Genomic DNA, 144,179 nt, shown 5'->3' with positions numbered 1-144,179 from the left:
CTATTTCCACACCGGGCAAATGCTGGGGCTGTACCTTATTTAAGGCCACGGCCACTTCCTTCCTATTCCTAGGCCTTTCCTGTCCCATCGTCGCCATAATACCTATCTGTGTCGGTGCGACGTAAAGCAGACAGAAATAAAGAAGGTTACAGTTCTCTTCATATGATTTTAAATGTATTTAGGGCTTGTAGTAAGGATGTAAAGGAGAGGGCATATACTCAAGTCTCTGGTAAGACCACAATTAGAGTATGGTTCCAGTCAGGGCCGGATTAAGGGGGAGGAGGGGGAAAGGGGCTGCAGCCCCGGGCCCCGCGTAGCAAGGGGCCCCGGCTCTTGGCCGAACCTAAAACTGTATAAAAAGTCCTGCTGCTCCACCTCCGTGCATTTACACTGACTGACAGAGCAAATGCAACACCAAGGAGGAGTGGTTCGAAAGGGATGAAAGTTGGGGAAAAAACAGAGTCGGCACGGAAGAGTAATTGATGTTTATTTCAAACCGATATGCAGGTTACACAATGCGCACGGCATCGACTCAGTAGGATGTAGGACCACCGCGAGCGACGATGCACGCAGAAACACGTCGAGGTACAGAGTCAATAAGAGTGCGGATGGTGTCCTGAGGGATGGTTCTCCATTCTCTGTCAACCATTTGCCACAGTTGGTCGTCCGTACGAGGCTGGGGCAGAGTTTGCAAACGGCGTCCAATGAGATCCCACACGTGTTCGATTGGTGAGAGATCCTGAGAGTACGCTGCCCACGGAAGCATCTGTACACCTCGTAGAGCCTGTTGGGAGATGCGAGCAGTGTGTGGGCGGGCATTATCCTGCTGAAACAGAGCAATGGGCAGCCCCTGAAGGTACGGGAGTGCCACCGGCCGCAGCACATGCTGCACGTAGCGGTGGGCATTTAACGTGCCTTGAATACGCACTAGAGGTGACGTGGAATCATACGCAATAGCGCCCCAAACCATGATGCCGCGTTGTCTAGCGGTAGGGCGCTCCACAGTTACTGCCGTATTTGACCTTTCTCCACGCCGACGCCACACTCGTCTGCGGTGACTATCACTGACAGAACAGAAGCGTGACTCATCGGAGAACACGACGTTCCGCCATTCCCTCATCCAAGTCGCTCTAGCCCGGCACCATGCCAGGCGTGCACGTCTATGCTGTGGAGTCAATGGTAATCTTCTGAGCGGACGCCGGGAGTGCAGGCCTCCTTCAACCAATCGACGGGAAATTGTTCTGGTCGATATTGGAACAGCCAGGGTGTCTTGCACATGCTGAAGAATGGCGGTTGACGTGGCGTGCGGCGTGCGGGGCTGCCACCGCTTGGCGGCGGATGCGCCGATCCTCGCGTGCTGACGTCACTCGGGCTGCGCCTGGACCCCTCGCACGTGCCACATGTCCCTGCGCCAACCATCTTCGCCACAGGCGCTGCACCGTGGACACATCCCTATGGGTATCGGCTGCGATTTGACGAAGCGACCAACCTGCCCTTCTCAGCCCGATCACCATACCCCTCGTAAAGTCGTCTGTCTGCTGGAAATGCCTCCGTTGACGGCGGTCTGGCATTCTTAGCTATACACGTGTCCTGTGGCACACGACAACACGTTCAACAATGACTGTCGGTTGAGAAATCACGGTACGAAGTGGGCCATTCGCCAACGCCGTGTCCCATTTATCGTTCGCTACGTGCGCAGCACAGCGGCGCATTTCACATCATGAGCATACCTCAGTGACGTCAGTCTACCCTGCAATTGGCATAAAGTTCTGACCACTCCTTCTTGGTGTTGCATTTGCTCTGTCAGTCAGTGTATATGAATATTTACGCTCGCAAATATCGAACACGCACTCTTCCTTCTTATCAGCTGTCCACGTTAGAATTTCATCACTGCTAGAATCAATTACCGTCCGGAGACACGAATCCTCGCTACTTATGCACTGTAATTATTGTAAAGATTATTGTTGTGGAAAATTTAATTCTGGCAGCTTGCGAGTACGGGCAGACTGGGAAGGGGTAAGAGGACTAGGAAGTGGGCGGGAGGGAACAGGAGAAGCCCGGTGGAATGCGCATGTAATACTGTATTTTTGCATCAGGAAGAGAACTTCCAGTTCACCTCTGATTATTGAACCATTCGTTACAACTGTAATGTTCTTGTAAAACGGATAGAAAACATACTAGTGGTGACAAAAAACGTGAATTAAAAGAACAACATTTGAAGGAAATTGAAAAATTTCCGAAAATATCAACATTTTCTGACAGGAAGTCTACAAGTGCACCGACGACTGAAGAGACTGTTACTGGTGAATTGGAATCTTCTACAGGTAAGCGAATAGTGTAATATCTAAGTCTGTTGTTTTAAGAGAGATTAGGTCTTTACGGAATTGAAAAGCATGAGCATTAGGAAGATGATTTTAGGAACAATGAAAGGGAATCCTAATGTGCATTTTAAACTTCAGTCACATTGTATGGAATGCTCGGAGTCGTAAATAATGAATTACCGATCTCGTTGGTGTAATGGTAGCAATAATGTCAGTCACCCCCGAAGACCCAGGTACCTTCCCCGGAGCTGTTTTTTTTTTGGGGGGGGGGGTATGGGGTCTCATTAGCTTGTTCAAGGCACTCCGAATTAAACCCAGACCCGACACGGCGTGGTCACACGTTTACTTACTCAGTAATAAATTATTTAATAAATGCACGAATTAAAAACCCAATGGTCTACAGCCGCGGAGGACCTTGCCTTACCAAGTGACCGCTGCCCAACCTCTAGGACCTGCAGATTCCGAGGTGTTTTCTGGTCAGCACAACGCATCATCTCAGTCGTATTCTTCGTTTTCTTGCCCGGGGCTGCCACCTCACTGTCAGATGACTCCTCGTTTGTAATCACGCAGGCTGAGTGGGCCACTTACCAGCCCTCAGGTACAGCTGAAAATCGCTGACCTGGCCGGGAATGGAACCCGGGTCCTCCGAGTGAGAGGCAAACACGTTACCCCTACACCACGTGTTCTTATGTTGCGGATTCAGATTTAGCCTGGTTGCAGCTCTGCCACCGCTAATGACAGTCCTGCTTCAAATCTTCCTTCTGCTGATTCTGGTTATTGGCCTGAGTGCACGATGGACGAGTTTAGAAAGTAATGTATTCAGCTTCGGCCTCAATACTGCCAAAACCGTTCAGTTACGGGAAAGTACCTTGAATCGGAACTAGTGTAAAAATCACATAATCGTTATTTGTCAGACAGTTTGTTTATGCGCAAACTCAGAAATGGAGACTCTGTTGAAAGGATTTGGCCATCTACTGGAAAAGTGTTTTGTTACCATTGCAAATTTAAATATTAACATGGAAAATAGAGAAAAATTGTAGTCTATTTCAACACTTCCCTATTCATCAATTTAAGTGGAAGTAGTTCTTTAACGATTCCAGTATGCCAGTCTTACGTGATGTTACGAAGAAGGGGCCCCACATTTTTAAATAGCACAGGGTCCCCAAACACCTTAATCCGACACTGGTTCCGGTGTATGGGACTCTCACCAGGATTATTCGATTAGAAATCTGGAACAAAAAAAATGAACAGTTTCATTTGTTCTGCACGATTTCCGACAAAAGAGTAGCGCTACAAAAATGTTGTAAACTTTGGGCTGAGAAGACTTGGGAGAAGGGAGACGAGCTGCTCGACTAAGCGGTATGTTCTGAGTTGTCGGTGGAGAGATGGAGTAGATTGACATTTGTAGACGAATAAGTTTGAGTGATGGTTTTAAAAATAGGAATGATCACAGTATGAAGATAAAGTTGGAATTCAAGAGGACAAATTGGGGCAAATATTCGTTTATATGCAGAGGAGTTAGGGATTGGAATAATTTACCAAGAGAGATGTTCGATAAATTTCCAAATCCTTTTAAATTAAAGAGTAGGTAAACAACTAGTAGGGAATCTGCCACCTGGGCGACTGCCCTAAATGCAGATCAGTGGTAAAAAATGAAATGTCGTATGGCTTTTAGTGCCGGGATATCCCAGGACGGGTTCGGCTCGCCAGGTGCAGGTCTTTCTATTTGACACCCGTAGGTGACCTGCGCGTCGTGATGAGGATGAAAATGATGATGAAGACAACACATACACCCAGCCCCCGTGCCATTGGAATTAAACAATTAAGGTTAAAATCCTCGACCCGGCCGGGAATCGAACCCGGGACCCTCTGAACCGAAGGTCAGTACGCTGACCGTTCAGCCAACGAGTCGGACAGATTCGTTGTGTTCAGTATCAGGGCTCAGATATATAAAACCATTGCCCACCAGTGACGGTTGCTACAGAACTAGCAGAGCGTGCTAATGGCTCTTTAAATCGGTGCGCAGATTGACCTTCATCTGTCCATTTTAACAGCCCACAGGAGGTAATCTGTTAGTTAGCTTGTAACGTTCCAGACATTACAGTGTAATTATGTTAATTTTATTATGTGTAATTAATTGAGGAATTTAACGTCATGATATTTATTTTGGTATATAATTGTATTATAATTCATGTTTAATCATTTGCTCACTATCATTTCATTACTTTGTAACTACGACTTATAAACGAGGGCTGAATATCCTAATATTCACTTAGATTCTTGCGACAGTTGGTTAAAATTAACTTGCAGTAGATTTCAGTTATCTTGCCACATCACCGAGGAGGAAGGGAGGACAAATTTAGACACCAAGTTCTGAGAAAAGCGAGCACGTGTTCAAGCGTGGTAACGTAAGCTACCGTATTTCGACCAGAATTATTCGAACTGATCAACGCCTATATTTTCAAAGGAGCGTCATGTTGCCATGGATACTGAGTGAAAGGACGAATAGAAGAACAGTTGATATCATGGATTTGGCTCGTCAACTCTAATTTCTGGAGTGGGGAGAGAAGTGTCATCTGATTGGACCACGTGGAGCGACCTGTAATTAGCGCGAGAGAAGGTTATAAAAGGGCGTGTTGGAACTCGTGGCTTCACTTATTCACTCACTTACTTACTTACTTATTCTGCTGACTTATTCGCTCTCTACATTATTCTACGATCTTCTACGAGACTTGTACATTATTTTCTACTTGATTCTGCGTCTCGATACTGAGAAATTCTGAATGAGGGGTGTATAGCCACTCTCATGAGGAAGTACGTACAGCACGGCTACAAAGACCGGTTTGAACCAGTCTAAGTCAATAGATAGTTTAATCTAGATAGAAATGAAACTACAAAGAACATTTTCAGTAAAGTTGGAAGGATTCTTAATTGAGTATCCTCTCCATATAACCCAAGGTGGTTCTTCTCACTATGACTTAGGGCTTATCTCCAATATATGGGATAAAGCATAATAGGGAGTGGTAGTTTTGAAGTCATCTTCTAATTAGTGGTGGATGCAATTGGCAAGGCAGGAATGGTACTGAGCTGCAGATGAAGAGATATCAAAGACGGCCGGTGATGTTCCCGCTACAAGGATGGAAGCTTTTCAAGGACCAGCAGAACAAGACGACATGGTGAGCAAGCGAGTTAAAGATATTGCAAGTTTTCGCGAAGTAGAGTCATTCAATTTTTTATTAAATTCTTTTTTTATTTTAAATTCAGTTCTCGTTAAACCGTCGTCATTCATCTTAAATATAATAAATAGTATTTTTCTAGTTTATTTTAATCAATTTGCCTTAATTAGCCTTTTGATTTCTAATTCTCCTGCTTAATGATTAGTGCACTGTCACCCTACCCCTGTGATAAGAGTCTGTCCAAGCTTGATTATAAATTTTTATCTTTAAGTCTTCAACTTAAAGATTGGCGCCCTTTGCTTGCTTGGTTGCACTTCTCATTTGATGATTGTTCTCCGAGTGGGGAAGTCACAAGCTGTGTTAAGAGTTACGTGACAGATTTGCGGAGAGATCTGATCGCCCTGACCCCTCTCCGTACGTGGCTCTTAACGTACATTGTTGATATAATTGCTAGTTATAGAACGATTTATCTTTATTCCTTCAGCACTGCCTCACCTACTTTCAAGTCCAGAATATCGAGCGGCGTTTGGTTTTCCACTGACGTCACACTACTCCAGCACGCCAGAAACCTCCCGCTCCCCGCCCCTCTACTTTCCCACTAGTACTTCCCAGCGGGGTTGTTCAATCTAGCAGGCTCCTTGCACTCTCAGCTTAATGGGTCGCAGCCTCATATCACCACTTACCCAGACTTCGCTGGAATAAAGACACCGTTTCTTGGAAGTCGGCATCTTCGTGAGCCATTTGTATTTGGACAACGCTCATCAATGTTTCTGTTTATACTCTTACAAATAATGTTCAAAATTTATAATAATATCAGGGCTATACAAAGCACAAACATGTTTAAACCAGCTGTCTTATGTAGCTAAATGCGAATGGAATAGTTCTCAAACATTAAAGCATTAAATTGTATAAAAAGTACGCCTCTGTGGTGTAGTGGTTAGTGTGATTAGGTGCCACCCTCAGGGGGTCGGGTTCGATTCCCAGCTCTGCCACGAAATTTGAAAAGTGGTACGAGGGCTGGAACGGGATCCACTCAGCCGCGGGAGGTCAGCTGAGTTTGGAGGGTGGGGGTGGGGTGTTGATTCCCTCCTCAGTCTCCTCGTAGTGGTTTCCCACTTCTCCTCCAGGCAAAGAAGTAGAACACAAAGCTATTTCATAACTTGAATAATGCATTACAATGGTATATCCTACAGTTCCTCAGAAAGAGTGGTGGTGTTTTTCACCTTCCCGTATTTCCGTTTCATTAGAAGATGAAATTGGGTTTTAAAATGCTTATATTTGCGTGCTTATGCTGTTTGTCTTCTGAGCTCAAGTTTTGAAAAAGAACACACGTTGGTCCCTCGGGAAATTTTTAGGAATTTTGGAAATGTTCGATTTTGGTAGGGATTCTGAGAGCGTTAGCTTCTTTTGTACCAAGTTTTAAGTTCCTAGGGTGCCTTATTAATTCAGGTATCATTTTTGTACCTTTACTAGCTGTAGTACGCGTCGTTGAGGGGTCAATCACTAAGCATGTGCATGATTGCATTTTTGTCCACCCCCCACATTGATCCCCAAATTCTGAGGAACGTAAATGGGCAATCTCTCCCTGTCAGTGGCTCGTCCTGACGTACTCACTACCTTGCTCTCTGTGGCTTTTTGCATCTTCACATATTTTTTGCATTATTGCTGATCCTGATTTGATGTCTTCCTTCCATTACAAAAGAAAGCCAAGTATCGGTGGAATTGTTAAAAATACTGACAAATGTACAACGCCTTTGAAACGTTGCCGGAAAGATCCCCATAGCAGTTCTCTGTACAGTGAACAGACTTATTTACCAGCTCTTGGATTTAAACTTTCATAAGACTGTCACCGATATTTCCCTCAGTTTTCACTGTATCGGAAAAATGGTATTGCCACGAACTGTTTTTGTTTTAGTCCGCCTCTGTGGTGTAGTGGTTAGCGTGATTAGCTGCCAGCCCCGGAGGTCCGGGTTCGCCACGAAATTTGAAAAGTGGTACGAGGGCTGGAACGGGGTCCACTCAGCCTCGGGAGGTCAACTGAGTAGAGGTGGGTTCGATTCCCACCTCAGCCATCCTCGAAGTGGTTTTCCGTGGTTTCCCACTTCACCTCCAGGCGAATGCCGGGATGGTACCTAAGGTAAGGCAACGGCCGCTTCCTTCCCTCATCCTTGCCTATCCCTTCCAATCTTCCCATTCCCCTACAAGGCCCCTGTTCACCATAGCAGGTGAGGCCGCCTGGGCGAGGTACTGGTCATACTCCCCAGTTGTATCCCCCGACCAAGAGTCTGAAGCTCCAGGACACTGCCCTTGAGGCGGTAGAGGTGGGATCCCTCGCTGAGTCCGAGTGAAAAGCCGAAACTGGAGGGTAAACAGATGATGATGATGATGACTAATTTTGTTTTACACAACAGGGATGCATCAAGTTTTATGCTTTAGGTCCCTTCTGAAACACCCTGTCCTGTTGAAATTTTTTGAACAACTTATAGCTAAGATCCTAGTCGATCTTATTCTAAATTGACATACTTTTATTAAAATCCAACCATCTACTTTCCCGTGATGCCCGTATCAGGTACAGACAAATATCAAGCCGAACTCAACATAGGTCAATACAATGACGTGAGTATTCTTGTCAGAAAACAATGTTAACCGATTAGAAGGTCGTGGTTAAAAGCAATGCTATCTTATGAAATGCTCGATGAAATGAAAAACGGCACACTTTCTCATTTTTCAAGAACAAGTACTACGCTGGCGTTAATATAAAGTTCCATAACTGGAATGGCCAGGCTACAGACGGAAGTGAAGAGGGCTCTGTCGATTTCTGTTAAGTGTGCACACTCCCCATTCCTATCAGCGCCTCATAGCAGGGATCGAATAGATGGAATACTATGATGAACCAGTGTGTCACGTACCAGTAGCTTAGAACGTGTATGAACAAGAGAAATGGCATGCTAAAAAAATAGTTATCTGACTCACCAGCTACATCTGCCGGTATTCAGAAAGGCTGTTCTACTTGCGTAGAAAGGTAAGGACCAGTAGCGTATGCTGAGTCCAAGACGTGGGCTACCACTAGGCTTAGGTTACCCTTTTGCGATGGTTGGTGTAGTGAATGTCAGGCCTTTTAAGCGTTTTGAGCTGCAACGAAGAACAGTTGCCTTATGGATAATACAGGATAAACAGGGGTATAACTACCCATACTACATGGCCTTAAGAATAAAAGAGGAAAGGTTGCACATAACTGGCCATTACCAAAAGGCAAGGAGGCGAAACTCCAACACTCCTTATAGAAATTATTAAAAACCTAAGATGGCTTACGACCCAAAGATACAGAGGCTAATCCCATACTGCAGGAGGGTGACTAAAGGAGGAAGCTTTAAAGCCAAGACGAGATTTACAAAATTTAGAGTTTGAAAACTTTAGTCACCCAATTGCAAAGCCGAATTGGAGACGGCAGAGGGTCACCACTCTTCTTTCCCTTACGTTACATATTTCCTGGTAGGGAATAGAAACAGAGTTCTCAGACTTCGCCGAAAATCCTACATTTAAACCACCAGTTCACAAAATTACATTAAAAGAAAACGGCTAAAACCTTCCTCTCAAACTACCCACAGGCACTATCACGTGTTTAGGAAAATTCTGCCATTACCTTGTATCGCTGGATATTCTTCACGCAGACCGCGCCCCTGCCTCCTAGGCCTCCGTCAAGTCACACTCCCAAGCACTGGAGCAATTCAGACAAGACGGCTGTAAAGTGCCCTGCTTATGTAGTTCTGTAACGGGAAGCTTCCCTAATAAATTGAACCACACTTTGCTGATAGGCTGGATTCCTGTACACAACTCCGGTTTTGATTGGATAGAGAACATATTTGCAAGCATCTGATAGTTAGATTACAGTAGAGGAGGAACCAGCTGAAGTGTTGACAACTTCGGTACATTAAAAAAAAAAACAGTCTTCAGAAAAATATTTACTGATAACAAAAATGAAATTTCCTAAGTTCTAGGTTCGTTTTTAGTGCGTGAGAGTGAGCTAGCAAATCGATGTTAGAGCCGTCTAATTGTAGAAGACGAAATTCTTTGGGAGTTTACAAATTCAAATCCGTTGGCATAGATGGCCTTAGAGAAGGCGCGTAGTTTAAATAGCCGCGGAACCCCTGGGTTTATTATTATTATTATTATTATTATTATTATTATTGTTACCGTGTTTTAGCGGTAGGTAGAGGCGTAAGAAGGTGCGGGCGTGAATGGGTTTCAAACTACGGAATCAAAGTTAATGTAAAAGTAATTTAAAATTTAACTAGGTTATATTTTCTTTTCAAAAACAAAGCAATAACAGACATGGCAGGTACAATGTAGCAAAACAAGGGGAGATACAATATTTACAGGTTTTGGGCTTCACGCCCTGACTTCTGCGATCAGCTCAGTTTTACCACAAACACAAGTTTTAACAGAGGGGCAGAAAACCCCATTCATCCCTAGGAGCCCCTGGCTCCGAATTACACAGAAAAGCCTCCACGAGGCATATGACACTCCATTTTCAAAAGAGCGATCCGCTCTTAAAATTTAAGCCTCTCAAAGGCCAAACCAAACTCTACCTTCAAGCTGTCCTTTAAGGACGTATTCACAGGGGTAAAATATCCAACCTACAGAGGTCTATTACATGAAAAGAAGGTTGATTACATGACCTCTAAAATAACAATTTGAGAGGAGGCGATCTTGCACTCCTAATACACTTTGTTTTTTTAAAACCTAATCTGGCTCTGGGCCGCTAACGCAAGGGCTAATCCCATACTACAGAGGTGACTTAGAGAAGAACACTTTACATTACATAAACGAAGAAAAGTTTGAGAAAATAAGTTCACCTCAAAACAAATGTGAGTGGGAGCTCGAGAGGGTTAGCACTCTCTATCCCAATATGTAGCTTTACAAGAAAAAGATGAAAAGAGTAATTACATTTTAGGAAAAGGTTACATGATGGAAATGCTTCGAACCCGCCGCGAGTGTTAAACTGCCGACCTAGCAAGAAAAGAAGTTATTAATAGGCCATTACCTGGTGTTGAACGGCTGAAGAAGAAAGAGGCGCTTCCCGCCTCCTGCTATGTACTTAATACACTGAAAGATGGAACAGAAGTGGCCCGGAGACCCCAAAATCAGCAGTTTATATCCTCTCGCGGAAGATTCTAGGCGTTAGGGGAAATAAAACACCCTCCCTCAAAGTTTTTATTGGCTAGGGAAAAGAAACCCCTACATAGAGGAAAAAGAAACACATTATTGGTGGAAAATTAATTAAAGAAATTCGGGATTGGCTAGATCCAAAATAAGGGGAAAAGGAGGGGTATACAGCCAACTTAAACCATGACAGAAAGAAATTTAACAAAGAACAAACTCTTGAAATAACAATTTCTTCAACAAAATAGTTCTTTGACTCCGCACTAGGTTGCACTATTGTTGATCTTCAGTAGTGTCCTCTAGAAGAGAAAGTTCACACTTCTTACTTCAAGCGAAACAAAAACACATCAAAAGTGACACAGTTCAAAAACTCAAAATTTTCCACGTGGTGACATCTTCTGAGAAAGTAGAGAATTAATAGAATAGATAAAGTTCAACCTTCCTCCAGAAGAGGAGTTTCAACTGGCGCAACTTTTAAATAAATGGTGTAGAGGTGTACCGCCCGGTACAGACCTCCCCCCCCAAAAGTTCCTCCAGGGGTTACACATGAAATCAGTTTGAAACAAAGTCCAAGTAATGATGTTGATACGAATATAGATAGCAGAAGCATTTACAAGATTTCTTAATTCAGTTTCAAAATGTTGTTGTTGCAGGTGAATGAAAGTCTTTCTGTTGTAGTAGTTGAATTTCTGAAGATAAACCTTTAATGCTTAAAAGTGAAGAAAAGTTTTGCAATGTCCACCAAATATTGTTGTTAAATTCCCAAATGTAATTATTGCTTATGGTGACTGTCCATGTAGTTGATGTAGATTGAGTCGGATGGCCAGACCGGCCGTTGCAGCTTGCGTCCAACGGAGGCCGCTCGGACCCCTCAAGTACCCTGAGATACCGCTCGCCCGCACTATGAGGGGAGCAGAGGTGTTGAAGTACGCCGCGCCCGCGGTGAACAGATACAGGCTGCGGGCATGTAGCAGGTCGTGCGCCGCACATCAGCCTTGGCCGGGAGGTGAGCTCCGGCTCGCCGTGCACATGTCGTCCTCGCTGGAGAGGAGGGGGCCCATCCCCCTCCCCAGTCGCTGCACGGCGCTGCGCGGCTGCGGGGGCGCTGAAACATTGAAGATAGGCGGCAGAATTGTGTTGGACAATCATTTTCTTTGAGGGTACAGGCTTGTGGAGAGGTTGAGGGGCCAGCGGCGTGTAGATATCCATGGCATTTACTATTATGAAGCCACAGTGCAAGGTGGAGCAGGAGACGGGAGCGTGGTAATGGCCGTGGCAAGAACAGGATGGCAGTTTAACGGGTCGGGGCAGGTTTCACACAAGGCTTACATCTAAAACCAAAATATTACAGAAGGGGCAGAATGCCTTAAAAGTGAAACTCAAAAAAAATATAACCTTCATATCCTTTCAAAATAATATGAAGCAAGTTAACACAGAAATTACACCGGTTTCACCTGGGACAGGTGAACTCTAAATATCCTCTCGGTGGCTGGATTACTTAGCAATAAGGTAACCGGCGTAAGAAAATCGAGAATGATACAAGGCCCATGAAATCTGGGGGCAAGCTTGCCCGCGGGAACAAAATTTTTGACCATAACCTGGTCACCTACCTTCAAAGTGGTGGGTCTCCGTCCACGATCATACCTTTCCCTAACCTTTTCATGAGACACTTTAAGATTGGCTTTAGCCTTCTTCCAAAGATCTTTAATGTTATCCGGATCTATTGTCTCGGGGAGAATGTCATTCAAAGACCAGAGGTTAGAGAGCGGCGTGTTGGGAACGAACTTAAACATCAAAGAAGCTGGAGTAAATTTGTGAGATTCATGAACCGCCGAATTCAAAGCAAAAGCTAACCAATGCAGGGACGTGTCCCACCTAGAATGATCTTCATGATGATAGGCAATAAGTGCGGACCTGAGATTACGGTTAACCCGTTCAGCCAGAGATGGTTGAGGATAATAAGCAGATGTAGTTACATGAGAGATGGACAAGTCAAAACAGAATTTACGAAACAGATTTGATGTAAAAGCTTTAGCATTATCAGATACAATGTATTGGCACGGACCAAAAGAAGCAAAAATAGAATTTAGGCAAGTAATGGTGGACTGAGCGGTAGCCAGCTTAGTCGGAAATAACCAGGAAAATCTTGTAAAACCATCTACACACACAAAGATGAACTTGTTGGCATTACCCTTTGACTGGGGGAAGGGTCCCACATAATCGATATACAGGCGTTCCATGGGGCGCGACGCTTGATGAGAAGACAAAAGGCCTACTTTAGTGGACATGGTGGGTTTACTGATCAAACAAGATTTACAAGCTTTTACAAGTTCCCGAATTTCACCGTCCATACCTTTCCAGATGAACATTTCACGAATCTTTTCACGAGTTTTAAAGATACCCAGATGCCCCCCCAATGGGGTCTCATGATAGTATTTGAAGATCATAGGTACAAGAACCGCTGGAACAACAACTTTCATCAACTTATCATGCCTCGAAGGGCAACATAGAACACCATTCCTCAGAACATAAGGGACAGCATGTTCCCCAGAAGAAAGGGTTTCCATTATAGGAGCCAGCGTCGGATCTTCACGTTGGTATTTCTCAATATCCCTAAAAAGCATGGGAGCATCTGTTAGGATGGCATTAACCTCGGATAGTATGGACTCGGAAGGTGATGAACTGTCGACCGGTTCGTGGGTTTCGACGTCGTTGTGAAACATACGGCTGAGTCAATCAGCAACAACATTTTCGGTACCTCTGATATGTCGTACATCAAATTGGAAGGCAGAAATACGGATGGCCCAACGGGCTATACGACCAGTACGACGCGGCCTACCTAAGACCCAGCTTAAGGCTTGATTATCTGTCTCCAGGTCGAATTTGACATGTTCCAGATAGAGACGGAACTTTTCTAAGGCGAATAAGACTGCCAACCCTTCGAGCTCATAGATGGAATACTTGGCTTCTTGAGCCGATAGAGTCCTAGATGCATAGGCGATGGGACGCCTCCCTAGTTCAGTCTCTTGAAGAAGGACTGCAGCTACAGCTGACGACGACGCGTCCGTTTGGACGATGAATTTCTTCGAGAAATCAGGCATAGCAAGTACAGGGGCATTACAGAGAGCTAATTTAAGATCTTCGAAAGCGGCTTGTTGAGAAGGTCCCCACTCGAATTTGATGCCTTTCCTACGAAGAAGGTTTAAGGGCGCCGCTCTATTAGCGAAGTTAGGAATAAACTTCCTGAAGAAATTCACCATACCAATGAATCTAGCGATACCTTTGATGTCCTTAGGAGGTTTAAAATCACGGATGGCCTGTGTTCTAGCATGATCGACAGCTACCCCATCGGGAGACACAATATGCCCTAGAAATGACATAGAGGGCTTAGCAAAGGCAACCTTGGACAACTTGACAGTTAACCCAGCCTTACGAAGGCGATTGAGAACTTCTCGCAGATGATCTAGATGTTCTTCAAAAGTCTCGGAAAATACGACGACATCATCCAAGTAGTGATATAAGTACTCAAATTTGATGTCGGAGAAGACCCTATCTAGTAGCCTAGTGAGCACAGCTGCCCCCGTGGGGAGCCCGAAAGGCACGCGGTTGTATTCGTATAAATTCCAGTCCGTGGCAAACGCTGTAAGATGTTTAGACTCCTCGGCAAGGGGAATTTGATTATAGGCCTGATTCAAGTCCAAGATAGTGAAGAACTTGGCCTTTCGAAACCATGAAAAGCAAGAATGAAGGTCGGGAAGGGGCACAGATTGCAACACCACCTTCCGATTGAGAGCCCTGTAATCAATGACAGGCCTGAAGCCTCCTTGGGGTTTCGGGACTAGAAAAATAGGCGAAGAATACGCTGACTTAGAGGGCCTAATAATACCATCCTTCAACATCTGATCGATGATTTCTTTCAGAGCCTTCATTTTAGGTGGAGATAGCCTATACGGTGGAAAACGGACAGGAATTGAATCCGTGACCTCAATTTTGTATTCAATAAGGTCAGTAACACCAAGAGTATCAGAGAACACCTCGGGAAACGACTGACACAGTTTCCGAATACTATCAGCCTGCTCCTCAGGTAGATGTCTAAGGTCTAACAACATCTCATCCTGGGTAGGCGAAATAGATGAACATGATACAGAATTACACTTTAACAAGGGAATTCTACAATTGGACGCAAATTTGAATGTGCACGACCTACTCTGGAGATCGAGCACAAGACCAGTGTGAGAAATGAAGTCCGCTCCCAATATGATGGGGCAAGACAAACGCTTGGCCACAAACAATTTGATCTTCCATGTAAATTTAAAAACCCGAATTTTGACATGTAAGGAACCTAGAATTTCTAATGGAGATGAATTAGCCGAAACATATTTAACAGGAGATGAGTCATAGTCAGGGAGTTTACAAACAGATTTCAATTTAGAATACCAATCAGCCGAAATAATGGAACAAACACTGCCTGAATCTAAGAGAGCTGTTATAGGCTCGTTATTTAACTCAATCTTAAGAAAAGGAACAGGTGCGGGGGTATCCGCCGCAATCCTAAGACACTCTTTAGGGCATTCAAAAGATGAATTTGAAGGCTGGTCGTTCTCTGCATTTACAACCTGTTTACTAGGGGCTGAGTCTCGGGAAGATGGATTAGTCGGCTCAGCCGACGCCACTAGTCACTTTTTATTATTGGCATAGCTGGAATTTGCACCAGAAGTTGAGCAGGAGGGGGTGCTATTTGAGTTTGGGCAATTCTTGGCGATATGTGAGAAGGCCCCACACTTAAAACAGCCTTGTGATGACCCTGCTCCATTCCTTGTCCCACTTGACTTGATCAGAGGACACTTATTCCGCAGATGGTCAGGCGACCCACAAGCATAACATTTACGGGGATTGACTGGTCGGCGAGGTGGAGGCCGAGTGTTACTAAAGGAAGGCGGGGGTTCTTTCGCCACACGCAAGGAATCGGCATACATAACTCCTTCCGCAGAGACGGCTAATGCTTCCAGTTCAGAGAAGGTTTGCGGGCACGCCGCGAAACACAAATATGACCTGTAGGGTGGTGAAATCCCTTCGACAATAGCTTGCACGATCTGATCCTCAGGGAAGTGGAGAGCAAACACCCTAGTATAAAACTTAATATCTTGGATGAAGTCTGCCAGGTTTTCATCCAAGCGCTGTACCCGATAATAGTATTTCTGAATAAGGGAGGACCTGGCCCTAGCCGGGATGAAGTTAGCTAGCAAATGGGCGTGGAAATCCTCAATAGAAGATTGCTCGGCAATGGCTCTAACTATTTTGTCAGATAGAACACCAATAGCATAAGGATAGATAATTTGCAAAATTTGACATGGGGAAAGAGAAAACACAAGGGCATGATCCTGAAATTCCACTAGAAATCTTAAAAATGAAATTACGTCACTGGTGGTGTTGACGGAAAACTTAGAGATACCTCTAAGCAACATTGCCAATGGATGAGGCAAGCTGCTGAACCCAGGTGACATAGTCGTTAAAGGTTTCAATGGCAAAGAAGTTAATTCAGAGCGGATGTTACTCAATGACGCACGGCGTTCAGATTCGTTGTTCGATGGGGCAGAGATAGTTTGAGCAGCAACGGTTATCCTATTGACTTCTCCCTGAGGAGGCTCTTCCTCGTTACCTACATTCACCGTGGCGGGTTGATCAGTTTTGGGAGGAGCTTCGCCGGTTAGCAATTGAGTGACCTTATTAGACAATTCAGAAATAGTTTCAAGGAGCGTATTAGCTTGCTTCCTCTGAACGTCATTCACCTTTAGAGACAACAGATCATTAACTCTATTTGCAAAGTGATACAGCCTGCCTTGCACACGCTTAATTTGATTAGGAGATGGATCGTTTTCACCAAAAAAGCTGACTACCGATGCTAGCCCAGTAATATTCTCGACAATCGTGGAAAGAGAGTCATCAATTTCTTTCTCTCCCAAATTGGGGATGGAAATGGGCAAATCAAGGGACTCTCTAAGCTTGTTTGTGTCTATTGCAACCGTGCCTCCAGATTGAACGTTTCTGATAGTTAACTCGTATATCAACTCCTCTTTGCGCAAGTAGTTAAGGAGGAGAACATCGCGAGGGCCGGGCATGATGACAGAACAATTTTGAAAAACTCAAAAAATTCCAGCAACTGAGAAAATTGTTAGAGTTCGAATCAAAGCAATGTTTAGCCGTCAAAAGGGGCTAAATTGAGACCCATTCAACCACGCTCTGCTACCACTTGTTACCGTGTTTTAGCGGTAGGTAGAGGCGTAAGAAGGTGCGGGCGTGAATGGGTTTCAAACTACGGAATCAAAGTTAATGTAAAAGTAATTTAAAATTTAACTAGGTTATATTTTCTTTTCAAAAACAAAGCAATAACAGACATGGCAGGTACAATGTAGCAAAACAAGGGGAGATACAATATTTACAGGTTTTGGGCTTCACGCCCTGACTTCTGCGATCAGCTCAGTTTTACCACAAACACAAGTTTTAACAGAGGGGCAGAAAACCCCATTCATCCCTAGGAGCCCCTGGCTCCGAATTACACAGAAAAGCCTCCACGAGGCATATGACACTCCATTTTCAAAAGAGCGATCCGCTCTTAAAATTTAAGCCTCTCAAAGGCCAAACCAAACTCTACCTTCAAGCTGTCCTTTAAGGACGTATTCACAGGGGTAAAATACCCAACCTACAGAGGTCTATTACATGAAAAGAAGGTTGATTACATGACCTCTAAAATAACAATTTGAGAGGAGGCGATCTTGCACTCCTAATACACTTTGTTTTTTTAAAACCTAATCTGGCTCTGGGCCGCTAACGCAAGGGCTAATCCCATACTACAGAGGTGACCTCAGAGAAGAACACTTTACATTACATAAACGAAGAATAGTTTGAGAAAATAAGTTCACCTCAAAACAAATGTGAGTGGGAGCTCGAGAGGGTTAGCACTCTCTATCCCAATATGTAGCTTTACAAGAAAAAGATGAAAAGAGTAATTACATTTTAGGAAAAGGTTACATGATGGAAATGCTTCGAACCCGCCGCGAGTGTTAAACTGCCGACCTAGCAAGAAAAGAAGTTATTAATAGGCCATTACCTGGTGTTGAACGGCTGAAGAAGAAAGAGGCGCTTCCCGCCTCCTGCTATGTACTTAATACACTGAAAGATGGAACAGAAGTGGCCCGGAGACCCCAAAATCAGCAGTTTATATCCTCTCGCGGAAGATTCTAGGCGTTAGGGGAAATAAAACACCCTCCCTCAAAGTTTTTATTGGCTAGGGAAAAGAAACCCCTACATAGAGGAAAAAGAAACACATTATTGGTGGAAAATTAATTAAAGAAATTCGGGATTGGCTAGATCCAAAATAAGGGGAAAAGGAGGGGTATACAGCCAACTTAAACCATGACAGAAAGAAATTTAACAAAGAACAAACTCTTGAAATAACAATTTCTTCAACAAAATAGTTCTTTGACTCCGCACTAGGTTGCACTATTGTTGATCTTCAGTAGTGTCCTCTAGAAGAGAAAGTTCACACTTCTTACTTCAAGCGAAACAAAAACACATCAAAAGTGACACAGTTCAAAAACTCAAAATTTTCCACGTGGTGACATCTTCTGAGAAAGTAGAGAATTAATAGAATAGATAAAGTTCAACCTTCCTCCAGAAGAGGAGTTTCAACTGGCGCAACTTTTAAATAAATGGTGTAGAGGTGTACCGCCCGGTACAATTATTATTATTATTATTATTATTATTATTATTATTATTATTATTATCTTCATATGCACTAAACACATCACACTACCGTCCACCACAGAAAAACGTAATACTGATGACGTCCTACCACACAGCGTTGGCGTTAGGAAGAATATTCAGCCGTAAAACTAGACCTAACTACTGTACGGGCTGACTAATGAATTTAGTAATAGGACAGGAATAATAATAGCAATAATAATGTTACTTTCCCCCTGTGGGTGGGCCGGTAGAATACTCTCACGGTATCTCTAGCCTGCCGTAAAAGGCGACTAAAAGGGGTCCCAGAGGCTTTCATTTTTGTAGCATTTTTGAGCCTGACATTGCTTCCAGTTATTTTTGTCAGGCTACTCGCTTTCATATTTCTTATCCGACCTCCCTTGCTCAACTGTTGTTCTTTTTCTGTCCCGACGGTATTAGGTTTCCGGGGCCTGGGGAGTCTTTCTTTGTCAAGCCCTTTATAGTGCTTGTATTTCTTTGGACAATACATTCATTCTAAGTATTGTTGGAACTTTTCAAATTTTGCCTAGGGTGGTTGCCCAGTTGTACTTCCCCTTGAGTCAATATAAACTTGATAAACTGCATTACTTCAGACCATTTACAAATTAAACTGACCAATTAAAGGATGATGTAGGCCTACATGAAATACAGGCATTAGTATAAGTATCCACCAAACACACACTTTCCTTGGAATACAGTATACTGGTGATTCCAATTTCGTACAATGAATGATGATGACATGACATAGATAATAATAGTTTGTATGTAGATAAGAAAATAAGCTTTTTTTTTCTTTCACAGAGAACTTCGCTCTGCGCCTTCAAAAGATAATCTGGTCTGTTTACGAGCAAGACTTCTCTAAAAATGAATGAAGGTTCGAATCACTTGAACCGTTGTCTACAGTAAGTGGTACTCTTGTTCGCCAATAGATGGCTCCCTGTGCACAGTGTGAACCATCTCGTGATGAGGGGAATACGAATTTGGAAAAAATCGGAAAGTAATAATAGTGAAAGGACAGGGAAGAGAACTACCTATAAAAATCCTTAATGGCTGGCAAGCACGTATTACTTAAGTGACAGAGAGTATCCCTGTTGAAATTGTCAGGATTTTAAAGTATTTCCACAGTTTCCCGTATAATCCCAGACCTGTAGTGTTTAGTGTGGGTAAGAGCTCGAACATCTAGTCGGCGGATGCAGGGTGAGTCTGGGCCCATAAGAGGCCATGGCTGGTCCGTGGTCCGACAGCTCTGCACTCCGACCGGCCAACTTAGCAGAGGAGGAATGGCCACGGCTCTACGCCTATGGATTCGGGAGACGAAGAGGGGCTGGTCCCTACCTTCGGCTGTCTTGAAAATTGTTTTCCGTAGTTTTCCATTCTCCTGCACTAAGGTGAATGCCGAGAGAGTTCCTAGTATAGGCAACGAACACCTACTCCCTCACTTTCCCCAAGCATCTCCTGGTCTGAGAGACGGCGTGACCGTCTAAAAGGCTCACTTCCTTCTTCAAGGAAGGAATGTTGTCTGTTAGGTCATCAGCCCAGAGGCTGGTTTGATCCTCAAATAGCACCACCAAAGGCTATGCAGTTATAGGGAAACTGCAAAAACCAATGGCAGAGCCCAAATGAGGCGTACTAGGCAAGATGAGGAGTGAGGTAGTTTGGGAAGGAATGAAAACATGTAAGTAGTAGTCGAACATCTTTGAACGCGACTTCATGACCCATTGATAGGGCGCGCTCAGCTATTGTTGATTTGCCTGTCTGGCTGAAACGGATATTACGTTGGTGTTCCTTGATACGAGTACCAATGGAACCGGAATGTTTGGCCAATGTATACCTTACCGCAAGTACAGGGAATTTTGTACACGCCAGGGTGTATTTTGTGTGGCTTATTACTAAGAGTGGTGCAGCCTTTGTAAGGTAGACTCTTCAAGGATGACGGGCACCATGTGTTATAAGTAAAATGTACCTTTAAAAAATAAGGAAACAAGATCTTGCACGGAGAAACTTTATTTACAGGCAGATAAAAGAATACATAGTAGTACACATTGCTATTCAACATACTCACTATTCTTGTTCCTCTACATCAAGACATCGATGTTGGCAAGACAGAAATCTGCTTCCAGTTTCGGAAGCCACGTCATGACGTTCATCCTCGTGCTTCATCAATGGTCCGAAGAGATGGAAATCACTGGAAGCCTGGTCGGACGGCCATCGCTCAGCCCAGCTCGACAAGGTTTGCCTTTTTATAGTTGAGATAAAGAGACTAGAGCTGTGTTAGTATCTGTCTATTTTGGGGAAAGGGAGGGGGGGTGCCGTGAGGCTCCGCCCCGCCTCACAGCCCGTGGTGACCTACCTGTTTGGACAAATGACCGACAAGCGAGTACTAACGCAGGAACATAGCCTAGTACAAGAGTACAGAATAACTTGAGGTGCAAAGGCTAGTCTTCTGCCAGCTACTTCCACCCCTCCGTAAAGGAGAAGTTATGAGAAACCTCCCTAAACTCATCTCCTTTCGGCACTGGTTACCCTGTCGCGGTCGTGCCAAGACATTCCCGGCGCTAGACCACTGCCGCTCAAGAGCCACTGTCACCCCCGGTCCATGGCCGCGTGCAAGGCTTTCAAGGTATAAAATGGAGAAGATAATAAAATAATTTAAAAATTTGACGCGCGGTCGAGAGAGAATAAAGAAATGAAAAGTAGTCTTGCAAACGCCCATGTGGATGGCCAGTAATGCGAAAGCTCTTCCCAAAGGAGCTACTTCGCATACCCCCTTCAAAGTAGGATATTATTGCAGCCGCCACTTATAACATAAAGAACGGACCGCCTAGAGAATGTGGTGCCGCACCATTGTTGTCACAGCGGGGGTGGTGAATATTGTTTTAAGAGGACGTACAACTGGGCAATCATCCTTCGATAACACTAATCAGAGGAGGGGGGGGGGGAGGGGAGTAGAAGGGATCCGACAATTAAAAAATGAAGGTGTCGGCCAAAGGAAGACAAAGTCCACTACGGGCATTTAAAATGAAAGACTCCCTAGACCTCGTGACCTAATACCGTCGGGATCAACTGAGGTCGGGTAGGACAGATGAAGGTGAGGAGCCTGGCACAAGCAATGCCAGGGCTCAGCTAAAGACTCCGTGGTCTCGAACTCACGCTCCCAAGTTAAGAGTCCCTGGAGCTCCTTTTTGTCGCCACTTGCGACAGGCAGGAGATATCGTGGTTGTTATTCTACTGCCCTCACCCACAATGCAAGTTAAAGTATATTAAAGCTCTCCCACAAACTTTACCTCTGGTAGAAAAGAAATAACTGATATGGCGAGCATCCCATCTCGACTAGCATTCATCTCTGGTCTTTCCCCGTAATATTAACGTTGTTACTGCTGATTGTTTGACTAGGTACTAAGGAATAGTACAGGGCAAGGTAAATTTCGGAAATCATATTAAGAAGGTTGTCACGAAAGGTTACAGATCTCTCCACATGGTTATGAGAGTGTTAAGGGGGTGTAGTAAGGAGGTAAGGAGAGGGCAAGACCCCAGTGTATGGGATCCTCACCAGGACTACTTGATAGGAGAACTGGAAAGCAGCACGATTTGTTCTGGGTGTTTTCCGACGAATGTGTAGTGTTACGAAAATGTCACGAACTTTGGGCTGGGAAGACTTGGGAGTAAGGAGACGAGATGCTCGACTATGTGGTATGTTTCGAGCTGTCAGAGAGATGCCGTGGAATTATATAAGCAGACGAATAAGATTATGTTTTTTAAAAAAGTAGAAAAGAAGTATGAAAATAAAGTTGGAATTCAAGAAGAAAAATTGGGGCAAATATTCGCTTATAGCAAGAGGATTTAGGAATTGGAATAATTTACCAAGATTGATGTTCAATAAAATTCCAAATTATTTGCAGTTATTTAAGAAAAGACTAGGGTATGTGCCACCTGGACGATTACCCTAAATCTAGATCAGTGGTGATTGATTGATTGATTGATTGATTGATTGATTGATTGATTGATTGATTGATTGACAGGCAGGAGATATCGTAGGTGTTTTTCTACTGCCCCCACCCAGGAGATCGATTGATTGATTAATTGATTGGCAAGGGCCACGAAGGGCGTGAAATTGAAAGACTCTCTAGGCCTCGAGTGCTCTAATACCGTCGGGGTCTGAAGAGAACAAGAGTTGACCAAGGGAGGCCGGATAGGATAGATTAAAATTAGGAGACTGGCACAAGTAAGTAGAAACAATGTGAGAAATCAGCTGAGGTCCCCGTGGTCATCAGTCCACGCTCCCTAGTTAAGAGCTTCTGGGGCCCATTTTAGTCGCCTCTTACGAGAGGCGAGAATACCGTGGATTCTAGCTCACCTTAGCTCACGCCGCAGCGATGATACGTAACGGAGACGAGTGACAGCAAAAGACACAAAGCACATCACGACAAACAATTGTTATTGTTGGCCGTTTGTATGGATTTTCAATATTACAGACCTTCACATTTAGTTTTCTTCCGACTCAGTGATATTAGGGCATCCAGTGTAAAGGGAGTTCTTCTTCCTCCTTTCATGGCTCTTGTCTTCTTCCTGTTGTTCTTCTTCAAGCAATCGTTTCCTCACGATTAAAAACATATTTTGATTATCATGTTGACAATTCTCCTTGTCGATATGGACTCAGGATGCCTTTGCTGGCAAGACTTAGTGCTTACACATCTTCTGGTGTGGGCTAGAACAAATTTGTTCCTTTCATGCACCTGTCTCAGTCTCATCCTTGGCTCTGACAACATGAACTTGACCGAGGTATATGTGATGCTAGTTATGCCATTCCTTATACAGCCTGCTATGAATGGAGTGAAAATGTTACTCATAGGGTCGGTTAGTGCATGCATTTCAGTGGGCTTGGCAGACTGATATGTAATAGCAACTTCTGGTTCAGTGAGGGAAGCAGCAGGAAACTACCTCACTCCTCATTTCCCCAGTACGCCTCTTCAGTGACGCCTGGGCCACCTGTGACGGCTGATGGCGGAGCTATTGGAGTCGAAACTAGTCTCCGGGCTGAACACTCAACATATGAACTGAGGATCACGAGACACGGGTGGCAATGCTTGCCGGCCGGAAGCGCAGTGCTCGTGCTGGAAATACCTGTGCTCGAGGACGCAAATCGCTTCAACCCTCCCCCCCCCCCCTCGATTCAGGTCAATGATATGCTGTACTTGCCCTACAGGTGCTTCTTAACAATACATAAATGTGAAGAGACAATGTTTTAATTTCAAGTTTGTCCTAAAACTTTGGAAATAATTGTGAATATAAAATAAATATGAGCCTATTTCAGCTAGCGTCAAAATATCCAAAATAACCTGGGATGGGACCTGCATAAGCAGGAAAGATACTTGGGAGTGCAAAGGTTAAAGCTAATCAGAAGAAAAATGGAAGAGGTCCGACATTACGAAGAATGAAGATTCGACAAAAGCAAGGGTTCGGTCTCAGAGATTGTGAACACCGTCGGGTTCGGAAGACGACAACAATTGACCAAAGAATTCAGATAGGAAAAACCAAAGTGAAGAGTGTGGAGCAGGTCACACCATATTATATTCGGCTAAGGGACCGTGGCCGCTACCCGACGCTTCCAAATGAAATACCATGTTAGTTTGCTTTCACAACAGGCAGGGGACACCGTGGATATATTCTACCCCACCCACCCACCCCACCCCACCCCACCCCACCCCACCCCACCCCACCCCACCACACCCCAACCCTTCCGCCTATCATTTATTTATTTATTTATTTATTTATTTATTTATTTATTTATTTATTTATGTATTTATTTATTTATTTATTTATTTATTTATTTATTAAATATCCTAACAGTTTGAACCATATTGTACGTGAGTATATTAGGGTTATATTTTTGATCATTTTTTAAATTATTGGTCCTTGACACAAAATTAGGAAACTAAATTATTGAATAGTCCGCCTCTGTGATGTAGTGGTTAGTGTGATTAGCTGCCACCCCCGGAGGCCCGGGTTCGATTCCCGGCTCTGCCACGAAAATTTGAAAAGTGGTACGAGGAATGGAACAGGGTCCACTCAGCCTCGGGAGGTCAGCTGAGTAGAGGTGGGTTCGATTCCCACTTCGGCCATCCTGGAAGAGGTTTTCCGTGGTTTCCCACTTCTCCTCCAGGCAAATAACGGGATGGTACCTTACTTAAGGCCACAGCCGCTTCCTTCCCTCGTCCTTGTCTATCCATTCCAATCTTCCCATCTCCCATCAAGGCCCCTGTTCAGCATAGTAGGTGAGGCCGCCTGGGCGATGTACTGGTCATCCTCCTTAGTTGTATCCCCCGACCCAATATCTCACGCTCCAGGACTCCGCCCGGCAGGCGGTAGAGGTGGGATCCCTAGCTGAGTCCGAGGGAAAATCCAGCCCTTGAGGGTAAGCAGATTAACAAGAAGAATGATTGAATATGTGGTGAATGAACTTAAGGAACTGTTTATAGCAGCAGGATTTCCTAAGCAGTTGGTATAATGGCTTTGAAAGTTCCACATTACAACTGTTTAAGTGACGCTCAAGTTCGAATCTTGTCCTTCCAAACATGGCACAGTCGAACAGTAAATGGTGCACCGTTTGTGAAGATCCACAAAAGCACACGTAATCGCCTGCAAAGTTAATTTTGAAGCGTTCAAAGTAGGCATGGCAGGAGAGAAACTGAGTGAGAAAGATATTTTGCACTGGAGTCGGCTACAGTTACGGGTGGAACATCTCATAGTTGATTCTACATTTACGAAATGGTTTCGTTACCATCCACGAAACTCTGAAACAAAAATCCCCCTATCTATTGTGTTTTAACTCGACGTGCTACATTCACGGAGGGTTTGAAATATGATTGTAGCGTACCCAGTTTAATTGGCCAATCCGACTGCTGATTCGTTCGCACTCACTGCAGTGGCCTGTCCTCTACATCACATTAATGACTCTAGGGGGAATTCACATGGCGCGACAGCTCGATAGCGGCAAGTGCGTGTGCTTCTTTTTTTGTGATATATCGCGTGTTTGGTAGGCCAATTGCAGCGACCCTGATACATGCAGTACATCGCGGTTGACGCCAACAGACACTGCAACTCCAAGTGGAACTACCTTCTGAAACGGTACGAACTGATTTCCCTTCAGATTTCTGTGAAAACATCTGGTAATGCTTGGCTGGTTAGTGCAAAGGATTTGGCGCTCACTTTTTTCCAAGGTTACAGGATCGATTCTTGGTACTGTCTGACAGACTTAGAGTGATTTATTACGAGAAACTGGTGAACAATTTTTCTAGGCAAAATTTCGACATTCAGGTAGTCCTGTGGTTATTATCTATATGTTTAAAATACTAGGCTGATTTTTGTAACATCGATATTGGGATAAGGGCTGAACCGACTGACATCGTAAAGCATTCTGATGAAAGCTTTTGAGCTGTAAATTTGCAAAGCGTCTTAAAAAGCATAAACATTTATTGACTTATATTTTTAAATTATTAAAGAAAAATGTGGCATTCTCGTTGGTCAATACGCTCACCAATACTTCAAGAACCGTGACAGCGCTGAGTAGGTAGCACGACAGGGGAGGTACCGAGCTCGATAGCTGCAGTCGCTCAAGTGCGGCCAGTATCCAGTATTCGGGAGATAGTGGGTTCAAACCCCACTGTCTGTAGCCCTGACGATGGTTTTCCGTGGTTTCCCATTTCATCTTAATTAAGGCCATGGCTGCTTCCTTCCCACTCCTAGCCCTTTCCTCTCCCATGGTCGTTATAAGACCTATCTGTATCGATGCGACGTAAAGCAACTTGTAAAAAAAAAAAAAAAAAAAAGAAAAGAAAATAGGGGAGTGGAAGGAGGTAGGCACGCATGCGCATTCTTACTGGTCAGCTACTTCGTGGATAGGAACAGTCGCTGGTTTGCTTCCCAGCACTTGAACAGTGCACATTACATTCACAATTCCTCTAAATTTAAATGAGAGTTCGCTGTTTGGATTAAAATTAAATTTCAAAGCAGCTGAGGATATTGGATTAGCACGGCTCCATATGGGATAGAGCCCCAGTGACAAATAGGCATTCATTAAAGTGTGTGAATCGTCTTCTCAAATGTATCACACGTAACGACATTCATTCTGGTGGGAATCGCCAAACAATTATTTAGTTATAATTGTATTAAAAAGTCTCCTCTTTGACTCTTCTTCAAAACACGCTGCTTACATAAAAATATGCACGCAAAACCACATCAAATGTACTTTTTTTGCAAGAAATCGGTAACGGAGACTGCCCCTCTGTGGATGGTGACAGATCAAATGTTATTGAACTACAAGCCAGAATTTTAACACATGATGATATCGCGATTGAAATTTATAGCAAATCGTTCTTTCTCGAAAGTTGCCGTTCTTAATTAATTTGAAAGTCATTGGGCTTATACCCTGTACTTCAAAACCATACACTAGCGTCAAGAGATCAATACTGAAGATGGAAGCTAGCTACTCCATTTTCCTGCGTAATTCTTGAATTCCATCGAATGAATGGTTTGCCTTTATTAATGGTGGTCCTTAGAAATCGGAATGTTTCCCAACGGCTCCTAAACAGAGCCAGATTAGGGCCTAATTCCAAGAAGTATGTACGAACATTATTTAGATTTGGAAATATTAAGTGGAGATAAAGCTGACCAGAGAGCTCTAATCCCTCGAATTGATTAACAACATCCGATAAAACACTTCCATTTTTCTTTAAGAGGCATCAATTTCCAATTCGCTTGGCAGTTTGTATCACGATCAATGAACCTCAAGGCACGTGTAGGTCTCTATTTACCTCAGCCAGTTTTCAGTCATGGCCAGTTAATGTTACAATGTCCAGAGAGCGTTGTTTTAAAGTCGAAATAGCGCCTAAAGGTAATTGTACAAGGACTCCAAAAGGGAACCGGAACATAGAAATAGATACCCTAAGAATAACACCTAGTATACTGCACCCTTGCACGGCGTCCTCTGCGGTGATCGTTCTGGATTATGTCTCGGCTGCCCTGTGCTAAATTATATTCACTGCAGATGTCTCTTCTGTCCAGGGCTGGTCATGTTCACTAGACTGTCGAGGTGCATTACCATAGGAGGATATGAGGCTGCTATATGCTAATCTAATCTACTGAAATAAAGGAAATACTGGCCCAGACAGAGGTTTAAATGCGTTTATTTATAAATAAAAAAATGACTAATAAAAATGAAAAATCGTAAAAGAATTGAATTAAAATAAATTATGAATTTGATTCAAGCATGTTTGTACCAAGCGTAACCGAGAGTAAACTCAAGGAAAACATACAAAAGATAACTGATCATCCTGCAGATCAACTAACTGATTTAATAATGTAGGCCTAAAATTTAGTGTCCTCACCAATTAATTCACTGAACACAATTAATTAAACACATTTTTTCTCTAATTGACTATGTCGTCTCTAGACAACAGTGACACTACAATATTCTCTGTTAATTCAATAATTGCATGACTATTTATTAACATGAATCTTGAATATAACTTATTGACAGAAACTGGGTAATTTAAAAATCAACATTATTCTTTACCAGTTAACGATTAGTAGTGCTCACACATGCAATTTATATGACTCAGAACATTCAATAATTTTTGGGATTCACTGCTGCCCTTCACAAATTTCTTCTAAATTTAATTACAGTACTTTTACATTGCTTCAGTGGCCTCTGATGGCTGAATGTCTCCATCTGACACTTCATAAATATATTAATAAAGTTAATTGTCACTGATTGATTTTGTATCTTTATCACGAGTATACAAATTTAATGATGTCATCACTGTGAAAAACTATGAAGTAGGAGGTCAATCACCTCAAGTTAAATTGAGTATCTAGTCAACTGAACAGCTATTGTTTTCATTTGCACGACAAGCGTTGATCATATTTGGTCTCACAGGGACCCAAACTCTCCGATCAGGACAAAAATACACAACACATATTTATAATTTCTAGATCAATCTTGTCTGAATTTACACATAAATTTATAAGTGTACGGTGCCCTGTTCAGTTACGTTTCTAATTATGTTTGCCGTTATTATGTAAACGAGAAGTGAAACTTTAGATTGATGCGAGCTCTCGTGAACCTAACATTACACCGAACACAGCGAAAAATCTTCCGTCTTAATAAAAGAAATCTATCTACATTTATAATCACAGTCAATCACCGCCTATGCTAAAATAGAATACTAAGTAAAAAGGGCAAACATTACTGAAATAAAAACATCTATGCGAATATCCTAAATTTATGTACACACCGCAATGCAAAAATAGCGAACAGTTAATTTACAGATTTCTACGACGCATGTTTATTTTAATGCCCATGGATATTATAGTTGAATTCAGCATTGGCCATGACCTAGATATGTGCTATTCATGGGTCATGGCTGTCTGCTGACATACAACAACTCAAATGATATCTCATGGCGGAGTGAAATATAATGATCAATTCAAAACATGGCTCAAGGAAATCTCCCGGATGATATTAACATGAAACTCAAAATACAGCTATATCTGCTACATCCTATTCCTTACAAAATTTCTGGCTGAAAATCATTTGATATTATTTTCGTAAAAATGATCTTAACTCCACTGCAAGGGTTAGCGTGTCTTATATAACCGTTACATACGTAAATCTTCGATGATTGGTCGTACAGGTCCTTTATTCTTAACTAGGCCCTTTTCATCACTGTAGTGAGCATTTTCTTGCATCCTTATTTCTCTACTCATCTTTATTTATCCATATTTATCTCATCATAGACCTCAAATGGCATTCATGTTGCTGAGCATACTATCTTTAATATTCATGTCATTCATCTTTCAGCTTCTCCGCTGGCATATAAGTTATTTCCTTCTTTACTCTCATTTATATCACTTGTCTCAGAGCTAATCCGCTGACACAGAAATATCTCTTTTATTATTATCAGGATAAGTTCTCTACAAAACTCATAATTCTCCATCATAACGGACCAATCAACGTTCAACAACCTCACACAACCAATTCATCAACTTCAACAATGGCTTCTTTACGTTTATTCAAAGGACATCGAAAACAATCTCAACTGGTTTCCAAAACTTACACTGGATCCCGTCAAATATGCAAACACGAACATAACCATCCCAACTAGCGGGATAGCTAACCATGGAACTGTCACAATGTCATAAACATCTCTCTGCGCGAAATAATATATTATTATCATCATTATTATCATCAGTACTCCATGAGGATGAAAATTCACTGAGCTTACTGTAGTTGAATCTAATAGGCATAAGTAAATTCTCCTCCATGAAATATATGTTTAACTTGGTACAGAAATCTGAGTCTATGTTGGCCTAGAAAATATCTCTGACTAAATAAGATAATCAATGCCATAGTGCACGAATAATAAACAAAAACTGTTTACAAGGTGACGACTGCGATGTTGTTGCTACATGACTAACATTGAGTGAAAATTAAGGTACTGACATTTCATCTTTGACAACTCGCGTCCTAAACAGAATATATTTTACATTATTAAAATAAACAACATCTTAGACTGTAGTTCAGTTACTCATTGCCGGCCGCTTCATGCGGCTGCTTAGCTTAAACCATGGCGATTGAGACACAGGACGTCGTTACGAAACCGCCGTATCCAGACATGATTGGCGTCTTCATGTACACTTTGTTACACACACGAACTTGGTCTTGACGCTTACGTACTAGTTACAAAAATTATCTTACACTAACACTTTTGATTGAGAATAATGGACTCTGCACACGATTATAATATCACTCATATAATGAAATCACTGTCGGAGTACTACTACGCAAACTTCTGAACAGCTGGACATAGAAAATATTTCCCCAAAGTAGCGGTCTGTCATCGGATTAGTTCCCTTTCCGCAGGGTCGCTCACTGTTTGTTTACGTTTGAAGTTCAGTCACCCCGCTATTCCTGGAATTTGAACTGGCCAGAGCTACCTGTCTGGTATTTGTACATTTTTCTACTGGCCGCTTCCTGCCCCTCGACCAAACAATTGTGACCAAGCATGTGTTTTGTCAACCGCTGCTCGTTTGCTTGGCTAGTAATCTACCTGTCTTATTTTTACAGCAAGAGTACTTGACATATAAGATGCTGTCGCGTTTGCCAATGACCTAGTTTATGCGGCAAGGCGTCACATTAATAATATGTTAAAGTTTATGCTTAGAATGATTATTTTCCCCACTGGAAACTCTTACTCTGGATGAATATTTTCTCTCATTGAGCACTGAACTCTGATAGTCTAAAGTTACTTGTGGGCATGACTGATTTAACGTTAATGTTCCCCATCATTGCTTATAACTTGACACACACAAATTCAAAGTCTAGAAGTAACTTACTCATTTGGAGATTATTACTGGCGATGCGTAACACTCTGAAAATAGACGACGCAATGAGGATCGACTGCACACTCGGAGAATACGCGAAACACTGAGAATGAACGCTTTTTTTTTTTTTTCGGGGGGGGCCCCGGAAGCCCGCTCCCCCCGCGTGACCAACGACTCAATCTACATGGCCTCCGACATGCTATTATTTCTAAGAAGAAGAAAGAGATAGCAGGGAAGAGTGGGAAGTGATACAAGGAGTATCAGCCTGTTTCCATTTCAAACACGCTACCAGGCGATATTGTATTAGGTATATGGTATTGAAGTTTGGTATTGAAGGGTCAGGGAAAAACCACATAGGCAGAAAGAAGAAAGAGCCTACATGTAAAACCTGACATCTTTTGATAGCACATGCAAGGATGTGGGCTGGAAAAAGACCAGAGGTTGTGTTAGTTAGGAACAGGTAACATGCACAAAACATAAACCAATTCCTCGCCGTTCCATCGTCTGGGGATCAGTCCGTCTGGGCACTGCTGGGACTAGCGCGGTCCTTGCCGGCTGCGGAGCCATGCGTCGAGTACTACTAGGGCCTGTCGCACGACTCCACCTCCTTGGGGTACCTCGTACCCAGTCTCCGATCCCGGAGAGTGAGGCCAAGCCCGCCGAGGCGGGGGCCTCCTGGAAGGGGGTGGGTCATGGCGCCGGGCCTCCTTCCTCTCTGCCCGCGCAATGGCCCGGTAGACAGGGCAACTGCGATGGGAGGCCGGGTGGCCCCCCGAGCAGTTGGCGCACACCGGCGCGTCTCTAAGTGTTGCGCAGGCCGTGTAGTAGTGATCACCACCACCGCGGTTGCACCTCACCTCGAGCCCACAGCTAACCTGACGGTGGCCCCACCTCAGACAGCGGAAACACTGCAAGAGCTGCTAAGGGGGACGTTTCACTCTCACCTGACTGCCGCTACCCGCTGAGGTCCTCTCCTGATTGGCTCCTCTGTTGACTGCTGTCCTGGGAGCAGTCCTGGGTTGCGGCTTGGCGGTCCTCTCCTGGTGAGCCAGCGACGCCTTCTGCTTCCTGGTGCAGCGTCGCCTTCTTCTTCTTCCCGGGGGTTGCTTCTCGGCGGGGGAAGAGGCCTCGTCCTGGTGGCCCTCCTCCCGGCCTGGTGACCCCAGGGTAGCTGATGGCTCCGCTGCGTCGCCGTCTTCTTCCTCCTCCTGGCTGGCGGCGGCGGCGGCGTCGGTCGGTGCTAACGCCTGAGTGCATTCCCTGTCCTGTGGGGCGCACATCGAGGTCTGCAGCTCGACAGACGTGCTGTCAGGCTGGGCCTGGACAGCAGCCTCAGAACGCCAGGGGGCGTCCTCCTCCACTGAAGTCGCACCGTCGCGGCGCCAGGCGGCGTCATGCCCCACCTCCGTGATGGCGTCGCTGGTCGCCGGCTGGGTGGCCAGGACTAGGTCGGTATTAACCGCCCTATTCCTTAGCCTCCTCGGCGTCTCCCTGGTCTCCGTCGCGGCCCTGACTGCGCCGGTGTTCATCCCTGGCACGCCGTCCCTCCCTGGTAGACGGATGACCTGGAACAGAGTAGAAAGCTCCTTCTCTGCGTCGCGCATCCGCTCCTGGTCGTGATGCCGGATAATGAGGCCTCCTGGTAGGAAGCTCTCGACGGCCATGGTTGTCGAGATGATCCTGCCTCCTCGGCGAGGGCGCCGCATTCTGTCCAGGACGAGGCCCCGTTCAGAAGTTACAGGGCGCCCTGGCCTGTAGTACACGAGCAGCGCCTCGTACTCCGGGTCGGTGTGGCCTTCGGAGAAGAGAAAGCCGTCAGGGGGGTCGCACCCGTCCCTGTACGGCTCCGTCTCCACCTCGGTCTCCGGCTCCGGCTCGGGTGCAGGCGGCTCGTTCTCCTCCGATGTCCAGCAGTAGTCTGCTGCTCGCCACACGTCCGTATTCTTCATCCTGGTACTCCTGAAAGAGAATAAGAATAAGCGAGCACTGAGAAGTGCTCAGCTCAGACAAAAGCCCTTTCGAAGTCGTACTAATAAGTACAGCTGCCTGGTTAGCACTTGAAAGTACTGAGCGCCTGGCAAGGAGAGAGACAACGGAGCGACAGGCACGTACGACCTCTCGCTACGACAGTCAGCTGCTCCTTGGTTCGGGGTTTTTTTTTACGGGGGGCCCCCGTAGCCCGCTCCCCCGCCGTGACCATCGACTCAATCTACATGGCCTCCGACATGCTATTAATTTCTAAGTAGAAAAGAGATAGCTGGGTAGAGTGGGAAGTGATACAAGGAGTATCTGCCTGTTTCCATGTCAGACACGTTACCAGGCGAGATTGTATTAGGTATATGGTATTGAAGTTTGGTATTGAAGGGTCAGGGAAAAACCACATAGGCAGAAAGAAGAAAGAGCCTACATGTAAAACCTGACTTCTTTTGATAGCACATGCAAGGATGTGGGCTGGAGATAGACCAGAGGTTGTGTTAGTTAGGATTATGTGTCATGCAATCATAACCATTATCCTAGCTTAAAGAGAATGAACGCGGTAGTCGGGTCTCTTTTATGGGCGCATGGTTACCACAGGGCTCGCCTTCCTATCCACAGGGATTTCGTGTACTTCGTATCCCTCCGCTGTAGGGGTGGATTTCCTTAGCAGAAATATTTTTTATGTCACAAGTCGTGTATTTTCACCACAGGTATTTCTGAACTCACAATATTCTAGCGTATACGCTGATGATCGTTACCTCAGAAGTCGAACGTAGAGTTCTTATTTTTTTTTAATGATATTTGTTCGTGGCGTCGACTTCTGCAGACCTTTTGCCATTTCTTTCATCATATAAGAGGAAACTGCGTGTAAGTGTAATTGCGGAAGTGTAGAGTGTTGAATGTGAGGAAAGGAACGTTAAGGACGACACAAACAACCAGTCCCCAGGGCAGGGATATTAATCATTTACATTTAAAAACCCCTGACCCGGCCGGGAATCGAACTCGGGGCCGCCGGGTGGGAGGAGGACGCGTTGCCCCCTACACCGCGGAGCCGGAAAGAGTTCTTAATTAATTTATAGGCGTGGGTAGCACCATCTTCTGTTGAGAACGCACTGTAGGTTGGCGTATGATGGCAACACGTGATTCACAGCGCGGCATGGGCATTACAGTCCGGCTCCATGGCTAAATGGTTAGTGTGTTGGCCTTTGGTTACAAGGGTCCTGGGTTCGATTCCCGGCGGGGTCGGGAATTTCAACCATCATTGGTTAATTTCGCTGGCACGGGGGCTGGGTGTATGTGTTGTCTTCATCATAATTTCATTCTCATCACGACGCGCAGGTCACGTACGGGAGTCATATTGAAAGACCTGCACCTGGCGAGCCGAACATGTCCTCGGACATTCCCGGCACTAAAAGCCATACGCCATTTCATTTCATGGACGTTACAGCTACGCACTTTCTCAAATAAAATTATAACACTTATGAATAATAACAGAAAATGTACAGAGAATATGATATTTTATCCCGCTGTCTGGATCACACTCTTTCTGCTTTAACATTCTCTACACATCTAAGATTCACTTAATTATGAGAGGCCCTGGTTTCTAATGAGTAATTTAGAGCGTTGCGATTGGCTAAACTTTGCCTGGGGGTTTCTGACACGTTTCCGGATGGACTAAACCATTGGTGACCAAGGGGTGGCTGGTATCATTCTGTCCTTTATTGCAAATTTCCTTTCTCTGTCTTCAGCCTCTGCTTTGTTCCGCAACTAGTAGTGCCTTTTTGTCTCTCGACATCCGGTTTCCCGTGAGAACATAGCAACAGAAATATTTAGCTGTCGGCTTCTCGAGTTTTATTTGATGGATCCCAACAAGTGTTACTGATTCGAAGTATCGCCCTACGTACTTCAACGTGGCTCACTGGGATTTAGGCTCCGCCCCAAGAATTTATATTGGAAGTGCCATGCTGCACCTAAGTGAATTCTGCTGCGCTGGCTATGTTTGCTATCAGATATTGAATAAAGTAATCATCCATGTCATATCAATTCGGAATATGGCTGCAATACGGAGGCAGCGTTGCCCATACTACGTGGCCTTAATAATAAAGAAAAGGCTGCACATAACCGGCCATGAACAAAAGCTACGGAGGCGTAACACCTGCACTACATCTAGAAATTATTAAAACCCTAAGTGAGCTTATAGCTCATTGAAACAGAGGCTAATATATAAATAAAGTTGTAGGGGGTCCACTGTTTGCAATTTCGTTTGTTTTGCCAATGGTTCAGACATTTATCTATTTTAGGTTAACTCAAGACCGAATCGGTGGTTTTTATTTTTCGTGTCTGTCTGTTTGTCCGTTTGTCTGTTTGTCTGTTCTACCATCACGGCGAAACGGCTGGACAGATCTCGACCAAACGTCATATTTAGTCTGTATTCATCGCGGGGAAGGTTTTGATATGCATAAGTTATAGGGCCTAATTTTAAAATCTTTGAATGGACGGAGGGGGGGGGGGGGCGTGTTTATAGGCAAACCAGAACGGTTTTCCCCCATTTTCTCTTATACTATTGATTTTCTGGAAACTCCGTGGACTGTATGTGAAACGTCTGTTCATTATAAACAACATTTGTTATGTTCATAATTTACCTTCTCCTTCAAATGACGTGGAAAATTACTATTTTCTGCGGGTACCATGCTCTGCATTGAGTGACAGACGGACCGACAAAAATCTACAGGCAAATACAGTAGAGACAATACGCGAATCTCCCGGATTTAGCCTTATTCAAATTGGAGAAAATTCGCAAGTGGCACTCGTAGTGGCGTGACCTGTAAATTCGCGCTAAATTAAAATATCAATGGAAATGCATATACGGAAATGGATAAATTAATTACGTCTAGAAAGAACGTGTTATTCAGATATTAACTTCAAAGTTGATAAATCAATTCCGGATACTTGAATGAAGAATTATTGAACAGGTTACCATGGCAACGTCTCTGACTGCTTGCCGACAAGGAAGTAACCTATTGCCATTTTCGTCATCATTCCTGTAAATTCGTGGGTGTTCCTTCGGTAGAAAGCGAGAGAGGCGTCAATCGGCCATTCCGCGGGATATTGGCGGAATATCGTCGGAGGTAAAAATGAAACGGCGTATGGCTTTTTTTAGTGCCGTGAGATCCCAGGATGGGTTCGGCTCGCCAGTTGCAGGCCTTTAGATTCGATTCCCGTAGGCGACCTGCGCGTCGTGATGAGAATGAAATGATGATGAAGACAACACATACACCAGCCCCCCATGCCAGGGAAATTAACCAATGATGGTTAAAATTCCCGACCCTGCCGGGAATCGAACCCGGGACCCCTGTGACCAAAGGCCAGCACGCTAACCATTTAGCCATGGAGCCGGACAGTCGGAGGTTATAAACGTCCTCGAATAGCTTAAGTAATAACACCATTAGGGATCTTCTTATCTGTTTACCTAAGAATCCCTGCGCCTAAATTTCTCCTCTGTTACCACTTTCTTATATCCATAACTCATACCATCATAATTTATTGAAGGGCATTTAATTTTCCAATACATTCACTCGGTATTTACATATGTGCCCTATCCGGCTGTCCTCAGTTATAATCCTATTTTCTATTAATTTCAATTTTCTTAACTGTATTATTTTCTTCCTTAATTACTCCGTATGTATGCGAGTGCTAATACCGAAACCTAGACACTCTTTTCTTTGATCAAATTCTAAGCTATGTCCGTCTCCATGGCTAAATGGTTAGCATGCTGGCCTTTGGTCACAGGAGTCCCGGGTTCGATTCCCGGCAGGGTCGGGAATTTTAACCTTAATTGGTTAATTTCGCTGGCACGGGGGCTGGGTGTTTGTGTCGTCTTCATCATTTCATCCTCATCACGACGCGCAGGTCGCCTACGTGAGTCAAATAAAAAAGACCTGCATCTGGCGAGCCGAACTTGTCCTCGGACACTCCCGGCACTAAAAACCATACGCCATTTCATTTTTTTCTAAGCTATGCAAATGTATAACTTTTGGCCCCGTAAAATATCGAAATATGGATGCAATTTTAACGACGGTGCAGACCTTCGTTTCGGGATAATTGATGGCTAAACGGTAAGTCGTATCACAAAACAGAATGCACAATCGCGTTTCATTTTGGAGAGGTCTACAACTTTGGTCCTATGACTTTTTGTCGTAATTATATCACTTATACATTAAATAGAGTTGCATTTCTTGATTTCAAGTTAATTTTGTACTTTATACACGTATACGTTATCGTTTGGCACACTTATAGGAAAGATAGAAACTGGCATTCGGCACGCACATTGACATGACCAGTGGCCATATGACAGCCAAATTTTATGTTTCTAGCTCTCACATGAGCATCAAATATATAAATTAGTTTGTGGAAACTGTGCTAAATTTCACCCCATTCAATGACTCTGACTCAATATAACCCATAAATATAGGAGATACGAGAAGATGCCATAGGACCAACTATGTAGAACACTGAAAGAGGCGTCTGATGGTGAAGTCCGTTTGTAGATATGCCGTACAGTTTCAAGCAGCAACTCTCGAAATAAAGGTCTGCACTTCTAGACGTGTCCGTGCTTATCTATATAAATAAAATTTCAGGGGGTCCGCTGTCTATAATTTCGTTTGTTTTGCCAATTTTCCAGATATATATCCGTTTTAGGTCAACTCAAGACCGAATCGGTGGTTTTTATTTTTCGTGTCTATCTGTTTGTCCGTTTGTCTGCCTGTTCCACCATCACGGCAAAACGGCTGGATAGATCTCGACCAAACCCCATATTTAGTGTATACTCATCCTGGGGAAGGTTTTCATATGCATATCATTTTAAAATCTTTGAATAGACGGGGGGAGGGTATTCTAAGAAAACCAGAACGGTTTTCCTCCATTCTCTTATACTATTGATTTTTCTGTAAACTCCGTGGACTGTTTGCGAAACGTCTCTTCATTATAAACAGCTTTTCTTATGTTCATAATTTAGATTACTCTTCAAATAACGGAGAAAATTACTATTTTCTGCGAATATCATGCTCTACATTGAGCGACCGACAGACCGACAACGAACCTACGGGTTATCATGGCAACGTCTCTGACTGCTTGCCAGCAAGGAAGTAACGTATTGCCATTTACGACATCATTCCTGTAAATTCGTGGTTGTTTCTTGGGTAGAAAGCAAGAGAGACGTCAGTCGGCCATTCTGCGGTATGTTGGTAGAATATTGTTGGAGGTTATAACCGTCCTCGAATAGCTTAAGTAATAACACCATTAGTCATCTTATCTCTTTACCTAAGAATCTCTGCGCCTAATTTTCTCCTCTGTTACTGCTTTCTTATATCCGTAACTCATATCATCATGGCTTATTGTGGGACATTTGATTCTCCAATACATCCACTTGGTATTTACATATTTGTCCTATCCGACTGTCCTCGGTTATAATCCTATATTATATTGATTTCAACTTTCTCAACTGTATTACTTTCTTCCTTAATTACTCCGTATGCATGCGAGTGCTAATTCTAAAACCTGGACACTCTTTTATTTGAGGAAATATTCCAAGCTATGCAAATGTATACGTTTTGGCCCCAGAAAAATGGTAATATGGTTGAAATTTTACGATGGTGCAGACCTTCGTTTCGGAATCATTGGTGGCTAAACGGTAAGTCGTATCACAAAAGGGAAAGCACAATCCCTTTCAATTTGGAGAGATCTACAACTTTGGTCCTATTAATATTTTGTCGTATCTCTGTCTCGTATGCGTTAAATAGAACTGCATTTCTCGAGTTCAAGTTCATTTTTTACTTTTTACACGTATATGTTATCGTTTGGCACACTTATAGGAAAGATGAAATCATTCCATTGGGCACGCACATTGACATGACCAGTGGCCATATGTTCACCAAATTTTATGATTCCAGTGTCACATGAGTAACAAAAAAATTAAGTAGTGTGTGAAAACTGTCCCAAATTTCATCCCATTCAATGACTAACTGAATCTAACCCATGAATATAGGAGATACCAGAAATTGTCATAGGACCAACCATGTAGAACACTGGACGAGGCGTCTGATGGTGAAGTTCGTTTGTAGATCCAATTTAATATAATCTTACTCACTGCTTTTACAGTAATTTACGGAGAAATCCGTATACAATGTAGAATACCGTAGCGAAGCACGGGTTCATTTACTAGTTATATAGGCCTACTATAAGGTGTGACTAAAGGAGGAACATTTAAGGCCGTGACAAGATTAACGGAATTTAGAAGTCTTTAATACTTTAGCCTCCTAATGCAAGGTTGAATGGGAAACAACAGATGGTCATCACTCTTTTTTCCCTTATATCACATATTTACCATTAGGGAATAGAACCAGAGTCTTCAGACTTCGCCGAAATTCTATATTGAAACCACCAATTTGCAAAATTACATTAAAAGAAAAGAGTTTGAAATCTTCGCCCCAAACTACCTGCGGGAGTTATCACCTGTCTAGGTACATTCTGCCATTACCTTGTGCCGCTGGATCTTCCTCACGCAGGCCTCGCCCCTGCCTCCCTTAGGTCAAGTCGCACTCCCAAGCACTGAAGCAATTCAGACAAGACGGTCCGAAAGTGCACTGCTTTTGTAGTTCCATAAGGGAAAGCTTCCAAAACTCTTTGCTGATGGGCTGGATTCGTGTACACACCCTCGGTTTTAATTGGCTAGACAACATATTTCCAAATATCTGATAGGTAGATTACAATCGGGGAGGAACCATCTGAAGTGTCGACAACTTCGGTATATTAAAAACAAAGACAATCCTCAGAACCTGGTTTACCAACTCCAAAATAAACATTACTCTACCAAGTAGTTAAGATCGATGGTCTAGCCATCTAACGACAGACGACAAAATATTTGGAAGTTTACAAGTTGAAGTCCGTTGGCATAGATGGCCTTAAAGAAGGCGCGCGGTTTAAATAGCCGGGGAAGTTGTGACCTTGATACTATTATTATTATTATTATTATTATTATTATTATTATTATTATTATTATTATTATTATTACCGGGGTTTTGTGGATCACAGAGAGGTGAAAGGAGGTGCGGGCTTGAATGGGTCTATCTACGATATCAAAATTCATATAAAACTTTAAAATAAAGGTTATATTTCTTTTCAGAAAATCAAACTTAACGACATTCTTCACTTAGTGACAACAACAGTGTATCAGGTACAATGACAATTTGGATATAAGAATAGAAAACCCCAGAATAGGGAATTTAACACTTTCGGGATTCAAGCCCCTAATTTACAAATTTACAATGTCGCCAATGTAGCGTTTACTTCGACACAAGGTTCCAGAGCACTTTGCTCCAACCGCTACAATTTACAGTCTTCCAGAGGCACTCCTTAATATTACAGTGATCTCAGCAATCTCAGAAAAGAGCATGCTCTCCAACTTCAACCAAGGAGACTGCGCTCCCAGTTTCTTACAGCCTACTCAAGGCAACATTACTCGAAAAATCTTACAATTTCTGGCCTCTCTAGGCCCAACCTACAATTTACAATTTTTGTACACAGGGGTATCTATTACCCAAACTACTGGGCCTTCGTGGAAAGAAGAACAGGTTAAATTACTGGCCCAAACACAAAATGTATGAAGGCGTACACTTGCGCTCCTTGAAAACCAAGTTTTAAAACTCTACTTGGGCTTGTGGCCCGATGATGCAGAGGCTAATCCCACACTACTGAGGTGACTAGAAGGAAGGTTAATTAATGTTTTACAGGAAGAGAAAATCTTAGTCACCTCAAGATAAACTGAAGGGGAACTCGAGAGGGTAACGCACTCTCTATCCCCAATTTACAGTTTAAATCTTTATGAAATTTTACATTAGCAGGAAGAAAATTTAGATTTTAGAAAACAGATAGTTACATAGTTGAAGATTAGGACCTTCCCCTCGGGTAAGTTTGCGGAGCTACCTACAGAGATAGATAACTGGTGGCCATTATCTGGGCTGATGTTCTGTCTGCCGAAGGATGAGGCACCCCGCCTCCTGTCTTAACACACACACGCAGTACCTCGACGATAAATAAGACCAGGTAGCTTGAAAAAGCCGCAGTTTATATACCCGAGGGCATGGTTCGAGAAGGCTCTGGACTAAATCCGGACACACCCTCTCATTTTATTGGATAGTTTAAAAGTTACGAGAAGCTGAAAAATAAATACAAAAATATCCCATTGGCCAGAGTGAAAGCTGGCGGGACGATAAGGAAGTTTTGAAAACCTTGAAATATCAAAATAAATTAAAGTTAATTCAGTTGAGAAAACATAAGAACACAAAACTTTAAATCACTAGATCTTCCACCATGCACCAGAATGGATGACCACAGTTTGTGTAAGGACATCTATGGAGAAAAGTTCAAACTTCTTGCTGTACACCAAAACAAAATAAATAAATCCAAACAGTTTAGGAAACATTAAAATAACACAATATTCTGTTATTTATGAGTGACAGCTTCCGATTAATGTCCCAACTTCATGCACTAGCGGTTTCAAGATTTGTATGAGAGATAGCGTTCCTTAAGGCGCCTCTTTCAAATGTGCGGAGTTGAGGTGTACCTCCCGGTACAATAATAATAATAATAATAATAATAATAATAATAATAATTATTATTATTATTATTATTATTATTATTATTATTATTATTATTATTATTATTATTATTATTATTATTATTACCGCTTGGTGGCCATGATCAAGTCTATATGGTCTGACACCGGTGGGATAGCAGAGGTGGTGGTATAAAATTTGTAATTTGCTGTTTGTAATCACTATATTGCGGGGCCTGGAAAGTGTTGTGGCGGCATATGACGCTGTTGATGGTGGTTCGTCCATCGGATGGAGACGTTAAGTCTTGGGCGAACACCTTGTTGTTTTTCGAGAGGAATAGGCTATGTGCTTACACTGGATTTCACCATCTCCCTATACCACCATCATCATCATTATCATCACCACACATCAAGACGCGCAGGCCACCCTTACCTTACCTTACCTATGGCGCGACAACACGTTTTCGGGTCATGGCCCCCCAGTTGCTCTCCGCCACACTTGTCGATATCGTAGCAACTCTCCAATTCCGGATCCTGAGGATGTGTGCTGCGTCCTGATGTACACCATCTTCCCATCTGTTACGTGGCCTTCACCACAGGCCTTCCTCCTCCAAAGTCTCCTAAGGATACCTTCTTTGGGATTCGGTGTTCTTCCATCCTAATTAGATAAGCTGCCCATTTAAGTCTCTTAATTCGAATGGCATGCGATAAGGGTTCTTCGCCATACAGGGAATATAGTTCATTGTTATATCTAATTCTCAATTCCCCTTGTGCGTATATGGGTCCATAAATTCTCCTCAGGATTTTCCTATCGAAGGAGTCTATCTTCTCCACGGCTTTCTTTGGAAGGGTCTACGTATCGCTTCCATGCATCACTATACTGCGAATGAGGGTTTTGTATAGCATAACTTTTAAGCTCTGGTTTATATCTCTACTTCTGAAAAGAGGTGGTACTGCGAAGTATGCTCAGGCAGCTTGAATTCTTGCATGTATTTCTACCATTTCCTCCTTCTTGTTGATTAGATGTACGCCAAGATATTTAAACTCATCTACCACCTCCACTTTGGACCCTTCAGGGACAAGTTGGTCATCTGTATACTTCCTTCTCCGAGCCTGCACCATTACCTTCGTCTTTTGTTCATTGATCTTAAGCCCAATCTCGTTGCCTTCTCTACTCAAGCATTCAAATGCTTCTTTAACTGTCCTTGTTGTTCTTCCCATCAAATTAATGTCATCAGCATTTCCAACTAGTTGAGCTGTTTTGTATAGAAATGTTCCACTGGTGTCTACCCTTTTCTAATCACTGATTCTAGTGCCTGGTTAAATAGAATTGGTGCTAAGCCATCTCCTTGCTTCAATCCCTGATTCACTTTGAAGAAGCTGCCAACATCAGTCTGAATTTTCACTCCCACCGTCGTATTTCTCATAGTTAATTCCACCAATCGCACCAGCTTTTCTGGTATCTTGAACTCTCTTAATATCTCCATTAATTTATCCCTGTCAATAGAGTCGTATGCTTGTTGAAAGTCGATAATCATCTGTACTACGTATCTGCCCCGTTCCCAACACTCCTCCAACACATGTTTCACAGTAAATATCTGATGAATAGTAGATCTTCCCTTCCGGAACCCTGCCTGGTATTCTCCTACAATTTCTTCCGCCAGGGGTTCTAGTCTCTTCTTCAGGATGGAAGTGAACTATACTGTACACAGCAGTGCAATCCCTCTATAATTGCTACATACAAACTTATCCCCTTTCTTGTATATTGGGCATATGATGCCTTTGCGCCAGTCTTCAGGCATTTCTTCTGTATTCCACACACTCACAATTAGATCATATATAGCTTCTTGTAGTGTGGTTTCTCCGTATTTCCACAACTCTGCAGGGATTCCATCGATACCTGGTGCTTTATTGTTTTTCAGTTGCTGTATGGTTTCTATCACTTCTTGCATAGATGGTGCTGTGACTTCCGATTCACTTGTCTCATTGTTATTCCTTGAGGTAGTTGGTGTATGCCCTTCCGTTTCTACTGGGTTCAGGAGGTGTTAGAAATAATCCTTCCATCTATCTTGGATCCCTTCTTTATCTCCCAAAAGCTGTCCATCTCTGTCCTTACATATGTTTGTTCTTGCCTTGAATCCTTCTTTCACTTCCTTAACTTCTCTGTAAGCCATAAATGGTTAGCGTGCTGGCCTTAGGCCATAGGGGTCCCGGGTTCTATTCCCGGCAGGGTTGGGAATTTTAACCATAATTGGTTAATTTCGCTGGCACAGGGGCTGGGTGTTATGTGTCGTCTTCATAATCATTTCATCCTCATCACGATGCGCAGGTCGCCTACGGGTGTCAATTCAAAGGACCTGGACCTGGCAAGCCGAACTTGTCCTCGAACACTCCCGACACTAAAAGCCATACGGCATTTCATTTCTGTAAGCCATGTATCTATTATCTTTAAACTCCTCCACTATTCTAACCATTTTCTCATTTAATTTTCTTCTCTTCTTTCTTCGACATACATTCCTTACTTTTTTATTCTGGTTTTCAACCTCTTGTTTCTTAACCCTTTTTTGGTCTCTCTAGGTATGCTTTATATGTCTTATCTCTTTCTTCTATTTTTTTTTTTTTTTTTTGCATTCCTCATCAAACCATTCCTTTGTGTTCCTTTTGGGTACAATGTCTAGTGTGTCCTTTGCACGGCCTTAACGCTTTCCTTCAGAGCAATCCATTTGATTTCGATCGTTGCTGTTTGGTCTTTATTATATTTCTCTACCAGAACTTCTGCCATTCTTTCCCCGTATCTTTCTGATACTTCCTTATTCTTCAGTTCACTAGTATTGTACTTTTCTATCCTACTCACTCCTTCCTTCCTTGCTTTCATAATGCGGCATCTTAAGATTGCTTTAACTAGAAAGTGGTCAGAGCCACAACTGGTTCCTATGTATGATCTGACATCCATAATATTGGATGCCCATCTTTTCTCCATCACTACATGGTCTATTTGATTACAGGTCTTTCCATCCGGCGATATCCATGTTTGCTTGTGTACCTCTTTATGAGGGAAACAAGTTGACATCACTTTCATGTTTCTGCTGGTAGCAAGGTCAAGCAATCTCTGTCCATTATCATTAGTATTGTTGTGTAAACTGTGGACCCCTATTATTCCTTGATATATCTCCTCCTTCCCAATTTGTCCATTTAGGCCTCCTATTATCATCTTAGCATCGTTTGATGGGATTGAATCTAGCACTCGTTCCAGTTCAGCATAGAACTGATCCTTGACTATCTGTTCCTTGTATTTCGTTAGTGCATATACATTTACGATTGTTAAATTATAGAATCGCATTTTAACACGCAGTGTTGCCAATCTTTCATTTACTGCCAAAAATTGTAATACGTCACCTTTGGCTTGTGTTCGTACTATAGTTGCTACTCCTCCTTCTTGTGCATTCCTTGGCTTCCCACGACTAAATATTGTGCGGATTTTGGTGTCCCAGATCTCATCTCTTCCAGACCATCTTGGATGGCTGCTATGTCCACTTTGTAGACTTCTAGTTTCTTCTTAAATACTTTCAATCCTCAAGCTCGTAGAAGGGTGCGTACATTCCATGTACCAGCTGCGTAGTCCATTTCCTTTAGTTTAGCTTGTCGCCTATTAAATCCACCATTCCGAGGCATATTCTGGGGCTTCGCAACAGTTTGTTTTCCGGAGCGAGGTTGTTAGCCTTGCTCCAACCCCCAGCAAACCTGGAGGATCGATGTTTTCTGTTAGGGTTGTCTCCCTTAGCTGATTGGTCCCCATTTAAGCGTCGGGAACTCGCTTTCTGCCCCTACATGACTTAGCCGTGTACCTTAAAGAATGTGCCCGTTGCCCAGAGACCACGACGTGGACATACATGTATCCGACTTGGCAGGAATAAATGGCATTTCCTGTGTTTTGCTGGTACACTCCCATCAGCAAGAAGTGCATCCACAGGACCACATTCAACCCTTTCGACCCTCGCAGGCCAGCCATGGGCGTCGAATGAAAAGACTGCACCTGGCGAGCCGAACACGTCTTCGGACATTCCCGGTACTGAAAGCCACACGATAAAATAAATAAATAAATAAATAAATAAATAAATAAATAAATAAATAAATAAATAAATAAATAAATAAATAAATAAATAAATGTTGATGTTATTATATTCGCGAGATAGTTGGTCCGAATGTCACCGTCGGCAGCCCTAAAGATGGTTTTATGTAGTTTCCCATTTTCACTCCAGGTAAATGTTTCTACCTATTTCCCGTTCTTGCTTCGCTGAATATCTTATAGGCCTACAGGGTATGTGTTAGCGCGACATTGAAACCACCAGGAAAATATTATTATTATTATTATTATTATTATTATTATTATTATTATTATTATTATTATTATTATTATTATTATTATTATTATTTATTGGTCAAACCAGTAGCAATTTGGGATCTAATAGGCTTCGTGTGGTATTTCATGAGATCCAACCCGTGCCGACGTGAATAGCTTCCAACCTATGGTCAGGATGTAATAATGTTTCTGGGTTTACATCTCAATAACTTCAACGATTTTAGAGACACCATGGGGCCAGAATTTTGTCCCACAGGATTTCTTCTTTTTTAAGTGCTGGTAAATCCGCTGACTCGATGCTGGCCTATTTGAGCACCTTGAAATATCACCGGTATCGAATCCGCCAACTTGGTTTTAAAAGACCAGCGTTTTAAAGTCTAACCACTCACAAGTAGACCCTCGCACGAGCCTGCTTCTTAGCCACGGGCACCGGGTTCGATTCCCGACCAGGTCAGGAATGTTTAACCGGATCTGTGGGCTGGAAGGACAGCGGCCCCGGTCTAGAATAACAGCCGAGAGGAGCAGCGATCGCCTAGTAGACCAAGGCCCTTTAGGCTTGTTGCGCCGTGGGATTTGGTTTGGTGCTTACGCCCGGATACCTTTCCTTACGCAAGCCGTATGTGAAGGGATGCATTCATTTATTGCGTGCTCTTGTGGTGAGTAGTGGTGACTAGTCATGTGATGTGCATTAAGAGGAGCATACAGCTCTCCGAGCTAGAGCAATTAACAATACAAAGCTATAATCCCCGATCCGGCCAGGAATCGAAGCCGGGACCCTCTGAACCGAAGGTCATTCAGCCAAGGAGCCGAATTTTACTTTTTACACATTGATAACATAATAAACATTTGTTTACACAAATAAAACGTTGAAGAAGTATAGACCAAAAATACATCAAAAACTGTGATTCGAACCAGCCACTCAACCGTTACGGTAGCATGCACTTGCAATGAACTTACTTAAACTTGCCTCTATGCAATGTAGCACATCGAGCAAAGGGTTTCCTCCAGCGAATCCCATCAGCCGCCAGATTTTCGGCTTCATCCCAGTTCACGTCCCTACTTTCAAGATTTCTCGCAAAACCTTCGATTCCAGGTGTTACGTGATCTTCCTCTACACGGTGTCCATCCGATAGCATCCACAACAGCGTGATTTTGGAAAGTCTGTCGTTGACCATGCGTAAAATATGTCCGGCAAATTATTATTATTATTATTATTATTATTATTATTATTATTATTATTATTATTATTATTATTATTATTATTATTATTATTACTCGTATTTGCTAGTGCTTTAACATCACACTAACACATCAAAGGTTTGCGGCGTTGGAAGGATGGGAAAGGACTAGGATGGGAATATAGCAGTCGTGTGAAAATGAGAAACCACGTAAAAACATCTTGGGGGCTGCCGACGGTGGGACGCGAAACTACAATTTCTCGAATGCAACCTCACAGCTACGCGACCTTAATCTTAAAATCATAAAATAGATTCAGTTCCATGTATTATTTGAATTTGAATTGCTATTCTCTGACGAATGGTCGAGAGGTACATTTTATTATTTTAAAACAGTGAAACCCATAGTCTTCTGTTGATAAACGAAATTTCAAAAAATCGGTGGTTCCAGCGTTTGACGATCTTTGTCAGGCTGGATGTGGCCAAGAGAGTCTTAAGTGCTCTTCATTATCCCCACATACACATGGGAAGATGAAGTTGAAAATTTTATTGTTATTATTATTATTATTATTATTATTATTATTATTATTATTATTATTATTATTATTATACCGGAGATACACATCTCCGTGCATTTGAACGGCGCGCCTTATAGAAGGCCATCTGTGGTATGAATCTGAGACTGTGTATCTGAAGAAGTTTGGACTTTTAATCTTGAGATGTCTCTACTATCGACTTAGGTGCATCCTCTGGCGGAGGACGGCCAATTAACATTTTTAAAAAAACAAAGTCACCTCCGTACAGGCCATGAAGGCCCTTGGAGGAGTGGAAGGTAAAGGCTTCAACCATTGTTAACCACGGCACGAGATGGGGTAGAGTGGTTAGCTCTACGCCCGGCCGCCTTTGCCCCCAGGAATTAACCTGGTACTCATTTTTGGTGTAGGCTGAGTAAACCTCAGGACTATATGCACCTCCGGAAGTGGAACTCTCGTTTCTTAAACTTTACGACTTCCTGACGGAGATTCGAACCCACGTCCTTCCGGGCGAACCGAGCACGCCTTTACCGCCGCGGCCAGGCAGCCCCTAACATTTTAAAGGGGATTTAATATTGTCTAAGCTGGTAAACATAAATTGTTTGTTAATTGTTCTTTATGTGATGAGGTTGTCAGCACTTGTACGGTTCCTTCTCCCTTATGTTATGGACTAATCAGAAATTTTTGTATATATTTTTGTAGCCAATTAAAACTGAGGGGTTGTGTACGGGCATTCTGAGTAGGTCAAGATCGTTCGGGAACCTTCTCCCTGAGTTGTTGTATAGGCTGGGCGCTTTTGGGCCATTTTGTCATCTTCGTTGCTCCGGTCTTAGGGTGCATACTGTGTAAGTCGAGGGCAGCATTGCTCATCGTCGGAAGGCCCAACAGCTCAAGGTAATGGCAGACATCTTTTAATATGTGATAGTTCCAGGCAGATAACTTGAGGGGAAGGTTTCAAACTTATTTCTTAATGTAAATTTCTAAAGATTAATATCATTGTCAGATAAGTCTAAGGACACTATTCAAATTCCTGCTGGGAAATATGTAACTTAAGGAATAAATAGTGTTCTCCCTCTATTATTTCAGCTTCAACTTGGTGTAGGGGTGACGACGATTTTCTAAAACTCTAAATTCTTCTTACCATATTGGAACATAACTTTTCGCATTTAGTCACCCTCTGTAGTGTAGGTTTAGCCCCTCTTCGGGCCATACGCCTATATAGGATTTTAAGTGTATTTCAAAAGGAGTGCATGTGTTTCGCCTCCTACCATTTTGTTCATGGCCGATTACTTAAACCTTTTCTTTTACAATATGGCGATTTAGAATGGGCACTTATTGCCTCTGTTTAAAGTGCCATTTACGAGTGTGTAATAGACTGTTGAGCTGAAATGACAATAAACACTGTTTTGAAGTTTATCTAGTGTAAAATTTGACAGAACAATTGGTGCCTCGAATAGACTGGATTGTGTTAGCGTTTAAAGCTCAAAGTACTATACGATGTGAGTGGAGCAAATATGCTCTTTGAAGTAATATACCTTTACCATGCTCATTCATTTGTAAACTATTGTATCTAAAACCTTCTCCATTGTACCTGATTTTTGACTTTAAGTCATTGTTGTGGTCAAAGCTGACGAGCACATCGTTATTCCATTTAACTGTTTTTGTTGTTGTTGTTCATTCAGATTATTTATCAAAGTTTAAAGTCAGAAAAAACCGAAAGAAATAAAATTTCAAAGTTTAGTGCTTTAAATTATGCTCTCATCTTGTATCTGTCCACCCATTCACGCCCACAGCCTTTTACACCCCTACGTTCCACAAAATCCCCGGAACAAGTATTATTGTTATTATTATTATTATTTTATTATTATTATTTTATTATTATTATTATTATTATTATCATCATTATTGTTGTTGTTACGGAGATATCCGTGGAGCAGTAAGCGGTGAAAGAAGGTGCTGGGTTTGAATGGGTCTAACTACGATATCAAAATTGAATTAAAAATTTAAAACTTTTCAAAGAAACAAACTTAACAATCTTTTTAGCTGAGTGAACATAACAACATGACAGGTACAAATAGCAATCTTGAAACAAGACTTGGAAAATCCAGGATTAGTGAATTTTTACAGGTCTGGGGCTTCAAGCCCTTAGTTTACAAATTCTGAGATACCGGATCCAGTTTACAAAACTTGTGAAATCTCAGTGTTTAGACAAGGATGGAAATATCCCAATTTAAGAGCGCTTGCTCCAAAAGTTACAATATTTAACTTTCCAGAGGAACTATAACAAAAAACTCAGGAAAGAGCATACATGCTCTCAATCAAGGCAACATTACACAAACTTTTAAGATCTCCGGCCTCCCAAGGCACGAGTTACACAGGGGTATCTAGTACCCTTCGTGGAAAAAGAATAACAGGATAAATTAATAGCCTGAACACAAAATGAATGGAGGCGTATACTTGCACTCCTAAATGAAGAATAAAATCCTAACGGGGTTCTTGGCCCAGTGATACAGGGGCTAATCCCAAGCTACTGAAGTGACACGAATGAAAGTTACTTTAGGGCATTACAGAAAAGAATGAAAACAGTTACAAAATCGTAGTCTCCTCGAACCAAGTTGAAGGGGAACTCGAGAGGGTAACGCACTCTCTATCCCCGATTTGCAGTTTTAAGAATTTATGACATTTTACATGAAAAGGAAGTTTACATCAAACGGTTTACAACCGAGCTCGATAGCTGCAGTCGCTTAAGTGCGGCCAGTACCCAGTATTCGGGAGATAGTAGGTTCGAACCCCACTATCGGCAGCCCTGAAGATGGTTTTCCGTGGTTTCCCATTTTCGCACCACGGCCGCTTCCTTCGCACTCCTAGCTCTTTCCTGTCCCATCGTCGCCGTAAAACCTATCTGTGTCGGTGCGACGTAAAGCAACTAGCAAAAAAAAAAAACCGTTTACATAATCGGAAATTTGGACCTTCCCCTCGGATAGAATTTATGTGGCCATTACCTGGCTGATGTTCTGCCTGCCGAAGAATGATGCGCCCCGTCTCCTGCCTTAACACACGCACTCAGAAAGACGACGATTAATGACACAAGATAGCCAGAAAAGCCTCAGCTTATATACCCGAAGGGGAGGTTCGAGAGGATTCTGGACTAGTCCGGACACACCCTCTCAATTTTATTGGCCGATTCAAATATTACACTCAAAAACTAAGAAGAAGCCTGTGATAGGCTGAAAAGTAAGTACAGAAAATTAGTGATTGGTCACATTCAAAAATCGCAGAATGAGAGAGAAGTGTTGCAAACCAAGAAATTTATATTTTTTAAAATGAAAGTTGATTTACTTGAGAAAACCTATAAGCACAAAATTTATTTCACTAACCAATAGTTCTTCCTCGCACCAGAGTGCGTGACCATAGTTTTGTACTGCCTTCTATGGAGAAATGTCCAAACTTCTTGAAGTAAACAAACACAAAGCAACTAAATCCAGTCAGTTTAGGTAACTTCACAACAACACAATTCCTTAATACTTCAGCAGTGACATCTTCTGATTGAAGTTCCAGCTTCTTGTAATAGCAGTTTCACATTTTGCTGGATTGATCGAGTTCATTACGGCACTTGAATGTGCAGAGTTGAGGTGTACCTCCCGGTATTATTATTATTATTATTATTATTATTATTATTATTATTATTATTATTATTATTATTCCTTGCGGCTAATACATCCTGGTACAGTCCTTGTAAAGTTGTATCTCCAATGAAGTAGACGACGTCTGGTACGTGAAGCAAATTGCATGTCGATATGATGAAAGAAACTATAGTTCATGCTTATGTTGGGTTTTAGCCGGGAATTTAAATACAGATGCCCTTTTTGGCACTATGTGACTTTTATGAATCAATCGCTCCAAGATCCACCAGATTTTGAATCTCGGCAGTATAGATGGAATGACTGCAACTAAGCTTTTTCGAACGCGGGCTGTCGATCGGACTTAGGTCGGTTAATAACCTGCCACTCTCACGATGATTAGTCTATTACTTCATAAAATACGTCATAAAATAATCGTGGAGCAAAAAGAGTTGTTACTAAGTTTCATGCCAACCTCGATGCAGGAGCAACAAAACCTTATAAAATGTCCGAAATGTTACAAAAAGTGTGCCGTTTCACTGTTTATGAGAGAAAACAAGACACAGATTGGAACCAACCCTACCGAGCTCGATAGCTGCAGTCGCTTAAGTGCGCCTAGTATCCAGTAATCGGGAGATAGTGGGTTCGAACCCCACTGTCGGCAGCCCTGCCGATGGTTTTCCGTGGTTTCCCATTTTCACACCAGGAAAATGCTGGGGCTGTACCTTAATTAAGGCCACGGCCGCTTCCTACCCATTTTTAGGCCTTTCCTATCCCATCGTCGCCATAAGACATATCTGTGTCGGGGCGACGTAAAGCAAACAATGTTGTCAACTTATATTTTCAAGATCCGCTAAATAGCACTACAAATCCGCTAAAATTCCGCCAAGAAATCCGATCTCATATAATGAACAATGAAAATGAGCAATAATAATAATAATAATAATAATAATAATAATAATAATAATAATAATAAAAGTAAATATCTGCACTCACCTGATCTGTGAGTTTCACTGGGATTAACCCCCTGCCTCGAAGCCAGCGTGGTAAAACTTGTAGGCGTTTTACTGACGGGTGCAAGCTAGGTGAATCCCCTACCTCAAGAGCCACACACAGGACAGGCCAGTTCATTAAACGGTCTTCCTTCATAGTATAAAATAAATGCTACTCTCTCACAGTTTCATTATCTGTCGTCATTCGTCAACTAAGTAGATAAGTAATTTTCCCAAGCATTACAAATTTATGGTACCATGATCTCATAACTTCAGATCCAAATTACGTTTTCCTCATGTGGATGCTAGCTCCTGACAAGAAATACGGAATAGCTCGGAGACAGACTGGAGTACAAATTAAAAAGAACGACCTAAAATGGATAAAACACTAAATTCCGCTGTAATAAATCTAGAATTCCGCCAAAAAGTCCCCTGTCCGCTAAATTATATATTTCTCCGCCGACAGTCTTCTAATTCCGCCAAATTTAGCGGAAAATCCGCTAAGTTGGCAACACTGAAAGCAAAATAGCAAAAAAAAAAAAATCCCGCCCAGCAAACCGTCCCGCCCAGATCAAGCAATGACCTCACTTCTCACTTCCTTTAAAACACTGGAACACACGGACACCGAGGCGGGAGCACTACATAAATGCTGCTACTTAACAATGCTGTACTTTCAAACTCAACATCTACAGATGCTGTAAAATTATTACTTAACATCCGCAGATACTTGCACTTTAAAGTAAAAGTGCAAGTTGCGAACCTATGACACGGTGAAGCGTTACAGACTTCCAAACGTAACATATGCTAGGTAAACCCTGCTCCAACAGGGTGAGCCACACCGTCCACAAAAACAGCTGTGCTAGCCATGGTTACTGAATGTAAATTCTCCTAGGCACCAACACACATACAAACTACTTACACAAATAGTTAAGCAACATCGGGAATGGCCACCCACTGGATGGGTGACCATTCTCCTAGGTACCAACACACATACAAACTACTCACACAAATAGTTAAGCAACATCGGGAATGGCCACCCACTGGATGGGTGACCACAACAAGTACACTCACACATACATTCAACAAAACACATTCATAACAACACCATTTACTGAAAATAACACACAACAAATAAATTAAACATACGAGCTTTCACACAACTGCAATACTACATTAAAGGCCGACAGAGGAGTCTCGAAGAGACACCGGCATCGGCACAACACTAACACCTATCTCTCGAGATAGGTGTACCATACCGAACCCTGGGGGGAGAAAAAAAGAAAACCAACCCTAACCACACTCCGACCAGACTGACGAGGATACAAATATTTTGGAAATAGAATGTAAAATTTTAGTTTCGCTGCAAGCCACGAAACAGTGTAAAATAAAAACTAATCCTTTGTGCTTGTACGTAGGAAATACATTTTTACATTTGTTTTACATCGCACCGACACAGATAGGTCTTATGGCGATGATGGGACAGGAGAGGGCTAGGAGTGAGAAGGAAGCGGCCGTGGCCTCTTGTGAAATTGAGAAACCACGGAAAACCATCTTCAGGGCTGCCGACAGTTAGGTTCGAATCCCCTAACCGCGCGGCCTACTTGCTCGGTACGTAGGATATATTCCGGTATTACGGTCTCCCGATATCAGTAGCGTCGAAAGAGTTTGAATGAAGGGGAAGCTGAGGGAAGGCCAAGGATGAAGGAGGGGAAGCTACAGCCGGCAACTTCCGGCAGTAGATTGAGGAAACATGATTGTGTATCAGCATCAGAAGATACAGAGCATTGAGTATATTGGTTCACTATTCTTTGAATTGCTAAACATACATTGGACAGAAGTGAAATGTTAAATTTTAGTATCGTACGCGAATTTCTAATGATAAAGTAAACTAAACTCGTGTCCTCATCCTGAGGTGGTGCAGCTCTTTTCAGGAACACCCCAATCGGAGGTGAGCTGCATGTACCATTTCAAACACATACCAGCCCTCCTGCCATTCTTAAATTTCTGGCTGTACCGGGAATCGAACCCGGGCCCCACTAACCGTTACGCTACGGAGGCGGACATTTCTAATGATAATACATTATTAAGAGTTGAATTTATAATACTTTTAGATTTCCGGCTGTTATATATATATTTTTTGCTAGTTGTTTTACATCGCACTGACACATGTTATATTTTCTGAAATATAAAAGATAACTTTAAATATCATTATTTTCACATAGTGAAGGGGAAAAGATCATTTTCCTTAGAGTGCCGAATGCACCAATGTTCTCCTGGAAGTCTAGTCCCTTGGCCATCACCCCCTCCACTGCTACTACTGCGAGATTGCTTACTGGAGTGCTGATTATTGAGTTTCGTAAATCACTTTTCAAGCGCCCCACTTTTAAAGTTAAAGAATAAAATAAAACAGTGTAGTGCGGAGTAAACTGGGAGATTTAAAAGGCAGATATCTTAATACTACGAATAAAGTGGGAGCTGAATTATTTTGGGGGAGCGCAAATTTCCCCTGGCTTTACCCCCTCCCCCCCTCCCCAACGCCGACCCCGACTGCTTACTCGTCTCTGTTCCGACACGACTTGATTCATGGTTTTGGAACATGTTTCATTTAATGCTATGGAGAATGTCGGTATAAATTAAATAAGGGTCTGAAGCGCGCCATGGCAGGCATGGAGGAGGATGCTCTCTTATTGCTAGCGCCTTACTCAATTGGTCACACAGTGCTACCAATCGTTGACATAAATATCCGGGGTTTGTTGGTCTGGCCGCTACCACTACGGCTACAACAAAACTCAGCGAGCGGTAAGCTCACGTGCTATCGATTGGGGCTTCCTAGGGAAACTGATTTAACAACGAAACCCGGAATAAAAAGAAGGTAGTATAGCGGTACAAAATTATGCATTGATCATTGTATTAACAATGTTCATGTCTGTAAATAAAACCACTAGCAGGCGTAAGAAAAATAAACGAAGTGCGATCACCACCTGAAATACATAGGCTATCTTATTTTTGCTACATTTTCACGTTTTCTAATATTTACTCCTTTATTCAGTACGCGTTTAAGAATACATTAATATATACCGGTACCCTATATATATATATATATATATATATATATATATATATACTAGCAAGATACCCGTGCTTCGCTACGGTATTATACTGAAATTTATAATTGAATGCTTATTGTTTTAGATATATAATCCGCCGAAATTCGCGATCTGACCAGTTTTCTGCGAGAATCCGCCAAAATTCGCGATCTGACTCGTTTTCTAATAGATTACGGCAAGTTTCCTCCCATTTTTCAATCTTTCTTTCCAGCAAACGATTTCGTACTTCCCGGGCTAGGTCCAGGTATTCCACCCAGTTAGTTGGGTCCCTAAATCTTTGCCATCTTTTCCTATAAGCATTTTAAATATGAATCAAATCCTTCAGGGGATCTGTCGTGGTGTCGTCTTGGGTGCCTTGGCGGTAGCCTACTGAACCCGCGGCCGGACTGCATTCTTAGTCATTAGCCGTCCAGGACCCGTTTCCAGCGTGGTCCACACATGTGACGACGGTCCAGAACATTATTATTATTATTATTATTATTATTATTATTATTATTATTATTATTATTATTATTATATTCTGGACCCCACAGCAATATGCAAGACCGCTACTTGGCGGTAAATTACATCTGCTGCCATTGTCATTGTTGACAATGTGGCCAGCACCATTGTCGCGCGTAGGCAAGTGTGCGGGATTTCTGGCGATACGAATGACATACCTCCGTGTATTAGTGACCTTATTATAGAGGTGAACAATTTGACGGTCAATATCATTCCTATCGTTTATTTCAAATGTGTTTAAATTTTTATTTATATATCAGGAGAATCTACTCTAATCTAAGAACGTTCTCCGAAGGAAAAGATGGCTGTTGAAAAAGAACCCAGGAAAGATTAAAAATGATCGGTTTATGATCAGAATAAGTACATCGAAAGTCAACAGCCTGTTTCCTATCATTCGACAGGATCAGGGATGGAATGAATAAAGCCCCATCTAGCGGCGACAATATGAATTGTGCCAGCTGCCGAAGCTCCCCTCTGGGGCAATGATCGATGAGTGACAAATGAAATGAAATATTGGACAGTGTTGCTGGAATTAATGATGACAGGGAAAGCCGGAGTATCCGGAGAAAAACCTGTCCCGCTGCCATTTTGTCCAGCACGAATGTCACATGGAGTGACCGGGATTTGAAACACGGAACCCAGCTGTGAGAGGCCGGCGCTCTGCCGCCTGAGCAACGGAGGCTCCTTATAAGTACATTATGTACAGTAAAATGAATTGGTCTCACCGCCTTTTACACCCCACCGCCGTTAAGTTTATTTACCCCCACCCCCCAAAAAATTAAAAGAAGGTGTGTTTCTTTATGTTTAAAGGAGATTACAAATACCAATGTTCACGTTTATTACCTTTAGTTTTGAGATATAAGTATCCCCTTTAAAATAATTCACTTTTTTAACTTCCTTGCACACTCCCCCCACCCTCACAAAGTGATATTAAGGCAAAAAATACTTGTTCCTTTAATAGTAAAGGATCTTCTAAATACCAATTATCACCACTCTAACCTCTTTAGTTTTTGATTTATGTCTCCTCATGAAAGGAATTCAGCTCCTTTTCACTCCCCCCCCAAAGTTATTCCCCCCCCCCCCAAAACGCGCTTTTCTTTGTTTTTAAAAGAGATCAAAATACCAATTTTCACGTCTGTAACAACTTTAGTTTTTATTAGATGCATGTATTCTCATACAATTAAGTCAATTAATTTTTTCAATCCTTTAACCCCCCAAACCCCCTTCGTTGGATTTTCCGAGAATACGTGTTTGTTTACGTTTAAAGCAGATTCCAAAAATCAAATTTCACGTGTGTAACATCTTCTTTTTTGAGATATCAGTAGCCTAATTAAAAGAATTCAACACCATTTTCAGTCACTTTTACCCCCCCCCCCACTTCCCAAGTGGTATTTCTGAAAACTAAAAATACACGTTTCTTTATTTTTAATAGAATTAAAAAATTACCATTTTTCACTTCTGAAACATGTTAAGTTTTTTAAGATATACTGTAGAAATTCTTATTTTAAAATTTCACCCCTTTTTAGTTCCCCTTAAGTGGAATTTCCAAAGACAAATCACCTATGTTTCTTTTCACTTACAGGAGATTCCAAATACCCACTTTTTACGTCTGTAACATTTTACGCTTCTCAGATATTCTGTAGATATAGTCTTTCAAAAAATTCACCCCAATTTGCCACTCCTGTTTAACCGCCATTAATTGAATTTTCCAAAAGCAAAAATATACGTGTTTCTTTATTTTTAAAGGAGAGCCCATTTACAAATTTTCAGTTCTGTAATATCTTCAGTTTCTGAGATATATGTATCCTCATTAAAGGCATTCAACCCATTATTCACCCTTTTACACCCCTCCTATTGGGATTTAGAGAAAACAAAGGAATACGTGTTCCTTTATTTTTAAGGGAGATTCTAAACACCAATTTTTACATCCGTAAACGTTTAAAGTTTTAAGATGTAGACACACTCATTTTAAAAATTCACCCCCCTTTTCACCCCCCATTATTTGGATTTTCCCAAAACGAAAAAATGCCTGTTTCTTTATTTTTAAAGTAGATCCCAAATACCAATTTTCAGGTCTGTAATATCTTCTGGTTCTGAAATATAAGTAGCCTCATTAAAGGCATTCAACCTCTTTTTCACCCTTTTCCACCCTTCCTATTTGGATTTTCCGAAAACAAAAAATGCGTGTTTCTTTATTTTTAAAGGATATTCTAAATACCAAATTTTACATCTATAAACTTTAAAAGTTTTGAGATATAGATAAACTCATTTTAAAAATTTCATCCCCCTTTTCACCCCCCATTATTTGGATTTTCCCAAAACAAAAAAATACCTGTTTCTTTATTTTTAAAGTAGATCCCAAATACCAATTTTCAGGTCTGTAATATATTCAGTTTCTAAGATATATGTATTCTCTTTAAAGGCATTCAACCCAATTTTCACCCCCTTTTCACCCCTCCTATTGGGATTTTCCGAAAACAAAAAACTACGTGTTCCTTGATTTATAATGAAGATTCTAAATACCAATTTTTACATCTCTAAACTTTAAAACTTTTCAGATATAGATACACTCATTCTAAAAATTCACCCCCCTTTTCACCCTCGCATTAATTGGATTTTCCAAAAACAAAAAAACTATGTGTTACTTTATTTTTGAAAGCGATCAAAAGTACCAATTTTGAGGTCTGTAATATCTTTGGTTTCTGAGATATAAGTAATCTCTTTAAAGGCATTCAACCCATTTTTCACCCCTTTTTAACCCTCCTATTGGGATTTTCCGAAAACAAAAAAATACGTGTTCCTTTATTTTTAATGAAGATTCTAAATACCAATTTTTACATCTCTAAACTATAAAACTTTTGAGATATAGATGCACTCATTTTAAAAATTCACCCCCCCCCCTTTCACCCTCGCATTAATTGGATTTTCCAAAAACAAAAAATATGTGTTTCTTTATTTTTGACAGCGATCGAAAGTACCAAAATTGAGATCTGTGATATCTTCAGTTTCTGAGATATAAGTATCGGTATCCTGATTAAAGGCATTCAACCCCTTTTTCACACTTTTTCACCCTTTTTCACCCCTCCTATTGGGATTGTCTGAAAACAAAAAAATACGTGTTTCCTTATTTTTAAAGAAGATTCTAAATACCAATTTTCACATCTGTAAACATTTAAAGTTTTGAGATATAGACACACTCATATTAAAATTTCACCCCCCTTTTCACCCCCTTAGGGACGGAATATCCAAAAATCCTCTCTTAGCGAGCACCTACATTATAATATGAATATATCCTCAAAATTTCATTTCCTTATGTCCAGTAGTTTTGGCTCGGCGATGATGAATCAGTCAGTCAGTCAGGACAAGCTACTTTATATATATAGATATCACTTCTCGCTACGAGTGACATCCCCGAGTGGAACATCAAAGCTACTCCTTACTCATTAATTTTTTCTCGGCCGGGTGGCTCACCAGCTTTACCTCAGCTGCCTCGCCGACTCGAACGAACATATCGGCTGACACCTAGTTGGTGGTCGGCCTCCCCGACATGCTCACCTGCCTACTCCGTAACGCCAACCTCACTCTCTCAGATGACGACATCATGCATCAAATCCGCGAGGCAGGCGTTCCCGTTCATTGCGCCACCAGACTGTAAACAGTTCCGGACTGTCACCAGATGTCCTTTTATATCTCCACACAGAGGACGACGTCTACCACCTATGAACAACGGCGTCTATATTCATCGCATTTTCCAAAGTGTGGAAGTTACTCCTGCGTATCTCATGGATCAGCTCATAGCCACTGATTTTACTCCGCCTGCAACGGTCGCGCCACCACAGGAGAATTTCTACCAGCTGCCTAACACCAAGTGGAGTCTACGCCGTCAAGCCAGCCGACATCACACCCCGTTTCTACACCGCCGATAACTACCACTACCACCACCATATCCACTAAAACATCAACCTTCACCCCCTCCCCTATTCCCATCACTACGGTTACAACCAGTCATCCTGCGTCCATAATGATTTCTTCCCTCCCTCATCCCCCAACACCTGAATAACGTCATGCCTCATACATGCCTCCCGCAACATTTGCAGCACCGTCATCTTCGTCGTCTTCCAACACCGTCGAAGAAGCACCACCCTCATCGTCGTCTTCCAACGCCGTCGAAGAAGCACCACCCTCATCATCGTCCTCTAACGCCGTCGTAGAAGCACCACCCTCATCGCAGTCATCACCGTCCCGCCACACCATGTATAGCTGTGTGATCCGTGGAGTGGATCCTGCTCACTCAGAAAAAGCCATCCTCCAACAACTTCGAGCTGAAGGCGTACCCGTCCGTCGAGTCCTCAGGATCAAGAACACCTCTGGTCCGACGTACATGGTCCGCCCCCAACTCCCCACTGCCGCCGATGTTCACCATCAAATCGCCAATGGAGTCTACATCTTTGGCCATGGCTACAAACTTGAGCCATCTCTTTCCCCACCTCAACCTGTTCTACATTCCTCCAACAATGCCCGTCGTCGCACCCGGCCACCCCCTCCTTATCGACCCCCTCCACCCGTTTACCATCCCCTCCCACCAATCGGTTTCTCCCCCCCCATCAGCTCCAACACTCGACATCTTGCGATTCCTAACTTCCTCCCTCTGTAACATCACGGCGACCCTGCACCTCCTCACCTTCCATTTACAGCCTGGTACCCTCCTCTAAACATTTCACTCCTCCCGCACACCCTCATAAACTCAGCCCCGTAGCCATTCATTCAAATTTTCACACTGTTTTTCCCTCGTCTTTATCTAAAACATCTATCGGTTCTCTTCACCTCTCTTGGCCCGAGAGATCGCGTCACGATCTAGGGGGCCCGCTCCGTCCTTCAAATGGAGATTGAAAGCGTTTGAACAACAACAACAACGACTATATATATGCACAGCGGACGATAACACACACACCTTCTGTCTCTACAGTGGGATTTTGTTATCACCATTAGTTTTGCTCGGCCGGGTGGTTTCCACCTCTATCTGCTACTCAGCCGACCTCAATTGGCATATCGGATGACGCCTTGTTGGCTGTCGACTTCCCCACAACCATGGCCTTTTGTATAATTCCCGGCGTGGATCCTGCCATCCCTGAAGATGACATCTTCGACGACCTTTGCGCCGCCGACTTTCCGGTCCACAATGTCTATCGTCTGACGGATGGCCTCGCCTCTACACCCTCTTCACAGATTTTGGTACATCTCAGCGACGAGGCCGCCCTTCAACGTCTTTACACTTCGGGCGCAACGATTCACTGTCACACCTATGCAGTGGTGCCAACTCCTCCGTACATTGAAGACCAGCTTTCTGCCAACCCAACCCTTGTCCCAATTGTCCATGAGCCTCCATCCCCAACGACACTTCTGTCCTCAACACTCACCTGCCCAACAACTACCACCATTACCACCACCACATCGTCTATCCTTCTCCCTTCTTCACTTCCTGTCACCACTGTTACCACTTGTCATTCCTCGCCTGTTCTGTCGTCCTTCCTCCCCATATCTACGCCCTCTTCCATTCAGCAAGTACCTGCTAGCCCGCCGGCCTCGTCTGTCGCAGTTTCGCCATCGCCATCTCCGCCAGCTACCATCGTTCAGCAGTCATCAGCGACCCAGCCGCCTTCACCGTCCCCTTCTACAGTGTACAGCTGTGTGCTCCGTGGAATTCCTCCAGACTTCTCCGAACGGGACGTCCTCCAAGAACTCCGTGCAGCGGGCGTTCCTGTCCGACGTGCCATTCGGATCCGGAACGCCTCCGGACCAACTTTCATGGTACGGCTCCAGCTGACTACCTCCGAAGCAGTTCAACAGCTCATCACCACCGGTGCCCGTGTCCACGGCCATTCCTATCGCGTGGGACCCTCTCATTCCCTGCCTTCACCTAGTCGCCAACCCTCAGATCACCCATCTCATCGCCCCCGGCCAGCTCCTCCTCCCGTTCTTCCACCTCCACCAGAGTACCCACACCCTCCTCCAACCGGCTTCATACCTCCTCCCCTTACAACATTTGATCTCCTTCGTCTTCTTATCGCTTCTCTTAACCATATAACCGCTTCCCTTCACCTCCTTACCTTCCACCTCTACCCCGGCACTCCCTTCTAAACGTCACTTCTTCCCTCACAACTTCTCTTCCTTTTACCACTTCCTCGCCCAGCAACTCCTACTTCGCCCCTTTGTGTAAACCCCTATTTACTCCATCTATGTATTACATCTCTGTATCTTCTCTATATTTTTAATAAAGGTCATTATCTAAAAAAAAAACCGTACCATCTCCTATATTTTTTACATCCTCCTACCCACCTCCCTCATCCATCAAACCTCCCCAACCCGCCCGCATTTCTTGGCCAGAGAGAGGGCGTTACCCTTTAGGGTGGGAAATGAAAACATTTTTATATATATGTCAGTAGATGCAGAGTGGGTCTCGGTCCATAAGTGGCTACGGCCGGTCCGTTGTCCAACAGCTCTGCGCTCTGACCGGCCGACCGAGCAGAGGAGGGGTGGCCACGGCTCTACCGTGGCTCTGTGCCTCTGTATTTGGGAGACGGGAGACCTCATGGCTGGCCCCAACCGTTGGCTGTCCTAAGAATGGTTTTCCGTTGTTTTCCATTCTCCTGCACTGAGGCGAATGTCGGGACAGTTCCTGTCATAGGCCACGGCCGCCAACCCCCTCACCTTCTCCGAGCATATCCTTCCCCGTAACAAATCTCCCGGCCTGAAAGACGGCGTTACCGTCTAAGAGGCCCGCTTCCCCTTTCAGGGGAGAAATAAAAACACTTTAGTAGTAGGCTATATATATTCTCGTAGGTGAAACCGCTATCGTCCGGTAGCCGTAGGTTAATCTACATAGTCTCGGTAGGATAAACAATAATGGCGATAGTGCCCTGCTTTTCTGGACTCCACTTTTGGTCCGGAATCAAAATGAATGTCCGTCATCGAATCGCAAATAACGGGTACAATGCTCATACAGCATCTGAACTTTCCTCACCAGCCCATTCGGGAAATACCTTTTTCTCAGGCGTTCCCACATCTTTTCTCTTGAAATGCTGTCATATGGCTGCTCAACACCCAGGAAAATCACGAACAAGTATTTCTCCATGAACATACGGACACTGAAGTTTAGGTCTGCTGTGGACGAACTAGGTCTAAAGTCATACTGTGCCTAGCTGTGGCTCTAAGATAATTCACCTTTGTGTTCTCGAAGGGATTTGAAATATCCAGAACTAAAGCTTTTCCATCCTTTGGATAACCAAGTCTGGGCGTGGATGTTTATCAGCAGCGGTTCGTGAGGTTCACAAGAGATTGGGCAAAATAGATTTTCCCTTGCTATAAAACACCCGAGGAATTTATTATATTTAAATGGTAAGATAAAAAAAATCTCTGTTTAAATGCTGAGACTGATATAAGATTCGGGATGGGGTACACTCTACCTCCTTTGAGAAGAAAAATAAGACAGAATATAATTTAGACATTATAGATAGCTTCGTTCCCAATTCCGAACCATCATTTGATTTTACCAATCTAGACATTAGCAACTTTTCATATTTACATGTTATCAGACACAGCTGCTAAGTATATAGGGATGTTGACTTGAATGGCCCTAGCCTTTACTTACTTACTTACTTACTTACTTACTTACTTACTTACTTACTTACTTACTTACTTACTTACTTACTTAGTTAGTTATTTAATTTCGGTGACGAAGAGTAAAGAAAGCAGCGAGAGACCAAGTTACTGATGGTTAGACTCTATTTTGAATAATTTAATGATGAAGGATGTTGAATTCGACGAAGCTACAGATCTCGTTGCAAATAGAGGTTTGTGGAGGCCCTTAATTAATTCAGAGGCTTGCAGACTGAACACTGGAGATGTATTTTTGTATGCATGTTATTTATTGTATAGCAGAAATAACAGCTCTTAAGTATACCAATAATACGGTAAGGAATGCACAAAAATATTGTAAGCACAAAAATATTTTGCAAAGAAAGTACGTGGAAGAGATGCATTCTGTTTGGGCTTCGAAGTCTTTTATCATAGATTGACATCTAGTGGCTGCAGTCAGGTTTGAGCTGAGGGAGTTGCAGCGATGAAGTCTTCGAACGAACTATGGTACTAATTCAGTGGGCAGTCCTTTACAAGTTGTTCCACAGTCTGTTCCTGAGTTACAGTCACACGCTGGTGACTTGCAGAGTCCCCGTAAGCTTTGCATCTGGCAAGGCCTGTCCACAGTCGGCTCAGTCAATTCCACACATTCCTCTCTAGATTGAACCCCTGTAGTTGGCTGGTAGGATCTGTAACACCTTGATGATTAATTGTTGCCGAGTTCTAAACCTGGCGCCATTCTTCTCTTATGTTGAAGTTATCTTTTAAACCATAATGGCTTCCCAGATTTCGTCCGGCTTGAGGGAAGATTATTTAGTACCCTTGCGGATGGTTGAGGTGTAGTTTCTTCCATTCTCGCTCCGTCGCTTCCTGTCGTCTGACAGTGAATTGTGGTGGCGGGATATTGCTGATGGCATGCGACCAGGGAATGGGAGTAGAGTTAAGTGTATCAGTGATAATTATTTTATCTAGAAAGTGGCTGTGAGGTTTGCTTCACATAGCTATCAGTTTGCACTTGGGAAATAGTGGGTTCGAGCCCCACTGTCAGCAGTGCTGAATATGGTTTTCCGTAGTTCCCCCCCCCCATTTTCACGCCAAGCGAATGCTGGGCTTGTACTTTATTTAAGGCCACGGTCGCTTCCTTCCCACTCCAATCCCATCGTCCCTGTAAGACGTACCTAAATCAGTGCGACGTAAAGTAGATTGTAAAAATAAGTATTTATTGATTTCTTATTCTTCTTCTTCTCTATCTGTTTACCCTCCAGGGTCGGTTTTTCCCTCGGACTCAGCGAGGGATCCCACCTCTACCGCCTCAAGGGCAGTGTGCTGGAGCTTCAGGCTCTGGTTTGGGATACAACTGGGGAGGATGACCAGTACCTCTCCCAGGCTGCCTCACCTGCTATGCTGAACAGGGGCCTTGCGGGGGACGATGGGAAGATTGGAAGGGATAGACAAGGAAGAGGGAAGGAAGCGGCCACGGCCTGAAGTTAGATACCATTCCGGCATTTGCCTGGAGGAGAAGTGGGAAACCACGGAAAACCACTTCCAGGATTTCTGAAGTGGGAAACGAACCCACCTCTACTCAGTTGACCACCCGAGTCTGAGTGGACCTCATTCTAGCCCTCGTACAACTTTTCAAATTTCGTGGCAGAGTCGGGAATCGAACCCGGACCTCCGGGGATGGCAGCTAATCACACTAACCACTACACCACAAAGGCGGACTTATTTATTTATTGATTGATTGATTGATTTTTATTTATTTATTTATTTATTTATTTATTTATTTATTTATTTATTTATTTATTTATTTATTTATTTATTTATTTATTTATTTATTTATTTATTTGGGAAACCAAAACAGCGCGATGTCGAATTACAGAGTTCCGCTGTGAAAAATATGTTTACAGTACAGTAGTGCAATGCAAACATTTAAAAAGTCAAGGAGCAACGAAGAATAATCAACTAATAACAAAAGTAGCGGAAGAAAAATAAAATCTAACTAGATAACTGTAGGAAAACAACAATTAACAGAAAACATAAAGGCAAATGAAAAGAACGAGGGAAATTAAAGATTGAAAGTAATACGAAGAGAAGAACTTAAGCTAGGCACAGTAAGCTAAGTATAGATATGACACATAAGTAACGATATAGTTCAGTAAAAATAAAAATAAAAATAAAAATTACGTAATGTACGATAGAGGGGAGAGCAATGAGAAGAGGGAAAAAGGAATATGGAAAAAAGGAGCAAGGTTAAGGAAGATTCGATTAAAGGAGGTACGAAGAAAAAACGTCCAAGTTCCTGTCAGGAGATGAAGAGTTAAGGAGGGTTGGAATGCGTAAAATTAAGTCCTTTGAACACGAGAGAAGGAATATGAAGGAGTGGATTTATCCTGGTTTTGCGAGTTGAGACATGCAGGGAAAAGAAGGATGCAGGTCTAGGAGAACGAAATAAACCATTAACAGCGTAGCGTTCATTAGGATGGCCATCGATTTTCTTAATATGGACACTGCGTTCCCACACAGGAGCACAATATTCAGCAGCAGGGTATACTTTGATGAGGAGCGTAGTTGAATCATCTTCCATAGGTGCCAGCCAGTTTCTTCATAATGTTGTTGCTTCCGAAGCCTTTACCTGTAGCAATACCAATACGAACTATTAAAACTCTGTGTTGGAGAGCTTTCTCATTCGTACCAGTTGCTTTTGGAACTCTGCCAATCAAATATGAGCCGAAGAGAACTATCTCTGTAAGTAAAATTTACCTTTTGTTTGTTCCCGGACGTTATTCTTAGCTTTCTCGACCGGCGCCGCTATCGCACCGTCAAATAGCTCCTCACATAGGCTAAATGGACCTAGAACTAGCCCTCAGATCTAGGTAAAAATCCCTAACCTGGCCGCGAATCGAACCCGGGACCTTCGGGTAAGAGGCAGGCACGCTATCCCCATATCGTGGAGCCAAAAGCTTACAGTAGTTTAGATTAAAGAAGAAAAATGTTCGAGAAATGAATCTCAGCAGTCCAGTCACATCCTGGTGCACTGGGTATGTTATTTTGCGTAATTTTATCACCAAGTGTGTATTAACTTTTGTGTTCTGGTAAATTTACAAGGGTAAGAAAGCTTGAAGGAGTACTATTTAGTCATTCAGTGACGCTCTCGAAATCTCCTTCACTTACTACTAACTACACAGAATAAATGCTCAAGTTGATGTTGGTGGAATTCTTTCTGTTTACGACCGTTTATTTTCCACCCGTGTTCGTCGTCGCCTCGTAATTGGACTGGGAGTTTGCTCTAGCAGCTCACTCTTCATAAAGGCGCCTGGTGGCATGTTTACATGCCGTTAGTCACTGTGGAGGTGTGCAGATGTGCTGTAGCTTAACTGAATTACACACTTTGTCGAGAAAATAAACTACTGTTGTGACCTAAAAGGCAGGTAAAATAAATTTGTAGAAATTATTATTTTCTTATTATTGTTGCCAGCCCGAAGGCCTAGGATTAGCGAGTCTGCCTCTCACCCGGAGGCACCGGTTTCGATTCCCAGGTAGATGGAATTTATAGCTGGATCTGAGGGCTGGTTTGAGGTCCACTCAGCCTGCGTGAACACAGTTGAAAAGCTATATCTGGCGGTGAAATAACGGCCCTGGTCCAAAAAGCCAAGAATTTGAACTCAGAATATTCGTCGCGCTGACCACGCGTTACCTAGTCGTCTGCAGGTCTTCGGGCTGAACAGCGTTTGCTTGGCCGGCCACAACACATCAGGTCTGTAGCGTCATGGAGTTTGTTTATTAACATGAGTGTGCGCTGTTTTTAGTTATCACTTATCAGTTCTCCCACTAGGTCCGGCTATCTGACATAAGTTTTCAATCAATCAATCAATCAATCAATCAATCAATGAATCAATCAATCAATCAATCAATCAATCAATCAATCAATCAATCAATCAATCAATCAATCAATCAATCAATAACTATTGATTTTCATTTTCAGCTATCGCCCATGGAGTTCGGAACTGATATAGTGCTAAATATGATACTTACGAAGTCCGGCTCCATGGCTAAATGGCCTTTGGTCACAGGGGTGCGGGGTTCGATTCCCGCCAGGGTCGGGAATTTTAATCATAATTGGTTAACTTCGCTGATACGGGGGCTGGGTGTATGCGTCGTCTTCATCATCATTTCATTCTTATCACGACGCGCAGGTCGCCTACGGGTGTCAAATCAAAAGACCTTAATCTGGCGAGCCAAACTTGTCCTCGGACATTCCTGGCACTAAAAGCCATTTGCCATTTCATTTATTCCATTCGGATACTTACGAAGAAGAAACCATGTTCTGAATGTTTTATGATCCTATTTTATGTGGTGCAAATAATTCGTAGATCATCACCATCATCATTCCATGACGAATAGAAATTAATAGTGTGACGACTCCCTCTGAATCACATGTTAACAGACACGGTGGACATGTTCTCCGCCGCCTGCAGCGCTGCTGTCGATTTAAAGGCCAAGTAGGCGCGCTTTTTGTCGGCTTAAAGCGGAAGTGTCTAAACAGTTTCTGGTCTCTTTCGGTAGTTTTATACGCGCAAAATATCTGGTGAACTGAAAAGTGAAAAATATTATTTGAGAAGTAGGACGTATACTTCGGCATATGCTTTAATTTGGTACCTACCGTATGAAAATATGCCAACAACTTGCTATGCTCCGGGTTACAAGTCGGGTTGCGATAAACAGTCAAATATTTTTTCTTTTACCCCCAAAGGATCGCAATCTCTTCTCTAAGTGGTCGAAGGCTACTGCACGACAAGATCTGCCTTTGAGTGATAAAAGTCGTATCTGTTGTTTTTTGAGTCATCAGTCCACAGACTGGTTTGATGCAGCCCTCCATGCCACCCTATCCTGTGCTAACCTTTTCATTTCTACATAACTACTGCATCCTACATCTGCTCTAATCTGCTTGTCATTTTCATACCTTGGTCTACCCCTACTGTTCTTACCACCTACACGTCCTTCTAAAACCAACTGGACAAGTCCTGGGTGTCTTAAGATGTGTCCGACCATTCTATCTCTTCTTCTCGTCAAATTTAGCCAAATCGATCTCCTCTCGCCAATTCGATTCAGTATCTCTTCATTTGTGATCGATCTATCCATCTCACCTTCAGCATTCTTCTGTAAAACCACATTTCAAAAGCTTCTATTCTCTTTCGTTCTAAGCTAGTTATCGTCCATGTTTCACTTCCATACAATACCACGCTCCACACGAAAGTCTTCAAAAACATCTTTCTAATTCCTATATCAATGTTTGAAGTGAGCAAATTTCTTTTCTTAAGAAAGCCCTTCCTTCCTTGTGCTAACCTGCATTTTATGTCCTCCTTACTTCTGCCATCGTTAATTATTTTACTACCCAAGTAACAATATTCATCTACTTCCTTTAAGACTTCATTTCCTAATTTAATATTTCCTGCATCACCTGCCTTCGTTCGACTGCACTCCATTACTTTTGTTTTGGACTTATTTATTTTCATCTTGTACTCCTTACCCAAGACTTCGTCCATACCATTCAGCAGCTTCTCGAGATCTTCTGCAGTCTCAGTTAAAATAACAATATCTATGATCTGCATTTTACCGCTGAATTTAGCCGAAACTGTGACAGTTTCATTATTAATGGTGAAAATTGGTACAGAGACTAAACTGGATTCCATAGCAGTCCCACACATTTTTCCAAATCTTCAATTATATTTATTCTGAAACATCATAGCAAAAAGATGCCCTTATCAACGCCAATCTATTGAATCAGGTGTTCCTACCACTCATGATTATTCCATATTGGACTCCTCTAGTATTAGCTCTGTATGATTTAGTGCTGGTGATGACACAAATTTAGTGCTGATAATCAGCGGGAATTCATCTCAAAAAAAAAAAAAAAAAGGAAGAGAGAATCAGGTATCTCCAGAGGAAGTTACTACTACGATTCGTGATTAAGCTGAGCATGTTAACATATAAATTAAGTTGTTATATAATAATTACATGTGTATGACATGCGTATTTATAAGAATAATGTGGCAAGCCTGCCGAGGTTCAATAAGTTTACTACGATATATTTTGCAGCATGTACACTAAACAATTGACATATTTATTTTTAAGGTTATACCTGATAATTGCAGTCATTTTCGTAGCGAATTACTGAAAGAACATGTAGCACAACTAAGCAGAAACGTATTGATTATGTTATTGACGAACCAATTTCTGAAGTAATATCCTTATGTCTTGTACAATACTTTTTTACGGACAACTTTCAAAACATGAAACACTATATCTTAATTTGCATCAAACATTTATAGCACAGAGACACAGTCATCAGTCAATAAACACAATACACAATCATGAAGCACCAAAGTAATGAATACACGGCTTCAAATCATTTATTTAAACTATACATTCCGAATTAAATCACATCAATTCCCATTTAGAAACACATATTCAGAGACAGCTGATCCCTATCCATCTACACAAGCGCCGCTCTGTTAAGGAACGTATCGACCAGCACAAGTCGTCACAACTATACATTTCTATTCGTCCTGATCATACACTAAAGGCTAAGCCTTGTCGCTGCAACCTTTCTGCGCACAATCCTACTGTTCTCTTCACTTCCTCGTAGTCATCATATCTCATCAAGTTTCTCATATTCTTGAAGTGTGTCTCCCTTGCTCTTCCTCTCCCTCATATTTCCTAGTATTTTTTCTTCAAAGAGGTTTACTAGGAAGTCATTATGTCTCAGGATATGACCTACAGGTTTTAATTACCTTCCTTCCATATCTTTTATCAGTCTCCCTTGCTCACTGACTTCCTATAGAGCATCTCGATTCGTCTTCATTTTCCTCTGAATCCACATTTCAATTGCTTCCAATGAATCTCTTTCTTTTTGTCCAATAGTCAAGCTCTCACAACCATAAAGTAGTAATATCACGTTAAAATATCTTGCTGTCAACTTATTTAGATCAGTAAGGTTGTGATTGAAGGACCCAGTGCCGAATCAGTTTTATACGTATATACTGAACCCTTGGTGGTCCATAAAGGATACCTACCTTCCTTACCTATCAGCAATTGGCATGAGATTTGCCTCTTGGGTCATTAACGGGTTCTTCGTCACTTGCCGAGGCAAAAGGTGGGTTTTAGTAACTTTAATCTATCTACGAAATGAAAGTCAAATCTATAAACATATCGTGGTTTATTTAAGAAATTATTTAAGTTGAAAATGAAAAAAAGACATTATAACTCGAACTTATCTTGTTCGATCAACATAATCAACAATACTTGCAACGCAGAGGAGAGATATACTGGTTTGAGAGGATTTAACTGCCTGATGGGCATCCTTACTAGAAACCACTGTCATAAGTTAAGAATGAAGTAAATCAAGTCTGGAGATCTTTAAATTCGGCTTCCATGTGAGACTACATGTACCATCATAATGATTCGTGATGATCCAACCCTCGTAACACGAACTCTGGATTCTTGGCATAATTAAGGCAGTCCAATCGATATGTGCCACACAGTGGTTGTACGGCATAGAATCGATGTGACCTACGACTACGTCATGGACCGACATCTAACTTTGCAATTTACTTTAAAGTCATTGTGGATAATGACCGCAAGGAAAATGATGCTATGGTGGCATATGGCCTTAATCTAAGTCACTGAGGTTGATAACCCCATGACCATCCAAGTTTCTAAGCTGAAGGTTAAACACAATTAAGTTAAAGTAGTTGTTGACCAAGGTTTCCACTTTAATAACCCCAGCACATCTAATGTTCAATCAATCAAAGTGAAACGATACAACAACAGCAACCCTCACGACACTTTGTGGCAGTAAAATCCTTTGTATGCGGACATGTCCCCTTAATCGTTACGTTAACAATTGAACTTTCCCAGCAAAATAAACCAAGATTTCCAGAATACATTTTCAAGTTAATCACTTGGCTTTAAGTTATTTCTCAAATAGGGTTTCAACTGAGTTTAATAATTTAATAAATTGAAATAATGTTTATAAATCCTAATTAATAAATTCTATCTCCGCGGACGAATGGTTTCTTTAACAAGTCCCTACTCAAATTTTCACGTAGTTATATTACAACGTTTCATCGTCGCTTAATATCGTGAAAGCTGAAAAAAAATGTACATTTCATTTATTTCCAGTATTATATTTATTTCATGACGTCACACCATAAGTTTAATTTAACACTAACAGTTATTAACACTCGCTTGGATACCCCTAATTATTAAGTACTGAAATCGGCACACGTGAACTCAACATCAAATAAGCCAACACTTTGTCACATCCCAAAAAGACATTTAAAATAAGGCTTTGTGCATCTCTCAAAAATAAAACCAATAACTACCACCAATACTCTATTTTGGACATCCCTGGAAATGGTTACAAGCCGCTCATTATAGTCTAACTTCCGTCGCTTCAAATATACGTCCAAATCTCGGTTAAACGAGTTGATATTAAAGAATGCGATCTAATAACATATGCATTACTCAATGATAAGAATTTCAATTAGTTTCTTGCAAAGTTACGGACTCCATTCTAAATAATACAATCTGATTTTCAACACGTTGAATATAAAACGGCAATTAATGTAATCTTCCGAGCAGCGGTCTCTGTCTGATCAGCTTCCCAGCGAAGTGAGCTACCCCTCCATGTCTTCACATTGATACGTTCCATATGTTCTATTCACGTTTTAACTGGTCTTAAAAGAATGATATAATCGATCTCGCTGATAAAATTACAAATACGACATTCCTGGCCCAAACAGATTATACGCAGAGATTTTACTTTAAGATGTCATTCAATATTTATACACGTTACAAACCTACACTTTTATTTGGAATCCATCACAATTTCTATCCCGAAACATTAGACAAATAAATTCCTCGGGTTCACACAGAATATCCTGTGATCATTTACAGGCTACCAATCACCTGATTCACAAAACTCCTACCTCAACTCTCATTTAACAAGGCTTAATCACTTGCTTAACACGACAAAAATCTCGACGACATAAAAATGGAATATGATTCTTAGGATCCACGACGTTGTACCCACACAAAATACTCTACTTTGAAACATCTTCCCATAACATGACCTCGTATTTCTGAACTGGATTACACAAAATGTCTGACAAAATTTACTGTTATTTATTGTCAGTTATACACAGTTTAAACGGACATAGAAATAACAACCCCTTCGTCACAAGCACCTACCGATCTACATTGCTCTCAACACGACAGCAACCCTACATTCGATTGAAAATGAGTAACCACGGATTTCTTACACAACTTTCGTCATAATTTCAAACTGAAAATTTCTACATCAGATTAAAGATCTTAACTTGACACCACAAAATAGTGAAAAAATAAACGCACGGAAATGTCAATCTACTTCAGACATTATATCGTTTCATAACCATTAAATTGACTAATTTAAAACACTTCACACGGTACTTCGTAAAATCTCCTAATTTTATCCAAGCGTTAAAAACAAATGACCTTTCATCATATTTCTGACATTTCACGATATAAATGGGTGACCAAACTGCGTCACAAATATCCATTACAAAATATAAGTTGTGTCATCATGAAACAAATAGGCTACATAGGTTGTGATGGTGAAAATTCACCTACCAGCTTCCATGTCGTTACTTCACCAGAAACTCTCTGGTATTTTATTTGGCCATTTTAACACTTTTGGATTCACGCGTTATTTTATATTGCTTTTCCTGAAATAAAGGCACCAAAAAAAAAAAAAAGAAATACACTTCACTCGATACTTTTGCGGACCGAACACGAGTGGCGTCTTTAAAAGTAGGAAATATCACAATATGAAGATAAAGTTGGAATTCAAGAGGACAAATTGGAGCAAATATTCATTTATAAAAAGGGGAGTTAGGGATTGGAATAACTCACCAAGGGAGATGTTCAATAAATTTCCAAATTCTTTGAAATCATTTAAGAAAAAGCTAGGAAAACAACAGATAGGGAATCTGCCACCTGAGCGACTGCCCTAAATGCAGATCAGTATTGATTGATTGATTGATTGATTGATTGATTGATTGATTGATTGATTGATTGATTAATATGGGGCCTCATGTAGTAATTTTAGGACCCTGATTTCTTATGACACAAAGGTCATGGGTTCAATGCAAAGGTGTTATTAGAATTATTCATGAGAGTAGGTAGTCTACTTATGCAGTCGTAAAAAAATATTCGTGGGTAATTTTAAAAAATGTCTCCATAAGGAAATGGGTCTCCATTTGAAAGTCACACCAAACGTATAACATCACTTGCTAAGGTAGAATGTCACTATTTTACTCTGTGCTGATCGCTCTTAATAATATCATAAGGAACCTAAGTTGGCAGCCTTGTGCAGCGTGCTGTCACGTCGTCTGCAAGGCACACAAACATAGCACTGTCATACCTAGAGTCACCAACCATCCCGCTTTTAAGGTATTTTGTGTAAATGTCCTGCGTGGGACGTACAGTAATTTATCCCACAATTGTTTCGTTTTCTATCTGAACGAATTTTCGTGTTATTGTCATCGGTACGAATTTTCACAATACGCAACTGTCCTGCCATCTAGCTTCAACCAAACATAGCGTAACCATTGCCAACAGTATGATCTTTGGAAGTGCGAAGATGCATGTTCATAGCACATTTGTAGAAGTATTCCGGATGTACCTTCCGACTTCCGAGTTACCGTTAGTCCGTGGCCATTCTGTACCACGAAGCGCATCAGCATAAACGTGTTGTATTAAGTGGAGTTCTTTAAGTTTTTGAAATGGATTCGACGTCGGATAGCGATGACCGTACTTCTAGTTCATCGCAAAAAAAAAAAAAAGAAAAGCCATCATTTCACCCGAGAAGGCAAAAGGGAAAATAAACGCGTATGTGCAGTGGGACACCAACACACCATACTTATCTCCAGATCGAAGTAGCATCGACAAGGCGTTTTGCAAACTTTGCAAGGAGTGTTTCTCATTGATGAAGGGTCTTCAACCCACAGACTGGAAAAGAAATTGTACAATAAAGATGAATGAAATGTGCTTTTCTATGTTATTACTTCAATAAGAATCCGGCTCCATGGCTAAGTGATTAGCGTGCTGGCCTTTGGCCACAGGGGTCCCGGGTTCGATTCCCAGCAGGGTCGGTAACTTGAACTATCATTGGTTAATTTCGCTGGCACGGGAGCCGGTTGTATGTGTCGTCTCCATCATCATTTCAGCCTCATCACGACGCTCAGGTCGCCTACGGGAGTCAAATCAAAAGACCTGCACCTGGCGAGCCAAACATGTCCTCGGACACTCCCGGCACTAAAAGCAATACGCCATTTAATTTACTTCAGTAAGAATACTCTTGCTCAAAAGAGGGAAAACTGGCAACACAATGGTTTTCAAAATATTACAATTTTTGTCGGTTTAAAATTACAGATAAAAATATAGCTGTCTCCACTGATCTCTATACAGATAGAGATCAGTGGCTGTCTCCCAAAATTGTGAAGGTCTCCCTGTTTGGACTGTCTTGGCCTTCATTCACTCTTTCAAGAGTTGGTCACCACAGTAGATGTCTGCGGTGCAAGTGGTGACCACTGTATTGATCAAAACCGACTTTCAACCTATTAGGTCGTGTTACGTACATTCAGTACGTGTTGAAGAGATGTTACGTACAGAACAAAAATGGTCAACCAGACACCAGAGGGATCCGAATCCACAACCTTCCGATTTCGCGTCGGTTGCTCTACCAATTGACCTATGGTGGCCTAGGCCATCTTCGTTCTGTTGGAACAGGTCTGGTACTACTACCATCACACTGTAGAGTGCGTTTAAGTTGCCCGTGAAAACTTGCCCCTTACTGACTTCGAACGTGAAATTTATGGTTAGTGATTGCCGCATCAGTAAGTAATCCGTCAGGGGAATATAAGCTCTTCTTAGTTTGTAGGGGACGTGATCGTGAAGTAGAAACGGGAAGACAAGAAAACGACGGCTGGGTGCACGTCCAGGGACCGTCGAACATATTTTAAGAAGGTGGTACAGGAACATCGCATTACATCGTCTGATAGAAACACTCACCGTGCTCCTAATTCTGCGGCTATCACCATGACTGTGCATCGTAAGATATTAGGACTGGGGTTCACCTCCACCCCCCATAAACCACACATTTCGTCCGTGAACGCTAAAGAGCCATATTCGCAAGTGCAAAGAGCACCACCACTGGTTCCGGCAAGACTGGAGACGTGAGGGTTCACCCCGTAATAATTTCCACTACAGGACAGTATATCCAAAGAATACTTACAGGACAGCTTCGAGTAGGATGTCCGCATACTTTTGATCAGATAGTGTATTCCTTAAATTCATTAAACGTATGCTGCTGATACAGTGCTCTAGTATGAAAATAGACTATAACTGATGTCTTTGTTTCAGGAAAACATCGTGACAGTCCGAAGATGTAGACAAAGATTCAATTGTGGTAAGTTGATCCAAATAGTAAATAGTTGCAATTTATGATTAGTACTTGTACTTTCCTGGTAGCCTGTCATTAACCGTAGACCAAAGTGAATATCTCATTCTCCAAAATGTGCTAATTCTGAACACCTTTTACAAGACTTAAATATCCAACTTACAAAGTTTAGTTCAGTGAAACTGCCAGACGGTACCCCAGCTTCTTTCCTTGTGGGATAATTTCATGAGGATGAGCCTATGTTTAATTTCAAGTTTTGATATGATGGAATGTACGTTTTATTTCAACTTTGATTCATACGAGACGAAATTCGTAGTTCATTATAAACATGCAACAACCATCGAGTTATTTCGTTGATCACTATGTCAAAGGCTACTCAGATTTTTTAGAAAATAGGGTGTGATCAGTGATAGAGGGTAAGCTGGATGAATACTAGTGCGATTACAGACTACAGAGAGGCTGTCAAGGCCCGATTTTCTGTATGCGTCAACTAATGGAAAAATGAAACGAGAGAAATAGAGAGTTTGCTTACAATTCGTAAAACTAGAGAAGGCATATGACAGAGTACCAAGGGAAAAAAATGTTGGCTATATTGAGAGATTATTGGAAGAGGGGTAAGTTATTATAGACAATGAAAGAATTTGATATTTATAACCGAATTAGACTGAAAATTGTTGATATAATGAGTTCTTGGTACAAAAATAAATGTGAATAAGAGGAGGATGATCGCGTTTACAACGCATCTTGTAAGACATGTTTTAATGTATTTTAACTGAGTTATATCGTGGTTAGTCCGCCTCTGTGGTGTAGTGGTTAGTGTGATTAGCTGGCACTCCCGGAGGCCCGGGTTCGATTCCCAGCCATGCTACAAAGTTTGGAAAGTGGTACGAAGACAGGAACGGTGTCCACTCAGCCTCGGGAGGTCAACTGACAATACAGCGGGGTATGATTTCCACCTCAGCCATCTTCGAAGTGGTCTTCCATGGTTTTCCAGTTCTCTTCCAGGCAAATGCCGTGATGGTACCTTACTTAACGGAACGGCCGCTTCTTTCCTCCTTCCTGATCTGTCCTTTCCAATCTTCTCAAGCCTCCACAAGACCACTGTTCAGCACAGTAGGTGAGGCCGCCTGGGTGAGGTATTGATCCTTCTCCCAGTTGTATCTCATGCCCTTGAGGCGGTATAGGTCGGATCCCTCGCTGAGTCAAACGAATAAACCAACCGGGAGGGTAAACGGTATTAATAATAGTATATCTTGCTTGAATTACCACTAGTTTTGCATGACATATTAGTATAGCACTGAAGTACGGGGACCGGTGAGAGGCGACAATGGTGGAGTAGCGGGGACAAGATATGTAGACCAGCAGCATTCAAAACAATTCCACCGGGGAATTGTTGAGGATCGCAATATATGGTAGAAGCTCATTAGAAGAAGGTGGAAGCTGATTGTGGAGGAAGCAGGAACCCACAGTGATCTGGAAATGGATACGACGGAAATCTTCCGCGGACTATATAAAGAGCGCTGTTGCGGACTTTTCCAGCCCACATCATTGCATGTGCTATCAAAAGATGTCAGGTTTTACATGTAGGCTCTTTCTCTTTTCTGCCTATGTGGTTTTTTCCTGACCCTTAACACCACCTCACCAACACAAACTCTAGCCGGAAACCGGCAGATACTCCTTGTATCACTTCCCACTCTTCCCTTCTATCTCTTTTCTTCTTAGATATTAATAGCATTTCGGAGGCCATGTGGATTGAGTCGATGGTCAAGCGAGGGTGCGGGCTTCGCCCCTCCCCCCTAAAAGAAAGGAATGTGGAGTCAGTGTTGCGTCAATCGCAAGTGAGTTACGAGACCGTCGCGAGTCCCGTGAGTCAGCTAATACAGCAGTGAATCAAAACGTGTGTGAGCAGGGAGGTGAACTTTTCTGGAGTGAGGCTGCACTGTGAGAGCAGGAATACTGTGTGATCGGCTGAGTAATGAATGATGCGAGTGAATTTATTATTTGTAACTGACTGTAAATAGCAGTTCAATAAATTTAGTAGATAGTAAAACACGCTACCTCTGAGTAGTGACTGTTAGTTTTAAGGACCCTGACCACTCACCGCAGTAATTATCAATTAACCAGTAGCCTATATGACGATAGGGAGACTGTCTTTGTCCTTTTGTGTTTTCATGTGCGTCCTGGTGTTATCTATCTGTTGCTCCCTCTTCCCACAGTTATGTATCATTGTGCTTATGAGTTCCTTTGCATGTTTCTGTATTTGTCTTGTGTTCCACGTCCTTTACAACAAGTGATTATACATTATGTAATTGTTAATTCTTTCGTATCCATTTCTTTATCCCACTCTTTCCTTAATATCATATGACCCCCCGCATCAAAACTGAAGATCTGTGGATCTGTCAGCATGACCCCTCAATGCGTAACCTCCTGATCAAACTGGGGAACAGGAACGAGCTTTCTGGGGCTCAGAGAAGAAATGGCTGTAGAATATACAGGACGTCCCAGGAGGAATGGTCACTATTCAGGGATATGACAGGAACGATCATTGGAAGCAAGAAAACTTCATATGGACAAATGCCCTATTCCGAATAGTTTCCGAGATATAACGCATCTAGTGTACATTTGTTTTTGGGCTTGTGCACACGTATGTGTTTTATCCGCCCAACCTCTCTGACGTTTTGAAATGGGTACACGTTTTCCGCACGTAATATTCGCCATACACGTGTTCATGGGACATTGATACGTGCAGAAACTCGCCATGTGCTGGCAGTAGCACTACGCTGTACCATTTCAACAACATGTTTCTGTTCCAGCACAGGTTGTCGAACTACAGGTTCATAAGAAAAGTGGGAACTTGGAAGTATACCCGTTTCATGTAATGTGCTTTGAAACTCTGGTAAACTCTCAACGATCAGGAATTCGACGAGTCTGAAAGCATCTACGGTATTCCTCGACAGCAGCAGGACCACTACCATCGCAGAGGCCGTAAACACACGTCATTTCGGCATATCGTCGTTGCCGGGACAAAACCTCCTATGTGATAATATGTTTTGGTGATATCCTGACCCGCAGCACAAACATTGTGAAGAGCGAGAATGCCTTGACAATGTGCACACGATATTGCACCTTAGATGACAGAACCTTACCAGCCAAAGTTCTAAGCTAAAATTATTTCACATAGGAGGTTTTGTCCCGGCAGCGACGATATTCTCCATTAGTGTAGATGTGTGGCATTTTAGATAGTGCGTGTACAAACAGAGTTAACCGATGCTCCTCTCTGATTCACTCTCAATCCCTCGCACTACTTCACTCACAACACACCATGGACAACTGCGCCTTGCCCGTGTTACGACCTATGCGTTGCGATCCGGAGCATGTGGTAGGCGGATCGTTCCTGATTCGGGCGCCTCCCCCCCGAAGGACCATGCCCTCCCACTCCCGACCCCAAACACCCTCCCTTCAATCAAGTACCTAAACAGAAATCCCATCTCCCTTCTCAGGGCCACCTCGGTGGATCGAGTAGTCGAGACCCTGAGCCTAGAACCAAAATATCCCCCATCAAGAAATCACTTACCCACCAAGTCAACATGAAAATTCTCACTTCCTATCTCCCAGTCATACTCAAGCTGCTTTCTAACCTCAGAACCAGTTTTTCAACCACCTTGCCAGATCAAACCACCTCAAACCAAAACAACTCCCACAATAAAAATCATAACCGAAATACTGGAAACTAACCAGACGCCGAGACGAGTCGCACTCACAAAAGCTGCTAATTACACATGCCGTTTTTCTAAATTCAAATCGTGTCTTAATCAACCGACACACATGAATATACTATACGATGATATGCATGCGAACAACCCAGTGGCATGGCCCGGTTATAGTTAAGCAACACCAGGCGTGGTCAAGGTTTGGATGGGCGACCATCCAGGCCTGGTACGAAACAATTTAGAAATACTCACGCCTACCATGGTCAAACACGCACGCGAGGGTTGAAATTAAGCCAATTATCATATGACCGTAAAATATAATACAGTTGTGAATTTCACTATTTATTATTATTATTATTATTATTATTATTATTATTATTATTATTATTATTATGTCCGGCTCCATGGCTAAATGGTTAGCGTGCTGGCCTTTGGCCACAGGGGTCCCGGGTTCGATTCCCGGCAGGTTAGGGAATTTTAACCTTAATTGGTTAATTTCGCCGGCACGGGGGCTGGGTGTATGTGTCGTCTTCATCATCATTTCATCCTCATCATGACGCGCAGGTCGCCTACGGGAGTCAAATCAAAAGACCTGCATCTATCCTCGGACACTCCCGGCACTAAAAGCCATACGCCATTTCATTTCATTATTATTATTATTATTATTATTATTATTATTATTATTATTATTATTATTATTATTATTATTATTATTATTATTATTATTATTATTATTATTATCATTATTATTATTATTATTACCGAATTATAAAATTATTATTCTTATATACTGCTTATTTCTTATACTTATTTTTCTGAACAGACCAGGTGAGGAGCGTAATAGCGCACCGGTACTGGTATCACATCAGACCCCCCTTGGGGGTGCCCAAACAGAAACCTTTGGCATGGACAACTGCGCGTTCAACGGGCTAGTTTAATGGCAAAAAGACGTCCCGAGCAAAGAGGTTGAACGCAACTAGTTAGGTTGGGCTAGAATTAAACTTCAAAGAGGCTGAGTGGTAAAAATACGAGTGCGCCACTAGCCCAAACAATAATTGTACATTAAATGTGTTCTATCTCGAAAATCATTCGGAATAGGACACATGTATGCAATTTTTTTTTGTTTCAACTGATTGTTCCTGTAATATCCCTGAGTAGTGATCATTCCTCCTGGGACAACCTGTATATAGGCCTATGTATTTCAATACTATTTGCTTTACTTCGCACTGATACAGATAGGTATTATGGCGACTGTAGGATTGGAAAGGGAAGGGAAGGAAACCGCAGCATTTGCCTGGTGTGAAAATGGAAAACCACGGGAAAACATCTTCAGGGCTGCCGACAGTGGGGTTCGAACTCACTATCTCCCGAGTGCAAGCTGTTACGTACGTGTTCCAAAGCACGCAGCCACTTGCGACGTGAATATTATTTAACATGTTATTTGTTTTACGACCCACTAACTACATTTGTATGGTTTTCGGAGACGCCGACGTGACAGAATTTTGTCCCACAGGAGTATTTGTTTACGTGTCAGTAAATCCACCGATACGAGGCTGGCGTATTTTAGCACTTTCAGTTACCACCGGGCTGGGTCAGTACCGAACGTGCCGAGCTGGGCTCAGAAGGCCAATGATCTACCATCTGAGACACCCAGCCCGGTAAAATGGATATATAAAAACTGGAATTGATGAGGAGGGAGCCGGTCTATGTGAAGACGACAGTGTATAAAGAAATGTCCTTGTTTATTGTTTTCCCATGCTCTCTCTTTCCCAGACTGATGTGTCATTCTGCTTTGCCGGGCTGAGTAGCTCAAACGATTGCTTTCTGAAATGAAGTCGGCGGTTCCGATCCCGGCTCAGTCCGCTGTATTTGAAGGTACTCAAATATGTCAGCCTGGTGTCGGTAGATTTACTGACACGTAAAAGAACTCCTGCGAGACAACATTTCGGCACCTCTGCCTGTCCGAAAACCATAAAAACAAAACATTATTATTATTACTAGCAAATGTACCCGTGCTTCGCTATGGTATTCTACATTGTATTCGAGTATCGAGGCAAATACTGTACGTGCAGTAAATAAGATTGCTTTAGAATTGCATGTCTCTTAGCATAATGCGAGAAACAGCATGGAGAGGTCCCCATTCGTTGTTTCCAATGTAAAGTGTTTGTTACGGATTTATGATGATAACGGCAGGCTCACTTGCCTCCTGCCATTCACAATCGAGTCGGGAAGTTTTCATTATAATTGCAGGCCCCGTTGCCTACTGCGCGGTCACAATCGATTTGGGGAGTTTTCGTTACGATGGCAGGCCCATTTTCCTACTTCCAGACAGAATAAAGTTGAGGAGTTATTATAATGACAGGCAACTTCCCTACTACCAGTCGAAATTGACTTGTGCAGTTATCATTAGAATGACAGACACATTTTCCTACTGCCAGCCAGCTTACTGCCAGTCACACCAAGTTGGTGAGTTTCCATCAAAATAACAGGCCCCTGTGCCTAATGGCAGTCACATCTTAGATAGGTACATTTGTTTATAATGACGGGCACCCTTGCCTACAGCCAAACACAATCGGGTAGGGGGGTTTTAAACAAAACTGCATGCTCCCTTGCCTTCTGCAAGTCAAATCGAGAAGTGAATTTTTCATTACAATGGTAGGCCTTCCTTACTAATGCCAGTTACACAGGAGTTGGAGAAGGACCCCATTCCTACTACCAGTCAAAGTCGGTGTGGGGAGTACTGATTACAATAGCAGACACACCCTTTCTCGATCGCCACAAATCGACTTCAATGAATATATATAGTTCGACATACGATAGTATATGCATGTTTACTATACTGCAGACCTTCAATTACAAATTAACTGCTGCCAAATGGTACGTCATATCGACAAAGGATTGTACCATAAGACGCCGGATTTAGCGCTCTAAATGGCTGGCCCTATGATATCTCATCTATTCATGGGTCAGACTGAGTTAGAAACGTTGAATAGGGTAACATTTTTGTAAGATTATCTCATATTGCATTACTTTTCGGATAATTATGTGACAGCTACATACATAGCATTTGGCTCACATATAGCTACTGGGTGGGCCAATTTTCGTGTAGAGTATGATTATTCTATCTTTCCTATAAGTGATTGAAAGTATGAATTATGCGTGTGAAAACTCCAAATTTACTTAACATCGAGAAATAGAGAAAAATCAAACGTAAAAGGGATACAGATACGACCAAAAGTCATAAGACCGAGGTTGCAGATCACTCCAAATTGAACGGAGATTGTGCCATCCGTTATGTGATAGGACTTCCAGAAGGTCTGTACCATCATTAAAATTGCCTTCATATTTCGATATTCTTCGGGAGAAAAAGTGAAAAATTTAAAGATGTTGTAAGTTTTCCGCCCGTTACAGGCTAAAATGTATAATTTTGCCAAATTTCAATTTTCTTGTTCGTCTGGCAGATTATGCCGCAATCTGGATTTTGGGCGAGGAAGGGAAAAATTAGGACTTTCAGGAAACTAAACCAAAAAAATGTGCAGATAGTCATTATTACCCCTTAAACGGGTAGTTGTACGAAAATTTCGCTAAAGTAGTCAATGTACAGGCACACAGTCGTTACGATTTTGTTTATATAGATACAGTAGATATAAGGAATCCGCTCCACGTACAACAAATTTTGGGCTATGTCCGCTGGAATTGACCTGCAAAACAGACCGTTCATGATATCTCCGTTATAAATCCTCCTGTCGAAAAGATGCACATGAAAAAAAAGTTTTAGAAATGGATTTCCATAAAGTTTGGTGGATTTCTAGTCAGGCTGGTCTTGTACTGTATATATTGTGGAAGAGTAAAATCACCATTTCGGTTCCCTATAAACCGCCAGTCCATTTCGGGAACAAAAAGTCTTATTGTGCTTTAGAACCTACCTTTGGACAGGTGGATGCTAAATATAAAGTTCGGTTCAAATATCTTAAGTAGTTTTCAAGTTGTAAGAAATACGCTTTACACGAACCCGCTCTTGAGTTAAGTCCGGTGGGACTTGTACCGAAAAACGGTCCATTAATGGTATCTCCATTATTAATCGTCGTATCGAAATGATGCACATGAGAAAAAGGGTTTAGAAATTAATTTCCATTAAGGCAGGTAGATTTCCATTAAGTTTGGTTGTATATAATTTGTGGGAATGCAAAATCAAGGTTTCGGTTTCGTATAAACCCCCGGTCAGTTCAGGGATTTAGAAACAATATTTGCTCTAAAACCTACCCAAGGACAGGTGGATTCTACACTGACTAACAGAGCAAATGGAACACCAAGAAGGAGTGGTTCGAAAGGGATGAAAGTTGGGGAAAAAACAGAGACGGCACGGATGAATAATTGATTTTTATTTCAAACCGATATGCAGGTTACACAATGCGCACGGCATCGACTCAGTAGGATGTAGGACCACCGCGAGCGGCGATGCACGCAGAAACACGTCGAGGTACAGAGTCAATAAGAGTGCGGATGGTGTCCTGAGGGATGGTTCTCCATTCTCCGTCAACCATTTGCCACAGTTGGTCGTCCGTACGAGGCTGGGGCAGAGTTTGCGAACGGCGTCCAATGAAATCCCACACGTGTTCGATTGGTGAGAGATCCGGAGAGTACGCTGGCCACGGAAGCATCTGTACACCTCGTAGAGCCTGTTGGGAGATGCGAGCAGTGTGTGGGCGGGCATTATCCTGCTGAAACAGAGCATTGGGCAGCCCCTGAAGGTACGGGAGTGCCACCGGCCGCAGCACATGCTGCACGTAGCGGTGGGCATTTAACGTGCTTTGAATACGCACTACAGGTGACGTGGAATCATACGCAATAGCGCCCCAAACCATGATGCCGCGTTGTCTAGCGGTAGGGCGCTCCACAGTTACTGCCGGATTTGACCTTTCTCCACGCCGACGCCACACTCGTCTGCGGTGACTATCACTGACAGAACAGAAGCGTGACTCATCGGAGAACACGACGTTCCGCCATTCCCTCATCCAAGTCGCTCTAGCCCGGCACCATGCCAGGCGTGCACGTCTATGCTGTGGAGTCAATGGTAGTCTTCTGAGCGGACGCCGGGAGTGCAGGCCTCCTTCAACCAATCGACGGGAAATTGTTCTGGTCGATATTGGAACAGCCAGGGTGTCTTGCACATGCTGAAGAATGGCGGTTGACGTGGCGTGCGGCGTGCGGGGCTGCCACCGCTTGGCGGCGGATGCGCCGATCCTCGCGTGCTGACGTCACTCGGGCTGCGCCTGGACCCCTCGCACGTGCCACATGTCCCTGCGCTAACCATCTTCGCCACAGGCGCTGCACCGTGGACACATCCCTATGGGTATCGGCTGCGATTTGACGAAGCGACCAACCTGCCCTTCTCAGCCCGATCACCATACCCCTCGTAAAGTCGTCTGTCTGCTGGAAATGCCTCCGTTGACGGCGGCCTGGCATTCTTAGCTATACACGTGTCCTGTGGCACACGACAACACGTTCTACAATGACTGTCGGCTGAGAAATCACGGTACGAAGGTGGCCATTCGCCAACGCCGTGTCCCATTTATCGTTCGCTACGTGCGCAGCACAGCGGCGCATTTCACATCATGAGCATACCTCAGTGACGTCAGTCTACCCTGCAATTGGCATAAAGTTCTGACCACTCCTTCTTGGTGTTGCATTTGCTCTGTCAGTCAGTGTAAATATCAAGTTTGGTGGAAATGTATATCCAGTAGTTTCCAAGTTATATACAAACAGACAGACAGACAGACAGACAGACAGACAGACAGACAGACAGACAGACAGACAGACAGACAGACAGACAGACAGACAGACAGACAGACAGACAGACACCAAAGCTAAACATATGCAGATGATCATTATTACGCCTGAAACGGATAACTGTACGGAAATTTCGCGAAAATAGTCAATGTACAGACACACTCTAGAAGTGCAGACCTTTATTTCGAGAGTTACTGCTTTGAAACTCTACGACATATCTACAAACGGACTTCACCTTCAGACGCCTCTTTCAGTGTTCTACATAGTTGGTCCCATGACATCTTCTCGTATCTCCTAGATTTATGGGTTAGATTGAGTTAGAGTCATTGAATGGGGTGAAATTTTGTACTGTTTTCAGATACTACTTTAAATTTATAATACTCATATAACAGCTAGTATCATAAAATTTGGCTATCACCTGGCCACTGGTCATGTCAACGTGCGTGCCGAACGTCATGATACTATCTTTACTATAAGTGTGCCAAATTATGACATATACGAGTAAAAGTACAAAATTAACTGGAAATCGAGAAATACAGCCCTATCTAACGTATAATGGATAGAAATACGACGAAAATATATAGGACCAAAGTTGTAGATAGATCTCTCCAAAATGAAAGGCGATTGTGCTTTCTGATTTGTGATACGACTTACCGATTAGCCATCAATTATCCCGAAATGAAGGTCTGCACCGTCGTTAAAATTGCATCCATATTTCTATATTCTATTTTTCGGGGCCAAAAGTTATACATTTGCATAGCTTAGAATATTTTCTCAAAGTCCAACTTTCTGGATTAGACTCGCATACATACGGAGTAATTAAGGAATAAAATAATACAGTTAAGAAAGTTGAAATTAATAGAAAATGGATTATAACTGAAGAGAGCCGGATGGCTACAAATATGTAAATATCAAGCGAATGAATTGGAAAATCAAATGCCCCTCAATAAATTATGCTGGTGTGAGTTATGGATATAAGAAAGCGATAACAGAGGAGAAATTTAGGCGCAGGGATTCTTAGCTAAACAGATAAGAAGACGACTAATGGTGTTATTACTTAAACCATTCGAAGACGGTTATAACCTCCAACGATATTCCGCCAATATCCCGCAGAATGGTCGATTGATGCCTCTCTTGCCTTCTACCCAAGCAACACCACGAATTTAAAAGCACGATGAGGAAAATGGCAATACGTTACTTCCCTGCTGGCAAGCAGTTAGAGACGTTGCCATGGTAACCTGTAGATTCGTTGGCGGTGTGTCGGTCACTCAATGCAGAGCATGATACCCGCAGAAAATAGTAAATTTCTCCGTCTTTTGAATAGTAAGCTGAATTATGAGCATAACGAAAGTTGTTTAAAATGAAGAGACATACAGTCCACGGAGTTTATATAAAATAGTATAAGAGAAAATGGAGGAAAACCTTTCTAGTTTTCCTATAAAACCCCCGTCTATTCAAATATTTTAAAACGATATGCATATCGAGACCTTCCTGGGGACGAGTATACCCTAAATACGAAGTTTGGTTGAGATCTATCCAGCGGTTTCGCCGTGATGGTGGAACAAACAAACAGACAAACAGACAGGAAAAATAAAAACCACCGATTCGGTCTTGAGTTGACCTAAAACGGATAAATATCTAAAAAATTGGCAAAACAAACGAAATTACAGACAGCGGACTCCCTACATCTTTATTTATATAGACTAGCTGATGTACCCGTGCTTCGCTACGGAATTCTACACTGTATGCAGAATTGTCAGTTAGGTAAGGTACACGTTGTGAGAAAGACTGTATTAAATTGGGTAGCTCTTAACGTTACCCTAGAAACGCGACGGAGAAATCACCAAATGTCTTTTCTCATATGAAGACTGCGTTAGGGAATTTTCATTATAATGGTAGGCCCGCTTGCCTACCATCAGTCGCAATCAGGTTGGAGAAATGCATTATAATGGGAGACACGCTCACCTGCCTTTTTACATCCTCAGAAAGACTGTCTTTGTGGTTTTCCCAACTGAAGAAATGAACATAGGTCATTACAATGACGTCAGTAGGAATGGCGCGATTAAAAGCAATGATTTCACATGAAGTACTTGATCAAATGAAAAACCACACATTTTCTCACTTTTAACGAACAGTACTACGCTGCCGATCTATAGTCCAAAGTTCCAGAGCTGGAATGACCAGGCCGCAGACAGCCATGACCCGTGAACACTCTTAGTCTTCTTTCGGGGGTGGGGGGGGGCGGAAGGGTCGAATAGTGGAGAGTCCCAGGGCAAAATCTATGCCCTTTTACTAATCTGTTTCCTAGAGGCCCGCTCCCACCTAGTGGAATGGAATCGAATCGAACCGAACAGAATTTTTTTTTAACATGTGTTTAAATGGGAGATAGAGATGGCGATCGCCACGAGTCGAATCGAATCGAACCGAACGGAACAGGATTCTCTCCCAAGAATATTTTTCGACTAGCGGAGCGGAATCGAACAGAATTATCAACATTCGTGTAACTTCGTAAACGATCGGCATCTTTCGGTCGGGGATTTGGTGGCAAATGTGTATCAGGTTGAAGTCAGCTGTTTCCTACAGATTGAAGAGACGTTTTAATTTGCGATAGTTAGTTTGCTTTATTTATAATAATGGACACAGAAAAGCTGATCAGTTTAGTTCAGAAATACAGTTTTCTTTATGACAAGTCCCACAAGCACTACTGTAACAACAACGTAAGAGACAATGCCTGGGAGGAAATAAGCAAGGAAATAAAAAATCAAACAGGTTAGAAAGATTATATACAAGTTATTTCATAATTGTTGTTGACCTTACTATAAAATTGTATCATGTTGAAGTACACATATAGTATACTAGTACGATAATTGACATCACTTAGGCCTATATTTATTATATTTACAGTATTTACAATAAAAAATATATATTTACATTGAACAATTTCATAAGTGCTACACTTTGCTGCGGACAACAAACACTTCACAGATTTTAATTTGTGTTCAGTCTACCTCTATTAATGATGTCGTTTTGCCATGGTACGCAACCTACTGCATTAAAATAAGTTTTAAATTCATCACGTACTCCCATTGCAACAGAAGTAGCATTTCCTCCTGTAAAATGCAACCGCTGCAGAGCTGCTGAAGTTGAATTTAACGATTCCTCTTCAACGAACGAAATTACATCGTCTCTCAAGAAATTGTGCAGTACACAAGTTGTGAAAACTATGTTCTTTACATGTTGAGGAGTTTGCTGCAAACGTCTTTGATACAGTCTAAACTTTTGAGCCATTATTCCGAATGTGTTCTCTACTACATTTCGCGCTCTACTGAGTCTGTAATTAAATATTTTCTTTTCTTTGTTGCCATTTAATTGAGCTTTGGAGTAAGGTCGCATCAAATAAGTCTTTAAGGGGAATGCTTCATCCCCTACAATAACATGGGGTAAATGGATATCCGTACCAGGTAGATTTTTCTTTTCCGGAATATTCAAGTTTTTTGTTTCCAGCGCTTTTCCTAAATTTGAATTTTGAAAAATTCCTCCATCACTATTAGAACCAAATGCTCCAATATCCACGGCTATGAATTTATAGTTCGAGTCCACCAATGCCAAAAGAACAATAGAAAATGTGCCCTTGTAATTATAAAACAAAGAACCACTTTTATTTGGTGCTTGTATGATGACATGTTTCCCATCAATGGAACCTATACAGTTTGAGAAGTGCCATCGTTCTTGAAATCCCTTCTCAACACTTTTCCATTTTTCTTCAGTCGGTTTTGGCATGAATATAGGATGAAGAATGTTCGATAAAATTTCACATGTTTCATTAACAATTTTGACGACTGTGGAATGTCCTAACCTGTAGCTGAACGAAATTGTTCGCAAGCTATCCCCTGTAGCAAGGAACCTGAAACAAAATAGAGAACAGTTCACTATATTTTGCCTTATATAGTATTTATGTTACAAATTTAAATTATGGTACTTATGGGCCTGTTTTCTTTTCCAGCAACTGAATGTAAAGAATCCTGGAAGCGTTTGAGAGAATGCTACAGGAAATCTCTGATCAAGAAAGAAAAAAGTGGAAGTCAGGGAGGGGTAAAAAAAGACTGGAGATTTCAGAATGAGCTGTCATTCTTGAAGCCATACCTTGCACCAATTTCCCCACAGTTATCCAATATTTCCACAGAAAATACATCCCAGAATTTAATAATAGAACCAACTCAATATTTTCTTTTGAATGACAATGACACCATTATATCAACCGAACCTGTAACACCTGAGTCTGTAGTGTATATTGAGCCAGAAACCACTGAAGGAACTTGTGCTGCAGATCCTAACCAGTTCACACAAGAAAAAGCATCTATTTCACAGGCAACAATCTCACCATCAACAAAAACAGTGCATTCTGGTTTTAAAAGGAAACGATCCCAGACACCTCCATCCACATCTGTAGCTACAGTTTTGTCTAATTATCTGGAAAAGGTGAACCCTCTTGAAACAAACAAAACTGATGCGATAACACACTTCTTTTTAAGTATGGCAGAGACTGTAAAATCTTTGCCTCTGGACCTTCAAATTGCTACGAAGAGAAGGGTATTAGAAGCTGTGACAGATGCTGAGATGGAAGCAGTCAACCGACAGGGTTATCAATGAAGAGTACAAAAAGTACATTATTTTGTTGTTGTTCTGTTCACTGCTATAAGTTGTAATAAAATGGATTATTTTAAGATTCAATTACTGTTTTTATTAAATTTAAAATTATTGCAGCTTACCTCAAGTAATTATTCTCAGAAACTTCAAAACTGGGTAAACTTTTTCTTAAAATATACATTAGTCCCTCATATTATGGTGTATTCCAAGAAACCTTCCTGTATATCACATGTGTTATCAATGAATGCTACTTTTAATCTCTCTGTAGTGGTATCTACCTTCGACCTGTTACGGGTTATTCAAAATTAATATCAACTGCTTCCTATAACTCATATGATCTGGTCCCAATGAATCAAGAAATTAGAAAATATCTTACTGACAGGTTGTAAAAAGTTTGCTAAGAGACCTGCCTGTATATTTATTACAAGGTTTCCCATTAATAATGTTTTAACATAGGTACTGGAGACAAATCTACTTTCATCAACCATGTTAATACTACTGGTACAAATATCATTCAAATTAGGTTAACAATTAGTAGGCCAACTTATTGGGAACAACCTCAAACAAGAACTAAAAACAAAATAAAATTTGTTTTAGTTCCAATAAGAACTTGGGGCACCTTCATTATCAGGTACAACCAGAGTGCAATTAAAAATTAGTAGCCCTAGTTATTCAGTGAAAATTTAAATTTAAGTAATTCAAGCTTTGAGTTTTATGCCTAAATTCTAATTAGGCCTACAGCCTATATTATAATAAAATCTTGATCATGACCTTTTAAAGCATTATAAAACCTTTCATTTGTTATTCTGGCTACTGACACCCTACAGCTATACTGTTTGACTTTTGATTTTCCACAGGACAGCAAATTTAAATTTAATAATGTTTAATAAAGCTGCTGTCAAGCCTAATGCTATAAACTTAGAGGATTTAAATTATTATTCTAATGAGGATTCTATGCAGGACTATTCCTATCTGTCTACCAATAGGCCTAGTATGAAATGAACAATTTTCTCTCATTCAACTTTTTCTGATATTCTGGGGGTAATTCAGTTGTTGGTGTTGAAAGTATTTTACGTTCCTTATTCTTTTTTTAAGTTTGAACATATTTCCTTTGATATTTTTATGTGAGTTCAAGTTCCACTCTTACAATCTATAGTCCTAATTTTACAGAACATAATAGCCCACTAATACTTGGAAAGCACCACACTAATTTAAATTTGCTGTCTTGTAGGAATTCCAAAAAGTAGAACAGAATAGCTATAGGTTGTCAGTAGCCAGAATAACAAATGCAAAGTTTTATAATGCTCTAAAAGGTCATGATCAAGATTTTATTTCGATATAGGCTGTTATTAGAATTTAGGCCTAAAACTCAAAGTTTGAATGCAGCAGAAAAACCTATTTATAGCCATTAATAACGAATATATGAATAAGGATAAGTCATTTATCTTATAAGTTCACACCGAGTAGCTCTCGAACTTCACAAAACTCTTATTCGACAGGGAATAGAACAAATAAGTAAAATTAGAAGATCACGGCGGGATTACGCCAACTTGCTCTTTCCAGTAAATTTCTACAAGGTAGGTACCGGTAGAGATGCATGCGATGATTATTTCACGGTGAAGTGATGGAGCTAGTTTGCATTTCTACTGCAGTAATTATATAACAATTATTGCTTTTATTTACTTCTATTGCTATCAAATTTCCCAGTCAGCTGACGACTGGTTAGGCTTCACGTTCGAGTTGACGTTAAAATAATATCGGTACTGCTATGGAGAAATTAACATTCTCCGTAACAGCTCGCTAGAATTTCGTCAATAATTTGTAATAAAACTTGCCCACAACAAGCTCACTTGCCGGAAACACTCAACAGGATTGATAACGAAGTGTCTAAACATAGGCCTACCCACATAATTGTCATTATCATATATTATGATATATGTATATACATATATATATATATTCGGTTTTGGTTTAAAAATTTTACAACTTACCTCAAGCAGACGATCATTCTCAGAAGAGGAGGTACTGGTGCACGAAATCTTGTAAACTGTTTCGTTAAATGTGGTTCTGCCATCTGAAATAGTTGTTGAAATTTCAACACACTCATTCTGAAGTACTGCCGAAACTTAGCTTCATCGCGCAATAAATATTCAAATAAAGTTGCATACTCTCCTTTCGGCTCTCTTGTTAAATTAATTTCATGTACCCAGAATCTTCTCCGATCTCTTTTCCTCTCATTATCTTCATTTTCCGCCTCTTCACACAAAAGTGCTAGCGCTATTAAACTATCCATTGCGTGCCTTATATTTCCCGCGTAGAATCCCGTTCGATTCTATTCCGCTGCTGGCTGCTAGATGTGAGCGGCCGAGCGGAAATTTCGGCTGTTCGGTTCGATTCGATTCCACTAGGTGGGAGCGGACCTTAGGAGTACTTAATGAGTCGCAAAATATCGATTCACTACACTGGCGGCGGAAAAATCTATCTGACTTGGAGGCAATTTTTTCCTCCAAGCCAGAGGAGAAACGCCCTCTTCACTGCTAATTTTGAATAAAATGAATGTATAATTTAATAAAAGTGAAGCGGAAGAAGCTCTTTTTAAGAAACGGCTCTTTTCAGGGTTGAATTTTGAGTTATTTAGTGAATTTTGGTGCTATAATTTGGAATATGTCCAATTCTAGACCAGGTCATACTACTACTACTACTACTAAGTAAGCCTCTTCCTTATCAGTGCACACTGCTCATTCAAAACAGCGCGTCAGAGTAGGGATCGAATAGCTGAAAAATACTACGATGAACCAGTGAGTTACATACCAGCAGTACGGTACCAGAAAATGTATGAACGAGAGGAATGACATGTCAAAGAAGAAAATTTTCTAACTCCGCAGCTATTTCCCGCCAATATTAAGTCAAGCTGTTATATTCGGTACGCATCAGTAGACTAATCCCATCTATCGGAGTTGAGCAGCAGCATAAGAGACAAAGAACATAACCACAATGATCAATGTAATGTTATTGTTGATCGATATTATGCGCTTTCAATATTGTAGGCCTTCACATTTAGTTTTCTTCCGACTCTGAAGTACCACTCTTATCATAGTCGGTACGGTAAAATTGAATAAAACATAAATGGTTGGAAATTGTATTCCCTGTAACTTTTATTATGTAGTACTTTTCGATAGGACCAATAGCATAGGTACCGGTATTTATAAATTAAAATTTAGACGCCTTTCCCTAAACTACAGTTTCATACAGGGCGATTACAATTGTTTATAACTTGACTGTAGTTTCTTATTCCCCGACTCTATATATCGACTTTCATTAATTTCTGTTAACCCATTTTCTCGTGGCTCAGCGTTGATATGGACTTGGTAACAAAAATACAAATTCATGAATAACTGTGTTATCAAAGCCAATACGGTAACAATGTATGACATTAATGATCGGAAATTTCATTCTATATAACTTTAGTTATATAGTAGCCTACTTATCGATAGGACCACTAATAATGTCAATATTTGAGAATTAAATTTTAGGTCTTCCCCTAAACTACCATTTCCCTGAGCGTGAGTAAAATTATTTATAGCCTCAATTGTAGAGGTTCACCCCCCGACTTCACATACCGATTTTCATTACATTCTCTTCGGCCGTTTTCTCGTGATGCGTGTACAGACAGACATACAGATAGACTGACAGACAGACAGAAATTACAGAAAAGTAAAATGTGCATTTCCTTGTTACTATGGACATGACCGATACAGAAACACCATTCTTTCGAAATTCTAAGCAATGTACAGACAAAACTCTTATTTTATATAAATAGATTATTATTATTATTATTATTATTATTATTATTATTATTATTGTTGTTGTTGTTGTCGTCGTCTGACTCCTTGGCTGAACGGACAACGTTGAGACCTTCGAAGCAAATGAACTCCTGGAGACTGTCGTTTCCCTTTCTTTGTGTGTGTTTGTGTGTTTGTCCTTATTTCATATTAAGGTTTCTTCCTCTTTCCAGTTCGACTCCATAGCTAAATGGTGAGCGTGCTGGCCTTTTGTCACAGGAGTCCGGGGTTCGATTCCCGATAGGGTCGGTAATTTTAACCATCATTGGTTAATTCCGCTGGTACGGGGACTAGATTTATGTGTCGTCTTCTTTGTCATTTCATCCTCCTGACGACGCGCAGGTTGCCTACGGGAGTCAAATCACCTGCAGAGCTGAGCATGTCCTCGGACGCTCCCGGCCCTAAAAGTCATACGCTCCTTTTCCCACAGCGACTTGTTATTGTTATGTGTTCCTAACCGGAAGCGTAGTTGCAAAATATGAATACAACATGCCTTATCGGAGACTTCAAAGATTCCTACGTAGAAAATATGGGCTATTTGGCGGCAGTTGTGATCTGCGGTTCGACAATGATCATCTCCATTGTATTGTTATCTTAATGGCAAGGCAATTACCTGTAGAAGAGGACAGGTCAATAATGTCGGAAAATAGTCGTTGCTCTTTCAGTCAACCAAGTATAATAGGTGTACCATTACGACGTTAGTTAATGGTTAATGGTTGATTACGGAGCTGTAAGCAAGAGCATTCATTGTCCAGTAGCCTAAGATATACTGCCAACAGCGACTTAAAGTTATTAAATATCGTCTGAGTAGACTAGTGGAATGAAAATATTGCAAAACTTTGGACTGGGAAGACTTGGGAGTAAGGAGACGAAATGCTCGACTATGTGGTATGTTCCGAGCCATCAGTGGAGAGATGGCGTAGTCCGACTCCTTGGCTGAATGGTCGGCGTTGAGGCCTTCGTTTCAGAAGGTCCCGGTCAGGGATTTTAATCGCGTTTGATTAATCCTTCTGGCTCGGGGACTGGGTGTTTGTGTTTGTCCCAACACTTACCTCTTCATATTCAGACAGCACACTACACTGTGAACCACCACAAAAGCACGCAATGGTGATTGCATCCCTCCACATAGGGTTGGCGTCAGGAAGGGCATCCAGCCATAAAACAGGGCTAAGTCCACATGTGCGGCACAGTTCGCACCAGCGACCCCACAATTGTGGGTAAAGCGGCTGAATAATAATAATAATAATAATAATAATAATAATAATAATCTGTAGAGAGATGGCGTGGAATGGCATTAGTAGACGAATAAGCTTGGACAGAGCTTTGAAAAGTAGGGAAGATAATAATATTCATACCGTGAAGATAACGGTGGAATTCAATATTCATTTATAGGATGAGGAGTAAAGTGGAATAAATTATCAAGGAAAATATTCGACAAATTTCAAAGTTGTTTGAAAACGGTTAAGACAAATCTAACGAGGGAACACATAGGGCCTACATGTGTTTCACTCGGATTCGGTTGAAATTTGGTAGGAATATTCGTGGGAGGCACTAGAATGCTAAGGTGAAAACTGCATGTCCCCAGCGCAAGATTAAACGCCAAAATAGAACAAATAAATAGTCGTAAAATTAGAAGTGCCGCGGGAGTATCTGGGTGCGGCGGAGAGGGAGGGAGGAGCGAAGCAGCGGACGTGAGCAGCGTATAGTCGGGCTGCTCGCTCGAGTCGAATGAATGACCACCCACCCCCACCCTCCCGGCCACTCTTCTTTACTACACCGCACTTCGCACATACCTCGTATCTTCCAGATTAGAAACGTCAAAGCAGATCAAGATGTGCACATTGATTAGTCGTCCGATGAGACAACGTTCTTACAGTGACAGGTAAAATCTGACGTTCTTATAGTCATTTTTATGAATGGTGACTGTATATTTACTTTAACCATGTATGGTAATAACTGATGTTTTACACCTAGATACAAAAAACGCGCACTACAGAAGTCATTCAATCCGTGGAATGTAGTAGTGTGCCTTCAGAATTGTTTTGCAGAGTGTGACAAAAAAGACACCCTATTTTCTGAAGATGAAAGGAATTTGGGATTGGAATTATATCGTAAGTAGATCAATGTATTTATATATATTTACTTTTACGAGAAAAACAAGCGTTCACAGGAATTGCGTACTTGTCTCCGTTTTACAGGTCTAATTGCCGACAGGGTTTTGGATACCGATATGGCAGTGGAACTGGATGGCACATTGGATATGTCAGATGATGACTTTGATTTCGAGGAAGACTATATTGAAACACCGTTATTTGACCTCGTCTCCAAAAATGTTGCTCCTAACCCTGCATCCACAACAACGGCTGAACGATGCCTAATCCCAATAACTTATACGAAGAAGGTCGTCGAATATTGGCGAAACAAAGGTGGGAAACAGAGGAGCTTCGCATCAGTGAAACACACGTTTTGTAAATTAAAGTTCCGGCAAGAGCTTTACAGGTGGGAGCAACAACTGGAAAACGGTGGCACAATGGGAGAAAAAAATAAATTTGTTACGAAGAAGACTTATCAAAAGTTCAAAGAAAGTAGACAACGAAACAAAATTGTTCACGATATAAATATTAAAATATGGGCCTTAAAGTACGCTTGTCTAGTTAACTACGACACGTTTCCTGGGTAATGAGTTTTAAAAAGAAATTCAAAATTGGATCAAGAAAAATTTGCAAATTCGTATCTAAAAGTACCAATTTGAACAAGAAGATACTAATTGTAACGCGACACTGTTTGTTGAAGAAGTGTCGCAATTAATAGAAAGTCACGGCCCAGAGTGCGTGTTTAATACTGATTAGTCTGGTTTTCATGAAGAGTTCCATTCTGGCAGGACCCATAATGAACGAGGAGAAAAAGTCGTATTAGCGGGAGCACAATCTATGAATTCACTACTCATAGCTACACAATACAGCCAATAATTTCGGCAGATGGACAACTCCTGCCGAAGTTGCTAGTGGTGTTGAAAGAAGAAAATGGCAAATTTGGTCCTAATATAGAAAAAAAAAACCTATTTACCGCACCAAATGTGTACACTTTGCCTTCAAAGTCTGGAAAACTGACCAAAGAACTTGTACAGAAATGGTTACGGAATGTTTATTGTGAGCTAGTACCAGAGTACAGTGTTTTAGTTCTCGATTCCTGGACCGGACAGAAAGAAGAAAATATTTTAAATGCTAAAATTGGGAGTAAGAAAATCATTAATGTTCAAACAATTCTGAAAGGAGCCACTGGACTTATCCAGCCGTTAGATGTTTTGGGCTTCCGCATTTGGAAGCAATTTATACGTATTTTGTACGATTTAATTTTGTTAAACTCGTTAGACATCAAGATACATACCTTTTAAAAGTGCAATCTTTGACGCACAACCAGTTCTCCTCTCCGCCTTTTCGTAGCATGTGGCAGGACAGTTGGTACAAATGTGGCTATGTTAACAAGAAACCTTCACAATTTGTTAATTCAGTCGATTATTGTTTCAAAGAAGAGCCTTCCTATAATCAATGTAATACTTGTGAAAGCGACAGCGCTGTAAGATATGCATGGTGCACACAGTATCTGTGCCTTGTACACTTTTTTTTAAACAATCACTATTGCACTAATTACAACGAGTAACAAGAACTCGGACGTGAATTCTTCAAACCTTATTGGCATCGTTGTTCAAACATCGTCCTTTGTACACTTGTTTCATGTGCTGTTTTCATATGTACGTTTTCCAGATCTAATCGGGAAGTTAAGGGGAAAACGCTAACTATACGCTGCCTGGCTGCTGGCGCAGCTCCACACAGGCCGGTTGGCTCACGTCCGCTGCTTCGCTCCCCCCTACCTCTCCGCCGCACCCAGATACTCCCCCGGCACTTCTAATTTTACGACTATTTATTTGTTCTATTTTGGCGTTTAAACTTGCGCTGGGGACATGCAGTTTTCACCTTAGCATTCTACTGCCTCCCACGAATATTCCTACCAAATTTCAACCGAATCCGAGTGAAACACATGTATGTGTTCCCTCATAAGTAAAGAATTGATAGAGAATCTGCTGCCCAGCCATAAATGCGGATATTTGCTGACTGACAGGGGGTGCATTAGAAATATCTATAGTACTAGAAATAAGTAGTATCTAATATCTTGTAATCACAAAATTTAAGTCCCATAGTGTATGTGATACAAGGCGTCATAGCCGCCATTTGGAAGTTCGCCCCGTGAGTCTACACTAGCGCTACGGGCAATTTTGATATACATTCTCTAAAATTACATTAAAATACACCAGCCTCGTTTGTGTTTGTCAGTGGAGTACTGTCTACATTACTGGCACGTAGAGAATTCTTGCGAAATAACATTCCGGCACCTTGACGTCTCCAAAAAACCGTATTATTATTATTATTACTATTATTATTATTATTATTATTATTATTATTATTATTATTATTATTATTATTCATTCTGATTTTCCTATAGTGTGTTCCTTTTCATATTCTTGAATATGTCCAGTGTTCCTAGATTTTTTTACAACCTGCAATACTTGCCACCCAACGCCTCGGGGTTTAACAATAGGCTGGGCTTGGCACATTAGACATGTCCAACGTGTGGCCGTGGCTCAGGCATCTGGTGCGCTTGTCTTTCACGTTGAAGGACGCGAGTTCGAATCCAACTTGTTTATGTTAGTACCGTTGCCGGTGATGTGGTTGGCATCTTATAACAGCACAGAAAAAACGCCGGTAATTATTTATGGCAGACAACCGATGGACTAGTTTTAAGCCTTCCTGGCTCATGATACACAGGAAAGTAACACGAAAGAATATTAACAGCTGTCTTCCTCCCACAAAACACAAAATAAAGAGGGAAAAGTACCCAACAAGTGGCTGTGTAGTTTGTGTCACGTAGCTGTCAGCTTGCATTCGGGAGATAGTTGGTTCGAACCCCACTGTCGGCAACCCTGAAGATGGTTTTCTGTGGTTTCCCATTTTCACACCAGGCAAATTCTGCGCCTGTACCTTAATTAAGGCTAGGGTGCTTCCTTCCCTCTCCTAGACCTTTCCTATCCCATGGTCGCCTTAAGACCCATCTGTGTCGAGGCGACGTAAAGCAAATTGTAAAAAGGGGGAAAACATAAATATAAGGCATAACAAATAGGCATGCGGAACTAATACTCTGTCTACATTCCCGGTGCTTCCCGCGTTCTTTGGATTGTCCGCGGCATGGAAATCATCAATTTGCAGAAATAATCTTCGTCCCAGCGTCCCTCGCAGACCAAGAGAACTTGATCCCAGAACTGACCTGCATTCATTGGTTGGTCGTCTATATAGACGCCAAGCTTCCTTCGTGTAAACATTACCCATATGTTCATTATGATCTTCAGATCTGATGACTTCGGAAGCCAATTTAAAACCATGTTCACAGGCACCACAGAAACCAAGCCTGAACGAATTCGGCTTGGTGCGTCGGATGCTTATCCTACTGGAAAACGAATTCTCGGGGGTAACTTTCTGGAGTGAAAGGAAGCAACGAATTCTCCAAACTACCAATATATTAATGAGCAATTAACCGGCCGCGGATGCACTTCAAGAAACCAGCGGCATCGCGATTGATCAAGCCTCAGCATGAAAATCTAAAGAGTCTAGACCTTTGACACAGGTTTACATAGAATTTGCCATAGCTTATACCAAGCTCACGTTGGTCGAGATGCATTTTCTCAACTGACGACAGAAGTTTCGTGGTCCTTTGTCATGGCCTCCTTCCCAATGACCCTCCGACTACCGACTACTCCTCAAACCGGTGATCTCTCTGTGGATCAGGGTAGACTTTTGGCCTCGATATTCTAAGACTGTGGGTTCAAACGTAGTTGGATGCCTGAATGTCAGGAAAAGCCATTCGATACTGCATGTCGTAGGACGTTGGCATGTAAAAGATCTCCAATTATACATTGGTGTTTGCCCGACAGAATTAATCATACTGTATACCCTGTCATACCTAATCACCCAAGAAAGATCCGGTTTACTCTGCCATATGGTTGAAATTGACGTGCAAGCAACCTAGATGGCGTCAAATCAAAATACCTGCTCATGGTAGATGTGACCATACGATTATCGTCATGGTCGTCGTCAGCAGCAGCAGCAGCATCGTAACTCGTATCCAAATTCACGTGGAAAGAGGAAAGAAAAAGTGAGTTCACGTCAGTAATAGTAAAATCCAATGATTGTAGGTGAAATGTTACGTGAACTGTCGCGGTGAGGTTCGAACCTTCGACCTCGGGCTTCAGGAGCTGGACACTTGGCGTGAAGCCATATGTGTATTGAAATGAAAATCCACAGCCTGTTTCCAGTCATTCGACCGGGTCCGGAATGAAATAAATGAAGCCCCATCTAGCGGCAAGGATAGAAAATGTGCCGGCTGCCGAAGCCTGTCGCTCTCCTCTGAGGCAATTATTAATGAATGACAGATGAAATGAAATGATACTGGAGAGTGTTGCTGGAATGAAAGATGACAGGGAAAACGGGAGTACCCGGAAAATACCTGTCCTGCCTCCGCTTTGTCGAACACAAATCTCACATGGAGTGACCGGGATTTGAACCACGGAACCCAGTGGTGAGAGGTCGGCGCGCTGCCGCTGGAGCTACAGACACCTCATATGTATATTACTTGTGTCATTGTCTTCCTATGGAAACAACCGTTACTTTGACTATTTTCGAATATATGCCAACTATTTAGCATTCGCTGTGACGATAGACGTTCGCATTTTACACGCCGGATTACGGATGTAATAATGAGAAACGATAACGGTCGACTTACAGCGAATACCAATCCGAATACCAATCCCTCGGTCTGCGCCAACGTTAAACAGTGCATGCGCAGTGTTTACTATTTGGGATTTCGACAATTCATGTGTGTCATTACTTATCCATCTCCAGTGATACAGTATTTCCAATATACTACATTTTCTGATATGGACTAAAACATGTCTGAAGTAGTTAGGTTTGGGACGTCCTACCCTACTGAAAGTACTTAAACCCCACTCTGAGGAGTTGGGATGAGCCACGTAAAACACAATACCTTCTCTCTGGCCAGGAGATTTGGGAGTGTTATGGACGCGATGAGGGTAAAGAAAGATGCTTAAAAAAGGAAAGGAATAACTATAGAAATATCCAACGTTATGTTCGTCTCTCTCTCTCTCACACACACACACACACACACACACACACACACTCGCTGATGGTTAACAGACCAGAGAGGGGCCAGCAGTAATTCTATACTCTTTTCGCTTCCCTGTGCTTCCATATCATCGATGATCAACCTGAAGGAGTCTAAACGAGGTCTTCCTATGTGATTCCTTGTTTCTATTTTTCCTTCCGTTAATCTCTTCAACAAGCCATCATGTCTGAATATATGCCCTATTAATTTAGCTCTGCTACAATTTAAGTTAAACTTCTGTCCTCCTGATATCTTCTAAGAACGCCCACGTTAGTTACCTTGTTTCTCCAACTTATCTTAAGTATTATTCTTCAGCACCATGTCCTAAATGCTAGGAGCGTTTTCTTCATTTTTCGCCTATTGTCCATGATTCGTCTCGTGGATATCGATGCTCCACGTACTGCATATATCTTCATCAAATTATTTCTTACCGTAAAACTGATATTGATTGAAGTGAAGAAGTTTTTCTTTTTGTTAACATCTATTTGGATAGTTTATTTCTAATTTTCTTACATCGCCCATCGCTAATAATTTTGCTTCCCAAATAACCGTATTATTTTAATTTCTGGAGGACATTACTTTCAAATATTATTCCGATTGGATCCTCTTCATTTCGACTACACAATAGGTACCTTGGTATTCTGTTCGTTATCTTCATATTATATTCGCTGTTCATTACTTGGTCCACTGCGGCGAGTATCTTTTTAGATCTTTGTGTAGAATACTAAAAAAAATTTCCCAGTATTAGCGTTGTCGAAAGTATTTTCTAGATCAACAAAAGCAATACATGTTTTTGGAACTTCCCGCAGACGCTTCTCTGTTACCTATTTTAATGCTATAATTGCTTCTCTCGTTCCCATACCATTTCTGTAACCACGTGGTTTCTAAACCTCTGTTTTGAAAATGAATGAAAATCCACAGCCTGTTTCCAGTCATTCGACCGGGTCAGGAATAGAGTGAATGAAGTCCTGTCTAGCGGCGAAGATAGGAATTGTGTCGGCTGCCGAAGCCTGTCGCACTCCTCTGGGGCAATGATTAATGAATGGCAGATGAAATGAAATGATATTGGAGAGTGTTGCTGGAATGAAAGACACCTCTGTCTTATAAGGACATAATCTATCGGTGCTCTACGAATGTCACCAGGGCTTCTCATGAGTAACATCTTCTGGTATGATGTTCAAACAGCGTGTTCGTTATAACCAAGTTATTTCTAGCACAAATTTCGACTAACCCGTCACTTCTAAAATTTCTTTTCCCCAGTCCAAGTCTTCTTACAATACTGCCTTCCATTTTATCATCATCGATTGCATCCCCTTCTCCTAGAATAATGGCATGTTTCTACTACTTATTTTTCAGTGTTGTTATTGAGTTCTTCGCACGTCTTCTCTATCTTGTCAGTACTTTCAATTGTAGTTGTAGGCATTTACACACTTGGATAATCACAGTTGTCCCTGGTCTAGTGTCAATTCTAACTAGTATTTTTCTTTCACTGCATTGCGCAAACTATTTTACTTTATCCTCTAGTGATCCCTGGTTTTCCATCTTCTGTACCCTAGTGGAAACTCCAGAAGTCCCCTGCCTTGACGCATCTCATTTCTAATAAACCCAGAGCATGCATCCTCAGTCTGTACATTTCTGTTTTTAATTTTCAACTCTGTAACAAGGTCCTTAAGTTCCAGGTTCCTATTCTTGCTTCGCGTTTTTGTTTGACTGATTTAACTTCCCGAGTTGTCCCATCCAAAGCTTTTGTCTTGCTGCAAACACTGAGTGTATTGAAGAATCGTACCTCTCTTAAACCGAGATAGTTATCACAAACTGCATTGCACAAACTCTTTTAATTTATCCTCTAGTGATCCCTGGTTTTCCATTTGCTGTACCCTAGTGGAAACTAGTATAATCTTCCAGAATATAAAATAAAAATGCATGAGTAAAGAAGAGTTTGTACTATTAGAGACCTGGATGGCCTTACGTGAAAACCACAGGCTGACGCCCGGCTGTATATGCAAGCCGCCAAACGCACCTGTAAAGCATTATTGCATACTAAGACAGAGTATGTAAAAGCGGGCCGAGTCTGTTTATGTTCCGTCCTTTGTTTACCGTAAATCATACCACCACCACCACCACACCATCAGCAACAACAACAAATAGTCATACGATGTAGTGTTCATTTCTGTGTTAATTCCTATTAAGTATTAATGAGATTTTCTTTAATTTATTATACGCTAGTCATTAATTAATTTTATTATCACAGTAAGAATACAAGAAGTGCACTATAAATGCTTTAGAACAAGAAAAGAGACCCAGGTTACATTAATTTTAGAGTAACGGGTTAGGAAGTACAAATTCCTGTGGACATAATCTATATCGTAATTTAAGAACCAGTACCACGTAAGTACAAAATTCTAATTTCATCCAGAGGGAGAGAAACATTATACAACTGTAAAAATACTCCAGACGTCTTAAGAATATTCTCTCCTCATGAAATAGCTATGTTGGGGTGAAAGTTCATTTTGGGGATTATTGTAGGTACCTAGGTGTTAATACAAGGAAAGGTTTTCACTGGGGTAATCACACAAAATGGGATTGTAAATAAAGGTTACAGATATCTGCACATGATTATGCAGGTATTTAGGAGTTGTAGTAAGGATGTAAAGGAGAGGGCATATAAGTCTCTGGTAAGACCCCATCTAGAGTATGGTTCCAATGTATGCGACTCTCACCAGGGATACTTGATTCAAGAACTGGAAAAATCCAAAGGAAAGCTCTCTTTGTTCGCTGATTTCCGATAAAATAGTACATACATACATACATACATACATACATACATACATACATACATACATACATACATACATACATACATACATACATACATACTGTGTCCTTCTCAAAGGCACCCAAATGCGGTGGTCTTCTTTCTTGATATGTGCGCCGGCTGCTCCTGAAAATAATGACATTTCAAAAATACCCACCGCTGCATGTAGACTCTTCTTCCTCAAGGGTGGTGCGTCCTTCGATCCCTCGGGTTGATGGGCCACACGTCGATCGGGGGGTGAGGAAATGAAAGATGGGGTAAACTAAACTATTAAATAACGGTACCCAAAGACTGAATTAAAAGTGAAATAAATAAAATGGTTTATTTAACAAAATTTGCAAAATGTAAATGAAAGTACACCGGTGTAAAATGAAATAATGTGAAATGAAACTGAAAATTTAAAACAATTGTAAGATCTGCATTACAATAAAATAATTATCTGCCTTAATAAAATCTCGACTGAATGTCGATTAAATTTTAGTGTTCTGAATTACATCGAACCACAGTCTTCATGACGATGACGTGACCACATTTAAACCCAGAAATATAGTCTCATTTAAATGAATGATTCATAATACCTTGAAAATGTCATCTCACAATAAATTCAGTAATTAATTAATTGATTTATTAATCCATCCAATTGACATTGACGTTAAGGTGTCTGTCAAATATTTAACTCATGTTTAAATTCATTTGGGAAACACCTCACTCTAAGATAATAACAAAATAGACTGACCATGTGTAATAATAACGAAAAGAGAGAAAAGGAAAACAACCATTTTTTCTGTTATACACTGACTGACAGAGCAAATGCAACACCAAGAAGGAGTGGTTCGAAATGGGATGAAAGTTGGGGGAAAAACAGAGACGGCACGGACGAATAATTGATGTTTATTTCAAACCGATATGCAGGTTACACAATGCGCACGGCATCGACTCATTAGGATGTAGGACCACCGCGAGCGGCGATGCACGCAGAAACACGTCGAGGTACAGAATCAATAAGAGTGCGGATGGTGTCCTGAGGGATGGTTCTCCATTCTCTGTCAACCATTTGCCACAGTTGGTCGTCCGTACGAGGCTGGGGCAGAGTTTGCAAACGGCGTCCAATGAGATCCCACACGTGTTCGATTGGTGAGGGATCCGGAGAGTACGCTGGCCACGGAAGCATCTGTACACCTCGTAGAGCCTGTTGGGAGATGCGAGCAGTGTGTGGGCGGGCATTATCCTGCTGAAACAGAGCATTGGGCAGCCCCTGAAGGTACGGGAGTGCCACCGGCCGCAGCACATGCTGCACGTAGCGGTGGGCATTTAACGTGCCTTGAATACGCACTAGAGGTGACGTGGAATCATACGCAATAGCACCCCAAACCATGATGCCACGTTGTCTAGCGGTAGGGCGCTCCACAGTTACTGCCGGATTTGACCTTTCTCCACGCCGACGCCACACTCGTCTGCGGTGACTATCACTGACAGAACAGAAGCGTGACTCATCGGAGAACACGACGTTCCGCCATTCCCTCATCCAAGTCGCTCTAGCCCGGCACCATGCCAGGCGTGCACGTCTATGCTGTGGAGTCAATGGTAGTCTTCTGAGCGGACGCCGGGAGTGCAGGCCTCCTTCAACCAATCGACGGGAAATTGTTCTGGTCGATATTGGAACAGCCAGGGTGTCTTGCACATGCTGAAGAATGGCGGTTGACGTGGCGTGCGGCGTGCGGGGCTGCCACCGCTTGGCGGCGGATGCGCCGATCCTCGCGTGCTGACGTCACTCGGGCTGCGCCTGGACCCCTCGCACGTGCCACATGTCCCTGCGCCAACCATCTTCGCCACAGGCGCTGCACCGTGGACACATCCCTATGGGTATCGGCTGCGATTTGACGAAGCGACCAACCTGCCCTTCTCAGCCCGACCACCATACCCCTCGTAAAGTCGTCTGTCTTCTGGAAATGCCTCCGTTGACGGCGGCCTGGCATTCTTAGCTATACACGTATCCTGTGGCACACGACAACACGTTCTACAATGACTGTCGGCTGAGAAATCACGGTACGAAGTGGGCCATTCGCCAACGCCGTGTCCCATTTATCGTTCGCTACGTGCGCAGCACAGCGGCGCATTTCACATCATGAGCATACCTCAGTGACGTCAGTCTACCCTGCAATTGGCATAAAGTTCTGACCACTCCTTCTTGGTGTTGCATTTGCTCTGTCAGTCAGTGTATAATCTTTGCCACATGTTTAAACTGCTTGTGGCTGAAAACAAGGAAATTTTTACTGAACTGAACATCTGAGTGCTACCACCACTCATTTAATTTGTTAAACCTTATTTACTTGGCTGTGATAGTCTGGACACTTAAAATTACTTAAATTAATTAGGCCAAGTGCCTTAGGTTTACATCTGAAATGAAAGCGATCCCTTTACATGATTAACTTTACCTAGTTTACCGCTGTCTGCATTTTTATTGTCCACGCATATTTGTGTGGTACCAACTCCAGATGGAGGCAGATCCCATCTAATTTATGTCACTCATTTACGGCACTTGTGATACAACTGCTTATTAAAGATCGCTTCATTTGCCTAACTGAAATGTAGTGGATTTCTAAGACTTGGTGATTACTGACTGCCTTTTATATGAGCATCCCACTACTATATTTTTGACTATGAACTAATCGATGATCTCTTACCCTAACACATGAAATCTTATTTACATAAATGAACATGTCAATGGAGAAACACTGCTCCTAAGAAATACTGAAATTAAAATAATCTGACTACGCCTATTCTATTCTATTTACAGACATTAAATCAAAGACAATTCACGTACCAGATTTAAAATAATACGGTGACAAAATATATACAAACAAATGATATCATAATAAAATTCTAGATCCCAAAAATCGCTGCCAAATAAAATTTAAAAAAATAAATATGCGCAATGAAGAAGCATAAAATGTTACCCTGATCCAAGTAGCAAAAATTATGTGAATTTGATGGCAACCTTCTAACCTCAGACTAAAATGCCTGGACATGACCTTATTAAATCTTTACGGACAATAATTATTCGCATTACATGTCATCAATGATTAGACTTGACTGTCGAAACACGCATCGATCAGTCGCTCTGTTCACAACTTATCTCGGGCTCTCGATTGCATATTTTCCGAGCATTTATTCTCCCTGGAAACTATTTGAAGCACTACAGGCTTTCCGCCTATAACCATAACACATGTCGTCATATATTTAACACTCTCGGTTAAATAATTCATCTCTCAATTCTATTTATTCATCAATATTCTCGACGTAGTAACTCATAATACGGCCTCGCTCGTATCCGGCGGGCGAAATAACTGTGTCGTTCACGCATCCATTTATACGACACTATTAATAACATGGTCCAAATATCACATTTTCCATTTCTCACTACAGAACATCAGGGATATTACTATTACTTCGCTCGTTACTTTGATCATCCACCGTTTCACATTTTATGAAATATCAGAGCTAACTTATCAATGGCTTCCTCTCACAAATTAAATAACTGAAATAACGAGATTGCCTCTCAAAAACACGGCTATCGAACTGTGTAACCACGTTACATAAAAAAATTAAATCTTCGCGTATCAACCATCGTCGCGAAATACAAATTATGAGAGCTACCGGAAACGGTCATCTGAATAATGATTACAGAACATGAAATAATAAACCTAATGCGCTAATAGCAAAAATAAACATTTAAACTAACATGGCAGCATCCACAAAATCAAAATGTCAACAAAAATACCGCTCATTATCACAACTATTATTATTATCATCACTTTAAAAATCTGCACTACACCGTATGTAAATTTCTTAGTAAAATAGGATTCTCGCCTGTCAAAATGACTTACATTAAAAGGAAACTGCGCAAGTAACACACGCTAACACTTATTTATTATTATTATTATTATTATTATCCTAATTTTATAATTACCATCCGATCCGTGAATTATTTACAGTCCTATCTAAAATTCTAAACTACATTTTGATCATCGACTGTTCATGGCCCTACTTGTTTACATATTATTTACATTTTGCTCATTTACCTTATTTGTGCTGGAGGCAGGTCAGATCATCCTCCGGACCCCGTCATGATGCATTTAGTATTTCATCTTCAAGCTGATGTTATCCAAGAGGTCACACACGCAAACTTGATGCATTTTTACAATATCGTTGCACACGTCCATATTTATATTAACACTCGCATTTTAACACTCCTACGAAGAATATTCAATGACACTGCATTGATCACCTGACGTGAAGTCAAAAGTCTGGACTCCGCTACCTGCCTGCTGTTGCCTCTCTCTCACCCCTCTCAGATTGTTTGTGTAAAGGATTATTGGTTATTCACCTTCTCTGACTATGACACTGGACTCAAGGTCTTACTGCGGCAGCATTCCAATTATGAAAACAAAGCTTTTCTCCCTGTAACTGGCTGGACTAATTCTACTCCCAAATATCTCACTTGCAATAATAGTTCTATGAGAGTGTGGAAAATTACATGTAATGTTCCCAATGATGTGGAGAATTTTATAATAATCGTTCTCCAACATATGACTTTTCCACGAAATATACAAGCTACACGTGAAATAGGGAAAATGTTATGCAGTTACGTGTTACGGCGAGATTCAATGTTCACCTCGGTCCTAGCACTTTAAGTTCATTCATGGCAAGTGTTGAGAATATAACTACCATTGTCATTTGTTAATTTAATTGCCTGATTATATCTGCATAATCTAAAGTTGAATAAAAGTTTGTCAAAGTGTTCATTTCGGCTAAGATATTTTTCTCACAAATAAATACATTACTCACTCGGATGTCAACTACTGTATAAGAAACTGAAGATTCTTACAAGACTGCGAATTCTCACAAGACTGAGAATTCCGACGAGATTGAAGACTTCCTACGAGACTGAAGTTTACCACGAGACTGAGGTTTACCACGAGACTGAGGTTTACCACGAGACTGAGACTGAGACTGAGGTTCACCACCCTGGTGTCTTTGCTTTTGTAAACAGTCCTCCCCCCACTTCGAAAATAGTCCTGTGGAAGGGATGTGGCGTAATAATCCTGCACTTGGGACCGATTTATCATGTGTCCGTAGGTTAGAATTTTAGAAAATGTGTTCAAAATCTTCCTAATTCTGGTCCGATTTATGTGTTACATTGCGTTATGAGAAACGATCACAGGTTAATTCCTACGACGGCGCGCGTCAGTGGCTCTATTTTCTGTCAGAGTATGGCGTCTTCCCGCCATGACGGTTCACTTCCTGGGCGATACCACTCTTCCATGAAAAGTTGAAAATTTCTTATTTAACCACTGATTAACCACACACTTGCACTGATAAATCCTTAAATATTACTTGGAAGTCAGGACACAATATTTTACAGCTACTTCGGTCACCAAATCGCGAAATACTAGCTGTAGATTCCCGCTATGACAAGACATTAAAATTTGCAATTTTATGATTGGCTGAGACGTTCGCGCTCTTGGTAGTTTGGATTCCTCCATTTTCTGCTAAGGGATGACGGATATTATTCGTGTCTCACTCTTCTGGGCTAAGTGCATTCCGACGTGCGGATTCACGTGGGAACTGGATAGAAAGCTTTCACTTCCCGTCGGCATCATAAAACATAATTGGATGTACCACTCAGACTAGCTACATCCTGTTCGTGCTTTAAAACGTATTCTGTGGATTTATTCTCAGTCTGAACGGCGCCTGGCAGTTGCTTTGTGGGACTGCAATCTTTTCCCAGCCTACTGCTGTATTTTCATATGCGAAAAATTGAACATTTAATGTATGCATTAATTACGCACATTCGCTTATGGGTGCAATACATTATCATTATAGACTGTTGTGCCTTCCAGCGTTCAGTCTGCAAGCCTCTGAGAATTTACTAAACGTCGCCACAATCCTCGATTTGCAACTAGTGTTGTGGCCTCATTTAGTTCTATACCTCCTATCTTTAAATCGTTAGAAACCGAGTCTAACCATCGTCGTCTTGGTCTACCTCTACTTCTCTTACCCTCCATAGCAGAGTACATTACTCTCCTAGGTAACCTATCATCCTCCATTCGCTCACATGACCCCTCCACCGAACCCGGTTTATGCGTACAGCTTCATCCATCGATTTCATTCCTAAATTAGCCTTTATCTCCTCATTCCGAGTACCCTCCTGCCATTCTTCCCACCTGTTTGTACCAGCAATCATTCTTCCTACTTTCATGTCTGTTACTTCTAACTTATGAATAAGATATCCTGAGTCCACCCAGCCTTCGCTCCCGTAAAGCAAAGTTGGTCTGAAAACAGACCGATGTAAAGATAGTTTCGTCTGGGAGCTGACTTCCTTCTTACAGAATACTGCTGATCGCAACTGCGAGCTCACTGCATTAGCTTTACTACGCCTTGATTCAATCTCAATTACTATATTACCAACCTGGGAAAACACACAACCTAAATACTTGAAATTATCGACCTGTTCTAGCTTTGTATCACCAATCTGACATTCAATTCTGTTGAATTTCTTACCTACTGACATCAATTTAGTCTTCGAGAGGCTCATTTTCATACCATATTCATTGCATCTATTTTCAAGTTCCAAGATATTAGACTGCAGGCTTTCGGCACAGTCTGCCATTAAGACCAAGTCGTCAGCATAGGCCAAACTGCTTGCTACATTTCCACCTAACTAAATCCCTCCCTGCCATTTTATACCTTTGAGCAGATGATCCATGTAAAGTACGAACAGCAAAGGTGAAAGATTACAGCCTTGTCTAACCCCTGTAAGTAATAGTAGCGTTACAAAAATGTTGCAAAGTTTGGGCTGGTAAGACTTGGGAAAAAGGAGACGAGGTGCTCGACTAAGTGGTATGTCCTGAGCTGTCAGTGGAGAGATTACGTGGAATGACATTAATAGACGAATAAGTTTGAGTGGTGTCTTTAAGAGCAGGAAAGATCACAACATGAAGATAAAGTTGGAACTCAAGAGAAAAAGTTGGGGCAAATATTCGTTTATAGGACGAGGAGTTAGGGATTGGAACAACTTACCAAGGGAGATGTTCAATAAATTTCCAATTTTTTCAATCATTTAAGAAAAGGCTAGGAAAACATCATATAGGGAATTTGCCATCTGGGCGACTGCCCTAAGTGCAGATCAGTAGTGACTGATTGTTTTTTAATTACGTATTTGTCCTTGTTAGTTACGCGATATTGAACGGCCGCATTTGGCTGCATTCTGAGATACGTGGTGTTGTTTGTTAAGTGATGATATACTCTGGGGAAAGATTGGTCCGCTATGAAATGTTTGTCCGAGTACAACCGTCGTATTATGTTCGCTGGCCGTCCCAATTCGGATGGAACTAGTTTATGAAAGACTCTAGTTTGTACTGCTCTGAGAAGCCACCTATCTAGCATGAATAATTCCACGCAGTTGTTTGAAGCTTTGTGCCTTATAGCTCCGTAGTCACTCGGGGATCTATGTTCTCATTTCGAAAACATGCTTGTTTGTTAGCTTTTATACTTTATTGAAAGGTCTAACAGTAGTAATTTCATTGTGTAAGATATCACGTCTAGCGTATACCATTTACGTACCATTGTTTACATCATAGTTTGAAAGTAATACATATTTTTGTATCAACTGATGTGACGACACTGTACGAAATGGTGGTGAATAGTATGTACAGTAATTGCTTGCAAATCACACCTTCAGTGATAATACTCCACTATTCTTTCTAAAAAATAAATGGCTACTTGGACCAATCAGATACGCAGTTCTCTAGTGGCAGCTATAGGGATGGATGCAGTTTGTTCAGTACAGTAACATTTCATAAAAATATTACAGAAATAGACTTCGTACTATACGAAAAAGTACAGTGTGTTTAATACGGGCCTCAATTACTGCCTCTTGTACATGAACGCTAAAATCAGGCTATGTGTACATAAAAGGGCTGTAACATTTTGCGTAAAATGAGACATTCAATTCCTAGCAAATCGCATATGTTCAAGAAAAATTACGCGTAGCTGGTTCACCCGGCATGTTGTAAACAACTCGAACCATGGAGATCACAATGATTTTAACTCCATGTAGTCAGCTTATTCAAGGGAGAGAAGAAAGTTTTACTTTCATTTCCCTGTACTGAACACTTGTTATACCGAGCGAGTTACCCGTACGGTTGTTGCGTATCTATGAACTTCCTTTCGGCAGATGGTGGGTTCGAATTCACCATCGGTAGCTCTGAAGATGGTTTTCCATGATTTCACACTTGTATCCTTATTCAGGCCATGGATACTCCTTTCCTAATCCAAGCCTTTCCCCATCTTTTCGTCGCCGAAATCCTTCGATTAATAAATAATAATAATAATGTTATTTGCTTTACGTCCCACTAACTACTTTTTAAGGTCTTCGGAGACGTCGAGGTGCCGGAATTTAGTCCTGCAGGAGTTCTTTTACGTGCCAGTAAATCTACCGACACGGGGCTGTCGTATTTGAGCACCTTCAAATACAACCGGACTGAGTCAAGATTGAACCTGCCAAGTTGGGGTTAGAAGGCCAGCGCCTTAACCGTCTGAGCCACTCAACCCGGCCCTTCGATTAATTAGTGCTACGTTAAACCACTAGCAAAAAAACTAATAGACCTACTTGTCACATTTAACAGGCATTTATTTTATTGACATAACTCAACCAATGCAAAAATTATCTCCGCCATCTACATTTTAGTAAAGAAACCTCAACCATAAAGAAGACCTAGACACACAAGTAACAACACTCCACTGAGCTATTAGCTATAGACTTCGTCACTTCCGCAAAATTCTAATAGGTACTTTCTGACTCACAATGTGCTCTTCAACAGCTACAAAATTCTCGTTGGGACCTGTCTTCGCACCAGTTTATGTTAGGCATTTTGAACATAATCTATACCGTACAGAAAGAAGCCCAGGAAGTGCATCTCCTGTGGATTAAAGGCCACGCTGGTATAATGATGAACGAGATAATATACCAGTTAGCGAAAGGAGCCACAACTTGTGAACTCCGCCTTTACAAACAGTCACAATATTCTGATTTCATGCCCATAATCAAACAACAGGTCTACAGGGAATGGTCTGATTACTGGAAAATGTCACAGCTTTCAAGAGGAAAGCACTATAATAAAATTCAGCCCACCATACCAACTCAAATACGGTTCAAGAAATTGAAATTAACTCGCAGTCACTTTTCATCTTTAATTATAATGCATCTGGGGCATGGATGCTATCTTCACAGGATCAAGGTCTTCGATAACCCTCACTTCCCAGAAGACCCTGGAGAAATAGCCAACTTGAACCACATTATACTGTCCTGTAAGAAGTACTCCCAACAACAGAACCATCTGTACTCTTCCTTGGTAAAGTTAAATACCCCACTGCCAACTTCAGTGGCACGAAATGTAGGTACTATAACTGTATGCTCACTCTGTAAGTGCCGACCGCATGGTCTTACGAGGCCTAACGCCAATATGTAAATTAAAAAATATAAAAAAGTAACAACACTCCCATGACGTGTTTATACGAGGCAAGTGTGGCGTCCTCTCTGCATTCTTGTAAGAATTTGCGAGGTAAGGAGAACCTTGCTTGGACAAGAACTTGGGTGCCATTCAACTCATTTGACTGGCTTGGCTAATGCTTCAAATATCTGATCAAGTGCTCGAACAACTGTATACTACTAATCAAATTGCCTGCTTCCAGTTACTTTTTCGAGTTACCTGACGCTTATTCGATCCACGTTAATCAGCCTTTAGTGATGGATACGTAGTTTTAGTAAAGAAGTGTGTCGTCCAGCATGGGTACGAGGTCATTCTACAGAAATTCAACATTCTCTCTTGAACGACCAAGCAGATTTAAATCAGATCTTATTGTTGAAGAAACTGTTACATGTAATTTTTCTCACGGTATTCTTTAGCTACATTCTGTGTACTGTAGTCGACACGTGCCGTCGAGCTATCGATTTAGCTGTTGTCTCCGCCTGTCACAACAGCTGCGGTAATTCCAGGTTTGAATCAAATATTATTGTTCCAGAATTGGAAATTCCTACGGACGGAGATCTGTTTTGCATAGAAATGTACTTTTTAAGAGAAGCATTTAGTAGCAAGGCGCATAAATTGCATAGCTTAACAAGGAGCTCCCAAGATTTATATGGGCTAGGCATGGAAAACTTCTCCACAATTGTCCCTAGACAGAAATTACTGGATGAAACTTCACGTTATAATTTAATATTCCTATTTAATATATTATTTGTTTCTGCGTCCGCCTCTGTGGTGTAGTGGTTAGTGTGATTAGCTGCCACCCCCGGAGGTTCGGGTTCGATTCCCGGCTCTGCCACGAAATTTGAAAAGTGGTACGAGGGCTGGAACGGGGTCCACTCGCCTCGGGAGGTCAACTGAGTATAGGTGGGTTCGATTCCCACCTCAGCCATCCTGGAAGTGGTTTTCCGTGGTTTCCCACTTCTCCTCCAGGCGAATGCCGGGATGGTACCTAACTTAAGGCCACGGCCGCTTCCTTCCCTCTTCCTTGCCTATCCCTTCCAATCTTCCCATCCCTCCACAAGACCCCTGTTCAGCATAGCAGGTGAGGCCGCCTGGGCGAGGTACTGGTCATTCTCCCCAGCTGTATCCCCGACCAAGAGTCTGAAGCTCTAGGACACTGCCCTTGAGGCGGTAGAGGTGTGATCCCTCGCTGAGTCCGAGGGAAAAGCCGAACCTGGAGGGTAAACAGATGATGATGATGATGATGATTTGTTTCTGTTATTATTCTCCGTGGAACGATGGTACCGTGATGTGCAACAAGAATTAAGGAGCAGACTCCATCTACTTATATAATCGTGTTTATATGTGGACTTGTTGCTGACGGATTATGTTGGTGAGATGAGGACTACAGGTGTCGCTGAGTTCGTTCAAGTGGAGACCGTAATAAATACTTTCCCTGAAATTCAAAACCGGTAGCGTATCTCATGTTGTTCTCCGAGGTGAATAATGCCCATTAAGGTCTCAAGAAGTGATCTACGAGACAACCGTTCCCATTATTCACTATACAAATTGTTACACCATCAATTAGGTACAACTTACTTTTTTTTCACTGTACACGCTGTTACAAATCTAGTTAAAATTTAGTATAAAGGAAAGGGTGATATGCATAACCCTTTCAGACCTGAAAGAAAACTGGAGGTGTGAATTTTTGTTTGTACGTCAAGAACTGACTAAAATGTTCCTCAATACACATATTAATAGTTTATTTTACAAAATAAAAACTAACATCCGAAAAACAGGACCCACACAATTGTGCGTATCAAAATTCAAAACCTCGTTGTATCACGTACGATGGTGTAACTTCAAAATTTACGTTCACTAACCAATGTACACACTTCATTGAATATATTCCGGTATTCAGTAAAGCTTCTAGATTAATATAAACGCAGTAAATAAATACTTACTTTCGGCACTACTGCTTCCTGCCATCTCGCCGATCAACTGTGCTTTTTAAACTCTTCTTCCTTCGCCCTGGCGGTCAAGCGCATACTAAAATCAATTGAAATACACGCCACGTGTCCTGCACAATCACTGCAGTCCGGTGTAGCGCCGAAAAAACATCAAATACGGTCAGGGATAACTAAAATACGAACCCGCACAATTGTGCGTACTCGGTCTGAAAGGGTTAAAGGTGAACTTATAGGCCAGCATGTAAGCTTTGGGAAAGCGTTCTTTCTGATTATATTACACATGTTTGCGAAATTAATAACTCGTTCGATAAAAGGCAGTTCGTGTTCCACTGAACCTCAGCTTGTAGGATTCCAGCAAGATACAGCGGGCATGTTGGAATCCGGAGGTCAAATGGACTGTATCGCGACTGACCTGTCTAAAACATTTGATAGGGTGGATCATGGGAAACTACTGGCAAAAATGAGGGCTATTGGACTAAATAAAAGAGTGACTGAATAGGTGGCTGGATTTCTAGAAAATAGAACTCAGAGAATTAGAGTAGGTGACGCATTATCTGATCCTGTAATAATTAAGGTGGGAATTCCTCAAGGCAGTATTATTGGACCTTTGTATTTTCTTATATAGAGTATATAAATGATATGAGTAAAGAGTGGAATCAGAGATAACACTTTTTGCGGATGATGTTATTCTGTATAGAGAAATAAGTTACAAGATTGTGAGCAACTGCAACGTGACCTCGACAATGTCGTAAGATGGACATCAGGCAATGGTATGATGATAAACGGAGTTAAAAGTCAGGTTGTGAGTTTCACTAACAGGAAAAATCCTCTCACTTTTATTTACTGCGTTGATGGTGTTAAAGTTCCTTCTGGGGATCAAAGTACCTAGGTGTTAATACATGGAAATATCTTCATTGGGGAAATCACATAAATGGGATTGTAAATAAAGGGTACAGATCTCTGCACATGAATATGAGGGTATTTAGGGGTTGTAGTAGGGATGTAAGGGAGAGGGCAAGTAAGTCTCTGATAAGACTCCAACTAGAGTATGGTTCCAATATATGGGGCCCTCACTAGGATTACTTGATTCGAGAATTGGGAAAAATCCAAAGAAAAGCAACTCGATCTGTTCTACTACTATTGCTAGCTAGGGGCTTTACGTCGCACCGACTCAGATAGGTCTTATGGCGACGATGGGATGGGAAAGGCCTAGGAGTTGGAAGGAAGCGGCCGTGGCCTTAATTAAGGTACAGCCCCAGCATTTGCCTGGTGTGAAAATGGGAAACCACGGAAAACCATCTTCAGGGCTGCCGATAGTGGGATTCGAACCTACTATCTCCCGGATGCAAGCTCACAGCCGCGCGCCTCTAACCGCACGGCCAACTCACCCGGTCGATCTGTTCTGGCTTACGAAAATGTTGCAAAGTTTCGGCTCGGAAAACTTGGGAGAAAGGAGACGAGTTGCTCGACTAAGTGGTATATTCCGAGCTTTCAATGGAGGGATGGCGTAGAATGACATTGGTAGACGAATAAGTTCGAGTGGTGTTTTTAAAAGAAGAAAAGATCACAATATGAAAAAAAAAAAGTTGAAATTCATGAGAACAAATCGGGGTAAGTATTCGTTTATATGTAGAGGAGTCGAGGATTGGTATAACTTACCAAGGATGATGGTCAATTATTTGCCAAATTCTTTACAATCATTTAAGAAAATGCTATGAAAACATCAGACAGGGAATCTGCCACCTGGGCGACTATCCTAAATGTAGATCAATGTTGATTTATGTTGATTGATTTTAGTTAACAAATTTTGCAAAAACAGCTTCTTATATATAAAAATGTTACACTTCTTCTTCTTCCTCTTCCACTTTTCCCACACGTGTGGAGTCGCGGGTGCGAGCTGTGTAGCCCTTTTGGATTCGGACTTGTTTTACGGCCGGATGACTTTCCTGACGCCAACCATACGTTGAGGGATGCAATCACAATTGTGTGTTTTTGTGTTGGTTGGTAGTGTTCTCTGAATATGAAGATAAGAGTGTTGGGTCAAACACAAATACCCAGTCCCCTAGCCAGATGAATTAATCAGACAAGATTAAAATCCCTAGCCCTGCCAGGAATCGAACTAAAACACTGACCATTCAGCCAAGGAGTCGGACCTAAAAATGTTACACTAATACAGTATAATTACGACAATTTTATGAAAAGTACATATTTTTGTTACTGTTTCCCATGGAAAGGATAATGGTGTTTCTTTGCCACTAGACGTGCAACAGCTAGTTCATTGTCACAAATGTGAATCTAAAAATCTGGTTCGACATCCAATCGATTTGCGTACCGTACTTGCTTTTTATGTATACAAGGCTAGATAAAGTATCTTGTACAAAATATGTGATGGTGAAGCGAAGTAATTGCTCATTAACATTTTCATATGTCCTCTGCATGTAATCCTCATAAACAACCAAAAAACAGGAAGTCTATTCTGCAGGAAAATAATTTTCTTGGAACCATCACATGATAATTCCGTAAGTTGTTCCTGTTCTGAAAAAAGTATACTTTATCATTTCATAAATTTCTTGATAATGAAATGGGTCCCTTAAACGAGTCACTTTGTGACTTCTGGAATAGGAAAGTAACGTCTGAAATTTTCTTTTACCAGGGGGCATTGTTTCCCCAGATGTGACTAAGATTTCGAACATTGCGGGAAACGACTCATTATTTCATTACTCTCAGACAGATTTGCTAAAAAATCAGCTTTATTTATTAGCGCTTCTACTTTGTCTTGAACTTTGACAAAATTAAATTCAGTTCATTATGAACATGAAAAATATTTGTTAAATATGCAGCATTTTCAAGCCTGGAAAAATCAACGAGCAATCTTAAAAATGGTCCTACTTAATCCCGCAGTGAAAAAACACTATTCAAGATTTCCTGCTTGACGGCCATCTAATTACTGCATGTGAATGTAGTTGTTTGTGTTGACTCCCCATTTCTTCACACAAAATTAAAAAAAAAAATTGTCAGTTGGACGAAACAAACCTGAATACAATTTACCACAGTGAAAACTTCCTCCAACGTCACCATTTTGCGTTCTCCCTAGCGGCAGATTTCCACTTATTCCCCTTCCATTCTTCTCTGACTTCTGCCTTCCTTTTCACTCATTCACAGCCGCCTTTTATTCTGCTTATATCCTATGATGATTCTCCTTCCCAGTACCAATATTTTAAGCACCTTGACTAGCAAGCATCCTCTTCTTAATTTGTGTGCTATCCAGTTTCTTTTCCTACTCTTCACGATCTTTATTTAGCATGCATCATTCCTCTCTAACTCTAGTTGACACATCTTCATTCCTCATTCTGTCGGTCCAATTGATCGTTGATCTTTTTCGTTATCTCAAATGCTTCAATTCTTCTCTCATCCTCTTTCCTCATCGTCCAGGTTATTTTTTAGTAAGGGAATGTGGCTGGAAAACTGGACAAATCCCCATAAAAGTAAAAAATAACAAGACATTTGAAACGTTGAGAAAGAAGAAGAAGAACATTGAATAAGTCCAGCTATAAACTTGATTTGACTTGCGAATTTTCGCCCTCCATGAAAGTGATTATACACGTATGAGGCACTTAATTCCGATGTAAACTCTCTACACCCTGTGTCAGCAACTTATTATTACCCAACGCGAGTATTTGTTCTTGTGCAACAGAGACCGGGCGAGTTGGCCGTGCGCGTAGAGGCGCGCGGCTGTGAGCTTGCATCCGGGAGATAGTAGGTTCGAATCCCACTATCGGCAGCCCTGAAGATGGTTTTCCGTGGTTTCCCATTTTCACACCAGGCAAATGCTGGGGCGGTACCTTAATTAAGGCCACGGCCGCTTCCTTCCAACTCCTAGGCCTTTCCTATCCCATCGTCGCCATAAGACCTATCTGTGTCGGTGCGACGTAAAGCCCCTAGCAAAAAAAAAAATTGTGCAACAGAACCTGATATGACGTCCGAACATACGGATATAGGCCAGTGGTATTAACATTTTTGGTTGGGGTGGTGGTGATTACTGTTTTAAGTGGAAGTACAACCAGGCAACCATTCTCTATATACACCAATCAGAAAGAAAAAATGGAAGGGATCCGACACTTAGAAAAATGAATTTACCGGCCAAAGGCAGACAAGGGCCACGAAGGGCGTGAAAATGACTCACTAGCCCTCGGAAACCTAATAGCGTCGGGGTCGGAAAAGAACAAGGTCGGATAGGATAGATGAAGGTGAGGAGCCTGGCACAAGTAAGCGGAAGCAATGCGAGGATTCAGCAAAGTGCCCCGTGGTCGCCAAAACACGCTCCAAAGTTCAGAGCCCTTGTGGCCTTTTTAGTCACCTATTATGGCAGGCAGGGAATACCGTGGGTGTTATTCTACCGCCCCCGCCCACAGGGTCCCCAAAATACGAATATATTGCTATTATACCAGAAATAACTAAGACTGTTGCTGGATGCCAAACAATATTAACTATAATCATCATCTTCCGCTGCTTATTCGGCTTGCTCAGGGTCGCTGCACGCGCTTAGGCATGAAAGAGTTGTGGCCGCTGAAAATTCCACCCCAGCAACACCAGGAATCAAATCACTGCCGCCGGGATGACAGGCAAGCAGCTAAGCCTCTTCCCCAATAATAACAATAATCTATATAACAGGCTAACTCCGACTGGCTGTTATCAACGCCCAGCCAAAACTACGCGACATACAAAATGGGTATACATTTATATTAGAGTGTAGGTGCTTACTAAGGGAGGATTTTTGGATATTCCGTCGCTAAGCGGGTGAAAAGGGGGTTAAATGCTTAAATGAGTACATCTATAGGTAAAAAAAAACTTGACAGTTTACAGGCGTAAAAATTGGTATTTAGAATCTACTTTAAAAATAAAGAAACTCGCATTTTTGTTTTCAGAAAATTCCCTTAAGTGGGGGTTGGTGAAAAATGGAGAAAAATTGGTTCAATACCTTTTATGAGGATACATATATATCAAAAACTGAAGATGTTACAGACGTGAAAACTGGTATTTTAAATCTTCATTACAAATAAAGAAATACGTATTTTTTTGTTTCCGGAAAATCCAGTTAAGGGGGCTTGAAAAGAAGTGAAATAGGGGTTGAAGAATTTATATTATGATACTTATCAATACAAAGAAAGCCGTAACAACCGTGTATCTGTACATCGACTCTTTTGGCGAAATAATCGTACAGTTATCCGTTTCAGGCGTAACCATGACCATCTGCATATATTTTAGCTTCGTTTCCTGAAAGTCCTCATTTTACCCTCTCTCCCCAAAATCACGATGGCGGCACAATCTGCCAGGCGAGGTAGAAAATTGAAATTTTGCAAAATTATAGGTTTTAGCTTATAACCAACGGGGAACTTGCTAGATCTTTATATTTTTCACTTTTTACCTCCGGAAAATATCGAAATAAGGACTTAATTTTAATGACGGTGCAGACCTTCGTTTCGATATGTTTCGTAGCTAAACGGCAAGTCGTATCACAAAACGGATTGTACAATTTAGGTTCAATTTGGTGTAATCTACAACTTTGGTCCTATGACTCTTTCTCGTATCTCTATCTCTTATGCGTTAGATTCGGATTTCTTCTCGACTGTACGTAAATTTTGTCGCTTTTATACGTATAATTCATATTTTGACACACTTATATGAAAGACGGAATCATAAAATTTGGCACGAACATTGGCCCTCCTGGTAGCCATATGTGAGCCAAATGCTATGCTTCCAGCTGTCACATATGAATCCGAAAAGCAATGTAGTGTGTGGAAACCTTACCCAAATTCCTCCCTGTTCTACTATTCTAAGATTCTGACTCAATCTAACTCAGATATGGAGGAGATACGGGGAAATGTTTTAGAATCAACCATTCAGCGGTTAAAAGAGGCGACCTATGGTGCAACCCGTGTGTCGATATAACGTACCGTTTAGCAGCTGTTAATCTGTAAATGAGGGTCTGCAGTGTTGTAATCCTGCAAATACTTTCGTATGTCGATCTATACAGGGTGTTAGGTGTATACGTGCAGATATTAAGCTAGTCGGCAAAGAAAAAGACATATCACAATATATGCTATGTACTTTTTACCTTGTCCTATTAGTTTGCCCATAACTGAGCCAAACATTTCAGGACCTAATGTGTTTTGAACGGCTGTAGCAGGATATGCCGGTTACGTCATTCTGTCCACGCGTAGTGGAAGTACAGTAGCAGAATATAGGGCTTGTCGAACCTGTTTCTTATCGCAGGCCAACGCATGTTGTTGTGCACTTCCCCTAAAGGCTTGGCAAGTAGGATAGGATGACTCACGTGCCAGCCACTTGCTGTACTTGAAAACCGGTCTAGGGTACTCTGTATGAAATGTACACAGAATCCTTACAGTGACCTCGAAGATACGTACCAGCACATACATGCGAATCAAGTATTGTGTAGGTGTGTGTGATTCATAAGACGTCAATGGCAATACTCAGTGATCCAAGCTGACAAAATGAAAGGAAATAGTTAATAAGTAAATGAAAAATGAGCGCAACATTTCGGTGCTGTTATTGCGACAGGCTACGATGAATTTCTGACAATAGACAATGCGAGTTGTCTATGCTTATTCATAAAGTTTTCAGGTCAATGAAATGACGGTGGACACTGAAAGAAAAGGCTGTAAGTATTCAGTCATGTTGTTATTAATGAGACAGATTTCAAAAACCGTAGTTGCAACCATGCGTAAACATTGCTCGAAGGAAAAATAGCTACTGTGGATTTTTTTGCTAGTTGCTTTAAGTCGCACCGACACAGATAGGTCTTATGGCGACGATGGGACAGGAAAGGGCTAGGAGTGGGAAGGAAGCGGCCGTGGCCTTAATTAAGGTACAGCCCCAGCATTTGACTGGTGTGAAAATGGGAAACCACGGAAAACCATCTTCAGGGCCGCCGACAGTGGGGTTCGAATCTGCTATCTCCCGATACTGGATACTGGCCGCACTTAAGCGACTGCAGCTATCGAGCTCGGTCTACTGTGGAATTGCCGCCGGGCATTTCTAATAGAAGGCTTATTCTTCTTTTTCCTAATCTGTTTACCCTCCAGGGTAGGTTTACCCTCGGACTCAGCGAGGGATCCCACCTCTACCGCCTCAAGGGCAGTGACCGGGAGCGTGATACATTGGGTCGGGGGATACAACTGGGGAGAATGACCAGTACCTCGCCCAGGCGGCCTCACCTTCTATGCTGAACAGGGGCCTTGCGGGGGAATGGGGAGATTGGAAGGGATAGACAAGGAAGAGGGAAGGAAGCGGCCGTGGCCTTCATGACGTTACAGCCCTAGCATTTGCCTGGTGTGAACATGGCAAACCACGGAAAACCATCTTTAGGGCTGCCAACAGAGGGGTTCGAACCCACTATACCCCACTCATGAGCTGTGGAACATCTCCATTCAATAGGACAAGGCGATTTCCAGCACCGGTTCTAATTAACATCTGGATGGGTGTAGTTGGAGGTCGGTTACATCTTTTTATTAATGTTATCTTGCTCCTGTAGAGGCAGTACGTTATTGGAGCTTTCAGAGGATGTGTCGCTTCGACTACGCCGAACCACGTGGATTTTACACGATGGTGTAGACATTTCCTCAACGGTAGACAGGACGATGTGGAACTATCAATTGGCCAGCCCTTATTCCAGACCTTATTCCAGTGGATTGTTATGTCTGGCGGGACATGAAACACAAAGTATACTGAACTGAAGTATCCACTTCGGATGACCTCTGTAAACATATCTTTTCGGCACCAGAGGATATTCTGAACAACACAGGTTCCTTGTCTCGAATGCGTTGCAACTGCATTCGGAGAAGTGAAGCCCGCAGAGAAGCCCAGGGTGGTCACTGTGAACAATTGCTACGAGTTTCGCTTTGGTATGTCAGATGTTACGCCATTTCTGCACCGTAATGGCTTGGGAGTACAGTACAGTATCGATATAGTATTTTGAGTCCCGATAGTTCGATATTCTCATAAATCCGAGCAGTGAAATTGAAGTACCGGTAACAAAAATTATAAATCGAGAGTTTCAGTGCGCGAGTGACTTGTACGTGCCGAAAGCTGAACACAACACAGGGAAGACGTGCTTGTTAAAACTCTAGACATTGACCTTGAACGCATTTTGGCAGTTCCTCAACTCTACCCTGCATGTGGTTTTGGTTTTTTACGTGTGTTCGAGCAATTTATATTTTGTTTCTTATTCACTACGAGTTAAAACAAAAGGCACGCGCTTTAAAGGGCCGATGACCTTAAAACAGCAATCATCATCATCATCATCATTAACACGTATAAAAATTCAATAAAATGCTTGTGTTATATTCATCACTACTGAAATAGGAAAAAATTCAATCAAATTAGTTATTTCATTCCCAGACCTCGTGGAGGAGTGGGTGGGCCTTCAGCTATGCGTGTAGCTCATGGGCCACGCAGTAAGGAAGTAGAGTTGTGAGGATGAAATAATTCAAGTTGGACGTATGTCTTGTACATACAATAAATTGAATTGAATACGTTAGTAAATATGCTTGTCGTTTAAAGGGGCCTAACATCGAGGTCATCGGCCCTGTTAGTAAATACCTGACCGGGCGAGTTGGCCGTGCGCGTAGAGGCGCGCGGCTGTGAGCTTGCATCCGGGAGATAGTAGCTTCGAATCCCACTATCGGCAGCCCTGAAAATGGTTTTCCGTGGTTTCCCATTTTCACACCAGGCAAATGCTGGGGCTGTACCTTAATTAAGGCCACGGCCGCTTCCTTCCAACTCCTAGGCCTTTCCTATCCCCTCGTCGCCATAAGACCTATCTGTGTCGGTGCGACGTAAAGCCCATAGCAAAAAAAAGTAAATACCTGACCGCGCAGAGAGATAACCGCAGCAACAATACGGACCCCAGAGGAGGCCCGCAGAGCACCCCACCCAGGACAGAGGTCCCCCCAAACACCCCGTTTATTGAGTAAATTTTCATGGTACGATGTTGACACAGTACAATGTTGACATAGTACAATGCTGACATACATACATACATACATTGGTAAATAAACAAACAAACAGAGAGAAGTGGTTGGCCTTGAACTTGCTGGGCCGATTGAGACGAGTTCTTAGTCCAGTTATGTGAACAAAACAAGCACTGAGGTCATTGACCATGCTACACTCTTAAAGGCTACAGAGCAGATTAAAGGTGATGTATCACAAGGTCAAACTTAAACATGTAACAGAACGTAAGATGTAATTGTGACACATGAGAAACGAAACGCAATCCGGGCTGGGAAAAACAAACACAGATCTTGCAACACTGTCTTGAAGCACAGACAGAAACATACATGTACACCGGCACACGACACAAAAGGTGAATTAAAGACGGAAAATGTATTGTGTCACGTGAAGCTAAAGAGAAGTTATAAATAAACGAAATAAACTAAATCTAAATAATAAAAATAACAATAATATTAATAACAAAATATCAAATATGAATAACAATTATACGACTTAAAAGGAGAGTAAAAAGAGGAATAAGACGAAAATATGAACAGGTGAATAATAATAATAATAATAATAATAATAATAATAATAATAATAATAATAATAATAATAATAATAATAATAATAATAATAATAATAATCAGACTAGGAAGAGAGTAATAAGAAGTAGTTCAATATGAGTAGTAGCAATAATAAGACTGAATAACAATAATAATAATAATAATAATTGTACCGGGCGGTACACCTCTACTCTGTTTATTTAAAAGTTGCGCCAGTTGAAACTCCTCTTCTGGAGGAAGTCTGAACTTTATCTACACTATTAATCTACTAATTTCTCAGAAGATGTCACTACCTGGAAATTTTTGAGTTTGTGAACTGTGTCATTTTTGATGTGTCTTTGTTTCGCTTGAAGTAAGAAGTGTGAACTTTCTCTTCTAGAGGACACTACTGAAGATCAACAATAGTGCGACCTAGTGCGGAGTCAAAGAACTATTTTGTTGGAGAAATTTTTATTTCAAGAGTTTGTTCTTTGTTAAATTTCTTTCTGTCATTGTTTAAGTTGGCTGTATACCCCTCTTTTTCCCCTTATTTTGGATCTAGCCAATCCCGAATTTCTTTAATTAATTTTCCACCAATAATGTGTTTCTTCTTCCTCTATGTAGGGGTTTCTTTTCCCTAGCCAATAAAAATTTTGTGGGAGGGTGTTTTCTTTCCCCTAACGCCTAGAATCTTCCGCGAGAGGATATAAACTGCTGATTTTAGGGTCTCGGGGCCACTTCTGTTCCATCTTTCAGTGTATTTAGTACATAGCAGGAGGCGGGAAGCGCCTCTTTCTTCGGCGGCGTCTACAACAAGGTAATGGCCAAGTAATAACTTCTTTCTTTGCTTGCTCAGCAGTTTAACCTTCGGGGCGGGTTCTAGGCCTTCCACCATGTAACCTTCCTTTAAAATGTAAAGACTACTGGTACCTATCCTATTTTCTAAACTACATATTGGGATAGAGAGTGCTAACCCTCTCGAGTTCCCACTCATATTATTTTGAGGTGAACTTATTTTCTCAAACCCATTCTTCCGTGATGTAATGTAAATTGTTATTTTCTTAAGTCACCTCTGTAGTATGGGATTAGCCCTTGTATTAACGGCCTAGTGCCAAGTAGGTCTTAAACAAAGTGTATCAGGAGTGCGGTTAGCCTCCTCTCAAATTGTTATTTTAGAGGTCATGTAATCAACCTTCTTTTCATGTAATAGATCTCAGTAGGTTGGGTATTTTACCCCTGTGAATACGTCCTTAGAGGACGGCTTGAAGGTAGAGTTTGGTGTGGCCTTTGAGAGGCTTAAATTTTGAGAGCGGATCGCTCTTTTGAAAATGGAGTGTCATATGCCTCGTGGAGGCTTTTCTGTGTAATTCGGAGCCAGGGGCTCCTAGGGATGAATGGGGTTTTCTGCCCCTCTGTTAAAACTTGTGTTTGTGGTAAAACTGAGCTGATCGCTGAAGTCAGGGCGTGAAGCCCAAAACCTGTAAATATTGTAACTCCCCTTGTTTTGCTACATTGTACCTGCCATGTCTGTTATTGCTTTGTTTTTGAAAAGAAAATATAACCTTGTTAAATTTTAAATTAATTTTACTTGCACTATAATTTCGTAGCTTGAAACCCATTCACACCCGCACCTTCTTTTACGCATAACTACCGCTAAAACACGGTAACAAGTGGTAGCAGAGCGTGGTTGAATGGGTCTCAATTTAGCCCCTTTTGACGGCTAAACATTGCTTTGATTCGAACTCTAACAATTTTCTCAGTTGCTGGAATTTTTTGAGTTTTTCAAAATTGTTCTGTCATCATGCCCGGCCCTCGCGATGTTCTCCTCCTTAACTATTTGCGCAAAGAGGAGTTGATATACGAGTTAACTATCAGAAATGTGCAATCTGGAGGCACGGTTGCAATCGACACCAACAAGCTTAGAGAGTCCCTTGATTTGCCCATTTCCATCCCCAATTTGGGAGAGAAAGAAATTGATGATTCTCTTTCCACGATCGTCGAGAATATTACTGGGCTAGCATCTGTAGTCAGCTTTTTTGATGAAAACGATCCGTCTCCTAATCAAATTAAGCGTGTGCAAGGCAGGCTGTATCACTTTGCAAATAGAGTTAATGATCTGTTGTCTCTAAAGGTGAATGACGTTCAGAGGAAGGACGCTAATACGCTCCTTGAAACTATTTCTGAATTGTCTAATAAGGTCACTCAATTGCTAACCGGCGAAGTTCCTCCCAAAACTGATCAACCCGCCACAGTGAATGTAGGTAGTGATGAAGAGCCTCCTCAGGGAGAAGTCAATAGGATAACCGTTGCTGCTCAAACTATCTCTGCCCCATCGAACAACGAATCTGAACGCCGTGCGTCATTGGGTAACATCCGCTCTGAATTAACTTCTTTGCCATTGAAACCTTTAACGACTATGTCACCTGGGTTCAGTAGCTTGCCTCATCCATTGGCAATGTTGCTTAGAGGTATCTCTAAGTTTTCCGTCAACACCACCAGTGACGTAATTTCATTTTTAAGATTTCTAGTGGAATTTCAGGATCATGCTCTTGTTTTTTCTCTTTCGCCATGTCAAATTTTGCAAATTATCTATCCGTATGCTATTGGTATTCTCTCTGATAAAATCGTAAGAGCCATTGCCGAGCAATCATCTATTGAGGATTTCCATGCCCATTTGCTAGCTAACTTCATCCCGGCTAGGGCCAGGTCCTCCCTGATTCAGAAGTACTATTACCGTGTACAGCGCTTGGATGAAAACTTGGCTGATTTCATACAAGATATCAAATTCTACACTAGGGTGTTTGCTCTGCACTTTCCTGAAGATCAGATTGTGCAGGCTATTGTAGAAGGTATTTCGCCATTTTACAGGTCATATTTGTGTTTCGCGGCGTGTCCGCAAACCTTCTCTGAACTTGAAGCATTGGCCGTCTCAGCGGAAGGAGTTAGATACGCCGATTCTTTGCGTGTCGCGAAAGAACCCCCGCCTTCCTTTAGTAACACTCGGCCTCCACCTCGCCGACCAGTCAATCCCCGTAAATGTTATGCTTGCGGGTCGCCTGACCATCTGCGCAATAAGTGTCCACTGATCAAGCCAAGTGGGACTAGGAATGGAGCTGGTTCATCACAAGGCTGCTTTAAATGTGGGGCTTTCTCACATATCGCCAAGAATTGCCCAAACTCAAATAGCACCCCCTCCTGCTCAACTTCTGGTGCAAATTCCACCTATGCCAATAATAAAAAGTGACTAGCGGCTTCGGCTGAGTCGACTAATTCTGCTTTCCAAGGCTCAGCCCCGGGCAAAAAGGTCGAGAATTCAGGGAATGAGCAATCTTCAAATTCTTTTTTTGAATGCCCCAGAGAGTGTCTTAGGATTGCGGCGGATATCCCCGCACCTGTTCCTTTTCTTAAGATTGAGTTAAATAACGAGCCTATAACAGCTCTCTTAGATTCAGGCAGTGTTTGTTCCATTATTTCGGCTGATTGGTATTCTAAATTGAAATCTGTTTGTAAACTCCCTGACTATGACTCATCTCCTGTTAAATATGTTTCGGTTAATTCATCTCCATTGGAAATTCTAGGTTCCTTACATGTCAAAATTCGTGTTTTTAAATTTACATGGAAAATCAAATTGTTTGTGGCCAAGCATTTGTCTTGCCCCATCATACTGGGAGCGGACTTCATGTCTCACACTGGTCTTGTGCTCGATCTTCAGAGTAAGTCGTGCACATTCAAATTTGCCTCTAATTGTAAAATCCCTCTATTAAAGTGTAATTCTGTATCATGTTCATCTGTTTCGCCTACCCAGGATGAGATGTTGTTAGACCTTAGACATCTACCTGAGGAGCAGGCTGATAGTATTCGCAAATTGTGTCAGTCGTTTCCCGAGGTGTTCTCTGATACTCTTGGTGTTACTGACCTTATTGAATACAAAATTGAGGTCACGGATTCGATTCCTGTTCGCTTTCCACCTTATAGGCTGTCTCCTCCTAAAATGAAAGCTCTGAAAGAAATCATCGATCAGATGTTGAAGGATGGTATTATTAGGCCCTCTAAGTCAGCGTATTCTTCGCCTATTTTTCTAGTCCCGAAACCCCAAGGAGGCTTCAGGCCTGTCATTGATTACAGGGCTCTCAATCGGAAGGTGGTGTTGCAATCTGTGCCCCTTCCCGACCTTCATTCTTGTTTTTCATGGTTTCGTAAGGCCAAGTTCTTCACCATCTTGGACTTAAATCAGGCCTATAATCAAATTCCCCTTGCCGAAGAGTCTAAACATCTTACAGCGTTTGCCACGGACTGGAATTTATATGAATACAACCGCGTGCCTTTCGGGCTCCCTACGGGAGCAGCTGTACTCACTAGGCTGCTAGATAGGGTCTTCTCCGACATCAAATTCGAGTACTTATATCACTACTTAGATGATGTCGTCGTATTTTCAGAGACTTTTGAAGAACATCTAGATCATCTGCGAGAAGTTCTCGATCGCCTTCGTAAGGCTGGGTTAACTGTTAAGTTGTCCAAGGTTGCCTTTGCTAAGCCCTCTATGTCATTCCTAGGGCATATTGTGTCACCCGATGGAGTAGCAGTCGATCATTCTAGAACACAGGCCATCCGTGATTTTAAACCTCCCAAGGACATTAAAGGTATCGCCAGGTTCATCGGTATGGTGAATTTCTTCAGGAAGTTCATTCCTAATTTTGCTAATAGAGCGGCGCCCTTAAACCTTCTACGTAGGAAAGGCATCAAATTTGAGTGGGGACCTTCTCAACAAGCCGCTTTTGAAGACCTTAAATTAGCTCTCTGTAATGCCCCTGTACTTGCTATGCCTGATTTCTCGAAGAAATTCATCGTCCAAACCGACGCGTCGTCGTCGGCGGTAGCTGCAGTCCTTCTTCAAGAGACTGAACGAGGGAGGCGACCCATCGCCTATGCTTCTAGGACATTGTCAGCTCAAGAAGCAAAGTACTCCATATATGAGCTTGAAGGTTTGGCAGTCTTATTCGCCTTAGAAAAGTTCCGTCTCTATCTGGAACACGTCAAATTCGATCTGGAGACAGATAATCAAGCCTTAAGCTGGGTCTTAGGTAGGCCGCGTCGTACTGGTCGTATAGCCCGCTGGGCCATCCGTATTTCTGCCTTCCAATTCGATGTACGGCATATCAGAGTTACTGAAAATGTTGTGGCTGATGGACTCAGCCGTATGTTTTCTAACGACGTCGAGACCCAGGAACCGGCCGACAGTTCATCACCTCCCGAGTCCATACTATCTGAGGTTAATGCCATCTTAACAGATGCTCCCATGCTCTTTAGGGATATTGAGAAATACCAACGTGAAGATCCGACGCTGGGTCCGATAATGGAAACCCTTTCTTCTGGGGAACATGTCGTCCCTTATGTTCTGAGGAATGGTGTTTTATGTTGCCCATCGAGGCATGATAAGATGATGAAGGTTGTCGTTCCAGCGGTTCTTGTGCCTATGATCTTCAAATACTATCATGAGACCCCATTGGGGGGGCACCTGGGTATCTTTAAAACTCGTGAAAAGATTCGTGAAATGTTCATCTGGAAAGGTATGGACGGTGAAATCCGTGAACTTGTAAAAGCTTGTAAATCTTGTTTGCTTAGTAAACCCACCATGTCCACCAAGGTAGGCCTTTTGTCTTCGCATCAAGCGTCGCGCCCCATGGAACGCCTGTATATCGATTATGTAGGACCCTTCCCCCAGTCAAAGGGTAATGCTAATAAGTTCATCTTTGTATGTGTAGATGGTTTTACAAGATTTTCTTGGTTATTTCCGACTAAACTGGCTACCGCTCAGTCTACCATTACCTGCTTAAATTCTATTTTTGCTTCTTTTGGTCCGTGTCAATATATTGTATCTGATAATGCTAAGGCGTTCACATCAAATATATTTCGTAAATTCTGTTTTGACTTGTCCATCTCTCATGTAACTACTTCTGCTTATTACCCTCAACCATCTCTGGCTGAACGGGTTAACCGTAATCTCAGGTCCGCACTCATTGCCTATCATCATGAAGATCCTTCCAGGTGGGACACGTCCCTGCATTGGATAGCTTTTGCTTTGAATTCGGCGGTTCATGAATCTCACAAGTTTACTCCAGCTTCTTTGATGTTTAAGTTTGTTCCCAACTCGCCGCTCTCTAACCTCTGGTCTCTGAATGACATTCTACCCGAGACAATAGATCCGGACAGCATTAAAGATCTTTGGAAGAAGGCTAAAGCCAATCTTAAAGTGTCTCATGAAAAGGTTAGGGAAAGGTATGATCGTGGACGGAGACCCACCCCTTTGAAGGTAGGCGACCAAGTAATGGTCAAGAATTTTGTTCCCGCGGGCAAGCTTGCCCCCAGATTTCATGGGCCTTGTATCATTCTCGATTTTCTTACGCCAGTTACGTTGTTAGTTAGCAATCCAGCCACCGAGAGGATATTTAGGGTTCACCTGTCACAGGTGAAACCGGTGTAATTTACGTGTTAACTTGCTTCATATTATTTTGAAAGGAATATGAAGGTTATATTTTTTTTTTGAGTTTCCAAATTCTAGGCATTCTGCCCCTTCTATAGGATTTTGTTTCTTATGTAAGCATGTTTGTGAAACCTGCCCCGACCCATTAAACTGCCATCCTGTCTTTGCCACGGCCATTACCACGCTCCCGTCTCCTGCTCCACTCTACACAGTGGCTTAATGAATACCATGAATATCTGCACGCCGCTGGCCCCTCAATCTCTCTACAAGCCTGTGCCCTCAAAGAAACATGATGGTCCAACACAATTCTGCCGCCTAGCTTTAATGTTTCAGTGCCCCCGCAGCCACGCAGCGCCGTGCAGCAACTGGGGAGGGGGATGGGCCCCCTCCTCTCCAGCGAAGACGACATGTGCCCGGCGAGCCGGAGCTCTCCTCCCGGCCAAGGCTGATGTGCGGCGCACGACCTGCTACTTGCCCGCAGCCTGTATATGTTCACCGCGGGCGCGGCGTGTTTCAACTCCTCTGCTCCCCTCATAGTGCGGGCGAGCGGTATCTCAGGGTACTTGAGGGGTCCGAGCGGCCTCCGTTGGACGCAAGCTGCAACGGCCGGTCTGGCCACCTCACTTCATCAACATCAACTACATGAACAGTTACTATAAGTAATGATTACACTTGGGAATTCAACAACAATATTTGGTGGACATTGCCAAATTTTTCATCACTTTCAAGTATTAAAAGTTTATCTTCAGAAATTCAACTTCTACAGAAAGACTTTACTTCACCTGCAATAACAAATTGTGAAACTGAATCACACAACATTCTGAAAATCTTGTAATCTATTTTCATATTCACTTTATAACTTGGAACTTGTTTCAAACTGATTTCATGTGTCACCCCTGGAGGAACTTTTGGGGGGGAGGTCTGTACCGGGCGGTACACCTCTACTCTGTTTATTTAAAAGTTGCGCCAGTTGAAACTCCTCTTCTGGAGGAAGTCTGAACTTTATCTACACTATTAATCTACTAATTTCTCAGAAGATGTCACTACCTGGAAATTTTTGAGTTTGTGAACTGTGTCATTTTTGATGTGTTTTTGTTTCGCTTGAAGTAAGAAGTGTGAACTTTCTCTTCTAGAGGACACTACTGAAGATCAACAATAGTGCGACCTAGTGCGGAGTCAAAGAACTATTTTGTTGGAGAAATTTTTATTTCAAGAGTTTGTTCTTTGTTAAATTTCTTTCTGTCATTGTTTAAGTTGGCTGTATACCCCTCTTTTTCCCCTTATTTTGGATCTAGCCAATCCCGAATTTCTTTAATTAATTTTCCACCAATAATGTGTTTCTTCTTCCTCTATGTAGGGGTTTCTTTTCCCTAGCCAATAAAAATTTTGTGGGAGGGTGTTTTCTTTCCCCTAACGCCTAGAATCTTCCGCGAGAGGATATAAACTGCTGATTTTAGGGTCTCAGGGCCACTTCTGTTCCATCTTTCAGTGTATTTAGTACATAGCAGGAGGCGGGAAGCGCCTCTTTCTTCGGCGGCGTCTACAACAAGGTAATGGCCAAGTAATAACTTCTTTCTTTGCTTGCTCAGCAGTTTAACCTTCGGGGCGGGTTCTAGGCCTTCCACCATGTAACCTTCCTTTAAAATGTAAAGACTACTGGTACCTATCCTATTTTCTAAACTACATATTGGGATAGAGAGTGCTAACCCTCTCGAGTTCCCACTCATATTATTTTGAGGTGAACTTATTTTCTCAAACCCATTCTTCCGTGATGTAATGTAAATTGTTATTTTCTTAAGTCACCTCTGTAGTATGGGATTAGCCCTTGTATTAACGGCCTAGTGCCAAGTAGGTCTTAAACAAAGTGTATCAGGAGTGCGGTTAGCCTCCTCTCAAATTGTTATTTTAGAGGTCATGTAATCAACCTTCTTTTCATGTAATAGATCTCAGTAGGTTGGGTATTTTACCCCTGTGAATACGTCCTTAGAGGACAGCTTGAAGGTAGAGTTTGGTGTGGCCTTTGAGAGGCTTAAATTTTGAGAGCGGATCGCTCTTTTGAAAATGGAGTGTCATATGCCTCGTGGAGGCTTTTCTGTGTAATTCGGAGCCAGGGGCTCCTAGGGATGAATGGGGTTTTCTGCCCCTCTGTTAAAACTTGTGTTTGTGGTAAAACTGAGCTGATCGCTGAAGTCAGGGCGTGAAGCCCAAAACCTGTAAATATTGTAACTCCCCTTGTTTTGCTACATTGTACCTGCCATGTCTGTTATTGCTTTGTTTTTGAAAAGAAAATATAACCTTGTTAAATTTTAAATTAATTTTACTTGCACTATAATTTCGTAGCTTGAAACCCATTCACACCCGCACCTTCTTTTACGCATAACTACCGCTAAAACACGGTAACAAGTGGTAGCAGAGCGTGGTTGAATGGGTCTCAATTTAGCCCCTTTTGACGGCTAAACATTGCTTTGATTCGAACTCTAACAATTTTCTCAGTTGCTGGAATTTTTTGAGTTTTTCAAAATTGTTCTGTCATCATGCCCGGCCCTCGCGATGTTCTCCTCCTTAGCTATTTGCGCAAAGAGGAGTTGATATACGAGTTAACTATCAGAAATGTGCAATCTGGAGGCACGGTTGCAATCGACACCAACAAGCTTAGAGAGTCCCTTGATTTGCCCATTTCCATCCCCAATTTGGGAGAGAAAGAAATTGATGATTCTCTTTCCACGATCGTCGAGAATATTACTGGGCTAGCATCTGTAGTCAGCTTTTTTGATGAAAACGATCCGTCTCCTAATCAAATTAAGCGTGTGCAAGGCAGGCTGTATCACTTTGCAAATAGAGTTAATGATCTGTTGTCTCTAAAGGTGAATGACGTTCAGAGGAAGGACGCTAATACGCTCCTTGAAACTATTTCTGAATTGTCTAATAAGGTCACTCAATTGCTAACCGGCGAAGTTCCTCCCAAAACTGATCAACCCGCCACAGTGAATGTAGGTAGTGATGAAGAGCCTCCTCAGGGAGAAGTCAATAGGATAACCGTTGCTGCTCAAACTATCTCTGCCCCATCGAACAACGAATCTGAACGCCGTGCGTCATTGGGTAACATCCGCTCTGAATTAACTTCTTTGCCATTGAAACCTTTAACGACTATGTCACCTGGGTTCAGTAGCTTGCCTCATCCATTGGCAATGTTGCTTAGAGGTATCTCTAAGTTTTCCGTCAACACCACCAGTGACGTAATTTCATTTTTAAGATTTCTAGTGGAATTTCAGGATCATGCTCTTGTTTTTTCTCTTTCGCCATGTCAAATTTTGCAAATTATCTATCCGTATGCTATTGGTATTCTCTCTGATAAAATCGTAAGAGCCATTGCCGAGCAATCATCTATTGAGGATTTCCATGCCCATTTGCTAGCTAACTTCATCCCGGCTAGGGCCAGGTCCTCCCTGATTCAGAAGTACTATTACCGTGTACAGCGCTTGGATGAAAACTTGGCTGATTTCATACAAGATATCAAATTCTACACTAGGGTGTTTGCTCTGCACTTTCCTGAAGATCAGATTGTGCAGGCTATTGTAGAAGGTATTTCGCCATTTTACAGGTCATATTTGTGTTTCGCGGCGTGTCCGCAAACCTTCTCTGAACTTGAAGCATTGGCCGTCTCAGCGGAAGGAGTTAGATACGCCGATTCTTTGCGTGTCGCGAAAGAACCCCCGCCTTCCTTTAGTAACACTCGGCCTCCACCTCGCCGACCAGTCAATCCCCGTAAATGTTATGCTTGCGGGTCGCCTGACCATCTGCGCAATAAGTGTCCACTGATCAAGCCAAGTGGGACTAGGAATGGAGCTGGTTCATCACAAGGCTGCTTTAAATGTGGGGCTTTCTCACATATCGCCAAGAATTGCCCAAACTCAAATAGCACCCCCTCCTGCTCAACTTCTGGTGCAAATTCCACCTATGCCAATAATAAAAAGTGACTAGCGGCTTCGGCTGAGTCGACTAATTCTGCTTTCCAAGGCTCAGCCCCGGGCAAAAAGGTCGAGAATTCAGGGAATGAGCAATCTTCAAATTCTTTTTTTGAATGCCCCAGAGAGTGTCTTAGGATTGCGGCGGATATCCCCGCACCTGTTCCTTTTCTTAAGATTGAGTTAAATAACGAGCCTATAACAGCTCTCTTAGATTCAGGCAGTGTTTGTTCCATTATTTCGGCTGATTGGTATTCTAAATTGAAATCTGTTTGTAAACTCCCTGACTATGACTCATCTCCTGTTAAATATGTTTCGGTTAATTCATCTCCATTGGAAATTCTAGGTTCCTTACATGTCAAAATTCGTGTTTTTAAATTTACATGGAAAATCAAATTGTTTGTGGCCAAGCATTTGTCTTGCCCCATCATACTGGGAGCGGACTTCATGTCTCACACTGGTCTTGTGCTCGATCTTCAGAGTAAGTCGTGCACATTCAAATTTGCCTCTAATTGTAAAATCCCTCTATTAAAGTGTAATTCTGTATCATGTTCATCTGTTTCGCCTACCCAGGATGAGATGTTGTTAGACCTTAGACATCTACCTGAGGAGCAGGCTGATAGTATTCGCAAATTGTGTCAGTCGTTTCCCGAGGTGTTCTCTGATACTCTTGGTGTTACTGACCTTATTGAATACAAAATTGAGGTCACGGATTCGATTCCTGTTCGCTTTCCACCTTATAGGCTGTCTCCTCCTAAAATGAAAGCTCTGAAAGAAATCATCGATCAGATGTTGAAGGATGGTATTATTAGGCCCTCTAAGTCAGCGTATTCTTCGCCTATTTTTCTAGTCCCGAAACCCCAAGGAGGCTTCAGGCCTGCCATTGATTACAGGGCTCTCAATCGGAAGGTGGTGTTGCAATCTGTGCCCCTTCCCGACCTTCATTCTTGTTTTTCATGGTTTCGTAAGGCCAAGTTCTTCACCATCTTGGACTTAAATCAGGCCTATAATCAAATTCCCCTTGCCGAAGAGTCTAAACATCTTACAGCGTTTGCCACGGACTGGAATTTATATGAATACAACCGCGTGCCTTTCGGGCTCCCTACGGGAGCAGCTGTACTCACTAGGCTGCTAGATAGGGTCTTCTCCGACATCAAATTCGAGTACTTATATCACTACTTAGATGATGTCGTCGTATTTTCAGAGACTTTTGAAGAACATCTAGATCATCTGCGAGAAGTTCTCGATCGCCTTCGTAAGGCTGGGTTAACTGTTAAGTTGTCCAAGGTTGCCTTTGCTAAGCCCTCTATGTCATTCCTAGGGCATATTGTGTCACCCGATGGAGTAGCAGTCGATCATTCTAGAACACAGGCCATCCGTGATTTTAAACATCCCAAGGACATTAAAGGTATCGCCAGGTTCATCGGTATGGTGAATTTCTTCAGGAAGTTCATTCCTAATTTTGCTAATAGAGCGGCGCCCTTAAACCTTCTACGTAGGAAAGGCATCAAATTTGAGTGGGGACCTTCTCAACAAGCCGCTTTTGAAGACCTTAAATTAGCTCTCTGTAATGCCCCTGTACTTGCTATGCCTGATTTCTCGAAGAAATTCATCGTCCAAACCGACGCGTCGTCGTCGGCGGTAGCTGCAGTCCTTCTTCAAGAGACTGAACGAGGGAGGCGACCCATCGCCTATGCGTCTAGGACATTGTCAGCTCAAGAAGCAAAGTACTCCATATATGAGCTTGAAGGTTTGGCAGTCTTATTCGCCTTAGAAAAGTTCCGTCTCTATCTGGAACACGTCAAATTCGATCTGGAGACAGATAATCAAGCCTTAAGCTGGGTCTTAGGTAGGCCGCGTCGTACTGGTCGTATAGCCCGCTGGGCCATCCGTATTTCTGCCTTCCAATTCGATGTACGGCATATCAGAGTTACTGAAAATGTTGTGGCTGATGGACTCAGCCGTATGTTTTCTAACGACGTCGAGACCCAGGAACCGGCCGACAGTTCATCACCTCCCGAGTCCATACTATCTGAGGTTAATGCCATCTTAACAGATGCTCCCATGCTCTTTAGGGATATTGAGAAATACCAACGTGAAGATCCGACGCTGGGTCCGATAATGGAAACCCTTTCTTCTGGGGAACATGTCGTCCCTTATGTTCTGAGGAATGGTGTTTTATGTTGCCCATCGAGGCATGATAAGATGATGAAGGTTGTCGTTCCAGCGGTTCTTGTGCCTATGATCTTCAAATACTATCATGAGACCCCATTGGGGGGGCACCTGGGTATCTTTAAAACTCGTGAAAAGATTCGTGAAATGTTCATCTGGAAAGGTATGGACGGTGAAATCCGTGAACTTGTAAAAGCTTGTAAATCTTGTTTGCTTAGTAAACCCACCATGTCCACCAAGGTAGGCCTTTTGTCTTCGCATCAAGCGTCGCGCCCCATGGAACGCCTGTATATCGATTATGTAGGACCCTTCCCCCAGTCAAAGGGTAATGATAATAAGTTCATCTTTGTATGTGTAGATGGTTTTACAAGATTTTCTTGGTTATTTCCGACTAAACTGGCTACCGCTCAGTCTACCATTACCTGCTTAAATTCTATTTTTGCTTCTTTTGGTCCGTGTCAATATATTGTATCTGATAATGCTAAGGCGTTCACATCAAATATATTTCGTAAATTCTGTTTTGACTTGTCCATCTCTCATGTAACTACTTCTGCTTATTACCCTCAACCATCTCTGGCTGAACGGGTTAACCGTAATCTCAGGTCCGCACTCATTGCCTATCATCATGAAGATCCTTCCAGGTGGGACACGTCCCTGCATTGGATAGCTTTTGCTTTGAATTCGGCGGTTCATGAATCTCACAAGTTTACTCCAGCTTCTTTGATGTTTAAGTTTGTTCCCAACTCGCCGCTCTCTAACCTCTGGTCTCTGAATGACATTCTACCCGAGACAATAGATCCGGACAGCATTAAAGATCTTTGGAAGAAGGCTAAAGCCAATCTTAAAGTGTCTCATGAAAAGGTTAGGGAAAGGTATGATCGTGGACGGAGACCCACCCCTTTGAAGGTAGGCGACCAAGTAATGGTCAAGAATTTTGTTCCCGCGGGCAAGCTTGCCCCCAGATTTCATGGGCCTTGTATCATTCTCGATTTTCTTACGCCAGTTACGTTGTTAGTTAGCAATCCAGCCACCGAGAGGATATTTAGGGTTCACCTGTCACAGGTGAAACCGGTGTAATTTACGTGTTAACTTGCTTCATATTATTTTGAAAGGAATATGAAGGTTATATTTTTTTTTTGAGTTTCCAAATTCTAGGCATTCTGCCCCTTCTATAGGATTTTGTTTCTTATGTAAGCATGTTTGTGAAACCTGCCCCGACCCATTAAACTGCCATCCTGTCTTTGCCACGGCCATTACCACGCTCCCGTCTCCTGCTCCACTCTACACAGTGGCTTAATGAATACCATGAATATCTGCACGCCGCTGGCCCCTCAATCTCTCTACAAGCCTGTGCCCTCAAAGAAACATGATGGTCCAACACAATTCTGCCGCCTAGCTTTAATGTTTCAGTGCCCCCGCAGCCACGCAGCGCCGTGCAGCAACTGGGGAGGGGGATGGGCCCCCTCCTCTCCAGCGAAGACGACATGTGCCCGGCGAGCCGGAGCTCTCCTCCCGGCCAAGGCTGATGTGCGGCGCACGACCTGCTACTTGCCCGCAGCCTGTATATGTTCACCGCGGGCGCGGCGTGTTTCAACTCCTCTGCTCCCCTCATAGTGCGGGCGAGCGGTATCTCAGGGTACTTGAGGGGTCCGAGCGGCCTCCTTTGGACGCAAGCTGCAACGGCCGGTCTGGCCACCTCACTTCATCAACATCAACTACATGAACAGTTACTATAAGTAATGATTACACTTGGGAATTCAACAACAATATTTGGTGGACATTGCCAAATTTTTCATCACTTTCAAGTATTAAAAGTTTATCTTCAGAAATTCAACTTCTACAGAAAGACTTTACTTCACCTGCAATAACAAATTGTGAAACTGAATCACACAACATTCTGAAAATCTTGTAATCTATTTTCATATTCACTTTATAACTTGGAACTTGTTTCAAACTGATTTCATGTGTCACCCCTGGAGGAACGTTTGGGGGGGGAGGTCTGTACCGGGCGGTACACCTCTACTCTGTTTATTTAAAAGTTGCGCCAGTTGAAACTCCTCTTCTGGAGGAAGTCTGAACTTTATCTACACTATTAATCTACTAATTTCTCAGAAGATGTCACTACCTGGAAATTTTTGAGTTTGTGAACTGTGTCATTTTTGATGTGTTTTTGTTTCGCTTGAAGTAAGAAGTGTGAACTTTCTCTTCTAGAGGACACTACTGAAGATCAACAATAGTGCGACCTAGTGCGGAGTCAAAGAACTATTTTGTTGGAGAAATTTTTATTTCAAGAGTTTGTTCTTTGTTAAATTTCTTTCTGTCATTGTTTAAGTTGGCTGTATACCCCTCTTTTTCCCCTTATTTTGGATCTAGCCAATCCCGAATTTCTTTAATTAATTTTCCACCAATAATGTGTTTCTTCTTCCTCTATGTAGGGGTTTCTTTTCCCTAGCCAATAAAAATTTTGTGGGAGGGTGTTTTCTTTCCCCTAACGCCTAGAATCTTCCGCGAGAGGATATAAACTGCTGATTTTAGGGTCTCAGGGCCACTTCTGTTCCATCTTTCAGTGTATTTAGTACATAGCAGGAGGCGGGAAGCGCCTCTTTCTTCGGCGGCGTCTACAACAAGGTAATGGCCAAGTAATAACTTCTTTCTTTGCTTGCTCAGCAGTTTAACCTTCGGGGCGGGTTCTAGGCCTTCCACCATGTAACCTTCCTTTAAAATGTAAAGACTACTGGTACCTATCCTATTTTCTAAACTACATATTGGGATAGAGAGTGCTAACCCTCTCGAGTTCCCACTCATATTGTTTTGAGGTGAACTTATTTTCTCAAACCCATTCTTCCGTGATGTAATGTAAATTGTTATTTTCTTAAGTCACCTCTGTAGTATGGGATTAGCCCTTGTATTAACGGCCTAGTGCCAAGTAGGTCTTAAACAAAGTGTATCAGGAGTGCGGTTAGCCTCCTCTCAAATTGTTATTTTAGAGGTCATGTAATCAACCTTCTTTTCATGTAATAGATCTCAGTAGGTTGGGTATTTTACCCCTGTGAATACGTCCTTAGAGGACAGCTTGAAGGTAGAGTTTGGTGTGGCCTTTGAGAGGCTTAAATTTTGAGAGCGGATCGCTCTTTTGAAAATGGAGTGTCATATGCCTCGTGGAGGCTTTTCTGTGTAATTCGGAGCCAGGGGCTCCTAGGGATGAATGGGGTTTTCTGCCCCTCTGTTAAAACTTGTGTTTGTGGTAAAACTGAGCTGATCGCTGAAGTCAGGGCGTGAAGCCCAAAACCTGTAAATATTGTAACTCCCCTTGTTTTGCTACATTGTACCTGCCATGTCTGTTATTGCTTTGTTTTTGAAAAGAAAATATAACCTTGTTAAATTTTAAATTAATTTTACTTGCACTATAATTTCGTAGCTTGAAACCCATTCACACCCGCACCTTCTTTTACGCATAACTACCGCTAAAACACGGTAACAATAATAATAATAATAATAATAATAATAATAATACCGGTAATGTTATTTGCTTTACGTCCCACTAACTACTCGTACTGTTTTTGGAGGCGCTGTAATTTAGTCCCACAGGAGTTCTTTTTACGTGCCAGTAAATCTACCGACACCTTCGAATACCACCGGATTGACCCAAGATCGAGCCTGCTAAGCTGGAACCAAGAAACCAGTGCTTTAACCGTCTGAGCAACTCAGACTGGCCACTTTTATTTTGATAAATTTATTAAGCACTGCAAAGGAAGCAGTACGTTATACTTTATTTTACCATTACACACATGCTTTTCGTTTGTAAGCACGAAATAATAATGTAATTTTTTACGTCCTAATAATTACTTTGACGGATTTTGGAGACGCCGAGGCGCCGGAATGTTGTACCGCAGGACTTTTTTTTAATGCAAGTAAATCTACAGACACGAAACTGGCGTATTTCAGCACCTTCAAATACCCCCGAATTGAGCCTCCATCGAACCTGCCAAGATGGGATCAGAATACCAGCGAACTATCGTCCGAGGTACTCAGCCCGGCATTAGAGCTTGGAATACGTTGGTCGTGCGGTTAGAGGCGCGAAATTGTGAACTTTCATTGGGGAGATACTGGGTTCGAACTCCACTGTCGACAGCCCTGAAGATGGTTCTCCGTGGTTTCCCATTTTCACATCAGGAAAATGCTTGAGCTGAACCTTTATTAAGGCCACGAACGCTTCCTTCTCACTTCTACACCTTTTCTGTCCCATCGTCACCATAAGACCTATCTGTGTCGGTGCGACGTAAAGCCAATTTTGAAAATCATCATATTTAGGACATTATACAACTGTCGAGATCCATAGTTATAAACGATGAGAAGTATTTTCTGGGCAGACATTATTGGCGAGTAGTCAATAATAATAATAATAATGATAATGGTATTTGCGTTACGTTTACGGTTTTCGGAGACGATGAGGTCTCGCAGGGGTTCTATTTACGTGTCACTAAATCTACCGGCACGAGTGTGACGTATTTGAGCACATTCAAATACCACCGGACTGGGCCAGGTTCGAACCTGCGAGGTTGGAGTAAAAAGGCCACCACCTCAACCGTCTGAGCCATACAGCCCGGCAGGAAGCACGAAATGTAGGTACGTACACCGGTAGCAGCCTTCAGCTGTTATCGTAGTTCAGTTGCTCGTAAACATAAAACCAGTTTGGCAAGTATATTACGTAACATCTCGTTACAGTAGTACATTTGCTCTGAAACATAAACAGAAACCGGTTTGACACGGGTGGTGCGTGACTTGCCTGTTATCAACGGAAAGCTATTCATTCACAGAACAAGGCATACTACCTATTCTAAAAACATCGTACCCCTTTGCTTTCGAAAATAACTTCCGCTGATTACTAAAAGTTTGATATATAGTGGTTCGTCAGATCGTTCTCTATTGCTAGAAGAAATATCTGCACGTATACACCTAACACCCTGTATATATACAGCAGCAAGCCGCTCGAGGTGAGTCGAGGGGAGAGGGACGTACCGCCAGGGCTACAATGTCGGTCTCCGATGCCTTGCACTCAGAATTACGAACGACGTTTTTTCTCATTGCTTTCAAGTTTTTAAAATGGAACAATGTGTCAGATACTCACATTATAATGCGCTTTAAGATTTGCATTGTCTCATTTGATGTTTGGGCTTCACCGACAGCCTTGTTTGCCCTCAGTATACGCAACTGGTGAAGTGGTTTGTAGTGTGATGAACTGTGTGTAAATGAAAATGTATGATAACACGGGCATAATCAACCACCCCTCCGGCAGAAGGAATGAACTAAACGAGGTTAAAATCCTCGACCCGGCCGGGAATCGAACCCGCCACTACGCTAACCATTCAGTCAAGCAGCCGGACCGACTAACTTTCTGATCTACAACAATATGGAAGGAAAACATTTTCCAGTGGTGAAAGAATTGCCGAGATAAAATCGGTTCGCGAGATTACCTTCCACATAGAAACAAACTCAGAAACTTTCCGTATAATATTAGTGTAGATACGGATATGGTGACTTACAGTTTGACGTCGACGTAGGCGCTGCGTAGCGAGAAACAGCTGAGATGTTACTGATGCAAAAATACACACAAGAGCGGCTAGCTACCAGCTCTAGCGATCTGTCATCCGTCCATTGCGTCATAAGATAAAAATCTTCGCTCTCCAATAAATAATGCAACTGATCTGGCAAAGACCATCCAGTGTCAGGAGACTAGGATATAAGAAACCTGTACTATAGATAATCCATCGTCTTGAATTCCTTTAAAAATGTTTCTGTTTTCTCTAAGAAGTTGATAAGAAATAGATTTAAGTGACAGTATGAGTCTCTCATTCTGCAACGGAAGTGAGCGAAGAGCCACTAAGAAAACACATGTATATGTATGTTCAATTCTCAGCCCGAAGGCTGGTTTGATCCTCAACAGATCCACCATTAGCTGTCGTAGCTACCCTAGGCGTCACTGAAGAAGCGTACTAGGGAAATGAGGAGTGAGGTAGTTCCCCGTTGCTTTTCTCACTGAGTCAGAAGTATCAGTCCGTCAAGCCCAATGAAATGCATACACCAACGGACCCTATGAGCAACATTTTCATACCATTCATAACAGGGACTGGCTGATTAAAGAATGGCATACTAGTATCGCTCATACCTCAGTCACTTTCACATTGTCAAAATCAAGGATAAGACTGTGACAGATCAATGAAAGTAACAAAATTGCTCTAGCCCATACCAGAAGACACAGTGGAATGTAAACGTTACGTCTCGCCAGCGAAAGGTAGCCTATAAGAAAACAGAAAAAGACAACTTCATTTTAGCAGAGCGTTTCTTTTCTCTCCTCCCGTCTGTGAATAGGGGCTGTAGAATGCATCCACGGCATCCCCTGACTGTCGTACAAGGGGGGCTTACCATGTAGGTGGAATGCATCCACTTACTCGTACCAGACTTCCCACTTTCATCGTTCGTATCATGTCCGGTTCCATGGCTAAATTGTCAGCGTGCTGACTTTTGGTCCAGAGGGTCTCTGGTTCGATTCCCGGCCGGGTCGGAGACTTTAACCTTCATTTGTTAATTCTGATGTTTCGGTGGTTCGGTGTATGTGCCGTCTCCATCATTAGAATTCATCACAGGTAGGGCCCCA

General features: G+C 42.1%; 1 protein-coding gene across 1 annotated transcript; it reads right to left on the bottom strand.

Moving 5' to 3' along the window:
• Positions 1–27,606: 27,606 nt before the first annotated feature.
• On the bottom strand, positions 27,607–143,121 carry LOC137500430 (uncharacterized). Its single transcript, XM_068227327.1, has 2 exons — positions 143,068–143,121; positions 27,607–32,761 (listed from the first exon to the last, which is right to left on the bottom strand). Exon 2 carries the CDS (start codon positions 32,749–32,751, stop codon positions 31,723–31,725), a length of 1,029 nt encoding a protein of 342 aa, XP_068083428.1. The 5' UTR covers positions 32,752–32,761; positions 143,068–143,121; the 3' UTR covers positions 27,607–31,722.
• Between the last annotated feature and the right edge of the window lie 1,058 nt (positions 143,122–144,179).

The sequence above is a fragment of the Anabrus simplex genome, chromosome 4 (genome assembly GCF_040414725.1).
Source record: "Anabrus simplex isolate iqAnaSimp1 chromosome 4, ASM4041472v1, whole genome shotgun sequence".
NCBI lineage: Eukaryota > Metazoa > Arthropoda > Insecta > Orthoptera > Tettigoniidae > Anabrus > Anabrus simplex.
The sequence above is the reverse complement of the archived record's forward strand: the minus strand, read 5'-3'. Positions and strand labels throughout refer to the sequence as shown.

Coding starts and splice junctions, on each gene's coding strand:
- LOC137500430 (XM_068227327.1), bottom strand. CDS start 32,751: ATGAAGAATACGGACGTGTGGCGAGCAGCAGACTACTGCTGGACATCG.